This window comes from Hippoglossus stenolepis, chromosome 9, assembly GCF_022539355.2.
Source record: "Hippoglossus stenolepis isolate QCI-W04-F060 chromosome 9, HSTE1.2, whole genome shotgun sequence".
NCBI classification, from domain to species: domain Eukaryota; kingdom Metazoa; phylum Chordata; class Actinopteri; order Pleuronectiformes; family Pleuronectidae; genus Hippoglossus; species Hippoglossus stenolepis.
In genome coordinates, this window is record NC_061491.1 from 13,504,433 (window position 1) to 13,629,390 (window position 124,958).

A 124,958-nucleotide genomic window follows, 5' to 3' on the forward strand; every position below is an offset into this window, starting at 1 on the left:
ATGAAGTACAAATACTTTGTTACTTCCCACTTCTGTTCAAAGTGCCTACACACCATCTTAGTGACCTGCTGCCGTCTCCAACCTCTGTTCTCTACCCTCACAACAGCTTCCAGTCTACTACCACCACATTTACCATGCCAGTGTTGGTTTCCTTGTCTGTCTCACGACCTAATTTCTTGCCCTGGTTCACTGGCCCTTACAACACAGCCCCCATCCTGACTCTGATGGCTTATGAACAAAGTGAAGTTTTCACTTTTAAAAAAAGTAGGAAATGCTAATTTAAATACAAACTAGTATATTTGTGTAATAGCATGGTATCACATGGTAATTGCACAGAAAAAAAGGGCAACATAATTTGAATGTGGAGGGTTTACGCAGGGATATGAACACACCAGTGTCACTTGTTTGTTTAAAGAATGTGTCCATCTGTGAGGATACTTCCTTATGTGGACACGTTCTTTAAACAAACAGGAGGAAGGCTAAATTATGTTACATTAAATCACTGATTGAGGATTTCCTCCTCTGTGCCTGTGTTTACATTAGATGTTCACACAGGCTTGCATTCCAGCTTACCCTACAAACAGTTTGACCTCTTGGACAGATGCAACCATCAGACCGGTCTGGTTGTACACAAGTCAGTGTGGAAGAATTCAAACTGTGCCACCAGGAATGCTTTTCCCAGTGCCTCCACATTCCAAAAGCAGATGAAGCACATTCCCAAAGGTTTTACCCCAGTGGCTTCTTGTATCTGTCATAACCACCCCTCACATGGCGTTCAAAGCTAAACCTTAATCATAGGCCGCACTTTGGCAGGGCGAAGTATTTTGCTCTGGTTACATTTTCAACCGAGTATCTTTTGATCCCGAGAGCAGGGATGAGTAAGTCCAAAACAGAGACAGACAAGGCATCTGCTGTGCGTGAGGCAAACACATGCCTCTAATGAGACATGGAGGAAAAAAAGGTAGAGGAGGATATGATTTTGGCGAACATGCTCTCGCATTGTCGTCCGCACAAGTGCTTGTGGCCGTGTATGGTTGTGTGTTCGCCGCCCCATCACTACAGTGCACTGCGGGCACTAACAATAGAACACACCTGTTGGTCATTACAGCAGAGACACCAGACACCATGTAGACACACCAGGCTCACTACCATAATCCCTACGGGGGGGGGGGGTCTGCTTGCTGCCGCTGACACATGCAGTAGCTCGTGGAGAGAGACACGTTCCAGACAGATGTACACACTTCTAGACGTGGTTACACTCCTTTATTCACCCCCTGCTCCATAGCACAATCATACAGAAACTACAATCATTTATTGTGTTTTGGAATCATTGTAAAGGACTACTTAGTCTCTACTCTTTCCATCTGTCCACATCCTTAATCCTATAAAAGCCATCATAAATTAATGTCCTTTGTGTATGTGTGAGCGAGTGGGGCTGGGTGAGCCCACACAGGTGGGGCTAAAGACTGATTCAAGCCTTATGAATAGAAAAGTAACCATCACAATACATGCACTTAACTAGTAATTGTATGTAATCAACAGACAAAACAAAAGATCAGAAGGTCAATAGTGGGCTCAAGATAAAAACAGAAGAATGGGCACATGTCTCCATAATTCCTTGGTATAAGACCTCTACAAGGACTGGAAATTTATAGCTTCATACATGGACCGCTCCATAATTGCTTCAAACATTCCCTATCTTCTCTTGTCCTACTTGTGCGTCAATACCTGGTCCACTGCCAGCATCACCCATGGTCAGAGGGAAAACTGTTGGGAAGTGGACATGGAAAGTCCCGTGTTGAGCAATATCAAACTACTCCCTGGGGTCTATTCAGTTGAAACCAGCAGAGCAAGATAAAATAAAACTTGAATATCCCTAAGTTCAGCCAGTGAGTGGTGTGTTGCCAAGAGTTGCATGGACAAAAAGGAAGACTTCGCCCCCGCGATGATCAAAATAGAGATTGATCATCCTTGTATATAAATTGAAATGACATTAAAGGTAGGGTTAGTAGGTTGTTCCTGAAAAACTTTGTTGAAATCCTCTTCCTGTCCCTTTAGCCATCAACACATTTTTTTTTTTTTTTAAGTGTATGTGGCCCTCGCAGAAGAAACATGACCAATCATTTTATTAGGACCAAATGAAATGATTGGATGGTTTAGGAGTCTGTCACTAACCAACCTGCCTGCCTGCATGCATCCTGCCCATGCTCTCACTGTACATGAGTGGGGTCTTCACAAGCAGGAGAGACATACTACACTGAAGCAGAACGCAATAGCCAGGAGTTAGCAAGCGAATCTCATACAAAGTGGCTTCTAGCATTGGTCAAGCAGTCTGCGGTTATGGGGGTTAGCTCACAGAGAGAGCTGATGGCAGGGGGTGGGTTGTATTGGTTGCATATTTTCAGTGTCTCCTGCTTTTGCTAGCTTTTCCAGGATTACCAACCCTAGCTTTAATGCCAAAGATTTTACATTTTTGGAACTCGATAACATTATTTTGTCTATTGATCAGCACTGTGTCAGTGCTGGAACATTTGGCTAAACATTTCACTTTTGACTTCAGTGCTTGTTAACTTCTGCATGTTAACAACTGCACCTCAAACTAAATTAAAAGCTTGGCCACCATCTTTTCATGTTTTTGAATTATGAGTTAATATAAGCTTGCTAACAACTGGAGCTTTCAAGTCTCCTTGTGTACTTTGGATGCTTTTCTTCCAAACCATCTTGCCTCCTAAGTTCTGGCAAGAATACAGACACATTTTCTGAACAGACTGGGAGTGTGAGAAGCTAACCCAAATCAGAGAAATACGAAAATATTGCTTGATTGTCTATGAACATTTGTCAGCTTAGTGCTCACAATTAATTTACAGTCCATCCACTTACAAAAACCAAACCCCATCCTTTTGTCATCTACAGAAATCAATTTAGGAACCAGAGAATGGCCTCTCTGGCCCACTCATTATCCGAGCATACGATGTTGCATTTGTGATTCTCATGTAATCAAAATAGTTAGTGATGGGTGCTCTCGTCCCTCTGGCAAGGCAATTCATGAAACATAGAGGTAATCACAATAACTGTGTAGTGACAGAATATGCTGATTATGTGATTAAGTGTGCATGTAATTGGCATTATTGTTATTTTTAGCTAGAAGTTAATTGCTAATGGAGATCCTAGTAATTGGATCACCGAATGGCAACACTGCAAATCTATTAGCTCCTAATAATTGCTGCAAAGTGAGAACAGAAAGAGTGGGTGGAAGGTGTTTATGGGGGGATAAGTAGCTGTCTCTGTGGGTGATACAGATAGCATATTTGTCGAGTTTTAAATTTACAGCATTACACTTGAAATGGGTAAGGTGTAATGGTGAATTCGATAGAATGATGTGTACTGATTTAAGTTTCTGTAGCAGTTCTTCGATGTTTATTTTTCCACAAATATTGAATTTAAAATATTTTAATGTGAATATGACGTGTTCGATGACATACTCCCGAATAGAAGCTTGTGTGGAGTGTAAGGAAGGAAAAAATGGGAATGAATATGCACATGTGGGAATGAAAATAAGAAAGAACTGAAACGGAAGAGAAACACAGAGAGACAGAGAAAGACAAGAGCCTGTACTGTATCATTTGACAGGGGACCTCTCCAGTGCTATCAGATGGAGGCGTCAGAATGATCAGTCTCACACACACACACACACACACACACACACACACACACACACACACACACACACACACACACACACACACACACACACACACACACACACACACACACCATGCTCCCTCTGTCTCCCTTTCTTTCTCCCTTGTCTCCTTCCAGAGCAGGGACCAGCCGCTCGCTGATAGAACAGGCCCATTAGGATCCTGCTATCGCCCTCCACAGCGGAGAGATTGAAAGGTCCTGATAGCTGCTCTGCGATCCCCACAGTCCCAGGAAAATCACTCCGTATCAGTCATTGGATCCCTTACTTGAGACAGAGGGAAGGGAAGGAGCAGATATAGAGAACGAGAACGAAAGGCAGGTTAGACACCTTGTGAGGGTTAAAGAGAGGAGACATGTAGAAGGGAAAGCTGAGAGGCGATGGCAGTGACTGTCAAAGAGCGAGAAACATTTAGAGGGAGACAAAATGAAAAAGAAGTGTGCGAGTCTTTGTCTTACTGGCTACGTGCTGTTTACCAGAGCAGACAGTAGCAGATATCAGGAACGGCAGATGAGCCTTTGGAAAGTCAAAGCTTGTGCCCGTCCTCCTATCCTCCAACACAAAGTGTCAGGATTCTACGTCTCACAGTGACACAAACTAAAGGTTTCAGATGTAGACAACAGTGTGCTTTCCTGCAGTGCACTTATTCTTCCTTTTTTTAGGCATCTACTTTTTTTTTTGTTGGCCATCATCTCCTACTCTCTGCCTATAGGGAAATCCAGTCATTTAGGCTGGGGGCAGAGTGTCTGCAGGTCAGGCCAGAGCAGGGTGGAGGACGGGACAGGACAGGGGAGCCGGGGTACAAAGGCACGTCCTTGTTTGGGCAGACACTTGACTGGCATGGCAGAGGCCAGCTCACTGGTGCCAAGCATGTCTACCACATCCTATCAGTGGGGACACAATGGCAGCCAGACTGAGGACATATAAACTTACAGAGAATAGACCAGTGTAAACGTTGTGTAGATGTGCATGTAGGAGTGTAAAAGCTATAATATTAACCTTGATCTGTGTGTGTATGAATGTAAAAATTCAGCATGTTAACGTTTGTGATTGCGCTTTCTCTGCATGTAAATGGCGTCAGGTGCAAGTGGGGGGGTGGGGGGTTGGTTACATCTGAGTCATATTCTATGTCGTCAAGAAATTGTACCAGGAACAAATGAGTGATTGACTCATAAGGTGGAAGCCACAGAGGTCTAGAGGAGCTGCTTATCTGGCATCTGATTGTGTGACTGAGTCATTCAGATTGAAATAGGCAGTCTGAGTCGTAGCTGACTTCACAAGAGCTGATTGACTGTTGACGTAAAAGCAACGTTTTAAATTGCTGTGCTTGCATTTATATTCATATATGTGCAATTGTGTGTGAGTGTGTGTCTGTGCGTGTATCCGCTGTCCTCAGTGTGAGGGTAAAAGGCAGAAAACAGTGTGTCTGGGATTTTGGCTGCTCTAATAACACCTTGCCATTGAGAGGCTAATGAAGCATGTCTACCATCTTCATCCTGACAGAGAATGAGAGGGCGGACACACACACACACACACACACCACACACACACACACACACACACACACACACACACACACACACACCTATATGCTTGCACCAACACAATGATGTAGAACAGGAGCTCTCTGGAGGTCACACTAGCGAGTACGACTTCAAATGTCTTTTGTACATGTGCAATAGAAAGAGAGAACAAGAGGGGGAATCCAGCACGAATGACGGCAGTATCCCAGCGGTTTGTCTTGCTTCGGCTGTAAGGGTCGGTGGGTTTGTGGTGCTTAGACCTCGGGATGCCTCCTATACTGCCCGGGGGGCCTGTTTTGAAGAGCAGGAGCTGATGAGGCTTCACTGTGAAGCCACATAGTGGTTCAACGGCGCAACTAATGTGCCCAAGTCTCAGAGTCGACCCAACCAAAGTAGCAATTCCACGGAACGGTAGATTTCTATTAATTAAATCATAATTGGGTTTTATATATTTATTTGGTGGAGACATTGGCAGGGAGAGGAGTAAGATTAGGCAGAGATTTGCATGTAAAATGTACGAGCTTCATTACACTACCTTGGCAAAGACGGAATAATTCGCCTGCCTGCGGGGCACACAGATGGCTCTGTATGTTTGCTAATTTGCTCTCCTTTCAAGGTCATTAGTTCTGTTTGGGGAACTATTGAAAAGTTTATTTGAGGTGGGTAAGTTCCTGATACGTTTGCAATGTGACATCTCTTTGTTGTGAGGATCAGAGGCTTTAACATTATCAAGTACGAGAACAGGGCAAGGCTCGGCTATACAGCTGTAATTGGAATAAAGTGTAAGAAATTTTTTTTTTTTATCTAGTATTACAAGGACAACAAAAAGTAAATAGACAGTTAACACAATCAACCCAATTAAAAAAGTTGTTTTTGCAGTATTGTCCAGAGCTTATTTACTAGTCATATGCAATATTTTGTTTTCTCCACATTTTGTTCTCACCAATACTAATGAGAACTGTACAGACATAGTGTACTACCTGGATGTTATCTAAACATCACCCAGCCATTTCTCTCTAGCTCATTACTCAGCGGTGGTCTAGGAAGCTGAATCAATTTTTCAAAGTGCAATATTCACCATTTTCTCTTCCACTTTAGACAGGTCCTGTTTAGTTTTCTTGCGCAGGAAATGAGTTTTGACATAATGGATTTTTGCCCAACATAACATAAACACCGACAGCACTGGCACAGTGCGTGGCGCAGGTTGCTAAGGCTTTGTTTGCCCAAAGAACTACAGTCTCTTGTCGTTCACATCTGGTTGTAAATAATCGAAATACATGTTGTTTTTTTACATTTATTAAAAAAATCTCATCCTGTTAGAGTCCTCAACCACTTTTTGGCAATAACACAACTGGGTGCAGTGATTTAAATGAGCAGCTCTGTGAAATCTATGATGTATTAACAACATATATGAGCAGAAATTGAGTTGTCACAAAGTAAATCAGGAGGTGCACGCCACCAGCTGCTTGTTGTTCTGCTTCCTTTCTTTGTAGTCTGCGTCTGAATCATTGATGAGCAGAGTTTGATGACAGCTATCATTTCCAATTTTGTATTTGGCATTTGACTGTCTTCTTTAAACAAAGACTGAAGATAAAACACGGTAAAAATGTCTGAATAAACGAAAAATCTAAGCTATGTCAGCATATTGTGCCATTTGAATGGAAATGCATACGTATGTGGCTCTAGATTGGTCATGTCTTGTCAAACCCAAGAACACAATAGGATGTTAACTAAGAGAATAAGGGAGAGAGATATAGTTGTGGGCATGTATCTTATGGCAGTACAGTAAGTGTGATAATTCAAAATTAGCATGTCGAATTCTCTCCCTTCTGAAATATGCAACAGCACTGTGTCTTATAGGGCTATGTTTCATTTAATAATGAAATAGACGAGGGGAAAAACTTTAATCAGCCCGGGCATTATTGAGGATATAGAACAGACAGCCGTGCATAGTAGACATAGAATAAAAAGAATCACTTTTATTACTATCTAACTGCAATTAGTTTAACCCTTTTATCTCTCGCCATTTGTAACGCTATTTGGACCATTTCACAGAGACTGGAAATTTGGGCAGCAACAGTGAAATTGATATAGTGCGGGAGATACCATCAGCCTGCAGGGAAGGGTCGGGTGGGGAGTGGGGGGCACTGCTTATTTCACAGTCTGTCCTCATGGCTTACATCCAGCTAGCTTGTAGCCACTGAGGACTCTCTATTATACTACATCATTTTTACTCTCATAAATCAAAGCACAGTGATCTGTCTATCTATTTATCTATCTGTCTGTCTATTTATTTTATATGCATTTACAGTTCGACCCCATGTTATCAGACCATGTTTAACCTTATAGACAGGTCTGTGCTTGGCGGAGTTTGATCTAAAGTACCTCCTGCTCTTCTCCATGAGACTCAGGAGATAGAATTATATTCTCTTTCCAAATAATAATATGACTGAGACATCTCATTAGCATACAGTGCAGGGAAGAAATCTTTAATGAAGGTATCAGAAGGATCTTATTGTCTGGGGATTAACACTTTCTTTTTCTTAAAAGCCATTATTCAACATTGACTAATGAATGTATTGTATTTATTTGTGTTATTTTTGGTCTTTTCTTCATGTTAATTGGCTGTTTTCATATTTCTGCTTTTTGTTTTTTTGGGGTTCATTTTTTTCAAAATAGGGCATTGCAATTACTTTAACTTTTTTTTGCTGTTTAATTAGAGGTTAGATTTATTTGTTTATTTTAGTGCAAATTAAACTTCAGATTGACAATAACTGAAGAATTACATTGGTGTTGATATTGATCTGACGTTTTCAGACCCATGCAAAAGGCACAATCAAAACGGATCTGCATTAGAAATGTCAGGTCATGCATCAGACAAATGCAACACTCAAGCAATGAAAATATATATTGTATGTATTTGTATTTAAGAACATATGGAATAAGGTAAGAGTTGTTAAATTTGAACCATAATGCAAACGTGTAACATTAGTGAAAAAATAGGTTTCACTCTGAAATCAATTCAATCAATTAATTATAATTACAAACCAAAGGTGAAGTGCATAAAAAAAAAACTCTCTACTCACTCTACTGACTACTCACACCATGTAAATGGAAAATGAGAATGTTGCCAAGATGTAAGCTCAACAATGCACATTAAGGTGTAGGAGGGGCAGATAAAGAAGTATTCAGATCAGATACCTAAGTAAATTTAGCAATATTTAAAGATGCTACATTAAAGGTTCTGTGTGCAACCACCCCCCCCCAAAAAAGACATATCTGAAAAAACACAAGCATTAGGAGCTAATTTGAGTATTATCATAAACATACTGCTTTTGTCCATTTGACTGATGTTTTGTGATATATCATATATGATCTACTTTATTGTGTTATATATAAAAACGTGGTCACAGGAAACCATAAAAAACAGTTTTTCTCTAATCTTTGATTTTTCTTGAGATATTGAATTGTTTGAACATTAACTCTGAAAGATTTACAGGGAAATAATTCACTCTTTGTTGGTGACGTGAAATGTGACATGTTTCCAACACATTGGTTTTTGTAAGACGTCAGAATCCAAAAAGGTAGGAAATCATTGGTTTAACCTTTAACAACGTCCTGTATTGTTTTATCAGCCTCTGTGTAAAATCTTGTCTTAAAATCTTCAGTAACTAGTAACTACAGTAGAAATATAAAGAAGCATAAAATGGAAATACTCAATTAAAGTAAAATTAAGTAAAATGGTACTTAACTACAGTACTTGGATAAATGTCCACTGGTCACAACTGGTCCTGATATAGAAAATGATCTTGGCAACACAACATTTTTACCATTTGAAGCATAAATAACTCAAAGTTATTTGATCTCGTTTTCCTTCCAAACAGGAAGTTGTGGCAAGACTCCGACGCTGCCCCGTCAAAATTGGGCCAGTTGAAAATATTTTCTAGACCTCTGCCGCCCAAGCTGAAAATGCGCGATTAGATTTTCAGGAGTTTAACACAATTAACTCGAATTGCAACTCTTTCACCAAGTAGGGGGAATGTGCCTTGATCATTGGCAGAGGAAATGAGCACGGCACGGTGCCACATGGCCAAAGACTGCGAGCCCACTGTTGGCAGCCTTGGAGGAGATGGCTGCCTTCCAGTCAACACTCAGGGCTGACTCGTTTATAAAGCCTATACTGCAATATGATTAAAGAAATTTGAATTTGGACAACTGATCTGGTATTGCTGTCCAGAGTTAAAATTAATAATAATCACATTACATTTCATGACAGCATTAAATTTAATGCAGTGCCATAAAGATTCATTGTCTGACACAATTCATTCAAATAGTCCAGCTCTGAGTGGTTCAGTGGAGCATTGCAAATTTAAATTTACACTATTCACATGCAATTCCTCCTGGCATCTACCACTGTTAGCCTCGTAGGAGCCAACCTTTCTTTTCTTCTGATCTTAGAACACCCACCTATATTAAAACACCCACCCACAACAAGCTGGGCTAAACTATAAGGAATGGATTTAACTGTGTCAATGAGCAGAGACATAGAACTGAAAGTTGTGTTGAGAATTTGCATCTGACCAGTTAATAGCAAAAAGAAGTGGGGAAATTAATCGTTTTTTTCGATGCATTGCGATGCGGACGTGGATGACTCTGCAGCGATGCAGAGACAGAACAGAACATCGATTCATGTATTCTGCTACGTTCATTTTATAGCGATGTCCCGCTGCTTCATAAATATAACCACCGCTGCTTCAGGATCAGGACAGATGCAGATTCAAGGTCCAGTCATCTTTTACCATGTCAGAGTCTTCTGTCGGAGTGTCCTCCATCCACTCTCCCACTGACCTGCGCTCACTTTACATTTTACAATAAACACTGACACTAATCAAAAGTTATTAGGACCTGAACTGTACTGACGTTTACTTTGTGTCTGTTTATTTGCTTTAGAGTTTATGAGGTGAAGTTCATCTGCTACACACAATACGAGACGCACACAGCCAGGACATCAGGGTTAAAGAGACCGGAACGATCCATATTCATGATCCGACATCATCGATTAATAACTGAATACATGAGGCTATCAGTTTTTCTGAGCATCAGAGATTGGCTGACACACACACACACACACACACACACACACACAGAGACACAGACACACAGGCTGCAGGCAGGAGAGAAGTTTTACCCGCAGATTTTCACACAACGCAGAGTTTTATTTAACTCTGTTGTTGCAGAAGAAGCGATGCTCAGTTTATCCAGGAACATAACTATTAGTTCAGCAGGTTTTTATAAAGATCAGCTCTAAGTGTGAGTGATTAGAAAAGAGCAGAGGAGTCTCTTGTTGACCAGCGGAGTAATGCACCTTTATGCTGCCAAGGGGGCCAGGCGGGGCCACCCTGATACAGTAAAGGCTAAAGATGCAGCACAGAAGTCTAAAATGTATGAATGTCTAATCAATGTGGAGGGGACCGACCACGGTTGTAGTCTGATCTTTGAATTGAAAAGCTTATTGGTAAATTGCTTACAGCACACATGTAATAACAGTAACATCTATAGTCACAAAGTGATACAAAATAAACCATGTATAGAAATAAAATTCTTAGATGCATCAATAATCCTTTTATAATCGAATCATAGCCCTCTGAATCGGAATTCAATCGTGAGGTGCCAAGCTGTTCCCACCTCTAATGGCAAACTGAGTGGACTGAATATTGGATGCTAAATCTTTGTGATCCTATACACACACTGTTTGTATTTGTCGCCTGTAATGGGTCACAATTAATATTATTAAAAAAAAAATTTAATGCGTAATATGAATAAACCTGTAATGCATTACCTCATATGTGAACATGATTTGCGCCCGAGTCGCGTCAGACAGCAACTCCCATGATCCCTTGCTACTTCACGACATCATCAAACTAGGGCCATTTATCTGATTGAGAAACTAACTAATTAACTAACCCTAGTGGCCAAAGTAACTTATGTTACATTTACAGCAAAAAATCAAGCAAGTTATCAATGCTCAGAATCACGTGCAATTGGGAAATGACGCCGCAAATTGTGACCCAGTCATATTTCTTCAAAACTGGGAGTTGTTATCCTTGTGCTTCCTAAACATTTGAGTCTTCTGTTTGGGAAACTCCCCTGACTCCCTGTTAGTGGGGAAGATAAAGTACATAGTGATTTATTCTGGTCTGGGGTCATATGTTAAAGACTGCACAAACTTCCTGGACTGTGAGTGAACCAAACAAAACAAAAAAAAGCTTTCATAAACTTGTTTCCTCGACAACCTTTAGTGTGAATAAACGAAAAGGCATTTAATTATATAAACATAATTAGGTAATGGAAAAGGGGGTCGCTGCTATACATTTGTGTAAATGTGTGTTTTTGTGTCAAGTGTGTTTGTGAGCAGCTGAGCTCTAATGGCTTTGTGTGTGAGATAGGCCAGACTGTACAGCTCTGACAGTGAAAAGAGGATAACAGGGAGATGAGGTGCAGCGAGAGAAAGAAAGAGAGAGGGAGAGAGAAGGAGAGGGAGAGAGAGGCACTCAGACACTCATTAGCCACCAGACGCTATCTGGAGTGTGTCAATAGAGTCATGTTAGTGGGGTGTTAAAGCATTGACCAAGATACGCTGAGAAAGACAGAGAGGGAGGGGGCAGAAAGGGAGGGATAGCTTCAGCACCCCCACCACTGCAGCACCTGTCACACCTTGAGATAATCATCCATCATGCCTCGCCTGTGACTGGAGAGTGTGTGGTCCTTTTTAATGGCCGCCATTGACACGATTCGTCTTCCAAGCCACCCACAGCCTGTCACCAAATTGCTACTGTTGCAGCGGGGATACATTTTATTGCACCTGTGCAAAGATAAGATGTGTGGGATTCTTTTTCTTTTTTTTTGGGGCCTCTAAGAAGTTTTTCCTAGAAAGGTGTGTTTCCTGCATGAGCAAGTGGGTAATTTCTTTTGTCGAAACTAGTGCAACTTGTATGACACTGAATGACGTCAAGCGTTTGAAGTTCCAGCGAAGTGTGAGGGAAATGATTGATTCCAGAAACGGCTACTGAAAATAATTGATGTATTTTTGATTTGACTCTGAACCAGCTGGATTTCTTCATCTGAATTATTACTTTTCACCTAATAAGAGCTCTCAAGCTGTGTGAATGCTGAAAAGGAGCGGGCTTTCAGAAGCTGGGCAGACAGGTGGGAAAGCCATGACAACATGTGAATGAATAGGCACCATGTCAGGCTTCAGGCTGTAGATACCTGGCCTTCACACAAAGACACTCTTGTCTCCGACACACAGTTTATATTATAACACATGTACATATAAGAGCACACGTGTCTCAATATGAGATCCTCTTGTATATGCACATTACTGTAATCCTGTGGCATGAATGTGAGGATGTGTAACTCACCGGGTCTCCTGGTCCACACGATGGCTCCTTCTGGGGGAAACTGTGGTAAGGTGAGCTCAGACGTTGGAACAGGCGTTAATAGCGCATCTAACATGACTAGATGTCCCACGGTGCTGCTGGGCACGCGAACGGAAGAGGCCCGGCTAATGGGAGTGGGGGTTGCACCGGTGGGAGGGTGGCATGCACCCAGGGCCTCTGGCGGCCCTTTAATAGAGGACCACGGAGATGCCTGCCTGCTGTGGTTTCTGGGTTTCAGATGATTCTAGTTTCAGGTGACATGCCTCATGCTCTATTAGCAGACTCTTCCGACCACAGTTTTCTTTGGCAGCCACACAGGTTCAGACTGCAGCAGCTCTGAGCGAGACCAGTTTTCCACACGCCACCTTTCTCCTCCTCCATCATATACACACGTACGCACAAATAAATGTATGCAGACATATACCCACACACACACACGCATGGGCATACCAACACACACACAGATCAAAATCTCTATTTCATTAATATATATGCGTCGAGACACATAATCAAACATAATCATGCACAGACACTGACAGACAAGCGCCGCCATTAGTCTCACTGGTAAATAGAGGTCTGTTGATGTACATCAGCAGTCCAGCACACAGACATCCATATATTTTGTCTGGGCTAATACTGTACTTCAGGCTTGACATGGTGGCAGTGGAGGGTTTAGGCTCCAGTGGTGTTTGTGAAGTACAGCGCTGTGTCCAAACATCCTGCTCGTTCCTATGAAGTGGTCGGACGCTGGTCCCTCTCTCGCTCCCCCCTTTTTCAGCGCACTGGCATACGTTCTGGGTGGCATCAAGTCTCAAGCCTCAGTCAAAGGCATGTCTCCTCGACTCCTGCTATGTTTCTCTGTTTCCCTTCACCTCCTCTGACCATCTATGTCTGCCCCTCAGCGGAGCCACACAGACTGTATCATTCCGCTCTCTATTTCCAACGTTCCTTCGAGAGTCGATAATGCCAAACTGAGGAGAATGTGTCATCTTCTGCGATTTGCATAGAAATCTACAGAGAAATGTGGAATTGAGTTTCCCCTTCTGTTCGAGTGCTGACTTTTGTCTTTTGTCACTCTGACAAGTGTATTATAGTACCATATTTTACATACACAAAGACGCTCTTTGTGCTGTTCAAATCACAGTTCTGGAAGTTATTGTTCAGTGATATTACAGAGTTTTCCACCAGCGACGTCTCAGTTATCTTCTCGGTTGGATATTGGCCGTCGTCTGAATGAATTTACGCTACTCTCAATCTGCATTTGAAACACTTTTTTTATGTATTTAAGTTTTAAAAGAGCAACTTCATTAATTAAATCATTGGCACGCTAAATGACATCTGCACAATATTTCCTTTCTGCCGTGTGGTGTATGTCCGGACCTTGAGCGGTTTGGCTGATGCACCAAATCAAACTGAGAGGTTGACAGCTGCCATGGATGGAAACTCCTTTTGGCTTATTAAGTGATTTTGGACAAGTTGAGTTGGGGAAGTACCAATGGTGTCTGTTTACACATGTCAGAACCTCTGCTTGTGTATTTCTGACTGAACACGCTGGGGGCAGCGAGTAAGACAAACAGCGACCAGACCAAATGGCAGCGAGTAACACTTTGAGCATTTGGTCGATATACTATGAAAACGCCTTAGCAACCGCTCCAAAAGTTAAATTAAAGTGAGATTTCTGCTCAATACTCATACAGCTGGCTGCATTTTTTATTCTTCAAGTGTAAAAATAATTTACCTCTGTTTACACATTTTTTCCAAAGTTCTTTTAAATGTGACCTGGGCTTTAAATCCATGTTGATCATTTGCAGAGGCATTCATAATGGATTCTGGCACGCTGTGTATTGAAACCACTTATCTCAAATGCTGAAGAAGAGAGACAGTGTAGGTTTTTTTTTAAATGTAAAGGGAGATCATTTTGACAAGGATGAATCAATGTACTGATACGTCTCTGTTTATGTCGGCTTGCTGTATATTTGCTGTTTAATCCGCGTGGAATCCGGATTTTCAACAGAGGATATTTTCATCTGGGATGATCTGATTTTTAATGAAAGCTTCTGTCACTCACAGGGGCGACCTGTGTAGTTTGCTGTATATACACTGTGGCTGGAGGGAAAATGGCAGGCGAACAGGCCTGTAATGTTCAGGTGAGACCAAGCGTTGAGGAAAGAAAACACACACACTGACACCATGAGTTTGGAGAGTGTATAGTCATTCCGCATCATTGTGCATGATAGTCTTGTTTCAGCCTACTGTATTTACATATATATAATTTAGTTGGAACATAATTTATGCCTAATGTTAATTTAACCCCCTAATATGCAATTCAAACAACATAACTGCAACCACATCACCAAAATAGCCCAGAATTTGCTCACAAAACCAGTTCACCACTTCAACTTTAACCAAGCGTGTCCCCTTTGAATGTGGCGAGTGTGCCGGCTGAGCTGTCCAGAGCGGAGCCCGACCAGCTGGCTCACGTGACCGACATCGACCGTGTTATTTACATTCAACTCATGGCGAGCTGTTTGCTGAGAGGGATAATTTGACAGTCAGATAAACAGACAGACAGACAGACGGATAAACAGAGTGTTGGCTACTGACAGAGATCTCACTGTCAGTCTCACTGCCACCCTGTTCCTCGCTCAAGCCCAACAGCCACGGGGCAATATTTGAGCAGACAGTCACCAAGTCTTCCAAATATTGAACAACATGCAGTGGCTGCTTCTTTTCCAAGTGATTTTTGGACTCAGTGTGTCTGTTTTCCTCCTCTTCTTGTGGTGTAATACTGGCAGGACATGCATGGCTCAAACAAGTCGCTCCCTGTCATTTCTCTCTGTCGTCCCTCGTTTTAGCTTCATGTCTGTTTTTTTTTTAACATTCTGTCAGATTTAAAATAACAATTCTACAAGTCATTTTCATCTCATGTTATGAAAGTCAAATTATCCCCATTCACTTTTCTTTGTTTTATTACGAGAATATTTACTTTGTGGTAGGTGGTTGAACCAATATATACATTTCAGCTTTGATATGCAGGAGTTTTAAGTATTGTTCTTTCGAGGAACTTTAATTAATGACAATATATGATAAGGCCTCACAGTTCAGTGAGTATCAGTATTCCTGGTGTCTGTTTTGTGTGGGTGTGACAGTTTTGCAATATCAGATGGTGTCAGTCTTTGTGTCTTCCTGTGGAGCTTGTCTGTATGTGTGCCTGAATATATGCCTGTGTATCCTTTGTGTGACCATGTGCGTTCTGTGAGTGTATATGTGTGAGTGCTTGCGCGCACACACATGTAAGCTCAGTGTTCTCCGCCTGCTGTATCCACTGACGTTGTCACACCTCTCTCGGTGTCCTGCTGTGTTTCCCGCGGCGTCCTGAGGTCCTGGATGCTGTCTCCATATCGCTGCTGAGGATGGTGGGCGTCTGGCACAGATAACACTCTGATAGCTCAATGATGGACAGCCGGGAAACTTTTTTCATTTAGCATTCTTTCCCCTTCCCCCACTGAACACTATAGCAACCTGCTGTAAATGTAACTCAGAAGTGTGTGTGTGTGTGCATTTTCACTTATAAGTGGGGGGTTGGACTTTATTTGAAAGTACATTATTGAAGTACCGCCTTGATTTATCCTGGAATGAAGACAAGAGTCTTCCTGAAACTTAGAACAGCAGAGAGAGAAAAAAAAACTCACAAACATAAAACAAAGAACTTTTAATAAGAAATAAGAATTAATTTTCCTTTTTATTCCCCTTTCTTTTCCTTTGTATTAGCAGTTTTCTCCTTCCCTCAATTATATCACAACTTCTAATGCTACAAAACAACTTGCTCCCAAGTTTTCACTGTGTTTGGTTATTCACAAATGTCATTGGCATTCTTTTATTCTCCCCTTATGGTGGCCTGTGGGGGAAAGGCTAATATCTTGTGTGTCAATTCGCAGCATGAAACTTTCAGATCTATATAAGGTTACTCATTGCAGAACTTATTTTCTAAGAGAAAAAAGAAATCCATTATTTATGAACATAGTCCCAGTCCATGGCTAATTGTTTATTTTCTTCACAATTGCTTTGATGTAACCAGCTAGACACTTACAGAAGTCTGAGGAAAGCTGAATATTTTCCATTACACTCTTTTAATATATAATTATTGTATGTCATTCTACTAAAGTTTATTTTAGTTCAGTGTCTCCCACATGCGAATTTGAGTAAATTAAATAGATATTGTCTGTGTCCTGCTCCAAAATTTGCCACCATGGTTTCTTCTTGAGCATATTCCATTTTAACAAATTTCCCCAGACAAATTATTTCTAGTTTCCTTTCCCTTACTCTACAGGGCAGTTTAATATTTTATCTTTGCTGTGGTGAGCAACCATTTCCAGTACTTTCTTTTGGTTGTGCTTGTAAAACAAAACGGCAAAAAAGAATATTGCTCATTTGGCATCGAATGGTGCAAAAGCAACTGCTTTCTCGGGTGAGCTGGGCGGACGCCGCTATGTGCTTCACGGGGCTTTCTGTAATTAAGCAGACTGCACATTCCTCGGTTAACATCGCATCCCGAGCTGCCTGATCAGCACTCTGCAGCGTTTGGAGAAGTTTAGGGTGGGAGCGGACGCCCAAGCCGCAGAAGAAATCAAACGGTCATAAAATCAGTTTAAACTACAACAAAGAAAATGCCCCCCCCTATAATTAGATTAGGCAAACATAAAACAGAAAAAGAAAGCGGGGTTGTTTACGCACACCCTGTCGGTCTTGAGTGTCTATACGATGCCCTGGAGTTAGACTGTTGCATAGTTAGTGAACATTGGTTGTGATCCCACTGTGGGTTTTCTTTAGCTTTTGTTCTTCAATCACACTTAACTGCTACTTGCAAAGATGGTAATTATATATCACCCGGTTGTCTGTTTACATAACCTCCCACGGCAGTGATTCTATTAAATATACTGCTTTTCTGTATTTTATTGTAAATTCATTGCTGTGGTCAGTGATGATAACTTTTAAAGTGTTGGAATTTTATAGGAAATTTGAGAAAACATTTTATTCTGTGAGTTGGAGAAGAACAAATTCATCACAGATAACTTCAAGCTTTTTAAAATATTACATGCAATATTAATGCATTCTATTAAATGCATGGCATCACCCCTCCACTCTTGCATTTACAGGTTCTGCAGTAGCGGTTCGATACCATCTTATTGCGTGTTGCCCAGGTTACTTTGTTGTGCTCTCCATACAACCTCTCAGGTATATGTTTGGCTTCAACCAGCCAACTCCACCTGTCTAGACTTAACGTTCCCAGCTGGCAGGCTATAGGGGAATGGCCTTCTCGCTAAGACTTTACACAGAGCCATGTCGTTCAAATGCCAGGGTGCCCAGTGGCGGGATCCGCAGCTCTGTTCTGGATATCAGCTTTCATAGGATCAAAGCACTAGCAGCGATATCCTCCCCCTCATCAGCCGAGCAGCAGTGCACAGACCCAAGGGATATGATCGGCGGAGGGGGAGGAGGAGGGGAATGAGTGAGGGAGAGAGAGACACAGAGAGAGAGAGAGAGAGGAGAGGGTGAAGGAGGCTGGGGAAGAGGGGGAGGGTTTAAGGGATAGGGAGATGAGAGCTAGGTTAAGGGCCTGCAGGGCTGGGGAGGACGGCAGTGGGTGAGAGAGGGTAGGAGGATGGTGAGGATGGTTGTTAGGGATGTTTGAAAACAGCAGGGGGAAGTGCTGATGGGAGAGCGATGCAAGGAGTGCAAAGGAGGGTGGAGTGGGGGGATATGAGGGCCGGGCGATGTGTGTAAACGAGACAGATACGCTGGTCTCATCAACATATAGGGCCTGGGTCTCTAGATGGAGCCCGAACAGCTGAGCTTCCCCCAGCACAACGGCATCTGTGAACCTCCCCCCTCTTGCCTCACCTATCTTCACCAACCCTTAAAGCCCATGAGTCTATTTACTCACCCGCTTGTTTGCCAAGAGCGACAGCGTACCACCCCCTCCTCCACCAACACTGCCACCCCCATCCACCCTCCTCTCCAGCTCCTTTTCCCCCCTCTTCCTCATCCCCTCTATCATCTTCCTTAGAGATATGAGGAGCGAGGTGCAACACTTTCCTCTTCCTGCTCTCCTCCCTCTCTCCAGGCGCTTTTTGATTTCTCCTCTCACCTCCTCTTTTTCTCTCCCTCTTTCATATCCCAGAGTGCTTCTTTTCTTCTGTTCGTCTCTTCCGATCGCGAGTTCTCCTCAAGGTATCAGTGTGTGGTATAGAGTTGTGGCGGAGTCTTTTCTTAAAAGTGCTAGCTCATTAAGGAGTGAGAGTGTTTGGATATGCGTAGTTTGTATTTTTAGTGTGTTTGTTTGTGCCGCTGTGCCGGGGCTGTGTTCTCGGTTCACCGTGTGTGTGTGTTTGTGTGTTTGTCGGTGTGCGCGAGTGTGTGGCATGTGTGCATGTCGGGTGTAAAGCAGGGGTAGGAACAGTGCTGAGTCTGATTCTTTCTGTTCCACTGTGGCGTTTGGGAAGCACAAACTTTATTCCTGTATAGCAGTAACATCTGTTTACAGTGTTGAACATAGTGAACACCAGGCGAGGTGAAACAACAAGATGTTTAAAAATCTTACTGCATAATGTAAGGATGTGATGGTACAGTAGAAGGTGTTGATTCAAACTTTGTTGCAAACCCACTTTCTTTTTATAGGCCCATACACAACTGCGATAGTATCAACAAACATACTGTTTTTAGCACCGAACAATGAGAGGTGACCTAATTACAATTAAGAAAGTAAAATATTAACAATGTTGTAAAAGTTTTACTATAAGAAATGGGAATATGAAGGATATATATAATTTATAATACAATGACAACTGGGCAAATAGGATATGATCTCCAAAACAGCCACTAAACAGACCTTGAGGTGATTGATTTAGTCTTTTATCAAGAAAATGAAAAGTAACATTTTTGGACAACATTAAAAAAGTGTTCTAATAGTGTTGGAGACAACAGAATCAATTGTAATGTCTTTCACATGTGTTACATTTAGAGTGCATACGTTTCTTTTGAAAGGTATCCACAACTTTTTTTAATTCTAAAAAGTTTTAATTTCCTGTATTTGTATTATACTTAGTAATATAGTGTATAACAAAGAAAAAAACGAATGTCCTCATGTTTAACCATTTGTCGGAGTACCCCCACCCTTGGAATTGCTTTTAAATTGTACGTTATAGTCTGTCATTCTGTGTTGAATACCACACAATGATGATGGGAAGTATTTCTGTGAAATGGCATCACAGGCGAGGACCCTGGAATAGTGACATGTCTTCATGCATGTTACAGAGGGTTCACTTTATTTAAGAGGCATGGTTCAAACGGCAGGTCTCCATGCAGCAGGAGAAAATCTAGGTCCACAGAAAGAGAATCAGTTCTGTTGAACGGTATGGAACTTATTATTGAGGGGGACGTCACTGGTGAAGATAATGTTTCACAGTGTTATTAATATTTTGACATGTATAACCCTCCAGTTTAATATTTCAAAATAGTAAAACCACAGGAGTGAGTTTAATAGTAACATCTGATGTTTAATGATAATATTTCTGCTCATGAGAGTAAACGGACCTGAACTGGCACATCGGACATCGTCTGGGCAGAGTTGGTGACCAAGCTTGAAAATTGATATGTTAGTTCAGCCATTTATTGCCTGTCACCCGATCTCCTGACAAGATCACATTACACACACATACATGCACAAAAACAGGAAGCTGACCCAACTCTGCTCTGCACCCCAGCAACAGGCTGGCAGCTCTCTCTGTGTGTGTGTGTGTGTGTGTGTGTGTGTGTGTGTGTGTGTGTGTGTGTGTGTGTGTGTGTGTGTGTGTGTGTGTGTGTGTGTGTGTGTGTGTGTGAGAGACAGAGTCTACACATGAATATTTCAGCCTTGACCCAGTTCCCCCGTGCCAGGGATGTCCTGTCTTCACCAGAGGAGACGTGGTGTCATATATTCCAGGTGGTTAACTGAGTCACTATGCACTGTGACATTTCAACCCACTTCCACTTAATTCATATGCAATCAGGATTACACTGTGTCAACCAATACTGTGCAGGCCTGCTCAGTGATGGATATTCAGTATGGACAAAATGCTCGCAAGTGACTTCTATTATGTTGTTATTGTAAACGGTATAGATCCGTCCTTTGAGTCATATGTAAATTAAGAGACCTACTGACTTTCCATGAATTCTAGGATCACAGACTGGGGGCAATATATGCACACATTCTGTAAGTTGTGTATACACATACACACCCACACACACACACACACATACAGGGTACAATAAGATGCCCTAAGGTCTATCCTGTAGTGCATAGTCTTCCTGGAAAGAGGAAGGTAGCCCTAGCTGGCAGGCTCAATGCTCCAGATCGATACAGGACTGCTTTTACTGGTGCTTGTGGACGTCTCCTCTCCACTGTGTTATTTTATCCTTCACCGAGTCCCGTTCATTTGTTGTTCATTTGCTCCACTGTGTTGGTTCAATAAATCTTATATCATCTTTTTTTTTTCTCCCCCATTACAAATATCCAGCTCTCCTCTGCCAGGTCCTCCACAGTGTATCGGCTTGTCCTCTGCAGTTATTGTCTTTCCAACATTATCCCGCAGGCCCATCTGTGAGCTGAGAGAACAGATTTGATGGAGACGTGATCTACAAAGAAAATGGAAAAAATAAGAAACATATACACTCATTACACATGCAAACATAACAATATAAACATTATATAGACTGCACACAAATTCACAGACAAAATCACACCCCTCCCCCAGAACGCACATACACACATACATGCATACACACACAAATAAACACACACACACGCACACATGCTGCAACTGACCTGCCATAAGCTCCATTTAGGTCACAGTCTGCCTGGCCACAGGTGGTCTTCCAGTCACAACCAGTCGACCATGACTATGGAGGATTAGTTGGGAAAGGTACATAACCCTACGACACAGTTTACAGTATATTATGAGGGGCTTGAATTTCAATGAAAACAAGAGGAAAAGGCAGAATGATGTAGGACCTCATTGAACACTGTAAAAGGAGGAGCGCAGAGAAGAGTCTGAGTTTCTCTGTCCACCAGACCTCTGCATCAGATGGTGCCAGGCACACCAGGAAAGCTGTCACTGCTCTCACCGCTGACAACCCCTGTGCCACCCGCCTCTGTTTGTGTTTTATTCCCCCGCTCGCTCGTCATGGCAACCTGCTATGTTTCCTCCTCGCCTCACCATCCTTCTTCCCACTGGTCTCCTTCTCTCCATCTTGTTGCCTCTTTTTTCTCTGTGTAAAGTGATTCTCCAGGTGGAAGTTGGCCGTTCAGAGGCTTGTGGACTGGCAGTTGACTGGTGCGCGGTTTCACCCTGAACCCCGTGCTCACTCTAGGGACGGAGGCCCAGGGGGCTCTTGGAGCTCGGCGTGGCTGACGTCCAGCCTCTCCTCATCGAGCAAGACCGCCGCCTGGCCACAGTAATCGCTCCAAGCTCCAGACAAAGGCTGCCATGTCCTGTAAATACTGTCAGAAGCAGTTACGAGCTACACTGATGGCTGATTAATTTGTGCAGGTCATTTCCCCCCCAAAATTTGGGCGCAAACCAGATTTGCCTATGGAAAGAAATTGAATGACCTTATTTGCCACCATTCAGCAATTTTGTACTGTTTGGGCGTGTGTGGTATGTGTGGGTGTGAATGAGCACTGCATGACACTTAGATTTACCTCCTATGCATCAGTGTAACTGACATTTTAATCTGTCCGTATGATGCAGTGACACTTCACCACAACACCATTGTCTGTGCATGTGTGTGTGTCTGTGTGTGCTTATATGTGTGTGTACCTGTGGAGGCGTGTGTTGCAAAACGGAAGATCACCTTGACTGGCCAGTCAGAGAGAGCCGTGGGCACTGAAACTGAAAGGAGGGGTTGAACTGGCTCCCAGAAGGCCGTTCTGTTCAGCACAGCCGTCTACAGCCCCCCTTTAGACTCTTTTTCTCCCTCTCACTCATGCACACTCATACTCTCTCTCTCTCTCACTCACACCCACACTCAAACACACACTCACACACACACTCACACACTCACACATACCCCTCCAGCTGGGAGGTCCCGGGAGGTAGTGAGGCTCACTGACTGATTAGGTCCCAGGTAAAGCACTGCCCGGGAGCTTGCTATAAAGCCAAAGTCAATGACGACTCACACACACACACATCACACTCACCACATAGACACACACGTGCACAACTACTGAACACCTCTCCCCACGCTTTTTATACAGCATATGCACACATACACACACAGAAACGTGTGCACGCTGACTGTTCTATCAGGCAGCTGCTCATGCAGGCGTTCTCACCACTGGGATTTCCCTGTATTGTATATGATATAATGATATTATTCCCTCTATTTGCTGGGTAGTTAGGCACCATGCCAGGTGGCTCACTTATGAAATTGGGGTAAAAGCATGATGTTATTTCAGGATACAAAACAGCGCTGGAGTGGGCCTGACAGGAAGCCTGACTTGGACTCTCTACTTGTTTCTGCCTCTCGCTTTGTCTCCTCCTCAGTCCCCTGTTATCACTTTCACTTTTCTCTTCCTAAGGTTCTCGCATCTAAACGTTCTTTACATGACGGTCCCACACTCGCATTTATAAACCGTGCACCGCAGTGCAAATCAGGAAGTTGCCGGACAATAGCGGTGGCCCCCTCCAATCCGCAGGCAGTAAAACGATAGCAGTCTCTGATGCTATTCTCTGCTGTCTGCCGCTGTACAGTCTGTCAGCCTGTTAGGAGCTGTGCAGTTCAAAGCTCAGACCGGAACCCTCCAATGCTATTTCCAGCTCTTTTCTGAAAACCCGCTATTGTGGAGGTATAATTACAGGCCTATACACTGTGCTTAATTCTCAAACAATAGGGTGTACTTTTACACAAGGACATGAAATTACTCTCCATTCAGAACATGTTTGACTAGACAACAGGGCTCTTCATGTTCAGAGGACATTTATGCTGCTGTAACAATGCTGTGTAAAAAAACAAACTACAAATCTCCTCCTTTTCTTCCCTCCCATACTAAACATGACTCAGATCGACCCATCTATCTATCCATTCATCTATCTATCTATCTATTATAATGTGGCAGATTCAACTTTGTCTATTTTTTTCCAATCGTTTTTCTTCCCTCTTCTCATTTTCTTTCATGGAACAAGTCGAAGTTCCCTAATTAATTAATAACGATGAGTAACCTTCCCCTTTCTCTTTCGGTGTTATTCTCTTTCTTTCCTCTGCTTTTTCTTCTCCTCCGGCTCTGTTGTTCCTCAGTGGTCGTAGCCCGTGTGTCTGACGGTGATGCTTCTGTTCCTCCTTTCACCATTGGCCTCCTCCTCCTCCTCCAAACGGCACCCGGCTCCTGACTCCTAATTGGTGGAAACGCTCTAGCAGCATCTGGTTCTGCTGACTGTCTTTGTCGACGGCGGCGGTTATCCAGCCGTTTGACAGCTGGTTGCCATAACGTCATCACCTTGGCGACAGACCGGACTCTGGCACTGTTCTGGAGTACCTGCCACTCAGCATTACCAGCCGCCCTCACAGAAGAGACGGGGCATTTCACGAATCCAAGAAATGAGGCAGTTTCAGAGTCAAATTTGATAATAAGCTTATTTCAGCCCCCACCACGACACACCACAGAAAACAGCCCTTCCAGCTCCCCATGACTAACCCCAGCCTGTGGGAAAGGAGCTAATATTTTAGTGGATGAATTATATGGCCTGTTAACTTTGAAAGATTTTGTCAACAGTGCGTAGTGTCACTATGCCATTTGATTTCTCCAGTTGTCGCTGTAGAATCCCTTCTTTACTAACGATTGGGAAAACAGAGACATTGTTGGCCTTGGAAAGCGAATGGAGGGGAATTAAGTCTTTGGGAATTCTCTCTTTTTCCCTCGTCTCTTTTTCAAACCCCTGCTCTCTAGTCTTCTCCTCATGCCTCCGCACTCCTGGTTCCCAGGTGGCCACATCCGTGGAATCCAGAAATAATCATTTGCGACGGCCTTTCGCACAAGATACTGCTGCAACTACAGCAACTAATATAGTCATTGTTAAATATCAACAATTAACATGTGTGATGCTTTTGTGCACTGAAATACCAATTACACTGTTGAGTTATTTATTTAGACAATGGAATTACATTAATCTTTATGTCTGTGAGGGAAACATTCCAACTGTCCTGGTGGTGGGAATATGTTGGTGAAACTGCTCGTCATGGGGATGTCATTGATTTGGATTTAAGGGATTTTTCAGCATTTAAAAAAATATTAATTAGTTTGATTATTTATTTGAATCTAAAAACAAATTTAACAGTTAAAATTATAATATATAATATATAAATATATTGTGCAGGATGCGATTTTAAAATTGTTCAAAATCAAATTCAGGTACATGCTCATATTACCCTTAAACCGCCAATGATTAATTATTGATGGACACACATCATTTATACCAGGATTGTCAGGAGTTAGACAAACACACACACATCAGAATAACTTTGCTAAAATAAAATAAACATGCGTCTCGATTCCCTGCAAGACGGCACTCAGTTCCGCACATCACATCATATTTGCTGCAATTTCATATCCACGCATGAGCAAACACAGCGGTGGCCGTGCAGGAGAGGAGGCGGCAGCGGAGCAAACAGCATGAGGGCACCGTGTTCAAACCTGTGGTGACCAGTGGCTCCTGCCTGTCCGTGGCCTGCACAGCCTCGCCTCTGCTCCGGCCGCTCAATGCAGGTATTCACGAACAGGATTCCATCTAAACCGAATGGACACAGTGACTCTTCTAGGTAAATAGTCGGCGGTGCTAAAATCTAAAACCGTGTAGCCTCTTTTTTTCTCTCTGAGTATTTCTCTCTCAGTTTCTGGCGCTCCCTGGCTTTGTTTCCCTGGTGCAGCCTTTGCCAGCCTAAAAATGAAAATGAGCATGTTGTTTAACAGACCTCACAACTCACATCTTGGAATTAAGAGCTCCCAGTCAGTAATAAATGTGAATGCTGTGTTGGCAATATTTCCTTTCGAGCAAAAGAACTAATGATGATTTAGGGGGAGGTTTAGTTCAAATCACGTTTATAAAAAGATTAATCGAATGACATTACATTGTAAAAAAAAAGTACAAACATGTCGAGCAGTGGAGTAATTTCCCATCCTTTATTTTTGAATTGTGTAATTATTGTTCTACATTTAGTGTTTCACCTAAGCTGCAGTGGAAGCTGGGGGAGACTTGATGATTTGGCATATCTCTTGGCAGAAACAAAAGGCAAACATGGGGCTTCAGAAAGAGGCAGACAGCTCATGAGAGAACAAACCACACCACAGAGAGAGAAATCAAACCTAAGCACAGCCTTCTGAAACCAGACAGCCCTATCTCCCAGCATCCCTCGGCTCAGGCTGTTTCTACTTATTGTTTACTTGGTTGTTTGACTGATTCACTGGTTCACTGGTTAAAACCCAGACTGGGAGTGACATGATCTGAAATTACACGTTTCAGGCTTTCAGGGAGTCATTGTCGGTACTCAGAACTTTGTTCTGGTGTGTTTTTATGAACCACCATTGCTTTGTTCCCACACAGAAGGTAGAACTGTGAATACACAGGCGAGCAAACACCTTTATTTACATGACAACTTAGCTTGATTTATCAAGTGTGAGGTGCATGACATCAGTTTGCACATGAGCATCTACATGTCGACTGTGATTTAATCAATATTATAAATCATCACAAAAACTATATAACTATTTTCATGACGATTTGAATACATGAAATTAAATAACAATTTAAAAATCTAAAATTTCGCTGACATATTTCTCTGAGCTTATTAAGATTGAAAAAGTAGGTGAAGTGTGTAATAGTTTTGAAGTGTATGAAATTTGTCTGAAATTACAGAAATGTCCGTAGTTCATTATTACACCAAATCAAGATTTATTTTTCTTCTTTTACACATGTGTTGTGAATCATAACAACAATAATGATAATAGTAATAGTGTCATACAGCAACGGCTTCATATCAATAGCAGTTACTTATAAAGTATATATATATAAATACCTTAGAGGGGGAGCCAATACAATTCAAAATCCAGTAGAAATTATATAAATGTGTAAGATTTAAAAAGTAGGTTTAAGGTTTTTATATAGTGGAGCAGGTGTTCTGATCTCCTGTTCTTACAGAGATGGCTCCTGATGGCACTTAATACCAAATCTCTGGATAATAGGTCTAGAAAATGCTCCCTCATGAGCCTTTAAAAGTCGAGTAATGTGCTCACCATGTTTGGTAAGAAGACAAGCTCCTGCATTTTGAAACATCTGAATGTTTTATAGATTTCGGCAGGAGACTTGAAAACATCAAGTCAAGTCTGCTAGAAATAAAATCTTCTGCAAGTCTCTCTATGTCTTCCTTTGAAAATAAAGGCAGGTAATTTTTCTGAGATGGTAAAATACATTTTTTATTTGAGATGCAAGGGCCAGGTCACAATCTAAGACATAAGTGTTTCATTATTTGTGTCCACAGACAACAGTTGGAAATGAGGATACAGCTGATCCTGGCCCAAGCAAAGGTCATGCAGATGTCTGACGGCTCATCCTTGAATGGTATCAGCTACGACAATTTACTTACTGAATTATATCATTCACAATTTGGTCTTTATCTGTTGCCCAGCCCCCTGGTGTTGTTGAGAGAATGATGCTGTTGAAACACTTGGCAGATGTGTTAAACACATGTGACGAGAACGGACGAGCTGCCAAGTCACCACCGAACAGGGGCACAGATTTGTTTTTCTCTCTCCTGTTTTTGCTTGAAGGAAAAAAGGGAAATATAACTGTTACAGTCTAATTGAAAAGATGTTTTTACATATCTGTCTTGACCTTTTGTGCTCTATAATTATATTGAGTATACAGTATATACACATAGCAGATCATGGCCTGGATGGTGTTACCATGGTCGTACCTACAAAGATCACAGGTCTGGGTGTCTGTGTTTTTTCGTTTAAAGTTTTAAAAGTTTAAAGTAGTGAAAACATTTCCTAAAAGTAGCTCTACTTTGGTGCTGCAAAGATGTTGTACAATGCCAAGAAAACTGACTTTCTCATTTAATTACCAGCATCATTTCTTGTGTGTGGGTGAAGTGAAGGATCTTGACATCACTACAAAATCTTTACCCAACATGGTGATTCTTCGATTATGCTAATGCTGCTAAATCAGTAGAAACCAGGTAGATGGAGAATTTTACAAGCCTTTAATCCCTTGTCTGATACAGCTCCTATAAAACATTAAACAGTGGCAAGTTTCACTTTTGTGAAGTAACTTGCCAACTAATCAACTCCATCCATCCAGTGTCAGACAGGAATTATCAGGGAAATTGCTTTTGTTTGAATGCGGTTTGTGAACAGGTGTCAAATGCAACCACAAGATGAACTGACCCTGTTTTTACTTTTTTCTCGGACACATGCGGAAATGAAAAGACCAATTAAAGCTCATCTTTGAGAAAGGAAGAGATGAGTAGAGGGAACAGGAAAAAGAAGGTAAGATGAAGATGAGAAAGGAAGAACAGGAAAAGTCCACTGTACTCAGGAGATGACCAACATTATGTCAAATATAAAGTGACTGACCTGATCACATTCAAATTATTACCTCAGACAAACAACATACATAATTATAGTGTTATGACGTAAAATATTATCATATGAAACTATTTTTTTGGGGCTTTCGTGTGCTGCTTAAGAGACATCACTGGCAATGGGTTTAAAATGATTGTTATCCAATCTTAGTGAATCAGATAAATATTTCTTTCAGTCTTCATATGAAGTAGGTGTGGATGGAGAGCTCAATTTGGAAAGTTTTTTTTTTCTTTCTTTTTCTTTTTTCCTTTTTTTGTTCATTATTCCTAATAAACTGGTCTCCAGAGTAAAACGGCTCAGTTTAAGTACAATTTACCCCATTTTACAGCTGAATAAGAAAATGTGAAGTTTGTTTGTCGAACTGTTGGATTACATATTTATATGTAAACTTAAAGATTTGCAACTGGCAGGAATGTTATTGATATTAACTGAAATATTTTTCATTAGCCTTTCTGCATGATTTATTGGCTATGACATAAGTAGCGACTGGTGTGTTTTTGCAGGAACCTCATCGTCGTCTGGCTAAGGCAAGCAGTGGTCTACAGGCTTTCCACATTTATCGAGCATAATTGCCGCTTAAAGTCTTAAATTATTTATTATTGTGAGATCTGACAGTGCTGCTCAGAAGCAAATTGGGATCATCTTCCATGACCACCAAGGATTTACAGATTGGAGGCAGAACTAAGTTTATTTCCTCCGCTCTGCTTTTATCCCTGCAAACGAAGCGTTTAAAAGGATCACCCGCGACAGATAACCACGTTACTGTACAGACGAATAACGCCGCTGCTCTTAAGATCCTGATTTTGTCTGTGGATTTTTTTCTCTCTCTCTCTTTCCTTCACCCCAGTCTAATTGTGCTGATGCTCTCCCTGTGGGTTTTAATGTTTGACACGGCGAAACGCTCTTAAATCCTCCACACTGCTCCCTCCCCTTATGAGGCCCAGTATCTTAAAAGCAAAAAGGATGTATGTCTAATTCACAAATTTATCACTTCGCAAAATGATGCATTAAATGAGAGGGGACACGCTCTGATTTGAAATGCTGACTTTAGAAAAGAAGTTCTGATTTTCAAAACGAGTTTAGACGAGCAACCCAGTCACCCCTCACCCACCCTCTCGCCTCCCACGTCCTCTTGCTTTCTCAGTTATATCACTCTCGCTACTTGAGATTGTAGGCCGTGCGGCTCTCTCTTTGTCTGCCGCGCTCTTGCTCTCTCACTTTCTGTCTCGCATGCACAGAAAAAACCCCACATAATGCATAATGTTTTGTTTAATACAGCACGTGTTAGCACATGGATGTGTTTTGCATTTCTGCTCAGACGGCTGCACGGAAATTCATGCTTGCGTATGTATGTGGATATGTTGCACACACTGTTTGTGCTTTTTTTTCATGTTTAAGGTTATGCTCACATGGTCGCCTGCTTGCAAATGTCTTTGCTTTCGAGGACAAGTGAATAGACCATGACAGCGTTTAGTTTTTTAAACAACTATCACACTCTTCTAAATAACGGTTTTACATATCAGACCTGTCTTGCCTCATCAAGGACGTCCGCACATGTCCATTTTACATTCATTTATTTTTCATAGAAAGCATAAAGTTCACCTTTGTGGCAACAAGATTGAAGTGAAACAAATTATGTTAATGTCCAAAGATCTACTCTGACCTCTCTTACATGATTTTATTGACTTATCATTTTCTTTTTTCATAAATTCCTGTGTTTTTAATCAATTTCTTGTTATTATAATTCATAATCTCAAGTTTGGCATGGATGGGAAAGACGCTCTCTGGAGGATTCTGAGCTCCCCAGAGGCTGAAACCAGATGAGGCGTTTGTTGAACAGCTCTAACAGCTTTTGAACGCAGCTCAACTGGCTGTGAGGCACCGTGGGCTTCCTCTCGACAGGTCAACCTGCCAAGAAAGAAGTTTAAAGAGGAGAGAGAAAAAATCTGTGTAAAAACGGTGAATGTAAATGTCTGCTCAAGAAAGCAGCGATCCCTGGAGATGTGTTAAAACAAGGGCGAGGACTAAAGTGATGACAACTCCATCCGCATGGGCCGCACCGTGGAGGGAAAAAAGCGAGACACACTCAGTTTTAAGAGTTGCTCACTTGACAGTGTTAATGACAGAGTTCGGCTACTGGTGAAATCATGAGGGAGAGGAGTCCAAGCTGCATGTAGTGTAGAGTTCTCTGAGTTGTGTTTGGCCAAATATATTATTATACACTCCTCGTTCTCCTCTATTTATCCTTTTTCTTTCAGGTTTTATACCAACACTTATCAGATATAATACATTTTGAATTCACTAACATTTAAATGAATTTGTATGTGACACAATAAATCACATATGAACACTGATACTAAACTTTATTTCAAATTAATCTAAAGTACTGATAATGATAAAATGCTATTTATATAGTAATGTTGGGAAATGTACATAATCACAGTGTTCCTGGTTTAAATCAGGCCTTTTGTTGAATGTCATCCCACTTCTCTCGCCCCACATGTCACATCTACAATATCTACTTTCAAATTAAAAGTAAGAATCCATGCAAAAATACCTCTATACTACACCAGGAGTATGAAGTATTTGTCAGTTTCCCTGACATCTTTGTCACACATTCATGGTCTTTAAGTTGGACAGCCGAAGCCATTTGTTGCTGTCCTTTTGATGTACCGTGTAGTTGAAGAGGTGTTCAGTGTCGAGTTCAGTGTCTCGGCAGCCAGAATTCTCCGGCTACTCACCAGACACGAAGCTGTAAATCAGAGGGAGTCGGCGGATCAGTGACGGGTGGCACGTGGTTGGTGGTTGGCTGCAGGTGTGTGTTCTCAAACACAAGAGATGGAAGGAAAGCCAGAGCAGAAGTGAGAGAGATCTTGGGTTATATGGTCACTTCCCTCAACTGTCCAGGTGCAGGATCATATTGTTGGGTGAGAACGAGGTCGCCTCGCTCTGTTTCTTTTAATACAAGTATACACTGTATAGGAGAGATGAAAAATGCATATGCATACATTTTTTGATCAAAAACATGGCTGCTCTTTGGTTTGTGTTGTTTTTTTTCCCAATTGATTAAGATGCTAGTACGCTCAGCCTATATGTGTGTTTGTCTGTGTTCAGTGTGTGTGTGTGTGTATGTGTGAATGAGTCCCAGAGGGCACATCATGCACTATGTTGCACAGTGTTTCATCCCTCATTGTATATGACTCAAAGACTGCTTTTCCCATCTATGTTTATGCACCCCTCCCTCTTGATCAAAACAAACACTAACTCATTAGATGCAAACACACACACACACACACACACACACATAGGAACATACAAGCAGAACACAGAGGCTCAGAGTAGAACAACGTCTTCCTGGATGGTTTAGAGGATGATTAAAATCCCTCCAAAAATCTTGGACACTCTGAGATGAAGGCATGTTGAACTGCAGCCCAACAGACACACATGCACACCGACACACATCCGCATCCACACATCCATGGGAGTTTCACCTGCGCAGGATATTAGCACCTCGGCTTGTATCATATAGATTTGCAAGTATACAGGCAGCTGGTGTTTTCTCAACTTTATCTGAGACAAAAAGAAGTGGAGAAAAAAAAGAAACTACATCACTAGTCTCCATGAACCCACTGGGTATAAAGAACGGGTGGGGGAGAGTTTGAAGAGACTGTAAAGGTGAACAGGTGAAAGAGAAAAGCAGATGAATGTAGCTTTGCCTGGCACCTCTCTGCCCTTCGTTGCTCCCCCCATCCCTGCATCACCTCACCTCGGGGGTTGAGCAACTGCTCTTGATGAGGGGGGGGGCAAGTGTTCTCTCTGTTCTTTCTCAGTGCCTCTGGGTGTACTACCGACTCTCACTACCCTGGCGATCTCCTGCCGCCTCACACTCTCAGAGTTTCGCACCGCACGGAAACACAAACACACGCAGGAACACACAAGCGCTGTGCGGCATCTGAACCCTCCTCACTCTCTGCTCCCTCTCATCTTCCTATGTGGGGCTCTTTGTAGCTGCTGTGCCTGAGCTTGGTGAGGAGAACAGGGAGAACAAAGCCAGGGAAGAAACAGAAGGATGGAGAAAAGAGGACTGAGGTGGTGGTGGTGGTGGAGAAGAGGAGAAGGGAGGGGATGAATGGGAGAGAGAGAGAGAGAGAGAGAGAGAGAAGGAGCTAATGTTCACATCACATCGAAGGTGTCGCCTGTTGTTGCTCGCTGAACATCGGCAACCGTTTGTGCGCCGCAGCTTGATTTGGGGGTTGTCCCCAGCTGCGCACGGAGACAGCGGCACGGAGACGTGGCAGAGGCTCTAATTAGAAGGGCCTAAGTGTGCTGAACTGAGGGAGAACCCTGGAGTGCGAGCAAACGCTGCTCAGCCCCCCTGCAAATAGAGCAGGAGGAGACCCCCAGCAGTAATTACAACGTTTCACAAACCAAGCAAGACACCTCCAGGAAGTTTTCAATCAGAGAAATTCTCTTCCACTCACTGGGGAACTGGAGAGGAGTTGCATTTCATTAGCCCTCACCATAGGGTCCTTCTAAGGAAGGGGGGATACAGCTTTTGAGCAGGCAAGGTCATCCTGTTGCATCCGCTCTCAAGGCATGATATCAACAGTGATTCAGCATCGTTGGGAAAAAATATGGTGGACACTGGGAAAACTGCAGCATCTCAATAGAGATTACGTGAAATGGTTCAATACTCATAATAGTTAATGATGTTTACTAGGTCTTATATGCACACTCACATCTCAGCAATCATACCTGAAGTCACCTCTGCCATAAAGGTTATGTTTTCCTGCGCCGTTGTTTGTTTATAAGCAGGAGTATGCGCAAACTAATTCACCAATTTCCATGATTTGGATCCACCTCCCGGTTCAGGAGGCGGATCCACATTTTTTCACTTTCTTTAACATTGTGAGATAGAGAGTTTCTTTCACATTTGCCTTGATTTCTCAGAGAGTAATTTATGGATCCTAATGAAAAATCAGCCATGCTCATGGGACACGCATATTTATGAGTGTGTGCAATTTGGTTCTGATCAAAATGAAAATCAGGATCTAGTGAATTTAAATGTGGTTTTATAAGGGGACTGTTGGGCCTTGGTGGAGGTGTGCACTCTACAGAGTACAATTTTAGTTTGAAATGGTTAAGGCTTCATTATGGTGAAATGAATGGCTCCCCACCGAACAAAATTAATATTTGTGAATATTTGATGGAAGTTTGGAAGCCTGGATTGTTTTTATGACTATAATGAGTTTAAGTTATGCTAGTGATGTCTTTTGATTGAAGGTACAGTGCAGGCACGCTGCTATAGCTTGAGATGCAGAGTCAATATGTACATCTGGAAATTATCTTTTTCTGTTGGGCTTCTGTTTTTTACAGCAATGAGAATCATTGAAGATAATGTGGGATTCCAGCCTTTGTCAAAATCATATGCTTCCCAAATTAAACGCAGCTAAAAACACTTGTACTACATTTGTACTAATTTCACAATTTGTCATCAGTTAGAGGCTGAGCTATATGAAATGGCAGGAACTTTTCTTCAATCCCATCTTTATTTGAAAACATGTTGCAGGACCTGAGGGAGAATTGTACAACACAAAAAGTTTAGTGGCTGATTTAATGTGACAAACATGGGATGTATACATGTATTGTAGCATTCAAATATTTGCATCCATAACTGAATAGTATAGTGTCAGTTCTACAATGTATGCCATGAACACTGAATTCATAAACACAATGGGGATGATGATGTTCTTTAACTAATGCATGCGTGTCCCTCCTCTGTGTGTGTAGTGTGCTTTTGTGTGTGACAAAAACATCCACAGCGAAGGTGTGAAGGCACTCTCACCTGTCTCCAGAAGCATGCCAAACCACACGCACACACACACACACAGATGCGTATACACACCGTGGCACATGTCACTGAAAACAGATGTGCGAGGAACGACGCTGCATCAATTATCCCACCAACTTCACTCAGTAAATTAGATTGGGATAATTAGTTTCGTACTTATTTTTTTTCCCATGCCTATGTTTCTCACTCTTTTTGGTTTTGTTTTTGGCATAGGTCGTGGCAGTTGTCATGGAGTGCATGTAAAATCGTCTGTGCAGGTACAAAATGTCTAATCTTTGCTTTCCTGTTGGGATTAGCCAAAGATGCTGTGGTACGGCTGTCACAAAGTATTAGGGAGGAAAAAGAGGAACGGAGGCAATATGGGACACCTACAACTTTACCTTCAGACCAAATCCACTGGATATATATATATATATATATAACAAAGTTTAAAAATATATACTGAAAACAGCTCAGATACTGGTTTGCAGTTTCAGTGCAGAACAGAATTATTGTATAAAACTCGGAAGTTCATGATAATGATATTTCTTATATAAATTAAAATCATGTACTTAAATGCAGCCTCTTCTGACATACATTTTTCAGTATAGTATTTACTAATATCTGAAACATAAATTTGTATTAGCTTTATCTGCTCTTCCTCAGTAAACCCACATGCTTTTACTTCACTGCAGAGATGGTAATTACAATCGCACTAAATAGGCTTGAACCGTATCCAAAATTAATTAATATCAAATTTATTTGCGTTATCCATTGCTGAAACACACGGTTTTTGCATGCTAATGCCACATATTTTGAAACATTCCTGCAATTCAATTACTTGGGAATATCATTAAAGACAACAAATTTACAGTTCAATTTGTGCGGACTATTTAAGTCGCTGCAGAGCTACAGAATCCTCTTCCTCTCTAAGTGGATTAATTAATTTGAATCAATAAAGTCTCTTAGTCGGGTTGTACCACTCCCCCCAAAAAATAACTAACTCCACACACAAAGGCTTATCAGCTGCTGCGGAGGTCCAAGCCCTCGCTTTTCAGCTCAGGAAGGAAGTTCTGCTCTGACAATTACTGCAGATGACTTTCAGCTTTTCAAATTTGTGCAATATGATAATTTGTTTGCATGCTTGTTTGTAGCATGTATGGCTTTTATACAAGCAATTCTATTTATTCAGAGCTCTTTGTATTTACCCCACTTTTTTTCTGCATTTTTAATATCAAAACACACCGGAAATACAGTCACATGTATTTTCTTTTCAAATACAAGTCATAAAAAATGATATAAACATTTTAAACAAATGTTACAAAAATAACTTTACAAACCTACCTTTCTTTGATAATTCCCTAAACTACTGCTAAATTACTTTGTAATATTATTCTTCCAAAAAGACTTAATTAATATGATAGTTACAACTATGATGAAAATGTTACACTTTTATCAACTACACTTAATTATTTTATCAGCTATAACGTGAATCCTAAGTTATAAACATATAATCAAACGTAAAATAATATTAACCTCAAACAGAATGGCTAATGGAATTTGTATAGTTAGAGATCACTATCTTTTCTCTGAGAATTGTAGATACAAACGTATCCTGGACAAAAAAAAAACAGTAAACCTACAGAATGTGAAGAGCATATTTCTGTGGAATTATGTTTAACAATAGAAACACAGCAGAGTAGTTAAAGTGTGTCTTAAAAGAAGCTATGTTTTCTGTGTTGACAGTGTGTCACATCTGACTTCAACCCCTTCCAATAGCCTGCAAAATGTGGGTGGAGCAGCCGCCCCAAGTGTTATTTAAAAGCACTGACTTTTGTCTATGGCCCCAAACAAGCTAGAGACGGCCCTGTTCAAGGGTGAAACAGGTCATGCAAAAATTCTGATGTGTTTTTAAAGTTTTTCTAAATGATTTTTAAAAAATCTGAGGGAGGAAAGAAAGGTGGCCGATCCACTGAAGGTTTTAAAATTCTAATTAGCTTATGACGTGTTACTGACACACATAACTTTTTGATTGGTTGGGAAATAGAACATTATTTTGATACTGAGTGGAGCTGCAAATTAAGCTTAAGAATCTATGGATTAAAAGAAAAATAACACTTGACAGGTTTTGTGCCTAACAGCAGGCAACCGAGTTGCTCGATGAGTCAGTATGACTACCCTGCAATGTAAAATTCATGTACAGAACAATATTCAGCCTCCACATGTCAGTGTTAAACATTGGTTTTGCTGTTTCAGTGTCATTTTACATTACTGGAAAAAGCATAAAAGTGCCCGCGCTATGCCTGAGCACATAAGACAGCTCCATTGGATTACTTCACATTTCTGTGTGTTGCCTTAAACTTGTAAAGAAGATCATTCATGGTGGCTTGATTCCTACATTCAATTAAGGATTTAGTACAGCTGTCTTTCAATATAAAGATTATATTGTGTGATCTGTGTCGACTTTCTCTTCTGGGTTGTGAGAGAAAAAAAAAACCCAGTTTAGTTTTGATATGCACAGGAGAGTGAGTCTGAAAATAGTGTTGACAGATACGTCGTATTCATCGCTAGTCGACGGTGTTTTCAACAGTGTGAGAACAAAATGTTCATCAGTGCACTGAAGTGGTGTAGCTTCTGAATACACAGGTACCAACATTATATACACACACACACACACACAGGGTATATATGTATTAGTGGCTACACTCGGTCTGTTTTTCCCTCCCTCTCGTTGCCGCTCGCGCTCCTTCCTTCAGCCGTGAGGAATCTGATGTAGAGGTGTTGCATTTCTGTTTGTGCAAGTGTCCGTCAGGAGTCCAGTTGGGAAAATCTGAACAGCTACACTTGTCCTCACACAGAAAGCTGTTCAACATGGAAAGCTCGTGACACGAGACATTATTTATCTGATAACCCGAGCTCGCATGTGCACAGGACTGCAGGACCGGAGTAATGTGAGAGCAGTTTTGATTAAGGTGAGAACATGTAAGTGATATAAAGCTAAAATACTTTTTTCAATACTCTTACACACGCTGCAGATAATATATTATCTTTATTTATGTAGCACTTCTCAATACAGAGTTATAAAAAAATGCTTCACAAATAAGTCACGCGAGTAATAATACATAAAACTAACATAAAAACAAATAAAAACGCAGTCATAAAAGAATAGAAACAACAACACATTTTATACAGCTGTTGAGAGTGTGTTACTATTTCCATTCATTCATTCGTATTCTGCCTTTTATTTTTCAGCCAAAAGGTAAATATGTCCTCTGTTGATTTGTTTACGTTGCAACCAAAACACAGACCTTGGTGAGATGAAAGTTGTCGCTCAGAAACATCAAGCAGCCTGGTGAGAAATGAGGAATGACGCTAAATATCTTACGGAGACGGAGCATCGGTTTAAACAACTCTAAACAGATGGTTACAAAAGAAGGGCTGTTTTTTCTGAGTGGGGGGGGGGACCACACGTTTGCCTTATTACATCGTCACATGTGTGTTGTAAAGCTGCAGCCAATCCTGCTCCTGAATCTAATCACACTCACAGGGAAACGCAGTTCAGAGTAAAAAAAGAATAAAAACAAAAGGAAAGATGTGAGAATATCAGTGGATGTCGTCGACTTTCAGAAGGAAACACAGACCCTTACTAAAGTATAAAAAAAGATTATCAGCTTTACAAAGAGCAGATATTCATTTAGGTTGTTCTTTCATCTACAGTGGCTGTCCGATGTTTGTATTGAGGTCGTGTGTACAAAATATTGTTGATAACATTCCTAAATATAAATTAGTTTACATACAAATACAAAAAGAGCTTGGATTATAATTTCTTTTGTTTTATTTTCTTTCTGTTTGGAACAACAGATTGATATAGATTACACTGTTTTACATACAGTACACAGTTTTTACATGAAGTTTTTGATTGAGGCTTATCATCAAGGCATGGGAGCGTTAGGAATATTATTTATTATTATGTATGTACTATGACAGCATGCATTTTGACACATATGAATACAACCCAATATATTTGCTTCTTTAGTTTTCTCTTGCCTGTGAATGTAATTTAAGTCATGAGTTCTTTAAGGATATAAGCAGGATACAACCACCATACAGTGTTCGCCCCTTATACAGGAGCATGTGATCCAGACTTTGAAAATGAGTACAACTGTTAATTACAGAAAATGGAAACACTACTCCTAAGGTATCAACAATACTTAAACCAAATACAAGAGATATTAAGGAACACGTGGAAATCTTCAAATAATCTAAACATTTGTGAGCAACAGTAAAGATGGATTACACAACTTTATAACATTTTAATGGTAAATTACATCATCTATAATAAATTGCACTGAGCGCGAGTATAATGTTCCATATAATTAGTAATTACAGTATATTTGCACGTATGATACATTATAACTCATTGTAAATGTACAGTATGTATATTATTTTGCAGATACTTTGTGTGTTCATTCCACTGGACTGAAACCTCTTGTATATTTCTCCATTCACACTTGCAGAGCAGATGAATGTGTCTTAATGTGCCTTGGCTCCGACTCACAGTGGGAGCTGATGGATTGGATCAGGTATTTGAGTCGGTACCAAGGACACATGTTCCGTTTTAACAGATCTCTTAGATCGACTCTAATGAGTCTGAAACCACAAGCCAAACTTGTTTGATTTGCCAGCAGAATTGAAGCATCACATTTGTTCGTAACAAGCTGCACTAACTAATCAGGTTGTGTGTGTGTGTGTGTGTGTGTGTGTGTGTTTGACCAATCTGAAAATTAGCGTGGCAGTGATTACCACTGATCTCTTATTTCTGTCCTTGGAGAAGCGTTTAAAATCTTATTTACATTGTCATTGCCAGGCAATCACACTGATTACATTTTCATCCCTCCTAATGATGCTTATTAAATGTTTTAACTTTTTCCAGGTACCTGCTGAAGACACAGTCCTGAGAGACTTTTTTATTTTACCTTATCATTCGCTCGTGAATGTACAGTATATTGACCAAGCTTTTTTAAATACTATTGAAAGTGAGAAAGCATTGATAAAGTATGTATGAAGAATAGTAAAGTTTTACAGTTGGTTTCAGTTGATTTTGTCCCCGACCAATGACTGTACTTTTAGGTGTTTTTTTCAGTTCGGAGAGTGGCGAGCAATCGGCCACTTTAAACTAAAACACTGTAATGACTGGGGATGCAGGGTTATACTGGCACTCCACATCCATCTACTCAGAACTAGCAGGTCCTGAGCTTGACCAAGAGCCGCCCTTTCAAAATCCTTTTACCCCTTAGTGCCTCTGCAATGGTAGAATGTCCTGGACTTTGGAAAATGACAGAAAATAAAGCACTGGAAGCACAAAACACTCGATAGTACTTTGTTCAGAATAACTGGTCGAGCTGTAAGATGCTAAACCACTGAGCCTTGTTCCTCCAGAAAACTCTGGTTTTCTGCTTTCATTGTTAAGAAAGAAATGTATTGTTAACAGATAGAATGCAACCACCGAAGGCTACTTCTAATTAAAATAATAGCAATAATCCAGTCGGATGTGATCATAATCTGTCTGCAGTGCCAGGGCGTAAAGGATCCAGAGACATGCCTCTCCATCATGCTTTGCTTCTCTCTCTGGCACATTTGACAGCTCCACGCCTCAGCTAGATTAGCAAATTATACAAATGCAAGGGTGGCAAGGTGTAATTGAAGATGGCAAAAGGGCTGATTGGGAGACGCTTAAATGATTGTTCTCCAGCGTTCAACACGGAGGGCGTGAGGCAGAGGCCGCGGAGAGAAACGCAAGCGATCACTGCTCCTGACAGGTGGATGACAACTCTCTCTCTCTCTCTCTCTCTCTCTCTGTCTCTCTCTCTCTCTCCCTCCCTGTCAACCTTTACATACAGTGTCAGCAAATGCATGTGCAAGATGGGCTCACTGTGTCTAGGTCCGTGCATAAGCTTGTTTTTGTGAGCGTGTCTTTGCCTCTCATGCGTTTATGCCGATGTGTTAACCTGCGTGCAATATGGCTGGCAGGCGTGCACAGAAGGCCCTGCGGACTTCCTTAGTCAGAGCCACCACAAAGCGGGGAAGATTTATATCACACACATTACAGCACTACCACCATGACAGCATCTACTGGAAGACCCAAGACACCTTTTAATGAACACACTCATTTAAGAAATATCACACTGTGCTCTGAAATATAAATCAGAAATGAAGATGCTGCAGTGGAGGGAAGAAATGGCCTGATACATGGATGTACCTCTTTATTTTGTTGAATTCAGTAATTGAATTGAAGCTTTTACTCAGGGGTAGACTCAAGAGGTAGAGCAGGTCATCCACAGACCAGAAGGCCGGCAGTTCGATCCCCATCACCCCCATTTCCCATGTCGATTCATCCTTGGGCAAAATACTGAACCCAAATTGCCTCTAACGCCTGTGCCGGTAGTGTGAGTAATGTGTGATAGAGAAAGCGCTGCCCATAGATGCACTGTATGAATGTGTGTGAATTTTTGAATGGCAAAACTGTACCATAAAGAGCTTTGAGTGGTCATCAAGACTATAAGTGCTAACACGTACCATTAACCAGACCATTTACTTGTTTTAAAAAGCAATATATCTTTTTGGATATATCACCAATTGTGCATTTTTGTGCAGAAATTTCCAACAGTGAAATTCTTTCTTCTTGTAGTTCCCACTTCCAGTCCCTTGCCTGCGTGGCAGTCATACAGTACTTGCCAAAATAAAACAACTGACATATCACTTTTTCCTCTCAGAGTTGTGTTCTGTCATGTTAAATGCAGTTGACAGAGGAGCCAGGCAACACCCTAAACCTCTGGCCTGAGACTTTGTTTTCCCTGGGCACCACAGTACTGTACTCCCTCAAGCTTCCCTGTGCTTCAGGCTGCGGCTGCTTCACTTTACCCTCTCATGTCGTACGTTTGACAGAACAGAGTGTTACACTCGTCTGTCATGATCTCAAAGGGTGACGCAAACGTATGGATCTAACACAACCGGATATCACTGCACTTACAACAAGTACAGCTCCTGGAAATTTACTCTACTGTGAATACTGCAAGGTGTGTGCAAAACGGGAATATACTTTTATCATATATCATTCTGATCTAGTAACATTAAAATACCAGTGAAAAATCATGTTACTAATTAAACTTTGAATTGGTTTCTCGATTCACTTTGAACCCAAAAATCATATGGTCTTCGCAGCACGTGCCTCTATGTTTTACCTGACCGTGCCATTGTGTAAACCACAAGACCCCAGAGTTTTACCAAAGACCCCAAACCTATCTGTGCATTTTGTGTCTAGTCAACAAATGTACTTTTAGACTGAGGTGCAGACTATCTTCAACATTTTATTCCCAGTTCGCTCATTGAAGAAAAGCCACAATGATCCCTGAAAATGAAGAAAGGAAAAATAGGATTGATGGGAAAAAAATGAATGATGCTTGGCTATTGATGTTGATGAATTTACTTGTGAATACTTACTTGATTAAACACTTACACAACACTTACACAAAGGTTAAAAACTAATAGAGACAGACAAGATATATATATATTTTTGTCATCACATGAAAAAATCTCATCGGTCTTCAAAAATATTGATTAGTTCAAGAGACTGAGATTTCCTTTATATATCAGGTTTTACTATCGTACTTTAAATTTCAATAACCTACATGGAAATGTCACAAACATATGTAATAGTCTGATTCATCAAGCTTGGTATGAACTCCTCATGAGTTGATGCTATATATAGCTTTACTTTGAAAAACACACTAATAGGCAATTTCTTGCTTGGCATGCTTTCAAAGGAAGTCAGGATCATGTATTGAGTTAATATGGCCTTATTGAATGTGCTAGTGTGTAGTTAAGTTGGGTTCAAATGGGATCACAAGTTTATCACTCTCTCTGTTCCTATTGGTTGTCATATCAAATCGTCTGCAGTGGAGGTTTACTCAGGGGTGAGAGCACTCAAAGAGCAATATGAGGAGAAAATGAGTTAAATCATTGAGATTTAATTGAATGATGTGGTGGCACTGTATCTAAGTCAACGATTAAAACTTGAAGCGTGAATATTAATCAAGTGCTCATTTTTTCTGGTATTTTGAGTTTGCTCCAATCTACTCATGGAAGCTTATGAGATGTGGCAAATCAGGAAGTCATCCAATTTTTTTTTGCTCTTTCTTACTCTTTAGCTAATATCTTTGACGTCCTCCCCTGAATTGTAGATATGGGACTGACGTTTCAATTGGACCGCCCGTCACTTTAAAGATGGTGCCTCAGGCCGCAGCTTGAATCACAATAAGAGGAGGAGAGGCTCGCTTTTGCTGCCACTCAAAATCCTCTTGTGATTTCACAAAGCACCATATCATACATGTTTAATTATTTTTTATTATATTCATATACAGCTAATATACAGTATTTTGTCCATAGTTACATGAGCCGTCCATCCCAATTTGTACTCTGTAAAAAGAAAGAAAGAAACATGAGAGAGATTTATGTGGAAGTTAGAGTGAACACAGAGCAGTGAGTGCAAGGGTAAGTGCTTCACTTTGTTACCATGGACACCTGAAAATGCTTTCTGTGATTTTCTTTTTTTCAGCACAGGAGAGGATGAACAGACTGGGAAGCAGAAGGAGAAAAATATGTTGGTTAGACCTGGATTTCATTCGGTCTAATTCATGATTAGACAGATTGTGTGTGAACATAATTTACATCGCGTCAATTTAGAGGAGTGAATACATACGTAGGTGTGTGTGATTTATTCTCTGAATGTTTGATACTCGTCAGGGAATTTACTTTTCCTGTACAACTGTCCTTTAGGAAAAATGTCAGGCTGGGCTTACAGAAGGAACAGTGTGGGATAAAGACTCAGCCATGGCACCAGTCATAATCCACCCTTCAAAAGAGCCAGATGGAGAGGGTAAGGTTTCAGTCCAAATATTGTTCTTGGATTGAGGTGTGTGCTCGCTCTCTCACTCTCGTGCTCTCTCAATCTCTCACTGTCGTTGTCTCTCTCAATCTTTCTCTCTCAAACTCTTGTACTCTGCAGCTCTCTCTCAAACCCTCCTCCTGCTGTGTTTTATCAGATCCTTTCACAGGGGGGCCTCTTATAAAACCAACACCACTCATCAGGACAGAGCTCCAGAGGACCGGTCCGGTCAAACCTTGTTAATCTAACTATGGTCCAGGTTGGGTCGAGGCCTGGGCATGGTATTTATCAAGCACATCAGATTGGGAGTGCTGATTTAAAGTCAGCATTTCAAATCCTTTTAACTGAGAGTGATTCGTGATGAAAATGGGGGGTTAAAGGGGGACCTGAGCAGTGGTCCTAAATCAGCAGTCTTACCCCGAGACGCTTGATAAACATACAGCCCCGGGGGTTTGTGTCTGGGCTGGTGGGACTGTGGGGCAGAAAGGTATGTGCTTAGTGGTGATTGTGCGCCGCGGCCTCCCCTCATTCTCCGAGGCCGAACACACACAGAGCGACCTTGTGTGGAGCAGAGGGCTGGGCAGACCCGCTGAAGTCAGCTCACGCCATGCACTGCACTGTGGGCGAAAGAAGAAACGATCCTTCTGGGTTACGCATGCAAATATTCACCAGAAAAGGCCACGGTTTTCTGCATATTATCATTTAAAAAGAAACCCAGAAAACTGACATACATGCCTGTATTCGTACGAGTGATTCTCATAGGCATCAGCTCCGAGCCAGACTGTAGGCTTGTCCCAGACTACTGTAGAGTTGTTATGAAAGCACTCATAAATCCACCCAGAGTTACATAAACCTGTCAGTGGGTTCATTACGATAATTACTTTAATTTTCTGTTGATGATTTAAGGATAAAGCAACAGGAAAAAAAAAAAGAAAATAAAACAAAGTGAAACAAGTTTTCAGAGAGGACGCCACGGCACGTTTCCTGCTGAGCGCCCGTCACCTCTCAGCTGACAGGACCCTTTGTATTTCACCACTGGCATGGCCCACAGTGTAGTGAGCCACAGATGCACCCTCGGCATGCACCAGAATACACATGTGCACTAATGAGTGAATTCCGAACTTACAATGCACATGCATGAACACACGCATAAATGCATGGGCTAGACAAAAATCCCTTAACCCAGAACAAACAAGAGTGTATTTGGACTGGCTGGTCCTTGTTTGATTTAAGTTTACTGACTGTACTGCAGCCATTGTGGTTTTTGAGGTCGACAGACTGCCATGCTGCTTTTTCCCCCCTCTTGACCCTGCCACACTCATACCCTGCCATACAAAGACAACCGGGCTTTAGTCCTCTGTCCCTCCACTTGGTCCCTCCACAGCTCCATTAAAAAAAGGTAGAAACTGCTCAAATGCCCTCAAATGCCAGGCCCCTACTGGCAGGGCAGCGTACTCAGAAGAAACCTTCCGCCAAAATACACAAGCCAGTAAATTAACCCCGCTCAACGTGGATATGTCTGCACATGCAAATGGTTGTGTATTGTTCAAGCTCTCTGGTGATAAAAAGCAATAACGTGTCTCTGCGGCTGTAACACAGATGATATCACCATGGTAAAGTTGCTTTGATCACGACACCAAATCTCTCCCTCATCTGGCGCTGTCATAATTACATGAACTCCCACCGACATCCATCAACCACGCCCCACCCCCACCCAAAAAGACGACTGAATTCCTGTCAATGAGGTCATAGCGAAAAATAAAAGGGAGACAGACGCAGACGCCTAAATGTATAAGTGTACAGGTAGTCATGGTGACAGGATTTTCCAAGAATAAACAGATTAGTTAATTATCTGTGCCCAGAAACATGTAAACAATACAACCAGATCAATACAAAATATATTTCACTGTCACAAGGGTGTGAATACGTATCGTCAAGGGAACGCCACTGTTTTATCTCCTGTAAAGGTGGATTTCATCTTTTGGATGCATTCTGGGAAATACCAGTCAGTTGTTTTAACTCATCTTTCCTTTAAATCATCAATCTCAACATTAGCTAATTTGTTGATTTGAAGAGATGTATATATAAAATACTTATTTAAATGCATCAGTCAGTGTTATTATATTAGATTTTGACATCAGGTCTAAGAACCTGTCTGGAAAATACTTGATTAAAAATATCAATTACATCTGTGCCACCTCCACAACAGTCTAATGTGCAAACAGTCACAGAGGATATTATGATTTAAACTCACATTCTTCTGAATGTATCATTAAGAGGGAGAAATGTCTCGTAAAACTTTCCTCCTGCATGATTTTTATCAGGTTTTAAATGAGAAACATTTCCTGAACATTATGGTTCTTTGGAAAAAAAACAAGACTGTGGGTGGATTTTAGTCATAGTTATACTCAATTAAATGAGCTTATAATTACCAAATTATAGGTGTATACCACTGCACCTGGTATTTTGACATTTGACAAGATGCTATCAATGCCATGTTAATCTCTTCCAGTGGATAATTTACTTATGATTCACATATATTAAGCTGATGCGGGTTATGAAACAGATAACATTGTTTGCTACAGCAGAGTTTATTTAATATGTTTTACCCTAGGTCACCGAATTAGAGAAGTAATAATGTTTAAATAAGCTTTTAATCTGGGAATGTCAATAATACAAAGTCTTGGATCTGGCTCGTTTATATAGCTGTGCATATTTTTTCGAAATGCCTATAGAAAGGTTAAAGAAACGCATTTGAAGTTTGTGTTAAGTTTGGATATTTACTGTCGCTCGACTAAGAATGTCGCCTACACAGTTTCAAGTTGTGGTGTGTGAAGGGGGAAAAAGGAGGGGAGGGGGTGGTCTTTTTTTGCCACTGTGAAGATGGCGGCATTCTTGGGGGGGCACTAATCCAGGGCATCTATGCCAGTGCTGACAAAGGTCTGGAGTGTGTGTGTGTGTGTGTGTGTGTGTGTGTGTGTGTGTGTGTGTGTGTGTGTGTTTGAGGGGGTGTCACTCATCTCGGAAGGCTAAATTTACTCAGGAGTGATGGGGACAGGTGGATTCAGCTGGGACAGAGCGGTGGGGTGGCGGTGCCGATGGGGGGGGTATTGGAAAAAACTAAACCTGGTTTCAGTTCAGACAGAGATCGGGGGGAAACACACAAACCCAAATCGGGGGTTTCTATTCAAAGCCAGCTGGTCTGGCTTTATCACATGTAGGACATTTATTTCAGGCAGTTTTGTTTCTTTTTTCGTTCGACTGTCTCTTTTGTTTTCATTTCTTTATATATTTTTTTAATTTTAGACCTGTTTGATTGAACCGGGCCTCAGCTGGTGCTGCAGGGTGTAACTTCCTGGGGAAGCGGAGAAACGGCACGGGTGAGTTTTTCTCTCTACACCTATATTCCCTTCCTTTTTTCCCCCCCTCCTATGAATCTCACTCTGTCAGTGGAAAACCTGTCTCCGTCAGGATTTTCTAAACGCACTCCGCACAGTGGGTCATGACATGTTTAACAGATTAAGCCATAATTTTGATATTTGAGCTGCTCAGTTTGAATTCAGCAGAAATTTATTTTGTAGTGCAGTTGACTAATTGTTTCATTATACCCTGGCTGGATTTAGTGAATGATGCCTTTGTCATGGCACCAAATACAGAAACAGTTATTCCGCGAGGCTAAAAACTACATTTAATTGGTGTTTACTTTGACTTTTTCCTGCTCTTGACAAAGTAAAAAGACACCAGAGACACTGGAACACAGCTGAAGGAGGAATCAGGTCCCTGCTGCCGACAGTCACCTCTGCTGAGCTCTTAGGGAATAGCGGATTGAGGATCCTAACATTTTTTTTTAAGTCTACATTTTATGTCTCGGAGGAGAGACAAATGGTTTAAGTCACCTCAGTGGAGTTTATTGTGTTGTTTCTCTGCTTCTAATTCTTCACAGTCAGTTTAGGTTACTGGTACTTTCGAGGGTAATTGCTCAGAACGTCTCATTGCCCAATCTGGAATTATCAGTGAGAGAAAGGAGCATGGCCTTAACCTGCTGTTTGGTTTAGAAATGACTCATTCCCTCAAGGTAGCTACCTTAGTGGCAAATACACACTTCAGTGAGGCACGCCACACATTTCAGTGGTTAAGACAAACTGTACAAAACTTTAAAAACAAGTGACAAACTTTTGTCATATCACAAAGAGGGGCTCACAAATAATATAATAAAATGTTTCTACTGTGGGGCAATAGGCCCAAACCAAACTGGTGGAATTTAATACTAAACCAAAGGCTTTCTTTAGGTTTAATGAGCGGTGAATGACTCTGTTGGATATTTTCCTCTGAAATTTTATTTAAATGTAGTCGTTGGATAAGAGAGAGAAGTCTGATTATTCCTGAATTTGATTAATTATTTCCATAAAATGTTACCATATGATTTTATTTTAGATCAAATATATTTATTGCTACTTCAAATACAATTAACACTTTCACGCGTTTAATTGCATCCTTTCTCATCAAATTACAAACAAAACTGTAACAAGTAAAAATAGAGGAAGATTAATGGATTAAAAAAAGAAAAGAGAGACATCTCTTAGATGAGGCACTGATATATAATACCGTGACGAGAGTTACTGTCCTTAACCCAAAGAGGCCAGACCTGGGGAACTTTGACCCACTTTACAGGAACCGCTCAGTCCAGCACTTACAAGCTTTCTGCCCCTGAATTCCATGGCTTTGATGGTCAACGGAGTTGAGGAAACACGTTGTTTTTGTTCTCTGTAGGGAGGCGAGCGCTCTTACGCAGTTGCCTCTCTGCCTTTGAAATTCACCTCATCCTGTCACTTCACCTTCACCCTGCGCCATGCGCTTCATTGTGGCTGTTTCTTTATGCACCATGAACAGTGGGAAGTTTGGGAATGCTTGTGTATCTTCAGTGGAGATGTCTGATGTGAATGTAGATTAAATCAAATTTTAGTCATAGTTTCTGACACTCACATGTTTAATGTCCGTCTTGATACAAAAGCTAAATCTTGTGGTCACTGATTGTTTTAACTTAGTGATTCATTGCAGATATGCTGTTTTCTGGTTTCTACTTTTTTTATGTAAATTAATAGGAAGGTTAAGATAAGGCAAAGAAGTCATTTGTTGTGGTTTTTTCTGTAATAGCTGCTAACAGAAAGCAAAGCAGTAGTTAGGGTAGCCGTTAGTTTCCATGGTTATGTGGAGGGCACCACTGATCCATATGCTCTTGAGTTACTGAAGATGCCCTGTTTTGCTGTAGAAAGAGCATTTCATTTTTGAAAGAAATTATAACTGAACCGAGACCTATTTCACATATGGAGGCAGTTTCGATTGCGATGGCATGGAAAGCAAAAGTATCTTTGTTCCGCTGTAATGGCTTCCAGTAAAGGCACAGTCATTTTGCTCTTATTTTTCCTTTTCATTCTCTTCTATCGTCTTTATTATATAATTTTGGATGATTTCCAGCAGCAGTCTGGCCTCCTGTCTGAAAACTCTCTTTCCATCTACCCCCCTGAGCACTGTCGAGGCCAGAAAACAGTATGACGCTCCGCCGCCACTGTACAACGCCTGTGTGCTGGGGCCGCCTAAATCTACAAAACATGAGTGCTGGCGCGAGGCAGCTCTTTTGATCTGCAGCTAATCTCAGTTGCCTGCCTCCCCTCTGATCATGTCTGAATAAGAATGAGTCGGGGGGGGTGATCCTGGAGGCACAAAGAGCTTTAGACGCTGCCGCTCATCTGCTGAGCTCTGCCGTGTAACACGGGCCTGCGCCGATGGTCGCCAGGCCTCGCTATCAAACATAAGCGCTGGGGAACCCTCTTATAGACACACATTATGCTCCACTCCCCTTGCTTTTCTTCACAGCGAGATGCTATCAGCTGCTTGTTAGGAGTGTGGGAGAAGTTGCACAGCCATGCTGAGTGATCTTTAATTGTCAGGGGAATTGGTTGAGGTCAACATCAGCAGAGGGGACTTCTGCTGTGTAATGGTTACTATGGGAATCGGAAAAAGTGATTGTCTTATGTGCTATAAGCTCACTATAATACAGGGTAGACATCTGTCACTCAAACATACTCAGTGAAACTCATCATCAGTAAAATACTTGTAAAATTGTGAAAGAATAAAATAGTGGGAGGAAAAATAACTGTCATCTGGTGTTGTTGATGCTGTTTCTCAACCTGGACAGATCTTTGTGTAATCTGATCCCTGATCTGAAAGCAATGGGAACCACTGCTGGTCAAGAATTATGGATGTTTCAAATAGAATCTTCTTCCTTGAGCTGCCAGTTATTTAAGATAGGATTCATGTGGATGTTCTTTTCAGCTGCTGCTAAATAAAGGAATATCAGTAACATATTGTAAAAAGCTCATATTATTATTTATACCTTAAGATATTGATCATGGAATTTGCTCAGATGCAGTTATTCAATTCTATTGGGTTCTATTACCACATATCTAACTGTGTTACAGACACAGCTTTGGAACCATTTCAGGAAACACCGGGGGGCACCTCTTGAATAGAGACCAAAAACATACTTTGTCATGTCCCCTGTGTGGACAAAATTAAAGAAAGTGCGGTGAGATTTTTTTTATAACTTTGGTGATGTTGCAGTAGTTCATAGGAATCATTAAGAGAAAATGAGTTTCTCTTTTTTTATTTGAGTACATGATGTAAAAGAGAAAGTGTGTGCAATTATACTTGCTACCGTAGAGGGACTTCACAGGGAGAGAGGACGAGTAGAGAAAAGTGTCAGGGAATATAATAAAACATGGCATAAATTAAAAGTAAAAATATATAGTCAACGTTTGTTTGCATGTGGGATAATTACTAATACTGAATGTTATTGTATTATCCAAAATGATAAACAAATATTGGTTAAACTTTGTATGTGGCGATACATCCATACTATGAAAACTGTAAAAATAGTATTGTGCAAGGAGGGAGGCAGAGCTCCCCTGCAGGCAGCATGTTTAATTACACAATGTGCTTTTTATATGTAGCAGGTGTCACACTTCATCTTCCATACTTTCATGACATGGATAACATTAAAACATATTGATTCTAAAATCAGTATTTACATCTTCATATAGTTTATTACTCTGCAGAAATCTGCATTATCATATAGAAAACAGCTACTCTTCTAAATATTTAAATGCTTTTTGGATGTTTGTCTTTTGCACAGGATTTGTTTACTAAACAATAATAAATGAAAGGAGGCATAGACTGATATTTAAACTGTGTCAATTATACAGTTTGATTTATATTCCCAATAAAAAATCAATCATCTTTCTTACTTAAAGTTAGTAAATCTCATCTTGACAAAAAGGTGCATTAAAAAGTTTTTAAAGTTTTTAGCACTAGGATCAGTGTGGATTCCTCAGCAGGCACCAGGTAGGTGTAGGAATGAGTGCACGTGTATCTCAAAGTGTGTGCATGTGTCTACATGTACTCATGGTAAACATGGTAGTATAACAAAGTGAAGAAGCAACAGGTCTGATCAACAGCTCAGCCGTCGGCGCTGTCACACAGTCACAGGACCATGGGGCTTTTCCTATGATGTAACTGGAGCATCCGGCAGAACAAAGGCAGAGCTTGTTGTTCAGCTTGTGGCTCATCCATAATGCATACAAGGTGTACAGACAGAATAGTGTTGGTTAAACATGACACATGCAAATCACCGGTGATGCCTCTCGTTTGACTCCGCTCGGTAAGGGGTCGTTATGTGGCCATTACGGTTTCAGTCGCCCCTCTTGTTATTCCTGAGCTCGACTCTGCTTTGTGTGGCTTTGATCCAGGAGGGTGCTGTTCTGAAAGTTAACCCTGAGGACGAGGAAGTGTGTGAAATGGTACAGTGAGTTTCAAGCTCGCCAGACCCGGTTAATGGCCAAGCCACACAGAAAAACTGTGTTATGGAAATGAACGCTCTTTATGGCTTCACTGAAAAATTAGTCAGACCATTACGGAACACAGCTGCTAATGATAAGCAGACATAGCAGTGTTCTGACCAGAGCGGTGATAAATAAAATGACTGCAGTGGCTTTATGTTTATGAGATATGTGGGATCATTTAATGTCCAAACTGTGCAGATAAAAATCAGCTGATGGTGGAGGGATTTCTTTAGTTTGTTTAAGCGACAGATGAAACGCCTGCAGTTAATATGCTGTCATTCCAGGACTAGATAACATCGTTGGATGCAATTTTTGCAGCAACATGTTTACTTAAACCATATAAAATTATATTTATATGCCATATTTTTGTGAAGGCAATTACCACAAGTTGCTATAGTACATGCTACTACTGCTTTCTTTCAGTGGTAGAATTATCAAGGTAATATTGCCTGCAAGCTAAATTTAGAATGCAGACTGGAACCTTCATATTCCAAAAGCTCATTTGAGTATACAAATAAATACTTCCCTCAGAATCATGGGTTTCTTTGTTTTATATATTTTGTAATATGAGGACATATGATTTCAGTTAATTAACAGATTTTCTCACCTTTGCTCCTCTAATTATATTGTACAGTGGTACAATACATGTGACTATAATTACTAATGATATTGCCCCCTGAATTTCATTATAAACCTTATTAATAAGGAGCTCCATCATCATGTGTAATATCTCTCTTTGGATGACTTAAACAAAGACCGAGCGCAGATCGACAGGGAAATATCTCTCATCTCTCCGGTGTGAGGCGACTTCTGAGGCTGCTGTGTTTTACCTCAGAACCAAACCCAGATGTTCAGACTGATCGAGTCCTGTACAATGTGGATATGATCTGTTAACATGATCATAGAATTACTGAAATATAGATGGGTTAAAATGTGTTTATATAGATTACATATACAAGTTGCAGTAGAGTATAACGCACTCCAGCAGGTTTAAGCACTTGTTGTAATGATGGATGACATTTTGATCTGATTTACCATTGCCTTTAAATATTGGAAATTGTCCATATATTGCTGATATGTAAATAAATTCCTTGTCAGGCTTAATTTCTCCCTTTAACTCAATATGTGCCTACTCAATTCAATAATACACTGTAAAAATGAAAAATGATTTCACTGAAATTTACAGTGTTATTTTAGTTTTTTTTTTTTTTTCTTAATTAAATGTCAACAAAATACTGTAAATTACTTTGTTGCCAGATTTTCTTACAATTTTTTAAAGTGTACATAACAGCTTTAATAGTCTACCATAGGCTTTTCCACCATACATTTTAGAAGGAAAATATATACCTTCAGTCATAATTTTCAACATAATACATTCTTGAATCAAACTCTGCTGGCGTCGGTGCTGCCTTCTAACAATCATATTGATCTAGCTATAAGACGGACATACACACAAACACCTACGCACACATACACATGTGCGGGAGTAAGATCTATAGATCCCCAGCTGAGCCCGTGAGTAAAACTGGCCTGCAGGTCTTTCCGTGCCCCCTGTGAAGAATTTGGTCATCAAATCATGTAGCATCAATCTGGCGTCAAAACACCAAATATCTCTTGGAGTCATTCGGGAACGGACGCAGGGAGAGTGACTGTGAAAGAAGTGGTAAATACCAAATAAAGATGGAAACATGCTCAGACATATCTGACGCGCAACAAATACTCCATGTGTCTCACAGTGCCTCAGTAATAGCTGGCTAATTCTCAGGAGCAGCGAGGCAGCGTGCTTGACAACATCATCTACTCTGACAGGCAGATTTTGTTTTCACGTGAACATGATCGACAACAGATTGCACTGAGCCCGGGCTGTTCCTGTTTGCCCTGGAAATGTGTTTGTTTTTATCTTTTGCTTGAGAGAGACATTCCTTTCTTTCTCCCTCAAAAAAAAAAAAGAACACATTTTCAGGCGAGCTGTTCTGTATGTGTGTGTGTGTGTGTGTGTGTGTGTGTGTGTGTGACACATGCTGTGAAGTGACTGCCAGGAGAGGCTTAAGAAACAATCCAAGCAAGATCAATATCAGCAAACCGCACTTATGTGTTTGACTTAACATCCAGTCGCAGTTTCCCTCTCCTCTTTTCATGCACGGCTGATGCCAAACCTCACAAAATTGCATTTACCCAAAAGCCTAAAGTGTGTGTATACACACTGCGACATTTTTGAAATTACATAATTGTTTTGGCAAACTGTTGATTTTGCTCCACCGGGCTTTGATGACACTGTCAACCCACACACACGCACATACATACACATACACACACACACCTCAAAACACAAGTTCGGCATTGCTTGTACTGGGAGTGGGAGGGAAGGACAATGGCTAATGAGTTAGGAAAGTTTCAGAAGGCAAGAAACTAATAATCTAGTTTGTTCTAATTAAGGAGAAAATGCTTTGGCTCAAGATAACACAAAATCCAAATCCTACAACACACCCAACTCCAAATTAACTTCAACACACTGACTTTACACTGATGTAATATCTGGCTACGTTACTTTGAGCTCTTTCTAAGGTCTCTACATTAAGCTGTAGACCCCCACTCATGAGAGCAGAGAATACTGTACAGCAGGTCCTCCCTACTTTGCATTAAATGTGTGAGCTCAGAATGAGGCTGTTAGTGCGCCTTCACTATAAGTTTATCCCTGTAGACGAGTCAGACAGTCGTTTATGAATATGCATGAGCCAGTGTTTGCCTCGTTTAATGATTTTTCACCATTAGAATGTATTCAATCCACCTCCCCCCATTTACTTCTCTGTGTTTCATATTTCACATGGCTGTTGAGCACACACACACCGAACTGCACATGCACAAACTACTTCCAGGTTCACTCCTAAGACGTCCTTCTTATTTTCTCCCCCCAGGTGCCAACCAAACACAACCTCAAGCATCGTGAATGCTGAAAAAGACCTCTATACGATGAACTACTGACAGCACAGTGAAGCTACAAGACTGAGGAACACTGACGGCAGACGAAAGGAACCTTCAGTGTGGTACGTACTATCTCACATGGCACCCATAGGTGTTCATATGTCAGTGGGAGATTTAATGCAGTTGCCAATGGCACATGATAACACGTCTAAAAGGAGGGAACTGTTTCTATTAGGGGTGTCGCATCTGTACATTTCTTTCACGGTTCTGATATGTGACTCCATTGACGTCTGCCATGTTGCATTCATGAACCCACTGTTTCTAACAGACTTGCACCCTATTGATTATCATGGAGGTCTGCATGGGGGCCAGAGGAAAGGCTATTAAAGATTAAAGGGTCAGGTGATGTGAAGGTGGTATCCCGAGTCATCAGATACCAGCGGCTTCAGTTACAGGCTGTAATGTTTGCCTGTCAAGCATATTAGCCAGCTTGATTTATTTATTAACTGATTTCATGTCCCTCCATTTCCTACCTCAAATGACTGCGGACTGACTGGGCGGGCAGCTGCCTTCATGGCTGAGGCTTCACAGGTGAACTTAAGGGGAAGGGGAAGATTGCCTGGTATCTACCTACACTTTACACAGTCTAGTGAAAGGCATGTACGGCTAAGACCAGGGAAACTTTGAGGAAAATGATTTTCTATGTATTCACATATAGATACAAAAAATGCCAATTTAATGAAGGTAAGGATACTGGTAAAACCAAACACCACCTGTTCACTAAGGCCTTTGGCCTCAGCTAACGCTCCACCCTGCCATTAGTGCTCAAGTCTATTTCTGTCCTGTTTTGTGTGAATGACTTCCTTTTCTTTTTGCTTTTTGTCCGTACTGACCGTCTAAAGCGCCCTTGGGTCTCTTGAAAGGCGCTGTATTAATTAAATTATTATTATTATTATTATTACTTCAAGTGCAGGGGTGGATCCAGCGGCTGGGCTGGGGGTGCACTGGCCCCAGCTGAAATCTGATTGGCCCCTGAGGTGGCCCTTAGTCACTTACTAACAACACAATTAATACATATGACAATTTGTTAAGAGTTGTTATTTTCTGAGCTTTCTTTGTGTTTGAACAAAGAAGAAATTTCAATGATGTGTGGCTTTGCTTAAATCTACAGAGCTAACAGTAGGAATGACTTTAATGTGCACCTTACTGAATCAGGAATCATGGGTGGATGTTGGACATATAATTGGCACCTCTGTGAAAAGTTAGATTTTAAAAAAGTCCTAGATCTGCCACTGCACAAGTGACAGTGTGAGACTTTAACCATCCAAAAAAATGCTAAAGAACTTTAAAAACTGATGTTAATCAAAATCTGGGATTATATATTTTCTATTTACGAAAATGGATTCATGAAAACCCAAGAGTGAGGCCTGATGGTGTATCAGACTATAACAGGCTTCATTCAAGACAGCCATTAAACGTCTTCTAAAACGATACATCCCCCCGTATAATGTGAGTATAATACAACTGTGGTATTACAAGGCTTATCAGGCGACACATCTCTGTACAAAAAGCCATCGCGCTGCCTGTCTGCTTCTTATCTGAAGTGGCAAACTTGCTCTTCTAATTGTTGCCTTCACACTAATAGAGTGGATGTTTTGAAATCATTTGGTTGGATGGATAAAGGCCTGGTAATTCCCCCATGCTCACTGTCTGTGTCAGCGCTTATCTATACTGTGGGAGATAGCTGGGTCCTGGAGAATGATTGGCAGCACGCATGCTGGAGGTGGAAGGTTTGTACAGACTCAAAATAAGAGGAGGCATCATTAATGCTGCACAGACATGGAGGAATGTGTTGCGGAATTGAATAGGCCTATTATCAGGGGGTTATTGAACACGTAATGCAACAATTAGTCTTAAAATCTCAAAGTGAGAGTGGTGCACATACAAGGTCTATGCAGCAAATTGTGTAAAGTTTTTTTCTAATTGAGGAGAAGGGGATTTGACTTTTCTGTGTTTTTCTCTGTTTTCATTGGGTCTGAAAACATCTTGAAAAAGTGTGATTTTTCTGTTGGGACTGATCGTGATAAAGTTGTTTCGAGGCATGCATGAAACAAAAAGGGCCAAAACTAAGAGATAAGTTTGTCAGCATGGATTTAGCCTTGCAGTCTAAAGTGGGCTGCATACGTTTAACTTAACGTGGCGTGCGTCGCTCCATTAGTTAAAGCACACATTCCCCATCATCCGCCTCCTCCTCCGTGCGCTCCGTCTCTCTGAGCAGTTAATTGTGCGTCCACTCTATCGGGACCGGCGCGATAATAACGCATTAAAGAGCCGTGCCTCTTTCATTAAAGTGGAGTTGGAAAATGTGAGACCGCCCCCTTTCCAGGAGTCAAAAACGAGAGAGAAAGAAGGAGAGAGAAGGGAGAGAGAGGGAGAGAATCGATTATTTCGCCTCGAAGTAGAGGAGAGAGGGTTTAAGGGGGGAAGCGACGCGGTCAGGGTTGTGTGGGAAGGGGCAGACACGAGCTCTCCAACATCAAACCCCCGACAGCCTCCAGACGTCCAGCAGCAGCAGCAGCAGCAGCAGCGGGGCTTTACGCACAGCGCCACCGCTCCACGACGCTCCAGTCCACCGGCACCGCGCAGCGCAGAGAGAGAGAGCAGGAGAGAGAGAGGGAGGGAGAGAGAGAGAGAGAGAAAGAGAGAGAGAGAGAGCAGGCGACGCGTCCTCGCCGCCTCCTGAGCAGACACTGTCCGATCAGAGAGAGAGAGAGAGAGAGAGAGAGAGCGAGGGAGAGAGAGAGAGAGAGAGTTTCCTCTGACATTATAGAGAGACTCCTACCACGCACTGTAGGTTACTTTTTTTTCTCCCCCTCCCGGCGACGTCCTCCGCTAAGTTGCGCTCCTGGATTTTAAGTGCGTCTTGGCGAAGTCCATCCTCATCCAGCAGCGGCGGCGAAACCCCTCCTGTCACTCGGCCGGAGCCAAACGACCGGCGCGGACCGGCGCTTGTTGTACCTCTCACTTCAACCCGGACACGATTTCACGCACAAACAAAGTAAGTACCGCGCACGCAGCACTTCGCCGCCGACTCGCAAACATCCCCGGGACGCATCGCAGACTGCACCGTGTTTATTTTTAATCTTCCAGAGGATGAAACTTATGTGTGTTGGGGGTCTATTTTTCGATGCGCGCTTGCCTCCTCAACAAAGTAAAGTAACTGTGTCCATCGATTTGTTGTGACCCTGATCGACTTATCCCGGTGACAACAGTGTGCCGGGGTATAATTACAGGGTGACACCAAATACCTGTTTATGGTCAATTAGGAGAGTGAAGGTCTGCCTCGTGTTTTTAAGGTTGGAGTGTGAGTGCTGTGTCGACCTTGTGGAGCGTTCTCGTGTCCACATGCAGGCGCACAGCCCCAGAGCTGCAGCCACTGAACAGGCTGCCCTCCCTCATATAACATGATAAAGCATGTTCTGATCTCCTGTGCTATGTTGAAAAGTTCCACCAGTAGTTTAAAACGTAGAATTTAAACTGTTTAGCATGTATTTCATTTTTTTCAACCAAATGATTTGACAAGAAACTTAAAAAAAACTCAGATGAAGGCAATGAAAAAAAATTGTTCCGAAGTTTTAATATTTAAAATAATTTGCTGTGTTAAAGCAATAGAGTCAAAAAACTCACTGTAATAGCCTTATTTTGTGGGTTCATAAGCAACTGTAATTATTTTTCCATTAGTTTGAACGCACTATACTGAGGTGCACTGATCACAATTGCCCTGCATTGATTTAAATTTAATCAGGAAAACATGCATAAAGGTAACTTTCATAAATATATTAGAAAACAGAGAGTGGTGTAAATATTAATAATTTTCCATAATAGAATATAAAAGAGCACAGTATTTGAACGCTTATTACAGAGACGCGGTGGTAACCGTACTGTAAATCAGTGTTTGGCGTGTTCAGGCTGAATTCTACTTTCTTCTCTGTGACTTTGGGTCTGAGCTTGTTTAGACCTAATTCCACGACACTGAGGAGGAAGTATTTACACGGGGACTTTAGTTCAGTCTCATGAGGCTCAAATGAACCTGTTGCAGTGAGAGGATTAATAACGACATCATAATTAACCTGTGACAACTTTCACAGGTTGCAGCTTTAGAAATAAAAAAGGAGATTTATTTGTTTTGAACTGAGGAGTTGATGTGAGGCCCTGTGATGAAATGTGCAGACGCACTAAGGATGGTGATAAAATGTAAAATTACTACGCCACACTTAATTTTAATTTGGACCAATTGTGGCACTGACTAGGTTGTGTGCAATGCAACTCATGCTCATTAAAAATGAGCCTCGAAGTAAATCTCTTTCATTTTATTGTGAATTTGTAAACATTAATTTTATCACTTAAATAAATTCTGTCCATTTTAATGTTGAAATAGCTGCAGTTTTTAAACTTGAAACTCTTACTCCACATCTTTTTTATTGAGATCTAAAATAACTATTTAGATCTAAGAGAACTAAAAGCTATTAAATTTGAAATATGGTTTATTAGTGAGACATTTTGAAGGCACTCTGGAAAAGTACATTTTTAAGTGATAAAGTGTTGCTGTCTACTGCAGCATATCGACCTAATTTGTGACTCTGTGAAAAGCGTACTGCATACATTAAGTCATTTACTGCTTGATTGCATTTTATAGTTTTCTTTAAAAAAAAATACAGCCTTTATAAAGCACAGGCAATATTTAAGATCCATTTTTCACATTTTAAGAGGGTGTAGTGTCCTGAGCATTGTTCCACCACTTTTTTATAATCCATTATGCTGTTTTTATATGAGTTGTTTACTCATAAAAAAATATAAAAGCATATTAGTCTATTAAAGGATTTTACACATGGCCTTCCCTCTTCTACCCATCGTCAATGAAGTTGTTCTGTGTGGCCTGTCTGGCCTGTTGCTCTCTTGGGATTTAGCGTTAGGTTAATCCGCTCAGAGGAAGGTGAGCGCTCGCATGTGGACCTACGATTACACACAGAGGACTCTGTCAGCCAAGCTGTGTAATCTCAGAGACCCTGTGCAAACACGCACACACTCACATGCACACACGCGCATTTGCACGCAAACACACACACACACACATGCATAAAGACAAAAGCATGGCGTGTCCCTTTCTCCCCCTGTCTTTCTTTGTACGCACACAGTTTGACACATACGCACACACACGCACACACGCACACACACACACACACACACACACACACACACACACACACACACACACACACACACACACACACACACACACACACACTGCGACACCCACACTCTCTGGTCTGCGCTGCCTTTATTTCTCTTATTCTCTTAAGACCTCTTCCTCTTGACAAATCATTTGGGATTTTGGGTGCTGATTCACAAAACCAACAGTGACAACACACTCTTACCCTTCTCACAGAGAGGGATTAGAAGGTCACGTGTCCCTGTGATTGGCCAGGGCATTGAGCCGATTGTCAGGGCACTTTGCTGTACACCAGGGGCTCAGTGAAGCTTTAGTTAAGTGAAGGAGAGGGACACACTGTGTGCCATGCTCAGCAGTATCCATGTGTTTTGATATCGGCTGAATAAAGAGTTGCTAATGTCTTTAATCATGAATATGAATGTGTGAATACTTGGTTGCCCTGGCAGGCCAAGACGTGCATGACCAGAAAGAGTGAGTTAGCCTTCGAGTGCTGTAAAGACGTGTGCCATTAAGCTTGTATCTTTAAAAAAACAGAAGGTGTAAAGTATACCTCTGTCCTGCCTCATTGCACAGACATTTCAAACTGTACAGAAGGCACGTTTCAAGATTCCCTCCTCATGGAAAGCCAGATCTATGAAAACATTTTTTTTCTCTTAATGGAAACATCCGAAGCATTTACATTTAAGCAAATAATTCAGTATTTTTTTTCTTTCGCTAATGGTTTCAAATATTTTGGAAGGGGTTTGCAGAGTTTGCTCAGTACTACACTCATTTGCAGATTGCAGGTTGGCAAGATCTGGAGGTAGATATTGAAGAAAGTGTAATTGGACTTCATGCCCTTTGGGTCAAACAGGGAGGTAATATAAGAGTCAATTGTAGGGAATCGTATTTACCTCCGATATAAGAAGCATATAAACTGTCAGGAGACACCTCCTGGATTTCCTGTAAATAACATAGTTAATGTTGGCTCTTATTATTTTATATAAAATTTGGAGATGCACTTGAAATCCAAACGTGAAAAAGCAAAGATAAGCTCTCTTCTGAGTAAATGCATCTGACAAATAATGTGGAACTGTTAAGTCATTTGTTAGAAAAACTTTTCTTTTTTTTTTTTTTTACTCGCCTGTTTATAAGCAGATGAAAACACTTAAGTTTTATAATAACTCAAGGGCTTGTTGTATTTGTGTTTATTGCACAAGGCAGGTGTTCGCTCTTGCTGCATGGGAGGAAAAGCCTCCTTTTTTTGTTTTTCGACACATTTTTATAGCGTCAATGAAAAGCATCGGGCTCAACCTCGCAGTGTGTTTATTTACTCATTTCCAACAGATCTCCCTTTCATTGTCCTAACTGTTGTGCATGTTAGAAATGTTTACCCAAATGTTTCTTTGCCTTAGGAGCACTGTCTGTGTAGCTTCATAAGTGCTGCAATTACTCATTAAACTTAAAAAAAATAAAATAATAACAATAATCCAAAGTAAATAACACAGTCCTTGAATGGTTTATGGTGGATGGAGTGCATATATTTGAATATGTCCTGGTTTCTGCATAATGATGCAAAGACTTCTTCTGTCTCTATCTAGTAATTAGCGGTGACGTTCCGCAACTTTCTCTGTACACTGTAAGTGGATGGGGGTGTGTGGGGTTTGTTCACTGGGGTGTTAAAGATCACAGAGGAATATATCAGGCTTTGATGTTTAATTGTATTGTAAAACACATTTTAGAATATTTCTGCATAAAGTAGACTTCTGGCTGTGCAGTGCTTTGTGTTTGCTGTTTCTTTGTGTGTTTGTCTGTCAGTATGTGCTGTGTGTCTGGGAGGTGTGTGTGTGTGTGTGTGTGTTCAAGTTTGTGCCTTGTCTCCGTCTGTTTGCGCATCACAATGTTTGTGCTTTTGTTTTTTTTGTCTGAATTTTGTGAGGGTGTTGCTGGTGTATATTCAAATGAAACTGCGTGTGTTTCTCTTTCTCCTTTCTTCTCTCACTGAAGAGGGGAGGATTTGATGTCTGCGATGATGGAGCAGTCTGGAAAACGGTGTCAATGTGAGGGCTGAAAAGGCAAACTGAGAAAATAGATGCACAGAGAGACAGAGGGAAAACAAAACACATACACACACACACAGTAAAAACGTAGATAGAAATGTATTTGAGCTGAGGTGAGTTAAAAGCAGAGCAACTGCATTTTTCTTTTCTTTTCTTTGGCCTCAGATCAGGTATTTTTCATTAACGGGAGATGCGTTTGTGATGTCATGTTTAACACATTGATCTAGATGAACAGGATGTCCTGCCTTCTTCTTCCTGCTTCCTGTTTCCCGCCTGGCCTGTTGGTCATTATATGGCGGCAGCTGCCTGCTGGGTGGTCCGCGCTCAGCAGTGCTGACCACACGATCATGGTGTCAGCTGCGGAGCCCACCTAAAGAGACACCCAAAACACCTCGCCATACTTGAGGCCTGCTCCCTGAAATATTTGGACAGCGAGCGAGTCCAGGGAGGCAGTGAGGCTGGAGGAGTGCAGGGAGCAGAGTATTCAGGATGATAAGACAAAGAGAAACATTTAGACTAGAAGAGAGTTTGCATCTCTTTGTCCAAACACATCAGGCTGAATGCCTCAGCATCAGCATCCAGACGTGATGTTTAATGTTAAAGAAAAGTAAAATGAGAGTTAAAATGCTTAAAGATTAGTTTATTAACTTTAATACCAGACTTTTACTCAAGTTGCGTCCCCGTGAGATTTTTATTCAGTGTAACAGAATCCAGACATAGTAACACCACATACAGTGTGTATCTATAACTGCTGCAAACATATTGTGCGGTAAGTCCAAAATTAACTGAGAATCCTTTTTTTAGTGAGTTTTTTGGGGTTAGTTTGAGGGAGAGGTGTTTGCTGTCCGTGCGCAGAAATGTGGCGACATCAGGCACGTTCCATGATAAAACACAGTACCTGACCTGTGAACGGCGAGGGCCAACTTCTCACCCCCTAATATATTTTCAGAAACCCACCCCCCTCCATCTCCCTTTGGTGTGGCACACATTTGGACTACACCCAATGTGAAAAAAAGGAGGAGGAGGGTGGAGAAACGGTGAGAGTGAGAAAAAAAAAACCTAGAAATGTTTCCCAGTGGCTGTAATTTATCTTTGTCACGGCTGCAACATAGCCGAGTCATTCTGCAACATCGTCCGGTGAGACGCACAGAGGTAGCTCTGTGCCTTGGCCTCACACAAGCTCACATCCATCTGAAACCCCTGCTCTCTCGGCTGCCACGATCTGCCGCCGCTGCTGCCGCCACTGCTCCCCGTCCACGCTGCTGCTGAGCCTCACATTGCTACCGGGTATTTCTTTTTTCAATAGATCTTATGCTCATACTGGATTAAGAGGAAAAGGGAGTCAAAAATTACCCAGTCAGGAAGATTGTTGCAGTAAATTCCAAACAATTGGCAGTGCTGTTATTGTATTTATGTCTTTTTGCTGCTCCAAGGAAGTATATTACAGCCTTAACGATGATGCTTGTTTTTCATCAGACGTTTGGGCAAAGTCTGCAACATCAAGACGGTTCACTTTTTCAACTCTGTGGGGACCATGCTGTTAAAAATGCTGTTAACACCGTCTAAGTTGAGAAAAAGCTGTATAAGAATCCACGCTCAGTGCTCCCCCCTCTTCCACCGAGCACGCAGCTCGACCAAGCGTCGTCCTGCCAAAGTCCACACCAGTGTTCCTTTCCACTGTCATCTGTGCCATTCCCACACCAAAGGCCGGCCTGTGAAATACTGTGCAGCAACAGGACTGTTTTGAACACTTTACATTACTCAGCTGACCAGAAGAAAAAAAAAAAAGCACGACAAAGAAAATGTAGGAAAAAAAGAATTGTGCTGCAGCTACATGAAGAAATGAAAAAAAAAAGGAAGACAAAAATGAATTGTGTTCAAACTTTTCAGCTGAAGAGTATCTGAAATCAAACGTAATAACACGTAATAATGTACAGCAATATGAAGGGTGCCCTGAGGGAGGAGAAGGCTGAAGCACACACACACACACCTTTTTTTCTTTCTCGCTCAATTTTTGTAACACTTTTTTTCGGCCCAGCTCCTTCTGCCCCATGATGTATGGCCTTTTTCCTACAGTGGCTCTTCCAAAGTGCAGCTCGTGATGTCATTAATTTTATTCATACTTTATGGATGCTCTGTCTAAAAAAAAAAAAAAAAGGAGAGGGACAATGTGAGGAGAGAGGGAGGAAGATAGAGAGAAGGAGAAGAGATGGTGTTGCGGAAGGAGATTTTCAGTGCAGTCGCATGTATAATGAATGAGGGGGGCACTTTGTTTGAAACTCCAGCCCGGCGCTTCACTTCAAGGTTTGCTGGGCAGAGTGGGGCCTTGTGATCTCACACCAGCCACTCTCTTTATCCTGCCAATAGATGCTTTCACCTGGCACTGTGGTTCGACCCAGTGGAAAACCAAATAACCTTGTATGTGTGTGTGTATAAAAGAAACACACACAGACACACACAGAGAGCACTGACAATGGAACAAGGGGTTTGGTAGAAAGGGTGAGGAGCGGGTGAGAGAGGAAAGAGGTGAGTTTGTATAACAGCAGCAGTGCAATGACGCCCAGACGATACTGAGGAGAATACTGGCACCCGGCCCACACTTCCTAAACAGTGCTCTCTACAGAAATAGCCCAGCCTTGATATTGACTTTTGTCTGCTGTGTATGTATGTGTGAGGATGTGCACATTCGAGCATGCTCACTGCGAGTACAGCGATGGTTCTATTGTCTAGTGAGGAGTTTTTCTACTTTGTTAATATTTGGTAATAATTGTTGCATGGTGACGTTAGTCATTTCTTATCCCGGGGTTTGTGTCTGGGCATGCAAGCATCAAAGGTGTGCGGTCGAAGGAGCCGCCTTTATTATTTTGGGAAAAAAATGGCCTCCGTCTTATTTTTGGCCGCCGTGCTGGACTCGCGGTTTTATAAATAGCCGAGGGAGTGCGGGGGGATACCTGTCGTGGCTCCTGCCTGCCTCCAGTCGAGTCCCAGCGCCTCCACGTCACATCCAGCCACCGTCCGCCCTTTCCGGGCTGTACGGCAGAGCAGCCGCCCCCCCCTCAGGGGCCGGGCAAACAGGATGGGACTGAGATCGAGGGTGTGAGAAAATCAGTCTCTGGAGTAAAAACACAAAAAGGACTCACAGTTCATCGCGAGTGGCCTTATCTGACACTGTCAGATTTAGTCAAGCACGGATTAAAAAAAATATATAACAAGTTAATTCCTTCTTATGAATACAGAGCAGACTTTAATGCTTGAAGAGGAGTGTCAAGATGGCAACACAATAGAGTGTCTTCAAATTGAGAGGTGTGTTTTTTTGATACTTCGTCTATGAGCATAAGGTCACAGGGTTTTTTTTCTCTCCTCTCTGCCTTCTGTATGCAGAGGTGTCTCGTTAATTTAATTTCTGCGTCTCAGACATATGCCTTGTGAACAGCAGTTAGCGTTAACTTTCTCTCCGTGCACTGTTTCCCTCACACTCTGCTCGCGCTTTCCTACCAGATGATCTGGCTTCACATGTTTTTTAAATGAAATGAGAGGGTTTTTTTGAATGATGGATCGCTGAATAAAAAAAAAGAAGAAGTCTATTGATTTGCTGATAATGACATACGAGAGTGGAGCTGGCTTATTATAGGCAGTCTGCATTCATTTATTTATGAAAAGGTTTTGATTGTTTGGGTCAAACTAATTTTGAATGTCTCACTTATGTGGGCAGATAATCATTTGTACTTTTTCTGGCAACGTATTCCTTTATTTAATCAGCTAATTATTTGCTTGACTTTACGTTTTGACCCTGAGATGCACAAGTGTCCAATCGTAGGTGGAAAAACTCTGCATGTAAAGCCTGTAATTTGTTCAAACATTTGTTCCTTGCTGCTTCCTGTTCCTATATTGTTCCCCCACTAAATGAGTGGCCCTTTCCATTTTGGCCCCTTATAATAGAGGCCCAATAATCATGTTAAGAGTGGGACATAAAGAGAGAGGGAAGGAGAGAAATCTTTAAGAGGCACTAGTGCCCTTGGTGGACTGTGTATATACACAGCGAAAGAGAAATCATTATTTTTTTCTCTTGCTTTGTGCTTTTTCCCTCTATCTCTGCGGAGGAAACTGTGCTGCCTGTTAATATTGTGCTTTTGACAGCTTAATTTGATAAGCGGACTACTTGTTAAAGAAGCCTTGGATTGTTCTCATAGAAAGAACATGCTTTTTTTTTTTTTTCTCCTCCCTCCCATGTTCGCGCAGTCTGTCGATGACCCAGTTCTGAGAGATGGTCGAAAAACAAGGAAGAGCAGCGCGAAATCCACAGGGGAGGAGGAAGGAGAGGAGGCAAGAGGGTAGAGAAGAGAGCGAGCAAGATCGAGTGAGAAAGGATAATATAAGTAAGAAAGGCACTTGTGGGAAGTTAACTCACATGCTTTTCTTTCTTCTCGCTCCCTCTCGCCTCCTCCACTCTTCCTCCTCCTATACGCACTGAGCAGCCTACCTTCCCGGGCTCCTCTTCCCTGTAGTCTAATCGGAAGAGAAACGGTGGGAACGATAACGGGGATTAGCTTCCACTGCTCGCCAGCTCACCTTGGTTAAGTACACGTGTAATGAGTTGTTTATTCACAGTAGGCACAGCAGAAGCCCAGAGACCCCCGTCCCCCGCCTCCCTTCCTCCTCTGCTAACATAGACACACATCACACGCAACAGATATATCACATAGACTAAATGTATAACACATGGAGCTATACGCGGCAATGCACATGCACCATATGCAGTGTGAACATTGACGTGCGCAGGTATATGTGCAAATACATGTATTCAGTCAACCCTCCCGCTAGCACACCCACCCGTACGAATTCCCACACACAGCTGTGATGCAGGTCACTTATACTGTGCAGGATATGTGTGTGTGTGTGTGTGTGTGTGTGTGTGTGTGTGTGTGTGTGTGTGTGTGTGTGTGTGTGTGTGTGTGTGTGTGTGTGTGTGTGTGTGTGTGTGTGTGTGTGTGTGTGTGTATAATGTTCTCAGGCCTTCCTTGGGTCACAAGACTTGGGGATTTTTCTCAGGGTGAAGAGAAGGGGAAGAAATTGAATGATGTGAGAAAAAATGAAGGGAAGGAACCAAGAGAAGGAAAGGGGATATGATGTGCCCACTACTTAGTGTGTGTGTCTAATGCTCTTGTGTGTGTGTGCCAAGTTTGTGTGTATGTACATGAAGTGGAAAAAGCTGTTGCCTTGTGGAGGGGACGTGCTCTGCTATCATTAGCTGGGGTGGGGTGGGGCGGCGGTGGTGGGGTAGTACGAGGGGGCAGGCGAGGTTATGTGAACGGTGCAGCTGTGCTTTGCAGCGGAGGGATTTGAGCGGAGGGGTGGCGGTGCTGTGTGGGGTGGGGGTAGACATGGGGGGACTCAAGGCGGCCAGGTCCTTCGCTGAACCACCAGCTCGCAACGCAGAGGAGGAAGAAGGGAGGAAAGAAGTCGACTGAGCGGCGAGAGTCATATGCGCAGCACTCTGTCCGCCGTCTCCTCCACCCCTCCACCCCTCCATCCCCCCACTCCTTCACTCCTCCACTCTGGCCCTTTACTTCCCTAAATAGGGAAAATAAATAAATAACGATTGATGCCTGATGGTAAAGATAAGAGTGCACAAGAGAGGAAGAGGAGGGAAAAAAGGAAACAGTCATGATTTATATATATATAGTAGTAAAGGGTAGGCTTCATAACTTTCAATACTTCTGCTACTACTACAAATAATAATAATAATTAAAATCACCATAATGAACATGTATTTTTAAAATGACTGTATAGGAACATAAAACTGTTGTTCAAGTTTGTAGCCTGTTTGTTGCAGGGATTTCCCCGCGACTTGACATACAATTCGAAAATCACTTAAATTTGTTTAAGCTTCCTCCCCGCCTCTCTCATGTTTGCTCGCTGAACGAGTCAGAGCCCACGTAGCGAAGGCTGGCGCAGCAGACGCAGACCCGAACTCGCTTGTCAGCCCCGTGTGATCAGTCGCTGTAGAGAGAGACAAGGCAGAGGTGGCTGAGAGACGACAGAACACAGAATGGCAGCGGCGTGCACTGCTAATGCATTCAGCCTGCCACCGTATCCAACAACAAGGCAGGGTATCACACAACTCACTTCACAAGATGTTCCTACAACAACATCGACAACAACAGACATGCGCGCAGACACACAGTCACACACAGGTGTGCACACATGCATAAATAAACCGCACACTGCATGTTGAAAAAAAACAAAAAAACAACCATGAGGAACAAGAATTTGAAAGCAAACAAACAAGTTGGAATGTAAGCAACTTGTCGGAGACTTTGTGACAGAAAAAAATAAATGAAGAACGAAATGACACATTTTGTTTCATGAGAAAGGGAACATAATTGCTGCGGTGCACCAGGCGCTCAAATTTTTTGTGAAAGCAGAAAGTTCCTGGCAGATTTTAGTGTAACTGTGAACTACGTCAGGCACGAGGGCGAGCGCCGAGCTATAAATAGAGCGTGGTCAAACAGCAGTAGTGCTTTGGCAAGAGGGTCATCTCCATGTGATACAGTGGCCTTCACTGTAGCCACGTATCGAGAGCAGAGGCTCTCTGCCAAAGCTTGTAGCTTCACAGCAGTAATTTAATATTTGTTGGTCTCTATTATTTCATTCTCCCCTCTCCCCTTCTCCCTCTCGCTCCTGCTTATGGGGTTAAGTAACAGTAAGCTTTATCAGATTACTTGGTCTGAGGTCTCTTTCAAACCTCTCTTTGCCATTTTGATTTTGTGCAGCTGTGCAGACTCTTTAATCATACGCTATCTTTTTTCACTCGCCCTCCCCTCCTCTCCTCCCTCTTTCTCGTCCTCCCTCCTCCCTTAACATATGTTAATTGGCTGCTTTCTGTGACAAATTACGAGCGCTCGCTTTGATGAGGTCGGGTTGTGATGGTGCTGGGAGTGGAGTACAGTGCAACTGCCAGACCCTCACCGGTTCCCCCATAACCACTCCAAAAGGGAAAGCGGCACCCAGCCGATGACTAATGAGAGGCTTGGACTGAGTCTGGCCCAGATCTGGCCTTGGTGGGGCCACTCCCCTAAACAGAGGCTGATCTGTAGGTACCGTATGCCGCCACACGCCTTCCACACTCCGCGCAACCTTTCGCCTCATACATCTCACCACCGGCAATCCTCTGGGAAATCTAAGGCACTGTGAAAGGAGAAGAGTTCAGGCTATGTGCTGGAAAAGATTCATATTTCTTTATATTTATTATTTCTTTATATATATATATATATATTTATATATGTGATTATATATATTTATAACTTTGTTATGTATATTTGTCATGACGGGGATTGAAAAACTTTTTGATACAGATTGTTTTTTTAAATTTTATTTGCCTGATCTATTTTTTTAAGTAATCTAAATTTGACTTTAAATTGTAGATGCAGAGCAACCTAAATTTGAAACTTGGGTCTCAAGTTTACATTGTGTGTGTGAGTGTGTGTGTGTGTGTGTGTGTGTGTGTGTGTGTGTGTGTGTGTGTGTGTGTGAGTGTTTGTGTGTGTGTGTCTGTGTGTGTGTCTGTGGTGAGGAGACAGTGCCTGGAAATGTTATATTGCCTTCGCTTAAACAAACATTAACAGTGGAACAATCTCTCTTTAATGATGCGCAGCGTCAACAGGGAAACGATGCTCACCAATAATCACCACAATCAGCTTGTGGTAACAAAAAAAAGACAACTGAACATGACATCATTCTAGCAGAGTTTTTTTGCCTTCTTTTTTGTTTTTAAACGTTGAGTCGGGCGTTGAGGTGTCAAAGTCTCTATCTACCTTCAATCTATCATACTGCTTCTGTAGCTCAGCCTCTCTCTCTCTCTTTCTCAAACCCCCGTCTCTCTTCTTCTTCTCTGTCACAATCCCTCTCTCCCCTCAGTCTACGATCTAGGTTACTCGGTTTCCTAGCCGAGCACAGGGACCATTCGGAGAAGAAAAAAAAAATGAGAGAAAAGAAAAAACAGAAGGTCGAATCTATGAAGGACATCCTTGTTGAAGTGTGCAACCTTCTACTTCTGCGCAAATTACCCACACGCTGTGCATGGACTCAAAGCGGAGCTGTGGCTCTCAATTCAGAAGCTCAGAAAGGATACAACCGTGACATGTAATGCTTGTTGGAGTGTCACAACAACATAGAGAGGCAGCGTTGTGCTAACTGTTTACAGTTTGTACTATTTGCCTGCTTTTGATGGGTTAATTCTGTCCTTAATCGTTTTTTTCATGTATATATGTTTGGATTCTCATTACAGTGAATGGTCTTGAGAGGTGAGAAGTAGAGATGAGAAAATCAACAATAAGCATAAGTCTAAACTTAGAAAACAATAACTTCATGTAATAGTATCATTGTGGAAACTTGCTGATGAAGCGAGAAAAGAAAAAGTAGTAAATTCCACAACTTCCCCGTAGAGTTTCCATTCCCCACATGCTGACTTGGTTTCGACAAACCCGCCCTAAAAAAGGAAATCATTTTATTTACCTCTTCCCATCAGCAAATGCAAAACAGATGAGGGGCAAGCATGCATTTCCATACCTACAAAAGTGACTGACTCGCACAGATACACCTGCACCCACACCACCACATTCCTGTTTAAGGATGGCAAAATGTAGGTGGTGAAGAAAAAGCAAGTGCACACGGGAACCTCGTGGTTTGCGCGAGGGTTAGCGACGTTAGCATCAGCCTGCAGGCCTTAATTGAGGCCAGGAGGGAGCATTTAATAATTGCTGTCAGAAGATCAAATTTAATTCTCCTCTCCTCACAGCCACCACTGCTGTAGGGTAGAGTGAAACAAATTGTCATCAGAGATTTCTAAATGAACAAAGCTTTTAATTAGGGTGATTAGAATGCTGTGGCAAAGAGAAAGAGTAAAGGGGTAGGGGGCTGGGGTTGGGTGTGATGAAATCATCAGCAGATCGTCTTAACCATGATGTCTGGTGTTGATACAGTGTGGGGGTGAGGGGGCGGTGAGGGAGGGAGGGAGGGGACCGGGGCATGCATGGGACTACTGGGGAAGTTTGCTGTGTGCTTGAACACAAGCAAAGCGTGGCCCATGCTGCAAATTAGCCCTTAGCCTCGGTTTCAAACCTCTGACACGAACACACACGCGCGCACGCACATCGCACACACTCTCTGCCCTTTTCCCCCCACTGGAGAACATTGCTAACATCCTGAGACATTGTCATACTCGGCGGGGAACATAATTGGGTGAATATGTCAGTGCTTTGTGTTCTTAGTGACATGACTCCCGGCTGTTCCTGTGGGGGCTGGGAATGCTCATTGAAGGGTTCATATAGTGCTATTCCACAACATGGGTTCATTGTTCATTACTTGTGCCGCTTGCTTCGCGATCACGAAAAAAAAAACATTAGCAGAGAGAAACTTACCTGCGCACATAGATGACGAGTTTTGCGAACGTGCCATCGGTCCCTGTCAGCGGTCAGTTACATACCTGGGTGCACAGGGCAACGTGTGCTTTGGGACAGTGGTTTACAGTGGCTGGAAAACTTGACCTGCGGCAGAGCATTTTAAATGACTTTACGACTGGAAAGAGAGGGAGGAAGGAGTGAAAGAAAATGTGACTCTTTTAATAAAGGGAAACTTAAGTTGGGTGCTTGAAACATTAGATGTGTTTGACAATCTGCACCACCTCCATAATCTAAACCTTTTCAGTACCTCTCGTTTTGTCCCTTTTCGCCAAACTTCCACCTTGTAATGTGTCACCTCTATTAAGTCCATTCTTTTTTCTCTCTCTCTCTATCATCTTTTCTATCTCCACTTCATCCTTGAATGCTCTTCGCCCCTCCCTATGCTCATGCCATGGAAAGACTGAATGCAGTAAATGGTGATTCATTCCAGCCTTTTCCGGGGCCTCTCCAAATTGTGGCTCGCCTTTGCTTCTGCTTTTTCTTTTCTTCTCCTTTTTTTTTTCTGATACCACTTTTTCCGCCAGCTTGGCACACGGGCATGTGTGTGGCAAGTTTGTCATTGTGGTCCGCTAATTTTATTTGTTTATCGCTCATGGCTCTATAAGCCATCGCCGCAAAAGAAAAAGAAAGCTGCTGATAATCGGCAGGGAACCACGAAGGCTACTCCTCCTCGCGATCCCCGTCTGTCTGGCTTCACCTCGCTTTCACGTGTGCCCTCTTGCTCATCTGCCTTTGGCCCAGCAGCTGCAGCTTTACAGCCCTTGGCCTCCTTTCAAACAGAGGGGTTGACGCATTGTGTCAAGTCATTTTGTCCTTGGGGAAGTCAGCGATGGGTTATGGAAAGATAGCTCTCACCTGCCTCCATACTGGCTCTGACGGATGGCTACCTATCTCCATTGTGGCTCTAGTGGCCCAAGGCCCATGTTCACTGGTGCTGAGTGAGAGAAGCAGCTGCCCAAACGAAGGGCAGGGCTTCACACTCTCATACCTTCATTATTATTAACTGATACTGATAAAGCAATAGAATAGAATAAAAAACAGTAGTTTCAACCCAATTTCCAGTGTTTTCCCAATAAATCTGTTGCGTCGTAAAAGAGGATTTTGCAAGTTTTAAAACATACAAAGCAAAAGAATAAATATATTAGGGAATTCAAGTGAAGGCGTTATCTAATTTCATATTCAGAAATCATTTTGTTTCTGTTCATTTGGACTTTATCTGGCACTGGGGATTTTGGTGATTTGGTTCTAAATCCCAATGTGTGCTCTGTTAATATGTGAGTGATTTGGTGAAGGAAGCACCTTCAGCACCTTTGATTGTCTTTGCCTGCTGATGTCACGTCCTTCCGCTGTGTGTGTGTGTGTGTGTGTGTGTGTGTGTGTGTGTGTGTGTGTGTGTGTGTGTGTGTGTGTGTGTGTGTGTGTGTGTGTGTGTGTGTGTGTGTGTGTGTGTGTGTGTGTGTGTGTGTGTGTGTGTGTCCTTCCTGTCTCTCTGTCCTCCTAGACCCCGGGGCAGAACTGTTGGATTGAAGGATAAGAGGGGGAAACAGCGCGGGCAGACTGTCATTAGTTTTAAAATCAATTAGGTTTAAAGTTGAAGTATGAAGCTTTAAGTTGAGGAATTGGTTGAACGGGGCTCGGTGATGAATTGAGAACTCATGCTGCGGAACTAGAGCTGCTACTTATAACAATATACTTTATTCCATAATGTCAATCACACTTGTAAAACTTGTGCCAGCCACGGGCTACTGGCTCACTTTCCTCCTCATCAATAGACAGGTGACTCACTTCTAAGCTACGTGAAGATTGAAAATAGAATACATGTGAAACCGTCTCTGTCTCGCTAATGATCCAACTAAACCATGAGCTAATAGAGAGAGACAGGTGAAGACATATCCTCCAGCACACACACTACACTTGAGGACACACACGCATCTCACATTCAAGTTTAGCTAGAATGCTCACTGGGAATGAAAAAATAAATAAAGAAGAAGAAGGAATGAACACATTATAGGATGATCCACCACTATCACTCTAATCCCCAGATGTACATGTTGCTAATCTCTTTAGCTGCTAACATGTTAAATTAGCCCTAATATCTGCTGAGATTCAGAAGCATAGAGGCCCACCTACGCGTGGGCTACCGCCCAGGTTTAGGTCACTCTTCTCCCCCAGCAGTCGAAAAAAAAAAAAGATAGAGACATTAGAGTGGTGGTGGGGGTTGAGGGAAGTAGCAGTGATAGCCATTCGTCACCCTGCCTATCTCGCTCTGACAGATGGGGAGTGCGGCGTGCCACATAGAGGAGTCACTGCCTGTAATGACATTAGAGGCACAATGAGACCTGATACACATTTTTCTGTTTCCATCCCGCCTGGCCATCGACTCGCTCCTTCTGTATGATCCCTCCCCACCTCTCATATATATATCCATTCATCCTCAAAAGAGATAAAGTGTTGTGTGCCACTATTTTCGAATCAAAACAAAAAAAAACACAAACACACACACGGATGCGCCCGCAAAGACACACACGTATGTGCGCGTGGCTTCAGACGCAAAGAAGAAACCTCCAAAAAATCGACACATCTGAAAAGAAATATGTTCTCGAGGAAAAGAAATCGACATGACAGGAATGCTGGAATGAAAATGGAGCACTGTCGGTGTGTACTGACATTCAGATAGTATTTAGAAAACTATATTAAAGCTTCTTTTTTTTCCATCTACCTCTTCAAGGAAATGGGAGTTTATTTAAAAAGAGAGAGCGTTTATTTAATGTACCATACACCTACTAAAAGGTTTACTTACTGCAGTGTAATATGTTATTTCAAATCCTCACAACCACATTTCCTAGGAGGATAGGGGATACTGGTATTATATATATATTTTTTTTTTCTTCCAGGACACATGCTAGTACCAAATGTGTTGCAGATGTACCATGAGCCGAGGCTGTGCTGCCGAGGTGGGGTTTCTTGGAAAAACATCGCCAATCCTGTCATGATAAATCACCTTCCCCAATTTGCTACAACATGTAGAATTAGGATTTGAGAATGTCAGCATCAGCAGAATTCTGCACACGTTGCATTTACAGGAGTGCCAGTTTCGTTTTTAACGTCTTTCCCCATTGCAGTTCTCTGAAGGGCGAAGCCGAACTGGGTTCAACTTTTGTTCTCGGAAGGCGAATTCGCGCAGCCCCACGTTTCTTCTCATTTGCTGTCACGTCCCTTCTCCGCAGCTCACAAACAATAACTACCGCAGCCGTCTTTCAATGTGACAAATTGCATGAGTCAAGGTAAAGTTCCTCTTTTCGTCCCCCCATGATTCGAAGGAGTCATCTCCAGCGCCTGTCCTCAATAACACAGCCACATTAACAAGCACCCTACAGACTGTCTATTAGAATGTGAAAAAGCGCCTTGTGCTGTATATTAGTTTTTAGTGACTAAACACTTGGGAGAGAGGCGACCTAGAATCAAGCCTTGTGGTGCACTGAGTGTATATGTTCTCGTCGTCCTCTCAGCTCCTCTTCTGAGACACAGAGAGAGAGAGAGAGAGAGAGAGAGAGAGAGAGAGAGAATGCTCATTAGATCTATGTGGTGAATCGCTGCTCCCTCTCCATCCTCCCCCAACCTTCGTCCCCCTCTCTCCCTCTCTCTCTCTCTCTCTCTCTCTCTCTCTCTCTCTCTCTCTCCCTCTCTCTCCCTCTCTCTCTCTCTCTCTCTCTCTCTCTCTCTCTCCGTCCGTCTGCTTAACAGATGGGAGGGTCGTGGGTACAGCTCTTCCCCTCCCCCTGGAGAGGCCTGGTGCCTGTTCAAAAAGATTTCTCTCCGTGCTTCACTCCGTTTCCCCCTCTCTCCTCTTCAATTTCTCAGTTTTCCTCCCATCCACTCCCCATCTCCTTCTTTCATTGTCACCTCTCCAACTCAAAGCAGCAGAGAGTTGGGACCCAGGGTATGAAACAAGCAGAGGAGCAACCGTGGCGCTTCGGCCCACTCGGTGCCAGCGTGCTCTCTGACCTTAGATGTCGCCTGCCCGGTCTCCATCCAGTTACCAGCGCTAGTGTGAATGCAGACATTGCCATTAGTCAGACTCCTCAGAGAAGACAAATAAACTCTGAAGTGTATTCTTCATCTTTCGCAGCTCATTCCCTCTTCCCCTATGCCTTACTTAGGGATTAGTAAATTGGCTTAATGTCTAAAAGCTCGTTAGTTCGTTCTCCTGTCTTGCGCTGTGCGTCTTAATTTTTCCTCTCATTGCTTTCTCACCTCTTTGCCCTCTCAAGGTCAGGTGTGTCTGCGACAAATTCCTGCTCAGGATCTCTGCCCTCCGACACTTGACCATGTTTATTTAGCGGGGCTTGATTTCACTCTGTTTCACTGTCACGTCGTTATGAGGCTAAATTGGATTGAGTGATTCGGTGGTAATCTGTTAACTGATGCTCCCTTCACCACATGGGAAGGAGAGGGAAGGGAGCCTGATGAGGAGGTGGGCAGTGTTTAACCAGGAGCTGCCTGGCACTCATATGGGACGGGGGCGGGTGTGAAGAAGAGTGGGGGATGGTGGCGGGAGAAGGGGTGGTTGGGACGACGGGAAGGGAACTTTCTTCGTTGTGTAGGAGGAGGCAAGAGTGAGAGGAAATGTGGCGGGTGGAAGGGGTGGGGGCGCAGAGGTGGGGAGGCACGAGGCTAAGCGGCGAGTGGCAGCAGAGCCTCACCTCGGGGAGCATTGGCTGGCACTGGGAGCCAAGTGCGGGGATTAAATGTTCAGGACACGGGCTTAGTCTTAGCATTAATGTTACGTAAGGCCTAAGGTGTTGCCCCAGCGGGTGTTGACATTGAGAGGTTCAGTTCTGCTCTGTGAGCTGTGGGTGGAACGAGGAGGAGGTGGAGGCCAGGAGGCAGGGATCACGGCGGTAACGCCTCCTTGTTTGGAGCGATGCCTGGGCTGGGTAGTGTTGTTGTGCACAAAGACTGGGAGGGGATGATGCTGTCAGCCTGTGATTGAGGTACGCCAGCTTGATTGATATCCTTGTCTGGCTGTCTTGTGCCAAGTGCCTTAGTGTTGGTTTGTAATCCGAGTTTGTCTGACAACATCCGTCTTTGTTTTTTTTCTCCAGGGGGCAGCGTTTTGTTTTCCTGTCTATCGGTTGGGTGTGTTTGCTCACAGTGATGCTAAAATGTTTTGGGTAGCCTCTTTAGAGCTGCCACAGAGTTATTTTAGATCTTGTTATTATTGTGATGGCGTAGATCGGCTGTTTGTCCAAACTGTCAAGTGATGTGTTTGTGTTTGTATCTCATTCCTTCGATAAGTGGGCGTGTCCCAAACATCAACTCAGGAAGCTTTTTGTTGCTCATTTCATTATTGTTTAAATCATATTGTCTTGTTTTGTTTTACTCTGCACATGAAAATCTTGGGCAGAGATTCTTAAAATATAATAAAAGTTATGTTATTTCATATTAAATCTGAAATAAATTCATGTTTCTGTGTGTTTTTGCACATGAACTCTGAAGGAACACATGATCATTCTAGTTACTGCTACAGGCCTTTTGTCTGTCACTATTACTAGTACGCCTGGATGTTCCTATTACGCTATTTCATTATCAATGTCCTACACTCCAGCACAAAGAGGTCAAGTGCATAGCAATGTGCTCCACTCACCTCAGGGGTTTAGAGCTTTCTTGTGCTTTCTCATGCATGTTACTCAATAAATACATGGATTCAGGTTAGGGAGGGAAAAAAGAAAAGAAGGGTAAAGGAGGTGCATTACAATGTGTGTGTGTGTGTGTGTGTGTGTGTGTGTGTGTGTGTGTGTGTGTGTGTGTGTGTGTGTGTGTGTGTGTGTGTGTGTGTGTGTGTGTGTGTGTGTGTGTGCGAGCGTGCAAAGGAGAGAATCTGAGAGAGCAAGGAAGAGAGCAAGGGTTTATGGGAGAAGAGAGGGAGTGATAGAGAGAGAGACTGAGACTGACATGTCTTTTGGTGAAGCGGTGTCGTCTTCCACATCAGCGTCTGATGCTTGTGCTGCCAGGTGCCGGAAATCTGGTTCAGAAAGGAGAGAAGAGAGAAGAAGGGGAAAGTAGAGAGAGAGAAAAAAAAAAGGCAGGGTAGATGGAAGATTTTTTTTTATGTGACGGCGCTGACAGCTCCCCTGCATTGCACTGAGCTTAAATAATGGGATGCTCATTTGCATAACGAGGGACGTTATCACCTCTACTGTCAAAAGAAAACACAACAACAGTTCTTCTGCTCCTCCCTGAGATAGATTGGGTTGGCCTACTTTAGCACTCTGGAGAGATGCACTGGAGCTCGGGCTTAGCCAAGCTCGCACAAGAACACACTCGCACACGTGCACACACACACACGGACACACAGTCACTCACTCACGCAAACTTTTTGGAGCGCAGCTTTCTTCTTCGCACATGCAGTCCAGCTCAGCAGCAGCCGCGCTGGCCTGCGCTCATGAAACACAGGTACACACACAAACACACACACAAGTGCATTTGCTCCTCAGATGCACTCACTGACGTGCACTATCTCCAGCTGGATTAACTTCATGTTGGAATTTTGTTTGATTTCCGTCTCTAAGAAACGTTTTTATTTTACTATCAACTCTCCAACGATGACTCTTGGCACTTTTCCCCCCCATTCCCCTCATTTTTATTTTGGCTTTTGTTTTGTCAGAACATGGTAACACTGAGCTCAGTTTTACATCTGTATCCTATCTCGCCACTCACGCCTGCAATTTTGGAGATGAGCTGCAGATAGAGCAGAAAAAGATGTTTCTGGCAGCTCCACTGTCAATACAGTGCAGTTTTCGTGGGAAGAAACAAAATGTATTTCTCAGTCTGGAGGTAATGTAACAGTGTTGGTGATTAGAGCGTTTAAGTTAGCGGCACTTCCAAAACACTGTCAAAGTCTCTGTGAACGAGGCAAGATCCTGACAGCGCTGTCTCCTCTCATAGTCGGTGCCTGGGAAGAAAAAAAATGCAGAAACTGATTTGCATGATATCGACAGTGAAAAACACAGCGGTTCTCACAACATTGTTGACAGATTCTTTGTCTTTCTTCAACCTCCCTTGTGGCTGCCATGATGCCACTTTTATTATTTTTTCTCTCAGTATTTTGCCATATTTCATTTCATTTAATGCTCACCCTCTCCTCTCCTCCCCCCACCCCCTCTTTTTCCTTTCTTGCAGGTACAGATGCTGGAATCTTTGAGTTGATTGGAACAAATAGAAAGCAGGGAAGAAAAAAAACGACGAGATAAAGGAAGAGTGAAGAAAGGGAAGGAGAAGAAGAAGACGAGAGAGAAAGAGGAAGAAAGAGAAGAGAGAAGAAAGCATAAAGTTTTTTGAGAAAGAGGAGAGAGAAAAGAGACTGGGACGATGGGGAGGAAAAAGATTCAGATCACGCGGATTATGGATGAACGCAACAGACAGGTGAGTCCCTGGGGGATGGGAGGATGGATGAGTGTGGAGGTGGAGAAAGGAGGAAGGAGAAACACCCTGCACCCCACACAGCCCTCAACAATAAGGGTCTTCTGGGAGTCTGGGCAATATGTGAACTGGGGGACAGAGGCATGTGTGGGGATAACACAGTTATTGCTTTGGGTGGAGAAGATCTATTGGGTTATAATAGCAGGGTTGTTTCTCCTCCATCTAAAAACACCAGTGTGAGGACACCAGGATGTGTGGATTTGCATGAGAACATTTGTAAGTCTCAAAATTAATTCGGTATATCAGAGCCCCTCTGTCTGAGGGCTGCTGCCAACTGAGGCACCCAACCTCTCACACCATGCCACCCAGTTTAGCTCACTGACAGTGGAATATTACCGGGTGGTAGCAGAGGAGAAGCAGGGTGAGAAAACTTGTAAACAAACAGCCCAACAGAGATGGATTATCTGAGGTGACGCACGTCGGACAGGGTGGAGATTAAGGGTTGCCTGCGAAACAAACAGTGAGACAGTATTTCTTTGCAGTAGATTTCCTCTATGCTGCACTTTAGTAACATATTAAATCATTGATGTAATAACTCAAAAGAAAACTCCCTGCTTAAACAGCTACTTATCAATAATGGGATTCTTGCAGGACACTTTTTGAAACAACAGCTGGCATTACTTGAGAGAGAGACGTAATAAATAGCGGACGGCGTGATTCAAGCAGACACCAGCGTCTGTGGCAGGAAATAGATAGAGACAGAGTTCTCCACACTGCCCTCGAGGCCCACAATCGATCACTTCCTGTGGCACAACTGACCACTGACACTTTGTCAGCTTCCTGGCAGCCCAATTGGATCCATACGCTGTTAATGTGGCCCCCTGGATCACAGGTCAAACACACGCACCTTCTTCGGACACAGGGCCTGCTTCATTGCCTCTGCCTCGTCTTTATCCACAATACAGGTCCGCAACAACGTCTCACCATGCGCTCCGTCAAAAGCATTCATTTGTGGCAGAAGTAAAGTGACATAAAGAGGCTCGAGGAATCGATTGAGTCATGCGGGAAGAGTAATTGACCGTCGTCATGACAGAGCTCAATGAATGTGATGGTAACAAGAGAATCCTGAGAAGAGGGTGAGAGAGAGACTTATGATTTATGATTTTTACTGATACATGGTGTGTTCACCTTGGATACAGGACAGCCAATGAATGCACATCTTCTCTATGTAGTTTATTCTGTGAAATAAGCGTTCTCAGTTCTGCAAATATAAACAGAAATACCGATATAGATCCTTGGCTTATTTTTCCATTTGCAAGTATTGCTGACAACTACATCACCATCTATGGTGAACAAATTAAAGGTTGAAAAAACTTTGAACTTAATTATATATAAATTTTCCATTGCTCTCAAAGGTAATAATTTTAAAATTAGTAAATCTGCAAAATTCTGCCTAATGCCGAGACTCACTGATAAGAATCGGCCAGTGATATCAGCAAACCGACTAATCGTTCGGTCTCTAATATAAAGAGATGGACAAATCTGAGGGGTTGTTTGACTATATGTGCCTTTGTGCTCATAATCCAAATCATGTATTTGTTATTGAAGGTGAGACACGCAGTCAGACAGGGAACAAGGAGGAGGTCACAGAGTTTTAAACGAGGACTAAAGCTATCGTGTTGCAGCAGCACCCACACATCCTCCTTACTGTTATCTCAGCCCTCCTCTCTCATCCCACCGTCGACCGGGCCCGCCAGTTGCACCGAGCACTCCGGCTCCTGAGGATAAGGAGGGAAAGAGGGAGACAGGAAGGACACCTGAAGGGAATCGATGCCTGAGATATCCGGGCTTTACTTACAGGCAGAGGAGGAGAGAGAGAGAGAGGAGAAGGTTCAGGGAAAGGAAAAATCAATATATCACTGGATTTTGTTGTTTTGATCTCTTAAATGATAGATTACTTATTTTGCTGTTGGCTCCATGTAATAATTATTCCTTCGGATATGATGTCAACAAGTCATGCGGCGATCACCACGTGCTCTTCTTGGAGCATATGGAATTAAGTGTCATTCAACCTTCAGCCTAAATTACATCATTTTTACAGAGGCGGACATCACAAGACAGAGACACAGACAGAAACAGCAAACCTAAAATTTATTCTTCTTAAAAAAAAAGAAAAAGAGAAAACGGAAGCTTTGACTTTTTGCATATTTTCACTTCCTTTTTGAGGAAATGTCCAAAAGCACAAGCCAAATAAACACTGGAGGAGTTTGTATAGTGTTTCTTTCAACCTCGAATTCTTCACATACTTTTACGTCTAAAAAGTTTTGCCGTCTTCTGAAAACTCCTCTAGGGTCTTTTTTATTAAATCAACAGATTAACATTAACATAGTGATATAGTTCAATATAATAGACGCTGTATATAAAATACAAAAATAACGATATAACCACATTGTAACATTAACCCTGAGTCCACATACACACACACACACACACACACACACACACACACACACACACACACACACACACACACACACACACACACACACGTTGAAGCGTGGCACCATTCTGCGTGGCTGTCAACGCCGCCTTGCCACCTACGGGGCAGCGCTGCTTGTCCACCCTTGCCCTCCCTGCAGAAGCATCACAGTGGGCAAGGGGCCTGGCTCTCTCTGGGCGGCCACTTTGGGCTGCCACCCCGCAGGCCCTGAAACACTTCCCCAGAGCAGGGGCAGAAGGACCAGGCCTCCCTGGTGTTGACTGGCTGCCCGGACCTCTGGACACTGGGCAGCAGTGTGCGAGCCCTGGCTCCGAGCCCCCCGACCACTCAGACCCTCTCCCAGCCTTTGGGCACATGAAAGAGCCCCCTGTGCCATAAACTCATGGGCTGCACACAGACAGCAGACTCTCTTGACCCAACACACACACAGAGAACACACACATACAGGTAGGTGACACACACACACCTACTGTACTGTACAACATGCACGCGCAGGTTTGTGTTTGTATGCACACGGGCATAGATTCATAGTTTTGAGCAATTGCAGATTATACTCACAGACAAACACTTAGATGCATTTAGTGTCCTGTTAATGCAGCACATACACATGCCTGCTTGTAAACACATGTCAAACACATCCATCTCTCTGGGGTCGGTCTCGGGGATCGACTAATTTGCTGAAATTGGCTCTAATTGGTGTTACTTCTGCAGCCAGTTCATTCAGTGGACTTAATTTAGAATGACTCGTCTGTGCGAATCTGTGCGTATGTGTTGGACATGCGAGATTCAAGGGGGAGGGGACCCGGGGGCCAAAGGTCAAACGTTGATCAGGTCATCAGTGACAGGAAGTAAAACAACAGGATTTCCGAAACTCCACAACAAACAACTCAAACACATACTTGGCTGGGAGCAAAACAAATTGAGATACATTATTTTATGTTATTCTGCGTATATTCGCCTCACTATTTCAACCGCAGCTGAAATAAAGGGGTGTTTTTGTTTCTACGACAAAGCATTTTTCTCTCCAATCAACAGCACTGGGGTGAGAAAATGTGTGAGTGAAATTAACAGCAGGAAAATAATGAGGCCCACAGGGTAGCTCCTCACTCCTGCACCCCTCCTCTAATTCCCTGTTTCCCACCTTCTACCATCTCCTCTTATACCAAAGCAAGTGTGAGACCTCAACTGAAAAAGGGCTCACTGAGCTCTCACCTTCCTTTTGCTGTATTTTTCTTTCTATTCTCTTTTGCCTCCTCGACTTATTTCCTGTTTTGTCTCACATTCACATCTTCTTCATGTGGCTCATTTTGCTCTCTCACCTCACTTCGCTCATTATGTAGGCCCTTGAAATTTCAAAATAAGACTAAGTAGGAACAGTTGGTAAAATTATGTGACATTTTCTAAAACAAAAATATCTCCAAAAAATTAAGAATCAAAAAATGATTTGCTGCTCATAAAGTTAATAGACAGGTTTTTAGTTATTTGCTTTTTTTAAATTACCATGGTGGACTCCCTCAGAATCTACAGGTCATATATATATATTTTCGCTATTGTCCACTTGTTTTACTGCTGTAATAAATTATGTTTGTTTGTCATAAGAAGACTTTACTTAGTGAATTATGGGTCTTCTTCCAACCGAAATCACTGAAACAATTAAATGTGTGGGGACATACAATCTACATAAAACTCTTAAAACAACTCAGTTCCTTTTAAGAATTTCTTGTTTTTCTTTTCTTTTCTTCAGAAAACGCTTTCAATTAAATAGGTTGGGACATTTAAAAATAATTTTAGGCCAGTCAGCTCCTTAGAGTTTCTTGTTCTATTCTTTTCTTTTTCTATATATCTATATTTGCGACGGTGCCACGACAAAAAGTTTATGCACCTCACATGCATGATAGCAAAGTTATTTTTGTCGTTCCTGCCACTAACTTGGGCCTTGCAGTATAACATCCACTTTCTTTTTTTTTCAGTTGGCATATCCTTTTCCAGTTGCGGTTTTTCAGCATAACCAGGAACATACACAGAAGGAGCGTAGCCAGCCATTTCAGCGCTGTACTGAAATGTAATTACTACTTCTGCTAAGGAGAACAATCTAAACTAGCATGTATTTTAAGACGCGCACCTAGAGTCTAACTAAAATTGGCATAATTAAGACGCTGCTCCATCAGTTACACAGATTCGATTTTAGCCACTCAAAGTGGACCCTTCTGATTTAGACACTGAATGAAGGAGTCTCCTCTCCCTACTGTATAATGACGACGTGCAGAAGAAGAATGATAAGTGGGGTTTTGAGGAGAGAGAGGAGCATATATTAGAGGTAGGACAAAGCCTCTTTTGTCGTAATACCCCTCTTAACAGCTTCTTTGGCTGTGAGGCAGAGTTCAGGCCCAGGTCTCGGGCTCCTCTTATTCCTTTTGCGTAAGCCCGTGTCTTCCTGCCTGGCCCCTGACAATGGGATAAGTGTTTGTCTCAAGACAAATCGTGCCGCTCCATAGCTGACTGACATCTCTGTATGCGTGTGTGTGTGTGCGCACTTGTGTGCGTCCGTCCATGTTTGGTTTTCTAACCAGCAGTTTTGTTGGTGCCTGTCTCTCCACTCCTCCTCTTCCTCCACCTCCTCCTCCCCCAGGGAAGCAGGCAGGAGGTGGGAAGGAGAAGCGAAGCCATTGTGAAGGGGAAGCCACTGGCCTCTTCCTGTTATGAGAGGAAATGCATACAAATGTGCTTCCTGTGCGTCCGCCCCCTCCCGTCATTCTCTCTCCCCTCTCACCCATGTGGCAGTGAAGCAGCCGCTATCAGTCCTTTCTTCTCATCCCTCTGTTCATCACAGGGATGTTGTTCTCCTCTTTTTGTTGCCTGGAGGAGACGTGAATGGTCAATTGTGTAGAGTAGAGTGCATCATTTAATTTTTATAAATTATTAATTTTTTTATTGATAATTTTGACCAGTGGTAGCATATGTAGAATCACATGCACATAACAATAAGTGTATGATTGAAGAGAGAGAGATAGAAAAGAAAGACAGAAAGACAGAAAGATAGAAAGATAGAAAGTAAGAAAGAGAGAAAGAATTAGAATTAGTTCATGGCTCTGAAAAGGGGATGTTGTGGCGACATGGTTTGGGAGTTTACAGGGGGGTGTGTGTGTGTGGGTGTGTGTGTGGGTGTGTGCATGTGCGCGTATCTCTGTGTATGTCTGTGTGTGTGAGAATCTCTTAGGATGGGGCTGTGGAGGTGGATGGGGTGAACAAATAAAGCCTGTGTGTCACAGTGTATGTTCACCATGATTTAGTGCTCATTATGTGCTAAAGTAATTGAGACTTGTACTAGATCACAGCCTGTGTAAACGGAGTAGATCGAGGGCTATGAACAGGAATTTTTGTCTCCTTCAGAAAGTACTTCGTGAAGAAAGTATCAAAACGTTTTCTAACTTACTTATTGTTGACATGAAAACTTAGAAAACTTTTGTTTCAAATGTAGTCTGAATTACTGATCATCCTAAAATGTGGTGTTGATGCTAGGTTGTAAAATGCTGACATTGTGAAAATGTTAAAACTTTCAAATCTGGCCCTTTGTTGCCTGTTCACTCTCCCCACAAGTCACATCTACAGTGGGTGCTTCTACAAATTAAAATTAGAAGTAGAATATAAATAATACAGATTTTAGCATAGTTTCTTTTAGTTTCCTAACTTTATTTCTATTTAGAAATAATCAGCCATTTGATGTGCTACTTACAAAACAAATTATCATATTAAGAACCAGGAGCTTTTCAGTAATGGAAAAAAATCATTTGCATGTGTCTGATGTGAAAAGCAGTCAGAGCCCGACACTGTCACATCTCTGTAAATGTTAACAGATCATTCATAGCATCTGTTTTTTACCCACTCGAGGGGCCGAGCAATAGCACCTGAAAAGTAGTTTACACGTCTCTGTGTGGGCTCGGGCAGCCGTTTTGAGCTCGCACAGGAAGGGCTGGTGGTGACATCACTGGTGCGGACGTTGATGGCCTGAAAGTGTCACATGACAAGTGAGACCATGAAGTCACGACAGAGTCACCTCCATTAGTGGAAATTGCTACTGTGAACCTGCATCGCTGGGATACGGTGCACATTAGCACATCCCACATGATGTTGCAGGAGTCAATTTTTACCATAGATAGCATTTATGTGTGAGCCAACTGTGTTTTATAATGTGTGTGTGTGTGTGTGTGTTCGAGCAAGCATGTACTGTATACCTCGATGTATGCCAGTGTATGGATGCCTGTGCATAGCATTAGTAATGTGTATGATTTGGAGGTAGCGGGTTGTACGTGTCAGATTGAGACGTGGGGGTGCGGTGTGATATTTATGTAGGTGTTATTGTTTGGTCAGTTAGGGCTTTTCATAATCACACTCACTCTTCCTGTGGTGTTGTTAAAGTCAGTCTATGTGTGAATTATAGCCTAATATGTGGGAAACGCGTACGCACAGATCCGCATTTGAAGTGTGAGGCCCGAGACAACTTCGACTGGATTCCACTCTGAACTTTTTAAAAAATGTTTACATGTTTAAATGAGAAGCAGAGAGATTGCGTTCCAAGTTGCTTATTACCTTATACTGCCGTGTTTGTGTGTGTGTAATATTCCACAAATACGTGAGTGATCTGAGCCGGACCTCCCCTTTGAGAGTTGTGGACCTGTGGGACTCACACCCAGCCCACGTGTGTGCGCCGTGTGCAACCTTCCGGAACATTAGTGGCCCCGGCAGAGTGTGTGACTGAGTGAGTGGGTGATAACGGAGCTGGGCCGGGAGCTAGCTGTGTCCTGTACCTGCCCCTGGTGCCCCTTGCATCCAAACACCAGGGGAAGACAACACTCTACATGTCCTGTTCCCCGACACTCTGCTGTGACCTTGTGTCCTACAGTGCTGTCATCTTATTTACTCGCCCATGTATGACTTGTGCTCTGTAGCTCTGCTGCTGGCGGACGCCTTTAGGGTGCTTGCGCTTCAGTTTCGGACGGCACACCAGAGTGGGTTTGATAGGAAAATTATTCTCATTGTCACAAGATGCCTTTTCATCTCAGGGTGTTAAAAATGAGCCTTGTTTCTTTTTCACATTTTAGTTTCTCTGTGTAAATGTCAGCATGGTATTTAGTGCCCAGGGGAGCTTTTTCTCCTCATGTCGTCTGTGGATCAGATGAGCGTTTGTTCCGAGCTACAGAACCTGACACTGCGCACGCCGGTTTGTGAGAACGCCGTCCGTGTCTCTTGTCTCTGTTGTTTGAAAGATAGGCACGACGCTGTGACATCACTGGAAAACTTTTTTTTTGGGAAGGGGGGGTGATTGTGGAGCTGGTCCAGGATACAGCAAGGTTTTACTAAATCTTAGTGGAGAGAGAGGGAGACAGGGAGAGAAACAAGCGTCACGAACAGGGGAGAGTTTGATATTCAGTTTCCCTGGTACATCCTGGAAGATATGATTTCAGGTAATCCAAAACTATCTATCAATATCCATTCAACCTTATCTCCTCTTTCAGGTCTCGAAGTTGTAAAGAGAAAATGTGAAGGGCAGTGCACGATAGATTTTCACCACAAATCTATTCAAGGTTTATCCTCATCTACCACACGCACATGGATCTCTTCTTTAAAGGCATCTTTTTAAAGGCCTTTATAACCCACACTTACTGTCATTATTACTGTATTCAGAACATATCTGAGAGTTGAACGTTTTCTCTCTGTATTCTTCTGGCCCAGCTCAGTGTCAGAAGAGAATAGACAAACATGCAGTTAATCAACAAACTGAGATCATTAGCTACCAGCTGGGCACTGTGCTGGCAGTATTTCCGCTCAGTAAAAAGCTTTGTCAATACAGATCTCCAGTGTACGTAATACACACAGTCACTGAAGAAAAGAAAAGAAAATTCAGATAGAAAAAGAGGCAGTGTTGCTCAGAGAGAAGCTGGCAGAGGCACATTTTTTCCCATCCAGACATACGAGAGCTCGCACACATGGTTCGGAGAAGAAACCAGGTGCAGCTCCCCGGAATTAACTCACTTTCACTGCTCTAGTTTTTTTATCCAAACAATAGAGGAAGAATAGAAGCTGTTCTATTTTGACAATGTGGGCACTTGTATGCCCGTCTTATTAAAGGAACCGGTCTGAGGCCTCACATACAAGTACACACACACTTGCACATGCCCACAAACAGGGAGGGAGAGAGAAGAAAACAGGCCCCATTACAAAGGACAATTTTTGTGGTTTATGTTCATCGCTGCTATTCAAGCACTCAAACAGCTTCAAGCAGGGACTCCATTCTTTATTTATATCAATGGCGTGTTGTTCACTATGAGGCAGTTAATTGGGCAACAGAACAATGTGTGTTAATATCACTGTGAGAAAATGGTATGTCTCGCCTGTTTGGGTTTTTTTTTAGATTAAAATAGTCTATGGGCATTACTTGGGTGCACAAAGCAGGTTTTATGCACCAAGCACGTTCGGGTCATTTGAAGGTGATGAATTTAACCTCACATATATGCTCTGTGATGAACCTCTGTACGCTTTGATGTAGAAGAAATAACCGATCTTCCGTACCGTTATCTGTCTGAGACACAGTGTTTTCAGTTCCTTAAATGCAAGCCCAGCTTCTTTTTTTTTTTCTTTTTTCCTGGTATAGAGGATAGACTGTTACAGTCAGGGTTTGTTGAACAATCAGCAGACTTTGCTTTTCCTCTAATGTTGTTTTAGAGGAAAAGAGTTATTACATCAGATTTCTATTTATTCAGTCAGCACAGAATGAAAAGGTCTAGGGTTGGACATTTTCACTGGCGCTAGATGATTAAAACATTTCAGGTCAAATAGACTGATTTGAGTGTAAGGGCAATTTTCTGTTTAATGTGGGTGTGAAAATAAGTCCCCATAAACCTGTCTCCTCCTTTTAATAAGCACAATTTTAATGCATCGTTCTTGTTCTCTGTCCTCTTATCTTTTACCCAGGTGACATTTACAAAGCGAAAGTTTGGCCTGATGAAGAAGGCGTACGAGCTGAGCGTGCTGTGCGACTGTGAGATTGCCCTGATCATCTTCAACAGCACCAACAAGCTGTTCCAGTATGCCAGCACAGACATGGACAAGGTTCTGCTGAAATACACCGAGTACAACGAGCCTCACGAGAGCAGGACCAACTCTGATATTGTGGAGGTGAGTTGCAAGAAAACACAGACGGCACACGAGCGCACAAGCACTCACGCGAACAGGAGCGTGCACACGCACACTCATGCAAACACACAGAAACGGAAAAGTAGACAGATGGTTACTGCGTTTGTGACTCATTCAGCAACCCTTACTTCTCTCTTTTGGTCTTCACACCTAGCATAGTGTAAGAATTAATTGCTCCCATAGTTCGTCGGTCTTCCCCAAGGGTTCAGTCACAATATCAATCACTTTTAGAAAAGGTATAAGACTCACAGTATGTCAACAACTTCAACAACATATGTTTGTTTAAATCGCCTTCTTCTCGCTGCGTGTACTTTGCAATATAAAAGTAAATCACTGATCCGGGGCCTTTCAGAGTTGCCCGCGTGGTGTGTGATCACCAGCGCCTGCCCTCTGTGTCCTGTCACCACTGATGTGCCTCTTAGAGCAGGACGTTGATCGGACTTGCTTTGGACACGTGTCACCAGTGTGGCTCAAGGCGATGTTAAGCAGCCTCGCAGGCCAGGCAGCAGGCAGGTAGATAAAGCAGGAAATGACACAGGGAGACTCCAGGATCCTTAAGCTCTCACTGTGAACCTGTTATGCAACATTCACGCTGGACCTCTAACAAACCTGTTGGGCCACAGACACACATAGGCAACCATGCATTCATGCAGCAGAGTTTATCCCTCGCTCTTGCGCTCATGCATTAATACTCGCACCACGCTCGCAGATTAAACTGCACCTGTCCCACAAAATAGTGCTGAATGAATATCAAACAGTACATTAAATATTCTCTCTCTGCTCGTCACATGGAATCTTTATAGCGATAGGATGGTTATTTTGTATTTAATAAGCCAATCCAGATAAACTATATTGAAAATTCTACATGAAGTGCACATTTTATAGCCGTAATCCAGCATCAAAATGTCATTTATGATTCAGAATACATATTCAATACACCCACTGCCCCATTTTACAAGATTTTAATACATGTGATGCAGTCTAGTTTTAATATTGATGCATATAATATAATGTATATTTACTTTTAGCTTAGAGGTCATAAAAAACCTCAACCATGTTCAAATGTTCTCCATTCTGTTTAAAATGTTAACTTGTTACGTCGTCTTTACCTTTGTCCTTATCAGCTCAATGTTTAAAAAAGACTGAATGTTCCAAAGGAAAACTGAGGACAGATACCGCACTGAATGTATTGGTGCAGGCTGGCCACTTAAATACAGGATCAAACAGCATGGGACATGTTTTTTATCTTCTCATATGGGTGTTTGTGGGCTTGTTGCACGCCCACGGGTGGACACGTCCTCCGGGAATACTCCTATTCCAGATGGCACTCTGCCCCTGACGACAAACCATTTGAATTTACACACTGATAACAAATGTGTTTCACTTTGGGAGAAATCTGGCCCTGCATTTCCCCTTTCTTTATTCTATATAATTACAAATTCCAGCAGGTTTAAAGTCAAAATGCTGCATAAGTAAAACTATTGAGGGATATCAAATCATAACAGAGTCTTTTTTCACACACAATCACAATCCACAGTCAGAATTATGATCATTTGTCTATTTCCAATACTGAAAAGAATATCAAACATTCCTTTGGACGTATCTATTTGCACTGTTTAAACACATTATTGTATTAAAGAGATGCTGTAGGATCATACTGTGCATCTAACATGTGCACCAGTATCTTAAGTCTGACAGCTTTATATTGTACCATATGTTGCTCAATTCAGTCATTTCCTTTTATTGTCTTCTACTTTTATTTTTTTCTCCACTGCCCTAATCCATTTTGTTTTAGGGACCTTGTCAACTATTGATTATGGGGATATACTGAGTTGAGTGAAAACATTTGTGAAACCTTATCTCTACTCTGAGAAATATTTGACTGCGAAACCACTATTTTTGGCACCAGCTCCTCATCCACCATTCGGCTAATTCACGTTGAATTGTTTTTCAAATACCTCACGCATGGAAGAGACCCAATAATAGAAATTATAGTCTTCAAGTTCACTCACGGCATACAATCCTCAGATTACCCATCCCCACTGCAAAGGTAGCAGTGATTTGCTGTTGTCATTCCGCTGCAGTCAAATATGTAGTGTGTTAATGTAGCTCATACATCAAGCGATACAGCACTCAACATACAGCCAACCTAATGACGAAAACAAAGAGAATGGACTGGGTGCATTATCATGGAAAGTATTTAGAAGCACAAATAAATCAGCTAGACACAACTTGTCCTCTTCTGCAATGTAGCATGTGCTCTTACTCCCTTCAATTAATATTATTATGGCTTTTATGAATTATTAATGTGGTTTATGCTGCAACTTTGTACGGTTAGATTATAAAAAACTGTTTTTCCATAGATATATTGTGCAACTCAAAAACTTAAAATAATCTGCAAAGCTGTTTACATCTATGTTGTTTCCCCAATGCTTGGTTTGAGGCTTATAAGAAATCCATATCAGAGGGAATGAAGAATAATCCTCGATGCATTATATATTTTACATTAACCAATTTAGCATAAACTCGTATTCCCAGTGTGCCTATAAGCACTGGTATCCTTTATGCACCAAGCCCTTCAGCCACGCTTCAGTCAGTGTATTAGCCTGCCCCAGCTGAACCCATGAAGAGAGTCGTCACATGTTTCAGCAAGTGCCTGTGACGAGAGCTCCCTGCTTTGAAGCTCTCTCTTTAGCTGTGTCTCCATTATAGAGCAGGGGATGGTTAACGTGTAAACAGCTGTGTCAGGGGAAGACGCTAAAGAGCCTGGTGGGGGAGAGTGCTGTGGAGCACTTCCTACACTGTGATCCCTGGAGGACTCAGGCTCCAAATTCTCTGAGCGACTCGCAGTGGGAGAAATCGATCTGAAGAGGCCTTCAGCCTTAGCTACGGCTCGCTAACAGGATTGGCCACGGGGCTGACACTGGCACGTTTAGCATGGACAAGGGAGGAGGAGGAGGAGGAGGGTGTAGGGGGGAGCGAGAGGGAGCGGGGAGTTGGATCGCTCCCGCTGGGCCTTGTGCGCCGCTGCTGGGCTACGTCACAGGTGCAGGAACGTGGGTGGGTTGTTGAGTTTGGGGGGAGGCAGGAGTGGACTTCCTGTTGAGCTGGCAGGATGATGAGGACGAGGTCAAGTACAAGATGAAGGGTTGGATGTAGGGTTGAAAAAAAATCAAAGTTACCGCAACAACAAGACCTTAAATATGACGTCTAATACATGACATATGGTGCAAAATTCGTAGAAAGCTCTTGTCTTTAGAAGTACGCAGAAACAAATGCGTCTCTCTTATTCCGCTGCTGCTGTGCCTGAAGGTATAGTGGGAGGAGAGGCAGAGGTAGGGGAGCGGAGCTCAGAGTGTGGGCGGCTGGCATAGAGGCCTGCTACATTAGCAATAAAGCTCTATGTAATTAGCATGTCTTTGGTTGATAATTAGCGTTGTTGAGAGAGTGGCACTGAGAGCGTTACAGCCTCTCTAGCTACAGCATGTTTACAAGAGGCTTGAGGGCTTTTCTCTTTCTCTCTCTCACTCCATCTCTGTCTTCCTGTTTTTTATCCACTTCTTACCAGCAGTATCTTGAATATATGTATGGATTAAATTGTGTATGTATGTAAGAAATAGAAACAGACAGATAGAAAGACATAAAGGGATATATATAGAGAGAGAGGAGTGGTGAAGAAGGTCCTGATGACTCACTTGAAAACCGTCTCTGCTGGGAATGACACTTCCACAAATATCTGTGAAAGCAAAAGACCAAGAAACCAAAGCTAACCCTCCTCTGAGCGCAGTGGTAAAATGAAAGGAGAAAAACGGCTACTATTGTCACATTCACAATGCATGACACCCAGAAACCTATAATAATCTGATAAACACAGTGACAAACTGAGGTCTTGTGTTTTTTTTCATATGTTTTCAATGCTTCCATTTAATCCCAAGACACGCGTATTGTCATGGAGGACACAGTGGTATCTAAACCAACAGAGACTCCCCCAGGAGACTGTAATAAAACACATAGTATGCACCGTTATCTGCTGTTACATAAACAAGTGGGGAGGTTCTCTTAATTAATGCTAATTGTTCAAAGAGACATCGGTGCTCGTATACCTTCACGTAGGATGATGAAATCAAACACAGATCATCCAGTGATCCTCCATCACTGCATGTACGAGGGCGGGGTCCAAAGTGTGTTGTCCTGGCAGGTCTACAGTACACTCCGAGTCTGGCTCCAGATAAAACAGTCAAACACGCAGATAGATTTCCTATACTCGCTGCCTGCCAGGCCGGTTTCCTGGACATGTGAACAGCATTAGAGGAGAAATGGGAAGCTTTGTTGGGAAATGACATGAGAAAAGATCCATCTCTCCCCTTTTTCCTCTCCCTCTTTTCCTTATTTCTGCTTAGGAATAATCACTTTGAGCTCTTATTGGTGATTTATTATGCCAGTGTGGGGGTTGTTAATTGCAATAGCACATGAAAGAGTCCTTTCTTTCCCCTCTCGATGATTGCAGATCAAGCCCAAACCTAAGCAGCGCTGGCTGGCTCTCGCTGTGATTGAACAGCCCCAAATCCAACAACACACTTGGGCTGTGCCAAATCCCCTGTTCCACAATGTGTTTATTTTCCCCTCTGTTGAAACAAAGAACACAGGTTTGTGAAACAACTAAAGGGTTAGTGAGTGAGCAACGACAGGGAGCGATATCCTCTCAATGCCAGGATACAGCCGCGGCAAAACTGCTCAATTGTTTATGGGTATACGGAATCTAAGCTAACACACACATAAACACAAGTAGGTTTGGCCTATGTAGCTAAGTGAGTCCTGACTGCACTGCATGGGTGTATGCATATGTACATGCATGGTGACAATCGGTTTGAACCCTGTGGAGCTGACGGCATTGCGATGACCTCACCCAGCGCGGCACACCATCATGCTGTTGGCTCAAGTATCACATGGACCGGCACATGGCTCTTGGTATTGAGCTGACCTGCCTGCTTTGCCTACCAACCAGAGGAAAGGCTGGTGGCCAATCCCATTTCCAGCAGATTAACCTAATCTCAAAGTTCAGATCACCCTGTAATCTTAAACAGCAGCAGCAGCAGCAGCAGCAGCAGCAGGGACCTGCCTCCCGACCTATCCTCGACTCATTTCCTCCTTCCTCTGCCTCTGTCCTCACCAAGAAGGAACTACTGAATGAGAGAGGAGGGGGGGGGGGTGGCAGAGGGATGGATGAGCGCAAGGAGAGAAGGAGGGAGGGAAAGAGGGATGGAGGGGAGGAAGGCTGGTAATTATTTCCAAAGGTCATTCTGTTAATGACTACCCGCTTGGCTAATGAGATTCAGCAAAGCTCCCTCACCATGTTTCACCCTGCGTATGTTTCACCCATGTGCCGAGATGTGTGAGAAGCACAGGTGTGATTTCAGCCCAGTGACAGTCCACTGGAGAGAGAGAGAGAGAGAGGAGGAGGGGGGAGAGGAACATAAAGAGAAAGGAAAATCAAGCAGGTCTGGGAGAAGGCAAAAGAAAATATAGCAGATCCACACCACTTCCTCGCAGGCCTTACACAATGTTGTTTCTTTTGGCCAAAAATAAAACTAAATGGATTTTTCACACACTTTAAATAGCAGAGACTAATTCGTTCGATTTCACTGTCATTTACCTCAAAAATGTCCCACTTTATTAATTTAAACGCTTTCCTTTCTCTCTGCTCTCTCATTATAGTCTTGCGAGTTGACGGGACATGTGATCCCCGTCTCTGAAGTGCCAGTGTGCTAATGTTCTGCCTCACTCTTGTGAAAATATTTTCCAGCATGCAAGCTATTCTATATGCTTATTTGGTTTCTAAACAGCATGGAGAACATTAGCCTTAAGGAGTTTTCTGTGCTGATCAGCTCACTGAATGACTTCTTCTCATGCCTCTCAAAGACTGTATAATTACTCCGGCTTGAATGCCTTCACTAATTTATCCTCAATGACTTCTACATGTGTTTGCATCCAAGAGAAATAAGGGAGTCGTATCATATCTCCTGTTCTACAGTTGTCCACAGTAATTTTGCGCGGAGTCGTTTCGGGTGCATGTGGTGTAACGTGCGGTGGAGGACGGGGGCGGGGTTGCCACGGCAATCACAGGGCCTCAGTGTTTAGTAGTGAAGAGGGAGATCGGCGACATGGCTTGTTTTTCCTGGAGGATTAAGGTCTGAAGCTGCTTTGACTGACTAAGTAAATTAACCTTATGACATTGGCAAGCTAATACTACAGCAGTTTGTTAAAACAAAGACTCGGATGACAGGCCACATACATGATACAGCACATCTTCAAAAAAAAGGTGCCAGTATGTACAGTATGTGGGGTTGAGTTTGTGTTAATTACAAGTTGAAGAGTGGGCGAGGGAAACTGTTCCACTGTCAATAACTTTTCACACACACACCCTCTGTTCTTGTTGATGTTTACACCCTCAACAACAAGGGCAGAGTTGGTTCTGAAAATATTTCACAGAGTTACACTCAGTTACAAAAAGTTTCAAATGTACAAGCTACACAGTTTTTTCAGAAAGTGTTCAGACCCTGTCCCTTTTGCACATAATGTGTTTTACATTTGAATGGATGAAAATGCCACTTTTGCCCATCAGACTACACTTACACTGTTTGGGCACTTCTTTTTTAATTAATTATGGTCAGGTAAACCGTGCTTGCTTTAATTATCTTGAAGATGAGTCCAAAATTGATTGGAGTCAATCTGTGGCAAACTGAATTAACAGGACATGCATATCGGTACATAAGGGCCCCAGGGTAACACCAAAACAATGAGGTCCAAGGAACTCTCAGTTGACCTCTCTCATGATCAGGGTGAGCATACAAATCCCTTTCTAAATCTCTGAGTGTTCCCAGGAGCCCAGTGGTCTCAGTAATTGTGAAATGCAAGAAGTCTGGAACCACTAGGACCACTGGAGTTGGCCTTCTGTCCAAACTGTGTAACCAGGGCCTTAGGTTGGGAGGTGACCAAGAACCCAACCGTCCCTCTATGAGGGCTTCGGAAGTTCTCCACAGAGATGAGAGAACCTGCCAGACCATCTCAACCGCACTCCATCAGTCAAGCCTTTATGGTACAGTGGCTGGTCGGAAGCCACTTTGCGTAAAAGGGCACATGACAGCTTGGGTGTAGTTTGCCAAATGACATTTAGAGGAATCGGAGAGCATCAGGAAAAACATTCAAAGTCCAAACACAATGTCTGGCGAACTTCTGGCACTATCACCTGTCCAATACCATCCCTAGAGTGAACCGTCATGGGATTTTAAGGAAATTCGTTTTTTCACATAATCATTATGGGTTATTATAACAATGATAATTTGATCAGTTTACAGTTTAATCTACAAAACAATAAAGTGTAAAAAACGTGACAGGGTCTATTCTGGGGCTGTCTGTGAAACTTTGTGTCATGAGCTTTACCAAGTCTGCCTTTGTCCTCCTCCTTTTCCTGTCCACACAATGCTCTGTCCTCTTCAGCGTGGACTTAAAGCTTGCACAGAGGAAAAAGGTTGAACAGACAAAAAGCAGAGAGAAAAACCAAGGGAAACAGTTGCCCATGTTTTCCTCCAACTATATTTACTTTCAGGCACTATATTTTTCTCACACTTCAGTGTGATTGGCAACGTGTACTAAAACTCACCACATAAAGTGTTAGATGGTCAAAATAAAGCACCACCCCCAAAACAACCACCACCATCACGCTCTTCTATTTGATGTGCTCTTTTTTTTCTCCTAATAAATGCTTCAAAAAGTCGTAGTGATCTAAAAATAGTCTGTGGTGAAGCTAAAAATAGTTTCCTAGCCGCGGTCCTCGCCGGGAGAGGGTAGAAGAATAGGCCTGGAATCGCTCTCTCTCTCTCTCTCTCTCTCTCTCTCTCTCTCTCTCTCTCTCTCTTTCACTCCCCCCCCCTTCCTTGTGTCTGAAACATGGTGGGTGGGGGTTGTTTTTGAAACAGAGGAGTGAGTAAGCGAATTGTCAGGGTATTCATTCAGCCTCTCTCTCTCTCTCTCTCTCTCTCTCTCTCTCTCTCTCTCTCTCTCTGAAGATCCACCATGACGAGTTGCCCTCGGCGACCACATGCATAAGACCAACACTCAGTGACCCTGTTGTGCCTATAAACATTTGATTCTTTGGATAAAGAAGATATTAATTCACTTGTTGCTGTACCCCCCGACACGCACACACACACAAACACACAGATTTGGCCAAGCTGTGGCTTCCTGTGTGGTTTTTTCTTTTTTTATTACAGGAAATATATTTCTGGAAAGTTATATCATTGATGTACTTTATTTTAATCATCTGGTACCATTATGATATCGGGGAAATCCAGAGAGTTGTCGTCCTCACACATCCAAGTCTCCTCATATAGCTGTAAATTGTTTGCATTGACCATTTCCTAGTGTGCCACTTTGTGGATGCCACACTAGAAAACATCTGTCTGCGGTGAGAGCCCCAGACGTAAAGAGAGCAAGTTAACTGAGTTCGTATTTTATAGACGACTATATGCCTCTTCCCCTTTTTTTTTAGAAATAGGCCAAAAACAAGATGACAGATAATGTATATGATCTACAGGCTCAGCATTTTCTTCCACATCAAACGCCCCGCTCTACCCAGAAAAGCAGAACCTCAGACAAGAAACTAAGTAGCACTTGGATCTTTGTCAGAGGTGTTTTTTTTTTCCAAGGTCAGTATACTTAAGCGGAAGTCTGAGGTACTCACACAACAACAAAAGGGCTTTTTAAAAATAGACCGTTTGAAATGTGCCAATATGTGGTCCCCATGGTGCAGAGTGGTGAAACAAGGCAGGCCACTTCTGAGGCCACGCTGCCAAAAGCCAATGCTTTTCCACTACACAGCCCAAAACAATTCACGCCAGCCATTAAGATGAAATGATGCCTTGTTCTTTGAAACTATTTGTGGAAAATCCAGAATAATGAAGATCTATTTTTATAGATGGCATTCCCTGCCCTGCCTAGAGCTTCCCCCCTGGCCTCGCCTCGCGCCCCCCTCCTCCCTACCCTGCCATGATTGCCGCTTGGGCAGGGTGTGGAAACTCAAGGTCACAGTATAGAGGTCAACCGGCTGGTCATTGTTACTCAAGGCCTCCCTCAGGCTCCCTTTTCCTGCTGTGGCACCACGCGATAAGAGACGGAGAGACAAAAGACGATAAGTGACGATTGGTGGACGGACAAAGAAGGACTAGAAGGTGGCCTGATTTGAAGTTTAACCCATTGCCCCCCTAAGTCGGTTTAGGTGCTACTAGTGTGTAGTGGAAAGATTTATTGATAATATCAAGTCATATATTGACTTGTGTGACATTACATAAAACAGCTCATATGTCATTACAGAGTATGAATAAAGTAAAGCAAATATGAAGATATTTGAAAATTTGTGTTTTCCTCATATGATTGGTCTTGGCAAAGTGATCAGTCAGAAAAACACGTAAACAATCTCCCTATATCTCTTATTTTCGTAGAGACGCATTATGCAACTGGAGCGTAGACGGGATGAAAGATGGCTAGGTTGAGGGCGCAGACATAAGTGCCCTCTTTATCCAGTTTGACTGAGCTGGCATTGTGTCTAATAATGTCTATCTGGGTAATTATACAGTGTAGTGACTAGTCTGAATGACCACTTTGTTCCCAGGGCTGGGATGCTGCTGTAGCAAACAGTGTTGGATTCTGACATGTGCTTAGTGTGGGTCTCTTCCATATGGGAAACGCTGCACCATCTGGTATTGTGCTGTGTACTGGCTGTCTGTCTGCGAGCGGGCTCTTCTTAATGGCGATTTTAGCACATGCGCTGCCAAAATGCCACAGTTTGGAGGCACCGTGTTGTGCAGCTTTCTTTCCCTCTCACTTGCTTTAACACTTTTTTCCATTTTTGCTCTACTTCTCACCTCCTTTCAAAATTTTCAGGCTATCTAGTAATCCCCTAAACAGCTAGTAATTACACAGTTAACCAGCGCTATGAGCTACACGACCCCTTTGCCCAGGGATGATGGACGCCAGGCGCCAGCGTTTGATTTCGAGATTATAGAGCAGCAGGGCACCGCAGGAGTAAGGGGCTTCAAAGCCACCAAATCACTGAAAAGTCATTGATGCAATATTTTTTACAAATGTTGCCCCAACTAGTGCATAGGGATGCACAGACGCTGACTGAAAAAAGCAGGGAGGGACAGACTGTGATTTGGGGGTTCCACTCTTTAGATTGGTAACCTACAAAATCAACCATCTCCTCCCAAATGCTCACTCACTCACACACACACCATGCAGCCATCATCCATGGGCATGCCCCTCGACATGGCCCTGGCATGTTCAAACCACGCTTCATGAAACTGTGGCCTTCTTGCCTTTGGTCTGCCATCTGCTTCTAATAAACTAAGCCAGCCTGATCCCTCTGATGTTCCCTCCACTCTGAAAAGCAGAGAGAAAGAAAGAGGGACAGAGAAAGAGGGAGAGTGGGGGAGAGACAGAAAACGAGAGCAAGTAAGACTGAGCCAGACAGACAGAAAAAGACAAAAACAAGGAGAATGAGAGCATATCTCAAACATACTATTATATCCCTGCGTGCTGCCAGCAAGGCCACTAGTGCGCTTACTGTGCAGTGGTGCCGGGGGGGGGGCTCCAGCAGGTTCACTTCATGACCACTTCCATTTTGTTATTTGTGATGGGAAGGGACAGTATTTCCCCCCACTGCCTCACCCCTACTGACACCAAGCCACACTGCTCCTTACCAATCTGCTCTGATGGAATTGAGTTAGTCAATTGGTAAAAAGTGAGAGCGCTCCCAGTCGTCCTGTGGTTTTCAAAACTTTTTTCACCTTTTACACACAAAATGATAATGATTTATCTTTTAGGTTTGTGAGTTAGTGTGAATACCATTCAGATAAAATGTACTCCACACTTTTTCTTCATTTTGTGAATAAAAAAATATCAATTTAACTATCAAAGCCCATAGCTTTGGAGGACATTTTCTTTAAGATTACTCGGGTGCCATTTTAAATTCCACATTGACTTTTAGGTGTTAAACCAGCTACAGAAAAGGTTCTCGTGGGTACTGCTGGTGCACTCTGTGGTCACACCTAGCAAACACTCATACATTATAAAGGCAGGGTCTGTACATTTCTCAAGGAGTATCTCTGACAGTCAAAGTGAATCTGTCTGTTTCTTTGCCATTTTTAACTGTGTGACAAAAAACGGGCTGAGAGCCTGCGAGACAAAAGCTGTTCATTCCAGTACCGTTTTTTTTATATTTCAACAGCACAGCAAACATGATTAACCATAAGCGGCACAGGTATTAATGCTTTTAAATTGTCTGTCAGCGACTTGTTTTCCGTCAGCTGCTGAAACGCAATGCAACCGTAAACTGCTGCATTTATTGGGTAAAACCCTCTGTGCCTTAGTACTAAACAAAATCCGTTATAAGTTTTGGTTTAGCTTACAATGGTGTGTATTCTGAAGACCATACAGTGTTGGCAGAAATATAAAAGCTCTATTATAAACTGCTTGTTTTTGTTGAGGGTTTTTGCACTGGTGCTGTCAGCCATTGGGCAGAAGACACTGAGAAACATTCACTGGTCGTGCTGTCGCCAATGGCCATAAACACAATATTGAATGTGTCATACCCTTCAGCCACTGCCAAGATAACTGCAGAGGGGAATGGTCAGCTCTTTCCAAACAAAACCCCTCAACCAGCCTGACCCTATCAGAAATAGAGAAGTACCCATCAAGCCAACAGTGTTTTGACTCAGCTTTTGTCGAGATGTGTTAGTATTGCAGAAAGGTAGTGAGACAGACTGAGCACCAGACTGAGACACAAAGATGGAGGCAGAAAGACAGATAGAGGGATAGAGAGGGTGAGCAGGGTGGCAGAATGCCGAGCAGACGGATCCTGGTATGGCAGGAGTTCTGTGCAGGCGTCAGCTGTCCCTAGCAGACCCCCTGGGGCCACCCAGAACTCACACCCAAATACCCTCCACAGTTTTCTCTCAAGAGCTACATGAAATCATCACCCACACCCCAAGAAATAAGTCTAAAATTTTATTTTTTCTGCAAGTAGAAAATAAAGGACCCCGCAAATCTTAACTCCAAACAACAGCCATTGTTGCCATTGAGATAACCGGTGATTATTTCAGTCTAGCCCAGGTTGCCTTACTGTGCCTTCATCACCGCGTCCTGTGGCAAAGTGCAGGCCAGCCTATAGCTGAGGGTGCAGAACTGAGACGGGTGTCTAAGTATGTAGGACGCCACGTCTATGCTGTGCCTGCTTCATACAGGCCCTGTGACAAGTCAAGTCATGAGGGAGCATCATGAAGAAGGAGTTTAATTAGGAGCAAGCCTCCAAAGGGGCCACAGAGAAAGACACTGAGCCAAGCGAGCGTACACATCTTTTTAGCAGTTTTTCCTGTCATTTGTTTTATCATTCTTTGCGTTCATATTTACAGTGCTCACTCTGTAGCAGTAGCTGGCTGTAGCACATTGTAGTAATTTGTAGTTAATGTTTTTTTTGGGCCTCGCTCCCCTTTCTTTTTCTACCTTCAACTGGCTTCCCATTTCATTCTGTCCACAGTTTCTTTTTTATTTGTAACTACATCGGTTGACAAATATAAAACATATTATTAATTAATTAATGGCAATAAAATGTACTTGTGTAAACAGGGTCAATACAATCGCTGTAGATTTAAAGTAATTTATTATTTCTTATCAGGCTGAAGATCCTTGTTACTTGAAAATTTGAATAGTTTTAATATAAGAATGATAATGATGGTTGAATATTTTCTGCATAATATTAAATAAGCGAACAGCACCACAGTGTTTTTGTTTAAGTCTCATATTAGCATATTCCCCAAAGACTATTTCCATAGCAGCTCTTCATACCTGTGTCTTTGAGCACTGGGTTAGCGGCTCTTTTTTTTCCCAATGATCATTAGTCTTTGATGCGTCTTATATAGTGATGATGTCATGGAAGCCCGATTTGGAGCAACGGTTGATGACTTTAAGCAGCGGGGCAATAAAATACTTCAGGGCACAGATAAAGCACTGGGCTATTAGCGAAGGGGAAAACATATAGGATGAGTAGGGTGATGAGGAGTGGTGAGGCGGAGAGTGCTGGAGTGAGAAGCCCTTCTATGGCTATGTGAAGACACCAGCAGCTCTGATTGGTTGTTGGGTCGGGTGTCAGCTTTTGGCAACAGGTGTGATGACTTTTAACAGGTGGGCATAACTGGGATGAGTGGCATTGCGCCCTTGTACCGCACCCTAAATGTGCTGAGGCCTGCTGGAAAGCTAAGCCTCGGGCCACATGCTTCCAAGTCATATAACACTCAGGCACAGGCTCCCTGCAAGCCATCAACACCCAACGCAATCATTGCCCAACCCCCTGCAAGACCACCAGCTCAGTTTCCCCTTTTGGGTGTCACCTTTATCCTACCCCCTCGTTCTCCTCTCCCAGCGATGCCCCACTGCTGTTCTTCCCAGAATGGAAGTGAATCTCTCTTGCACTCGGTGGTGGTAGGTGGCGGAAATCTTTGCAAGTAGGACGAGAAGTTGTTTTTTATAATAATAACAATAAAAGCTTGCATTTATATAGCGCCTTTCAAGAGTCCCAAGGACATTTTTTATTCAGTTTCTTGCATGCATCCTCATGTGAGCAAAAAAAGGCCAGCGGTTCAGCTCTTGTCAGTTCGACATGATGCATCGCCAAGACCAGAACGAAACTCTAACACAAAAGAAATACCAGAAATTTCACATCTCACGCCTTTGCCAAAAAAGACAGCATGCTAAACCTCTGCAACCCCTTTGTTCTTTTGACTCATCCACCTCAGATGGAGCGAGAGAGCCTGATTCACTGTAGGTCTGTTAGAAGTCAGATCTCCTGCTTCGCCGTGGTTGATTTGTTTGGTGTGATTTCCTGAAGACTGTCAGAGATGTGAGAGACGCTTTCAAATTCAGAATTCCAGATTTCCACTCTGGGGGCCAAGTGAGGATTCAGAGAAAGAAGAGGAGAGCCAGCAAAATGTTGACACGCTTACAGTAGCTGCCTCACCACGAGACGCCTCAGGAATCAAACAGTTATCACACACACAAAAGCAGCCCTCTAAGTTCACTAAAACCACACTCAAAACAGGCCTTTGTTGTGCCGACATGAGAGATGACTGGATTGTTATTTGTTTTCCAAGCAAGCGGATCACTCCCTGTCACTTCTGCTGCTGGTTGTGATGGAGTAGCTCACGCTCGTATCTCTGCCGTGAGTGAGTATTGATGGAGACAAACAAATGAGAGGAAGAAGTTCACTGAGATTAACTTATCTTAGCATCTATCTTCCTCCTTTCTCCGTGCTCAGTGTCTCTTTCTTTTTCCTTTTTTTCTTCTTGACGCTAACACCCACTCTCGCACACCCACACAGGCACACACAAACAGACTCATTCCCCTCTTTCCCCTCCCACACGTAGACACACACACACGACAACATACACAGAAAGAGAGAGAGAGAGAGGGAGCCGCGCACACTTGATCAGCATCAAATACAGGGTGTGCTAAAGTAAATTTAATTATGTCTGTCTGATATGGAGCCTCAGATGAAAGCAGGAGAGCGCGGTGTGAAGCGACGACTGCACAGACACGAGCAGGCCCGTGATATTCCTCCTGTAGACTAATCTCCCTTTATTAAAGCCAGGAGGGAGGGAGAGAGGGGTGAGAGAGAGAGAGAGAGAGAGAGAGAGAGAGAGAGAGAGAGAGAGAGAGAGAGAGAGAGAGAGAGGAGGAGGAGGAGGAGGAGGGGGGGGGGGGCAGCTTTGATGAGATCTTCTAACTGTCAGCTACTGTACTTTTTCCTTCTCTTCTGCCGCGCCGCCTTTGTCGCTCACTTTGCGAGGCAAATGAAGACAGCACCTGCATGGGCACATGCCTGCCTGCTCAAGCGCGAGCAAACACACACACACACACACACACTTCATAGTTTGCTATCACACACGCTAATGTGCTCTGAAACTTATCCCCGTTGTTATGGTTGTCAACAATATCGAGAAAAGGACAGAGGTATAGCTGTCTGTGTCTGTCTCAAGTGGAGAGCGTGTGGGCTTTTTCTGCCCGTGTACTGTCTTCTGGCCACTCTAATGGGGGCAGGTGGCCATCAGGTGGCCAAAACAGAAACTGCCACATTTAACAGCACATGAACTCAAAGCTCCTCCACTGTATTTCAATTCTATTTAATGATCCAATGATGACTATGGTTATAAAAATGATGTGTTTTATTTTTTTATGACTTTTCCGTATGCAATTATGAGGTTTCAAGGTCCCATGATTTGTCATTTTGGTCAAGAGTTTGATCATTTGTTATGTCTGGTTATTGGATGCAGTTAAATCCTCCTGAGTGTTTAGCTGCATGTGTCCTTGTTCACAAAGCAGCCAGTGTATCCTCATGTCACCCTGTGTTGTAGGAGGTTGGAATGAAGCCTGCCAAAATGAGTCATCAAAAAACAAGGTCAAAGATTTTTTATTGAACTAAAAACTAGAAAAACAGTTGAAATAAAACAGGACGTACTTCTGTTAAATAAATCTCTACAAGGTTTTACCAACTCTGATTGGATTTGTCAGGATCGATTCTAAAAGTGACCTCCTCAGAGTTCATGACCATTTGTCTCCAAAGCTGTTCACCTGGGTCATTGTTCCCTTCACCCCAAACACCCATTCAACTATGTTGTACAACTACTCTGTTTGCAGACATTGAGAAAGAAGGGCCTAAACGGCTGTGACAGCCCAGACCCCGACGCAGACGACTCGGTTGGCCATAGCCCCGAGTCCGAGGACAAGTACAGGAAAATAAACGAGGACATTGATCTGATGATCAGCAGACAGAGACTGTGTGTAAGTACCTCTCATTGAACCCGAGCCTTCCTCTCACCTTTCTTTCCTCTCTTTCTACCCCCCCACCCCTTCTGTGCTTTCTGTTGCTTCGTCCTCGTCTCCTCCTTGTTCTCGTCACGTCTTCCTACCACCACCCATCTGTCCGTCACTTCATCTGTGTCTCCCTCCGTCCTTCTGTCCGTCCGTCTCTGTGGTTGTGGGACCTGGCAGGCGTTGAGCAAGAAGGAGAACAAAGGCGGCGAGAGCCCGGAGCTTGAGTCTGCTCTCATCCTCACCCCCCGAACTGAGGAGAAATACAAACAGATTAACGAGGAGTTTGATCACATGATTAAAACTCATAAGATACCTGTAAGTACTGGGTTGACGCCACGCCGCTTCCTCAGCAGGCTAACAAAATGCTGACTGGCCGGTAACTGTTGAGCTAACCCAGCTAACCACCATTGTTTGCCACCAGACTAAATACTCAAAGTGAGAGTGCAGTAAAGACGAGAGTGAGATTACACTGACAATGACAACAAATTACAGTTCTTTGATTTCCCCTTATTACAGCTGAGGAACAGTCCTCTAATTTGACATAACTATGACCATAACAAGCAGGCGTTTTTTACTCAAGTAATTGCAGACTTTCTCTCAAGACAAATTTTAACCTCACTGGGTTCCCCACCTTGAACCCGTTACCCATAATGCCTTGCCTGGCTCCCCGGGGAGGTGTGGTCTGCATGTGCTTTTCCTTTTTCCTGCAACGAAACACAGCCCGCACATCAGTCACCCGCGACAACAAGGACAGACGCCGTGGCAACGAAGCATGAGCAGACATTTACACACGCTTAAACCTATCACAGAAAATTAAATGATCGCTCATTCTCTATGAAATGAATGATGCAGGCAAACACCATTTTGAAGACATCTCTGTTAGTGGATGTAGAAATGTCAGTACACTTCAGCTACTGGATTTATATTATACAATGTTACAGAAGAATCTAATCTATAGCCATCTGCCAGAAACCACAAAATAGAGGCTGCCTTCTATGTAAACTTAGCCTGCCCCTCATTCAGAAAGAAACATATTGGAATGGTTAGAGCTCTTTCCTCACAAAGAAGGAGATAATTCCCCAGTAGATAATTCAGAGAAGAACAGTAGTGTCTAAGCCACGTGGAGCTGGGGGAGATGTGGTTAGAAGCGAGGCAGGGGCTGGTGAGCTGGGGTGGGTTTGGGATCAGAGCTGAGTGTGGATGGTGGGGGTGGAACAGCGGGGGCGGGTGGGGGACTCTGCACACAACAAGTGGCAGTTCGGTGTGTGGTCAGGGCGGCTGCCAAGCACTGGGCCTCTGGATTGCAGAGGACTGTTGAGGGGACTGTGCGGGGGAGAGGCAGAGAAGGAAGATGAGTGAAACAGGAAGGATGGCACCAGTTAAAGGACAGCTCACAGCAATGGGGCGTTTGTGCCGACGCAAACGTGCACGCAGAGACAGCTCCGGCACTCTTAAAAAGCGTGGCACAGGGAAGTCATGGGTATGAAAACTCCTGCAAGGATTACGAGATGGAAGAAATTACTCAAAGGCTTCAAAAAAAATTAAACGGAACCAGAGACAGCCGCTCACTGGTTATAAAAGAGAGCATCCATAGTTTTTGGCGAGCCCACTCTTGTGTAAAATTGCGGTAAAAGCGAAAACGCGCAGAGGCCTCACAATGAAATACGGTTAAAGTAATATTCATTGTGCGTTGAAATAATATTTGGCCAAGGAAAATTAAAGAAGATGAAGTATAGCGCTAAGGCCCACATCCCCACGTACGTCGGCCCGATGATCCCGCTGATGCACTCGCTCCGTCCACGGCTCTGAGACACATGGCAGCAATTTAGGACCCTATTTTCTACTTCCTAAAGCTAACATGCAGGATCAACCACTTCCAGGGCACTCCCAAGGTTAAGTCCTTCTGCCAAGTGACACAATAAACATGACAAACTAGACGCCTGGGGCCGGCGAGCTACCTCTGCTGATGAGACTGCTCTCAGATCTGAGTCCACCACTTATAAACACTTTGCATTCGCTCCTTGTGACAGAAAAATAAATAATTTCTCATTGAATTCAGTTCTCCAGTCGTGAAGCTACTCATGCAGACTTTCTTTTTTTTTTTTAACGTGAGGTGAAGACAGACTGAATTATCTTTAGCTCTTTTAAAAAACAGTGGGACGCCACTGGCTTAATTCCCAGTAAACCATAGCCTTCTTATTTCTTAAATGTAATAAACTTGGAATATAAATGCAGCATTTCCTCACGTCAAACTTTTGCCATCACAGTTATTAGTATCCTCCAAAGTTAACTACCTATGCTACATCAAGCTGCCCATGACAAAGTGTTTCTAGCCCATATATCATCTTGGAAGCAATTTAAATAGCTCTGAGAGGAGTTTTCTAGGTGCTTACCCTTTAGTTTTTGTGCAGTGCTCCCTCTTACCGACCACACTGTCCTGTATTTTTAGTCTTTGTTCTGAGAAGTTGTTTTCCTCAACTATGCATGGCTGTCTATTGTTAGTTCCCCGTTTGTCCTTCTAAACTTGGCTGTCTGTCTTTACTTTTGTGTGCGACTGCTTCTGGAGTTACACTTGGTCAAAGGATTTTTGAATTCCTTTGCGTTCCTGGAGTGTTTGTGACATGTCCCGTCTCTTTCTCTCTTTTCTGTGTCCATTCCTTTCCTCGAAGGCCTCCTATTAGTTTGTTCACTCACTTCCATTGTTGGCATCTTTAGTCTAATCAAACTCGTGTCCGTGTCTCTTTTTTGTTTTTTTTCTTCCTCTTTCTCAGCAGGCCGTGCCCCCATCAAGCTATGACATGCCTGTGTCCATTCCCGTCAGCAACCAGAACAATCTCATTTACAGCCATCCCGGTGGTTCCCTAGGCAACCACAACCTGTTGCCACTGGCACACCATGGCCTACAGAGAAACAGCATGTCTCCTGGAGTTACACACAGACCCCCCAGTGCAGGTAACACATGTACGGCCTCACTTGCTCTCATGCACCCATGTACACGCTGTCATCCACTCCATCTACCTCCTGTGTATCTGTCTGCCATGTTCATAGAAACACATCAAATGTTTGATTTATTTTATGACAGTGACTCTTTATGAAGGCACTTAAAGGCAATGAATGAATCTGGAGTCTCCTGTACATACTCACACAATGCCAGCTCAGTGATTTCTTCAAAGGGAGTCAATGATTTAAGAACACATTAAACCCCAGCCCACAGTCTCATTGATTTAACATGAGGCTCTACACATGTCTCGCCTTATGTATGAGCATTGAATTGCTTGGTGACATAAGTAAATCAGGCCTATTGGTTTGTTATTGTTGTCCAAGGTCCTTTTTCTGTCCCTCTGGTCTGAAGGCTGCTGCCCACACCCTTACCCTGTCATTACAACGGGATTCGAGGAGTGCCAGCATAAACTAAATATGAGTTTTGGCGCTCGCAGCGTCCACACCAAACCGCACACGCTCTGGACCCTCCCACTCTTCCACCTCACATGGATTAAAAATAATAATGTGTCATTTTTCTTGGACGCCTGCGTAATGTATCTTCTCGCAGTGTCCAGTTGCTTGGAGTGTTAAGGTTTGAGTGGGAAGCGGCATTACTTCGGGTATCAGTGCGCATATGAAGCGCCGAAACGCACACACACACATACACACACAGCGTATTGTGATTAAATTGAGTTAGTTTCTGAAAGGTCAGCAAGGTATGAGACAGGAGCCATAGTGGATGTTACGTGGGTGTCTATCCTCTAATGGTTTTCTCTCTTTTCCTCTCCTCTCTCTTTCATCTTTCAGGTGGCCTCATGGGTGCTGACCTCACCACTGGCGCAGGCACCAGTGCTGGTAAGAACGGCCTCTACTATACACACACAGTTGTCTGCTAACACACACACACCCACATACACATATATACACACACACACACACATACACACATGGCACCCACTCACCCACTCAGGGCCATAAATTGCATGACTAATAGTAACCTAAACCCAAATGGAGATTTTGTCCATGATGTGTTGATGTTAGTGGTGGTGGAGTTCATCTGGGAATGTTTGCACAGTGCTGGGGTTGTGAAACATCCTGCCTGCATTCAGCTATAAAACGCTAGAACAAGTGGGGTGGAAACAAATAAAATCGCAGTATATGCTGCAGCAGCAGATTGACTGACAGGTAATCTGAAGAGATTTGAATGTGCCGTTCAATTTTCTCCGTTTCCCCGTACAATAATTTATTTCTCTATTAGCTTTGGGTGTGAATTAAAAAATGACAACACCCATAGCTCCTATTTGGAGCAACTTGTTTTGCAAGACAAACTTGCTTCACATACAATAACTGCTATCATATGTCTGCAACCAGATTAATTCAGTGGCTCACCATGTAATATTGATCCCATGGAGCGGGGAACAACCCGCGTTTGAGGAGCATTTGTAAGGAATCTTATGTGTTGGCCTCTGTGTGTCAATGGGTTTGTCCCCGAGGACATGTCAAGCCCAAGTTTATGGTAAAAAGACTCCCAATTAAAGGGTTACATTTTACAGCCATGGCAGTGCAGAGTGTAAAAATGGAGAATGGTGGGGGGGGGGTCAATGGGGCACAGCTGGGCAGCCTTGTCTGGCCCCTAGGGCTCCATCACAAGGGGTCAATGCTTGGTTTCTCTGTCTGGTCACTCATCACACACACACACATAGACATAGACACACACACACAACAGGACCGTTTGTTGTGGCGTGTGTTCTGTCGACGGCGTGCTGCAGAGCGTGATTCAAATGTAGCCTTTGTGTCACTGCGCAGCTCTCACAGAGTGCCTCTGTTCCTTCTGCGCGTCGCTCAGCAGCAGCGAAAAACACGACATTGAGAGAGAGAGTCATGTCGGAGCTAAAAGATTCCATTCAAAGCTCTCTTAAATCTCATATGGATGTGTGTGTGTGGGTCTATGTGTGTGTTGGAGAGGGGGGGACCCCAGTGATGAATATCCACTGATGGCTGAAGCATGTGTGCTAAGGAGAAACAGTGGGAGAACACAGATGGAAGTGTTCTGTGAACTTGGTCAGCCATTTTAATGATGTTCCTCTAAGTGACTCAGTGTGAGGTGGCCCAGCCACTGTGGCACCACAGCGACTGCTCCTCTGCTCCTCGCCGCATGTTTTGATAAAATGATCGCACAATAGCCGTCTGGCCAGTGCATGAGTGTCTTAAGTGGCAGGGCCTAAGTGAAATAGGAGGAGCCAAGTTATGTGTCTTTTTGAACGTTCCTACGTGTGTGTGTGTGTTTGTTCCAGAAATGCACAAAAACACACAACGCCTCCTTTGTGTCTCAGATGTCTGCACAGAGAGAAAATGACAGCTTTTAAAGCCCCAACTCACATGGGATTTGCATTACCTGGGGTCCTCCCGTTGTTTGGAAGGATTCCTGTAAGAATATGCCACGTCTGTAAAGTTATAATTCCACTGTTGATTGTCTACCTTCTTTCACCAAACAGATTTTGCCAATTTTGATCTCAATTAAATTCTCTCTTGTCTTATATATTTTTCAATGTCTTGATTGATTTAATTTTTTTTCATTTCTGAGCTAACAGGGATGAAGGAAGTGGAGGTAGTGATTTGACAGAGTTTATAGTGAAAATTCAGTAGGCTCGTGTAGCTAAAGGTTACCAGAGTTTATGGTTTGTTTGTTATAATAGTCCATTTAAACAACCACTTATGTGGCATTCATGACTTTGTACCTGGATATTTTCTAAGAGCTCCCACTTCACATTTTGTCATGCCACAACCTGAGAGAGTTAGTTTTTAACTTTGTCTCATAGACTACAAACATAACAAAAAACAAAGTCATTTACAAATTTTTAAACGACAACTTTTGTTGTTCGTTGCCAGGCAGCAGTATTTTCAAAAACTACTTAAACTCAAAGTGCATCACGTACTTGATTTCCCATGCAGAAAATACAATCTTCAGAGTTCCCTATCTTTGCGGCATTATTATGGGACATATCTGGAGATAATCCTTTATATTTTAGCCTGTAAATTCAATTCAAACAATGACTTACTGATTATCCTGTGAAAATTGGCTGTGTGAAACTCAGTTGTGGAGGTAAATTCTGACTCACATGAGGTCCCCAGGTAATTTTTTAGTACAGTGCAAATAAGGCACGTTACTGAAAGGCTGAGTTATCACATCCATCCTTCCTTTAAGGGACGCTGGGGGTCCTGGAGCCGATGAGTTATCATATATTACATAAATTTACTTTGAGATGTGCATATTCACGCGTATGTTCGTTCATTTATATACAGTATGTCGTCAATCTGTCAAATCCTCTGCTTGTGAGGAGCGAGACAGAGCGTGAGTGAAAGCGAGCTGATGAACGCAGCTCCAGACCAAGGACCCAGCATGTGAAAACCTCCCACCTCCATTTGTGCAATTATGTAGCTGTCATCTCTGCTCCGATCAGCACTCTAAAAAGCACCGCGAGGAATTAACGAGAAACTCCTGTCGCCTCTCACCTTGATCACAGGCCAATTACTCCCTCGGATGGATTACATACGAGGTACATCTTTAAGACGTCCCTGGTCAGATTCCCACAGAAACGCAAGTTAAGAAAGAACACATATAACAACTGACACCAAGTCGGGTTCAGCGGATCAGACGACGTCTGTTTCAATGTTGGCAGCACCTCGCACCAACTGTACAAGTTGTGAGCGCGAGTGTGACACCTCAGTTCAGTTGGAGAATTCAGGGTTGAATGCACATTTGGCCAAACCGCAACGGAAGCGTGTGTGTGTATGGGGGGAATAGGATGGAGCGCGCCTGTTAGACCACAACAGGACACTAAAAATGAGTTTAACCACACCTCTCCTTTTTGTGTGTGTGTGTGTGTGTGTGTAAGAGGGAGAGAGAAATAACGAAAAACTTTGAGGGGGGCTTTGTCACACATGTGCATCTTGAAGTGCTTCAACCGTGGCACCTACAGAGGCCGAGTGCAACTCGTCCCCCAGGTATGACCTCAGATGTCCCTCAACGACTCTGAAAAAGCAAAAAAGCAGTTTATCGGAATCTCAGATCAAATGTCGTTCTCTACGTGTTACTTTCATACAGCGGCAACACAGACCCCAGGGTGAGCTGTGTTTAATTTTGGTACTTCCTCTAAATGGTTGACACCAGACCTGCCCCACAGCCCGGCGTGAGAAGCAGCATTAAGAGGAAGAGAATGGAAATTAACTCGACCTGATATCACGTCTTCAGCTGCAGCCGTTATTGAAGGCAACCGTCCTAAAATCAGGGCGATGGAGCCTCAGAACGGACAGATTAGAGTCACTGTCCTTGCTCCATTAGCTCAATTAGCGAGTGATTTTTACTTTTGAAGCGCTTAGTGACTGGCCTGTGCCGCTCGTGATCACAGTCATCTTGCACATAATTGACTGGGCCACCGCCATCTTCACAGGGTGGCAATACACAGATGTCTGATTAACCGTCACCGAGATGAAGTCCGTGTCATCTTGACCAAAGTGTGTATTAATTTCTCTCTATGGCTCAGTCTCTTTTATTTTATTCATTTGTACAGAAACACTGATGTACTTCCTGCTGGGTTATTTACTAAAGCGTGTGTATGCGTGCGGTGTGTGTGTGTTTTATGTGTGTGTGCGGTCTCATTCATCTGGCTCCACATGCACCCACTCAGTCGCACAAAGGGCCAGCCATGAGAATAAGGGAGCGGGAAAACTGAAGAGGCAGCTGCCTCTTTGCCAATGTGAGATCGACACTGGAACGAAGAGGGTCCAATACAAAACACACACGTGCATCCATATGCATCACACTCGTGCATAAGCAGTCGTGTCTCACAGGGTGTCAGGTCATATTGTGCCTGTGTCAACGCTTATAATGTGACAGAAAAATGGTACTGATGTTGAATCATGGATGTAAAATTGTCTACAGTAAAACATACAATAACACATACACACTCTCGGTTGTTAACATCAACTTATACATGCTCACACATTACACATGCCAGCAGACACACACACACACACACACACACCGGTAGTCACACACACTGTTGTTCTTGTTTTCTGTCAGACGGTCTCATTTTCTCTCACCGCTAGCGGTCGTTTACTCTTCAGATTGTTGAAATTGAGCTTTTTAGACTTTTCATTTCCAAACAACAAAAACCTCGCTCTCAAATTAAACAAAGATCAGCGAAGGGAAATTGCCCAGGAAGACATCTGCGACTCATTTTCCCCCGGAGTATATGATTAGGAAATTCATTTATGTCTAACGTATAATTCCTGCCCGTCTTTCAAGTGGGATCGTCCACACAGTGCCCTGTGTTCTACCCCGTGGAAGAAGGAAGGAGAAGTAAGGGGAAAAACAGCCTGCGGCATTGGGTTAGAAACAAAGACTATGTTGCTTGCAAGAATGCTCCACTCTCAATTTTTTTTAATGACGTTGCTAGGATTTCGCCCCACCGTTTTTTTTACAGAGAAATGGGTGCTGCACTTGGCCCTCTGTAGTTAAGGGAACGCAGATCTGGTGGCAACCCCAAGGCAGGGTCTTTGTCTGGAAGAACCACATGTGTTTAACTCTGATGGCCAAATGATGGGTCCCATCCCTCTGTGGTCTTGCTACCCGTAATTAGACGTTTTTACACGACTCACTGGCTGTTGCAGGGCACATGTAGCCTTAACTGACAGTGACAGAGGTGGAGGGTGAGGTCCTCTCCAGTGGATGCCTTCATTGTGTGACTGCCAAACAAACAGCGGCGATCCTCAAGGCGAAAACAGTCGTCTGTTTGAGTATCTGTTAATGACGCTCTCATGAAGCGCCATCGACGAGTCTGCTCTGACTGGTGAGCTCATAAAATATTCTACCACAGGAAGAGCAGATGAGACAGAAACACTGGAAATGAGCACGAGGTGAAAATGGATTCCCGTAGTTCTTAATTAGGCTCCACCATCATGGACAGCAGGATCTCCAAGATTCATTAAACTTTTGTAACAGGTTTAATAACATGTAGCTGTGCTTTCGGCTCAGAGACCATTCAGGGGCAGAGGTATATTTAATATCTTTCTTTCTCTTTCAGGAAATGGATATGGGAACCACCGCAACTCGCCTGGTCTGCTGGTCTCTCCGGGCGGCATGAACAAGAACATGCAGGCAAAGTCTCCCCCGCCCATGAACTTGGGCATGAACAATCGCAAACCAGACCTACGTGTGCTCATCCCTCCCGGCGCCAAGAACAACATGCCCTCCATCGTGAGTAATCTTTTCATCCCCTCATTTCTTACCATCGTTCCCTCCTTTGACCGCCCTCCGTTCCCTGTTGTACATCCTCCCATCTTTAAGGTTACTGTGGTTTATTTCCTCTCTCGTCCTCTTTGCTGCTTCCAGCTCTTCGTATCAGACTTGGTGCGATGAGGTTAACTTTAGGCACATTTCTTGTTTTCAAATGTGCCTCTGCATCTTCTTGAATCAACAACTGTCCTCTTCAAAATGTATTTTTCCCCAAGACTGATATATTTCATCAGCTGTATTTGTTTCCTCTCTTTCTGATAAGGCTTTTTAGTGAGTTATAGTTAGCATCTTCCTTTTTCACACTAGTTCTGTTCCCTTGGTCCTAGAGCAGCTCCATCCCTAGATTCACCAGTATTTCTCTATTCTCACTCAGTATTTCTCTATTCTCACTCACTAATTTGAATTTATCACCCTCCCCTTTTAATGCCACCAGTCTGAGGATGTTGACCTGCTTTTGGTAAGTTGGACTGCCACTCAAATTTAGAAATCAAAACCCCCCTAGTAGGGCCTGTAGAGTCTGAAACTTAGCATAATGTTCCTTGTAGAACGGAGAGCAGTCACCTGAGTGTAACCTCTTAATGATTGTTACAGACAGATACAGGATGTCATAGGCAAGTGGTTCCGACTTCACTGTAACTTTAACCTTTATTGTTGCTGACTGCGCTGAAGACGCCAATGTCACATGACATTTTGTGAGGGCACATACTGCCACCCAGTGGTGCATCAGAGTAAAATCAGCCTGGCCTCTTTATCTTGCCTCAGCCTTCGTCTATCCTCTCTTCCCACCACTCCCTCCTACAGCAATACATCTGCATATAACGTTACAGGCTCACAGTTTTATTTATCAGAATATAGAAATGAACATCAACACAAAATTACACTATGATTTTGCACCAAACCTCAGTTATATTCCGCCCCGACCATCCCCTCTGCCACAGTAAAGTGCCTCTCCCTTGCCGTCGCTACCCTGCGTTGCTGTGGAGACTGATGGTGTTACTATAGCGACAGTGCGCCCTCGGAAAGGGTGGTAAATGATAGGGTTGGCAGGGTTCAGCCGTGCCGCACGTCAAGTGATTAATTTCCCCAGAAGTTGGCATCACATTCATTTTCTCAGCATCTGTTGAGTGAAAGAAAGAAATGGAAAAGAAAAAGAAAAAAAAACTTTCTGGGCTTGTCACAGTTTTTTGTTTGTTTTGTCTGGGAGGTGATTTCATGTTCTAACGCTGTTTCCATCTCTCTTTCCTCTCTGTGCCGTCTCTTTATCTGTCTCAGAACCAGAGAATAAACAACTCTCAGTCGGCCCAGTCACTGGCCACCCCTGTGGTATCAGTAGCAACTCCCACTCTACCAGGACAAGGCATGGGCGGTTACCCATCTGCCATCTCTACTTCTTATGGTACCGGTACGTATCTTATCACCGTCAGCGTAAAGTTCTCATTTTCCCATCAACGCCGGATCATTCTCTGTTAATTACCTTGAATATTTTAGATAATGTGATGTGTTTTCCTTCAGTTCTTACAAAACCCATATATTCCAAACAATTCCGTTTTGTTCAAGGGGATTTAAATCAGTAAAAATGTACTCATTTGAAATGCATGTGATGCTTTTTGAAAATCTCCTTTCCAAATTTAAATGTTATACAGCTTTATGACAGCAGAGGGCGCTCTTGTCCCACTCACTAGACACAGACCCAGCACTTCTCAGTGAGGCTCTTTGACCTTCCTTGAACAACCTATAATCTTCATCCTCCTCTTCATTTCCCCTGCGTGTTTGTACACAGAGTATTCCCTGAATAGTGCGGATCTGTCCTCCCTGTCCGGCTTCAACAGCGGCAGCTCCCTTCACCTTGGCTCAATGAGTGGGTGGCAACAGCAACACCTTCAGAACATGCAGCATTCAGCCCTCGGCCAGCTAGGGTGAGTGACAAGGTGTTGTGAAATGCATGATGTGGTACATGAATCATCACTAGAGATTCACCACACTCAAGAGAGTCACTGTTTTCAACTCGCAAGGTCCAACACGAATATGACACCTCGCTGTTTTCATGAGTTTGAGTGCGTGTGTCACATTTGCAGACTGACATTAAACATCACTTTGTTTCTCTGTCACTCTGTAACCCCTCTGTGTTTGCTTTCCTTCCAACAGAAATTGCTCTAACTCTCACTTATGTCAGGGTTCAAATCTCTCCCTGCCCTCTGCTCAAAGCCTGCACATCAAGTCCGAACCTGTTTCTCCTCCCAGAGATCGCACCAACAGCACATCGGGGGTCTACGGCGGCGGGGTACAACCTCCCCACAACACCTCGTCCCGCCAGGACTCGGGACGCTCCCCAGTTGATAGCCTGAGCAGCTGTAGCAGCTCCCACGAGGGCAGCGACCGCGACGAGCACAGGAATGAGTTCCACTCACCTCTGGGACTGTCCCGGCCTGCCCTGGATGAACGCGAGAGCCCCTCCATCAAGCGGGTGCGCCTGTCAGAAGGATGGGCGACATGATAGCTCTGTCCTCTCTCCCTTGCCCCGAGTTGCCCTGAGCCCCCCCGACAACGCATCGTCACAGTGCCCCCCAAAGTCAGCTCCCTCCTCTTCCGCCTCTCACTTTACGTGACGAGTCACTCACCACCCAACCCCATGGCCTCCCCCCTTTTATCTCTTCAACGCTGAAGGAAAGAGAAGGGACGACCCTTTTCAAAAATCTGTTTCTAATTTCTTTTCCCTTTTGGTTTCTTTTTGCTGAGTGTGTGTGTGCGTGTGTGCGTGTGTGTGTGTGTGTGTGTGCTATACATATTGACATTATATATACCAGTGGGGTGTTGTAATGGGGGGTTTGGGAGGGTGGGTGTTGATTGGGATAGGATCAGGGGGGTATTTTTGTTGGGGAACTATGCATAAATTGTATTGTGTGTGGATAAAAAGAATCACGTATGCATATATCTTTACACGTGTGTGTATGTGTACATATATGCATATCAACAAATAAACAAAAAAATAGTCAGGTACTCTGTTTCATAAAACGTACGTACAATTTGCCTCAGCGATATATCAGTGAGTAGAGATGAAAAAAAAGAAAGAAAAAAAAACATTAACATGAGTGTGAGTGTGTCCAGTGGAAAACACCTTAGCACTTGAGTTGGACAGACAATACATGTGTACAGTGTCGGTTTCATTGCTATATACCTTCTCTGCAGTTCTCCCTTGCAAAAATGTGTGTTACCATTAGATGATGTCATGTTGCAGGTTCAACGTATTTATGTAAATAGAGGGTGACGGGGGGGACGGGCAGGGGTCGAGTTGCCAGACGTTACAAGGTTTATTTACTCACTAAATGAGGAGCTTTTATGCAACATTTGAAGGATTGTACAGGTAAACAGACGAATCTGATGCTAAACGTGTGGGACCTTCGGCCATTTTAGCGCTCCCCTTAAAGACAGGAGCTGCACGAGGACCACCCCATTGATCTAAGAGCTACGTTAGTGTAATCAAGAAAACTCTCGATCTAGTATTAACTATTCAGTATTAACAAACAAAAAAAGAAGAAAAATAAAAAACAATTGTACGATACACTTGCTTATATTTTCATATGAAAGGAATACAATGCAAAGCATTTTTGTGGCTTTTTGTAGTTTCTATAAGCCAGAATGTGTTTTTGATAGCTTTGCTAATAAGAGATGGATAGTTCACCCAGAGGGGAAGTGACAGGGCCTCGGAGCCCTAAGCCATGAAAAACAGACTGAGATCCAATGCTTTGCTGAACTGTTTTATCTTTGTAGAGGTTTGTTTTTAAACGTGTATTTCTAATTATATATAATAATGGTAATATTAAGAATCTTTTAAAAAAAAAAATCTGTGAAATTAACATGCTTGTGTATAGCTTTCTAATATATAAATATATATAATAATGATTTTTTTTTTTTTTGGTTGGTTTCTTAGTGGAGTTTCTATGTGCAGATGCACATTTTGTCTGGTTTGTTTAATTTGAGCCCTGAGCAGTGCTGTTTTCGGGGGTGTACTTATAGTCTAACCTTAAAAAACCAGCCGGAGAGCGTGGCCAGAGTTTGTGTGACGGAGCAGAGTCGGACCTGAACGCTGAAATAACAGCCTGTTAGTGGAAAATGTCACGAGACTGGAACTGGGGATGACAGAATTGAACACTGACACACGATGTACATTATTGTCACTCTGATGAGGAGATATGACCGGGCCTCAGTCCACATCCACATTCATTTTCATGCATCAGATATTTCATTCGTAACATTAATTACCTAATTCAATATAGTTAATCTCATCAGACATGTTTTTGACATTATCGGTTTTCTTCTCCACCACGATCTCAAGCGTGTGCTCAGGATGTTGCACGAGCCCAGAGCCAATCCATACAATTTTCTATTTGAATCATCGTTTTTTTTCCCCGTAATATGATTTTTGAAAGTGCATTGTGATTAATTATCCCCAATCATCAGTCTGTGTTGATTCCTCATGTTCCGCTCTTCGAAGCAGGGTTCCACATCATGTACCCCGTGTCACTGACGGCTCGGCTTCAGACACACAGGGACAAATTGGTCACGCTGGTTTTGGGAGAAGCACAATGGTTTATTTTAGATAAAACAGCTGTTTTGATTTTTCTCTTTTTTTAAACAACAAAACTAGCCACATATCTCTCCGCCTCCCACTCCCGTATCTGCTGTCACTTAAGTGTTATGATATTTCTGTGTGCATAATTCATGCAGGTTCACTTTGTTGTTACTGTATACAGTCTGTGTAGTCGAAAAGGGGCAGAGCCTCTATAACGGTGTTCTCTCTCTCTCTTCTCTCTCTCTCTCTCTTTTTTTTTAAATTCAATACAAAAAGGCTGAGAAAAAAATATTCATATATATAAACATGATGTTTCAGGCAGCATAAGTGTGGAGAAACCAAAGCCAGTGGCATTTATTTTTTTTGTGTTGTAAACTCAACTTTTATTTTCACATTCATTTATGGTTTTTTGCAAGCATTGAAACAACACAATAAAAAGAATTTGCTCAAATGTACAATTGGTTTCACATTTCAATTTCAGTCAAATGTAGCGTTCAGTTGTCTTTTACCAAACCACAGTGTTTTACCTGTTCTGTTGCTCATTCGTCTCCCTGTGCATTGCATTGAACGGTTTATACAGAAAAAGAAATATTGTATCTGCAATTTTTATTCACTTTAAATCAACAGAATCGTTCAGGCCTGGTGGTGTGAAACGCTTGTGTGATCAAAACACATTTACACACTTATTATCATTGAATTAATGCAAACATGTCCTGCTTGTTGTGTCGTTTTGACATTAATTCTAACCAAAGACATGGAGAAAACTTGTCTTTATATCTTCTTTTCTGTTTCTTTTTGTGTTTTGTTAAAATCGGAAGCCATTCTTTTCCATCATCTGTTGATCAGTTGTTCTCTGTCGTTCTGTTATTACAGACTAAATGTTGGTACCTCAAATTTGACCCAGGCAGTACCTCAGCTGATGTTTTTGATAAGTCACCTGCAGTGCAAAGGGGAGACCATACACCTGTACAGCCATGTGTAGTGACATACCATTGCTTAAGGTCCCAGTATTCACACGGGATTCTCTGTTGCTCCATCGTGTTTGTGGTTTATTTAAGTTGTATTCAGAAGCTGAAAAGGATTTTTTTTTTTTTTTTAAATGAGTAACATGTTAAAATGCTTAAAAAAAAAGTCAGTCTGTAGTATCAATGTAGCTTGTATAAACCTGAAAATGGGGGAGGTTTGGAACTAATGTTTTCTGGAAACGCAAGAGCGGCTTTCAGCGGCAAAAGCTGGCCTTTGTCGCCACTTAAGACTAAGATGGTATTAAATTAAATCCACATCTCTGTAACTCAAGGGACTTGATTCAGCTGTATGTAGTGAAAACGTATGGGGGATGAAATAAAAGTCTCCTCTGCTGGAGGGAAAGGCTATTTGTATTTTGCAGAGATTTCAGTAAAGTTACTGGCTTTCTTAGTTATCCTGATATGACTTGGTGTGATTTCATTGTGTTTGACTGGTTCCTGCATGCACTCCAGAAACACTGGTTCCTGCAGACTCAAACAAATAACACACATGTTCATACTATTGCATGGAACTCTGCCAGGAGTGGTTCAGAAACCGCTTCACGTCAAGAAAAAGTGTATAAACTACATGACACTGAAACAATGACAATGGCATCATTTTCACATTTGCTTCTTTGCATTTACCATAAAACAAATCCGACACTTTGCCATAAATATTCATGCAAAAAAGGCTTTTATTTGACATTTAAAGCTGAGGTTTATCTCACTTAAATTTACAGTAGCATCATCTTTCTCAGTAATACATTAGACTACACACACACAGTGCACATGGATCTTCAATTCACAATGAGAGGGGAAAAAAACATACACACACTGTTCATAAGTAATCTCGGAACACAGGGAGCTGCAAATCTGAGGGATGTGAAAAATTCCCCTGACACACACACACACATGAGAAGAAAGAAAGAAAGAAAGAAAAGAGAACAATCACTGAAATCTCTCTTTTTCTTTCCTCACTGGTTTCTTCCTAACGACCATGTGAGAATTTGTGCAGCTTTGTATACGAGAATTGCTTTTTTTTTAAATTACATAGGCAGTGGCTGATTAATATCTGACTTGTGACAACACAACAATCAGTGACAACAGTTGTTTATTGTGTGTTGATGGTTGTGTGATTCCAGTTTAGTGATTGCAGAGAAGAGACACACCCCCCTGTGGTTCTGACGCGTCTTTGTTGAGGCCTTTGTGTTTCTCTTCTTTCCAACAACATAAACACACCACGTGTAATTTTTCTTAACCTAGAAACCATCAGAGATTTAATATGAGGGACACTCTTGACATTGAGAATCGATGCAGATGAAAACCAATAATCAAACGAAACCGTTCCGATGCTGAAATTCGATACCGAGCTTTTCGAGCCTTTTATTCGTTTTCCCAATGCACCGTCACTGCATCGTCTTTTTGTAAAATAAGAATGATCTTTTATCAGACTTTTGTTTTTATTTCATCAATTTTTTTCGTTAGAATTTGAAAAGATACGTCGAAGCCTGTCGTTTTGAGATTTCTATTTTATTCACATCACGTAGTTAAATGCGAATTAAAGCTTTGAAGTGAAGATGCGCTCCAATGCTTTTTGGAAACACACACGTGGAAACTCTTGGAGCCACATCACTTCTTATTTAATCCAACCAACGAGATTAAATCAGTTTTTAAAAAGACTGTAAGATGAAGTACATTAAAAACACTTCGTTTTATATCTGCATCCATTTGAATCATTTGAAATTTAGGTATCTGTGGCAATACAAAGTAGCAATGTCTTTTATTCGAGATTTTGCAATTACGCTTTAATTCCATTAATTGATCATTTTCAATCTAAAAGTCGTATTAGGTGTTTATTTGTCAGTGTACTGTATATATATAGGTCTAGGTATATAGATATATAGGTGTATAGGTATATAGATTGGAGTCGAGTTTTCCTTCACAATGTGAAAAACAGAAAATAAAACAAAAATAACTCATTGTAAAATAAGGTTGTGTCATAAAGTTGCATATTTTGTAACACATTTAGTTTTATTATATTATATATTTGTTATATCTCACAAAAAGCCTCGTTGTAACCACAAGAACAAAAACGCACCTTTATCATCTTTTAATTGTGGAATAAGATTTTGAAATTCACATTAAATCCTGACTGGCTTCTATCGAGCACAAACTTTGACAGTATTCTTGATGGTGCCTGTGAGCCTCCGCTGCTAAACAGTGGATCTTGTGGATTTGTATTATTTTTGCTCTCACTTACATTCCTGCAGGGGCTGAGGTTATATTTGAATTCTCGTGGGAAACTGTGCGTCCCCTCAGGTTTTAATTTAACTCCATGACACCCACCTCCTGCTTCATCACATTAAACCTGAGAGCAGTGAATTAAAGGGTTTATTCGAGGAGCCTGCGCGTATACAGTCACTGTATATAAACACCACGTTTATTATCTGTCAGAAATAATGTGACAGCAGTTCTCACGGATTCTCAGACACACATGGAGATTTGAACTGTCTGAGCAACCGTTAGAAAGACAAAGACCAGAGGTAAATAATCAAAAGGTGCACGGCGAGAAGAAAAATGTGATTATACATAAATAATAATGATAAATTAATTCATTGCAATTAAATAAAGGCTTATAGTCTAAAATAGTAGCCATTTAAAAAGTAAAGCATGAATGTTTTACTTTAATACAAATTCATTTGACAGTTTCTGTAAAATCTGTACACGTCAGTACTTTAGAAAAGTCGTATGTAACAAATTTTGGCTTTCAACAACTTCAATGCATTTCTCAATTGTTCACGTCATTTAAAATAAAATATGATCATTTAATGTGGATGGGATGGGGGATGTTCAGGTGCACGTGCACTTCACTGACCGTGGAGGATGTTTGTCTCCCCGTCATCGACTCCCTCCAAACTCACCACTAGATGTCACCGTTTAGTCGTCTAGCTGACAGGCTCCTAACCTTCATCCTCCTCCTCCTCCTCCTCCTCCTCCTCCTCCTCCTGCTCCTCACTGTCTGTCTCCAACACCATTCATGGAGATGGAGCAGACGTGAATCAGCCTCAGTGCGACACTCACTGCCTCACCAACAATTTTATATATTAGGTGATGAACAGTGGAGATAATGTGGGGACTCTTCATCCCTCATCATTTACATAGCCTGTAGGTTCACGATTAGATTCTACTTGCAGTAATAAAAGAACACCAATAGTATCAATAGTGACAATAATAATAATAATAATAATAATAATAATAATAATAATAATAATAATCGTAGAGTTGAGGATTCTTACAGTATTTGCTCCCTGTACTGTTCCTGAGTTCACGGTGCAGGAGACACCTCGCACATTACAGCTGAAAGTATTGAACTGAAAAAAGCCTCTTCTTCTTCTTCTTCTTCTTCTTTGTTTCTACTGTTTAGTCCAGATTCGCAGGTTTCTGATACAAACTGCACATTTTAATTCATGATTCAATGTAGACTATAATTTACATTTTTAGACCCTTTGGTTATTTCTGAAAAGAAAAGTACAGCACGTGCTGCATGGCCTCATTATGAGATTCATATTTCATCAGATATAAATATGATAAATGGCTGGCATCACATCTCCTTGCATTTGAAAGTTAAAATAAAAATGGCGAACTCTTTTATTTAGTTTTTCTCTGTTGTCACATCACACGTTCTTATCTTATCGTTTCGTGTAATCTGTATAACAGCTGTTTTTTTGCACGCGGCTGTATAATCACTATTATATTAAATTCATGTTATTGTATGATCGGCAGCAGATAAGCCGGTGTCTATGAATTCTTCTGTCCAACACTCGATCCAACAGAGAACCACTCGGGCTGTTGTTCTCTCTCACTGCCACTAACGACCTGTGTGTGTGTGTGAGATATTTAGAGTTTTTACATAATAAAAGGTGAGTAAAGAGTAAAATCAAATGTCTGCCTCTCCCAAAGAAAAGTGATTTTAACGAATCACTCAATTTTATTGTATTTATTACATTGGTTTTGTGAGATCGTCCATAAACAAGCACATCGTGAAATTAAACTCTATCTTATTGGAATAATTGTGGTTTCATTTTGTCAATAGCAAAAGTGTGATAGTTATTTAAGAGGTGTGTTTTTCTTTTTAGGAAATAAGAAGGTGCGTGTCACCTTCATATTTTGGGAGATGTGGCCAATACAAAGGAAGGTGCTGAGTGGAGTATTTAAACGTATCCTATAACATTAAGTAACATCCTAATATTTTACTGCAGGTAACGAGAGGGCTAAACATTCCTTTTTTAGCGTGGGGAGCTCTGGATAGGTGGAGTGACGGACTCCTGTGGCTACTGAATGTCTTTACGCGCAGCCAGCCTGACCACTGGTGTTCAGCCACGAGCAGTTTAAGACAGAGCAAGGTTCGATGGCGAGGGGAGTAGCCTGCGTGGGTCCGCGTGGATCTGCTTTGGCAGAGGAAACAAAAAGTTTGCCCCGCTGGAAAAACGTCCCACCAAACTTCATGGAGAGGTCGCGCGTAATGGCGAGCAACGCGTAACGCAGCAGCAGCCTGAGTGGAGTTTTTGGTAATTGGAGGTGAGTTGAAATGTTTGGACTCAGGTTCACTTTGGTTTCGTGGAGACACACATACATGCAGCGAGTGCGCTTTCATATAAAAAGGAAAAAAAAAAGTACTTGTTAGTGTTGGAAATGTCTCTCTTCTATTTCCTTTGACGCGATGATTGGAGACATATCCTCCCTGCGCACTGCACTCGCATGCGCGCGCTGGCACCGGTGCGCGCGTGCACGGCCGCCGAGAAGACAGCCTGAGAAATCGTTGCCTTAAATGTCAGCGCAGCGTCACTGGATTCCTCACAAACAGGGCAGGAGACTTTTTTTTGGTTTATTAGTTTTCTTCTCTCAGACTCCGACGTTCTCCTGTGATGCGCCACGAGTCGCCTCACGGCTGAATCACATCACCTCCTCCTCTCCTCTATTGTTTGCGCAGCGCACAGCTCTTTGTTCATGCACGCTGTATATGCGTATTCAAAGCCTATAGCGCATTTACATCACTCAGATTATAAGGGTAAATCGTAATTGTTGACACGACAGAGGTGCTGCTATCGCGGCACTGTATACATCAGCATCCAATTCACCTACAGCCTGAATATGCAGTGTGAAATTTAAAGGTATTAAATACCATCGCCGCAGCAGACTGCGCACAAGGGCGTCACAATCTATCTTAAGACGCAGAAATCATGCAGAACTGCGCCGTATACAAGCACCATAAGCGAGAAAGTGTGTAAATGCAAATCTAGCCACTGAATATGCATCAATATTGAAAATAATACGCACACCAGAGCCAACGGCGTCGGAGAATTGAGAATGGCGGAGCGGGTCGTCTCATTACGCATGGGCGGTTTTTCCACGCAGGAGCCACGGTTCCCCTTCTCTTCATGGTCTCTCTTCTGTCCCGTTCACCTTAACGAAGCCTCTTTGGATGAAAAAAAAAAACATACAAAAGACTTTATATGTCGGGCTTTCAAAACGGCAATCAAACACCCAAGAAACTGGCTGGGGGGAAATTACTCCGACTGCGGCAGGGCGGACTATGTAGCCTAGTAAGCGGGATTTGCATATTTTGATGCGCTAATTGCCTTGATGTATTTAAATATGGCTGCACGTAGCTGATATGCTTGTCTACGTCATTGAACGTGCCCTCGCTGTTAAACTAAAACGTGAATCCGGTTGAATGTAATGGATACGCCTGCAATTAGGCAAGGAGGAGGGGGGTGTCCCTGAGAGAGGCTGCTTTGCGCACCTTTTGCCTGTTTTAAAAAATATATATATATACATACATATCCAATCAAGATGATTTTCTAACATTTTCTTTTCTCAGGGAAAATAAAATTTTAGGGAAGAAAAAACAAGTACGTGAAAATTGAGATTTAAAAAAAATAACCGAGCAGGGAGCCTGACGCGTTAGTGTCTGAGACAGAAAGATGGATGGATGATGTTCCTGCAGAGCAAAGCGCTCCATCTCTTTTTGCACAAGATTTTCAGGATTATAACATATTCACAAAAAAAAAAAAAAAAGTCTGTCAAATAGGTCACCACAACTTATTTTCTCTCTCTCTCTCTTCTCTCTATATTATTCCTCTCTCTCTCTCTCTCTCTTTTGGTTGTGTGTTAGCGTGAGTGTCCAGTTCGGGAGGGGGCACGCGCCTGTGTGTGTGTGAGTCTTATAAGATTACCTCTTGTTAGGCAACTGGGAGCAAGGTCAATTCATAAGCGATGCGGTGTTCAGGCCTGCACTTTACGCACAGATCCAATCCCGAAACATTTTTGGAGTGAAGTTGAATGTGTCGTGTGTGTTTTTCCCTTTTTCTTTTTTATTACTGACCTCATTCTAGACTTAGTTTGGGAATT

The 124,958-nt window shown here is 42.6% G+C and overlaps 1 protein-coding gene and 1 long non-coding RNA gene across 25 annotated transcripts; both read left to right on the forward strand.

Annotated features, from left to right (window-relative positions):
* Positions 1-36,967: 36,967 nt before the first annotated feature.
* LOC118115567 lies at positions 36,968-45,944 on the forward strand. 2 transcript variants are annotated; one of them, XR_007032978.1, is made up of 3 exons: positions 36,968-37,147; positions 37,418-43,100; positions 43,267-45,944. It is a non-coding gene; the product is annotated as an uncharacterized LOC118115567 (long non-coding RNA). The 2 variants fall into 2 exon arrangements; XR_007032977.1 differs by having other exon boundaries at positions 36,968-37,137.
* A 276-nt stretch (positions 45,945-46,220) lies between these two features.
* mef2cb (myocyte enhancer factor 2cb) lies at positions 46,221-118,969 on the forward strand. 23 transcript variants are annotated; one of them, XM_035166888.2, is made up of 14 exons: positions 46,221-46,326; positions 46,416-46,489; positions 53,923-54,051; positions 77,842-78,084; positions 87,551-87,754; positions 103,517-103,660; positions 103,871-104,008; positions 106,465-106,654; positions 107,483-107,530; positions 112,762-112,934; positions 113,407-113,430; positions 114,246-114,375; positions 114,754-114,889; positions 115,119-118,969. In XM_035166888.2, exons 4-14 carry the CDS (start codon positions 78,031-78,033, stop codon positions 115,465-115,467), a joined length of 1,590 nt encoding a protein of 529 aa, XP_035022779.1. In that variant the 5' UTR covers positions 46,221-46,326; positions 46,416-46,489; positions 53,923-54,051; positions 77,842-78,030; the 3' UTR covers positions 115,468-118,969. The 23 variants fall into 23 exon arrangements, with proteins under 23 accessions (XP_035022779.1, XP_047197478.1, XP_035022782.1 ...); XM_047341522.1 differs by having other exon boundaries at positions 46,231-46,489; XM_035166891.2 differs by having other exon boundaries at positions 46,231-46,489; positions 106,465-106,645.
* The last annotated feature ends 5,989 nt before the right edge of the window (positions 118,970-124,958 follow it).

What these genes read in the sequence shown, in the direction of transcription:
- mef2cb (XM_035166888.2), top strand. Translation starts at nt 78,031, where the DNA reads ATGGGGAGGAAAAAGATTCAGATCACGCGGATTATGGATGAACGCAAC. An exon ending in CCAACTCTGATATTGTGGAG is followed by an intron (nt 87,755 to 103,516) that starts GTGAGTTGCAAG and finishes CTCTGTTTGCAG; the next exon opens with ACATTGAGAAAGAAGGGCCT. An exon ending in TCAGCCCTCGGCCAGCTAGG is followed by an intron (nt 114,890 to 115,118) that starts GTGAGTGACAAG and finishes TCCTTCCAACAG; the next exon opens with AAATTGCTCTAACTCTCACT.